The sequence below is a fragment of the Streptopelia decaocto genome (assembly GCF_964273445.1).
Source record: "Streptopelia decaocto genome assembly, chromosome: 7".
NCBI lineage: Eukaryota > Metazoa > Chordata > Aves > Columbiformes > Columbidae > Streptopelia > Streptopelia decaocto.
The window spans coordinates 66,957,833-67,090,918 of record NC_138661.1 but is presented as its reverse complement, the minus strand read 5'-3'; the positions used below and the strand labels follow the sequence as shown (position 1 = coordinate 67,090,918).

The 133,086-nt window shown below is 55.9% G+C and overlaps 18 protein-coding genes and 2 long non-coding RNA genes across 34 annotated transcripts in view; 8 read left to right on the top strand and 12 right to left on the bottom strand.

The window, feature by feature from the left end:
* The window catches only part of CLCF1 (cardiotrophin like cytokine factor 1), a 13,664-nt gene extending 10,847 nt beyond the window's left edge, over positions 1-2,817 (top strand). For both annotated transcript variants that reach the window (XM_082058261.1, XM_082058260.1), the window contains exons 4-7: positions 1,250-1,357; positions 1,437-1,557; positions 2,138-2,258; positions 2,330-2,817. In XM_082058261.1, the coding sequence (XP_081914387.1) occupies positions 1,250-1,357; positions 1,437-1,557; positions 2,138-2,258; positions 2,330-2,750 (771 nt within the window). In that variant the 3' untranslated portion in view covers positions 2,751-2,817. The remainder of the gene's footprint in view (positions 1-1,249; positions 1,358-1,436; positions 1,558-2,137; positions 2,259-2,329) is intronic.
* A 335-nt stretch (positions 2,818-3,152) lies between these two features.
* POLD4 (DNA polymerase delta 4, accessory subunit) lies at positions 3,153-5,248 on the top strand. 2 transcript variants are annotated; one of them, XM_082058263.1, is made up of 4 exons: positions 3,153-3,174; positions 3,560-3,762; positions 3,834-3,945; positions 4,055-5,248. In XM_082058263.1, the coding sequence occupies exons 2-4, from the start codon at positions 3,564-3,566 to the stop codon at positions 4,077-4,079; spliced, it is 336 nt and encodes a 111-aa protein (XP_081914389.1). In that variant the 5' UTR covers positions 3,153-3,174; positions 3,560-3,563; the 3' UTR covers positions 4,080-5,248. The 2 variants fall into 2 exon arrangements, with proteins under 2 accessions (XP_081914389.1, XP_081914388.1); XM_082058262.1 differs by lacking the exon at positions 3,153-3,174 and having other exon boundaries at positions 3,297-3,762.
* Positions 5,249-6,238: 990 nt separating this feature from the next.
* SSH3 (slingshot protein phosphatase 3) lies at positions 6,239-13,381 on the bottom strand. 2 transcript variants are annotated; one of them, XM_082058731.1, is made up of 14 exons: positions 13,151-13,207; positions 12,356-12,393; positions 12,009-12,170; positions 11,136-11,254; positions 11,000-11,071; positions 10,801-10,866; positions 9,972-10,160; positions 9,458-9,551; positions 9,259-9,387; positions 9,139-9,185; positions 8,412-8,558; positions 7,461-7,661; positions 6,705-6,951; positions 6,239-6,633 (listed from the first exon to the last, which is right to left on the bottom strand). In XM_082058731.1, the coding sequence occupies exons 3-14, from the start codon at positions 12,159-12,161 to the stop codon at positions 6,460-6,462; spliced, it is 1,638 nt and encodes a 545-aa protein (XP_081914857.1). In that variant the 5' UTR covers positions 12,162-12,170; positions 12,356-12,393; positions 13,151-13,207; the 3' UTR covers positions 6,239-6,459. The 2 variants fall into 2 exon arrangements, with proteins under 2 accessions (XP_081914857.1, XP_081914856.1); XM_082058730.1 differs by having other exon boundaries at positions 6,241-6,633; positions 12,009-12,174; positions 13,151-13,381.
* Positions 13,382-13,775: 394 nt separating this feature from the next.
* On the bottom strand, positions 13,776-21,100 carry ANKRD13D (ankyrin repeat domain 13D). Of its 7 annotated transcripts, none has more exons than XM_082058507.1 (15): positions 20,911-21,100; positions 19,886-20,021; positions 19,682-19,806; positions 19,363-19,408; positions 19,137-19,280; positions 18,323-18,512; positions 18,087-18,153; positions 17,932-18,013; positions 17,243-17,304; positions 17,017-17,147; positions 16,160-16,317; positions 15,941-16,087; positions 15,134-15,321; positions 14,955-15,034; positions 13,776-14,596 (listed from the first exon to the last, which is right to left on the bottom strand). In XM_082058507.1, exons 1-15 carry the CDS (start codon positions 20,998-21,000, stop codon positions 14,356-14,358), a joined length of 1,887 nt encoding a protein of 628 aa, XP_081914633.1. In that variant the 5' UTR covers positions 21,001-21,100; the 3' UTR covers positions 13,776-14,355. The 7 variants fall into 7 exon arrangements, 4 of the variants coding, with proteins under 4 accessions (XP_081914633.1, XP_081914634.1, XP_081914636.1 ...); XM_082058508.1 differs by having other exon boundaries at positions 15,134-15,309; XM_082058510.1 differs by having other exon boundaries at positions 15,134-15,297.
* Positions 21,101-22,244: 1,144 nt separating this feature from the next.
* Positions 22,245-33,750, bottom strand: GRK2 (G protein-coupled receptor kinase 2). Of its 3 annotated transcripts, none has more exons than XM_082058955.1 (21): positions 33,402-33,750; positions 29,895-29,971; positions 29,259-29,332; positions 28,875-28,976; positions 28,563-28,637; positions 28,022-28,083; positions 27,674-27,725; positions 27,298-27,389; positions 26,892-26,991; positions 26,717-26,795; positions 26,491-26,621; positions 26,055-26,149; positions 25,871-25,978; positions 25,729-25,795; positions 24,801-24,901; positions 24,648-24,714; positions 24,465-24,560; positions 24,217-24,376; positions 23,996-24,132; positions 23,689-23,802; positions 22,245-23,221 (listed from the first exon to the last, which is right to left on the bottom strand). In XM_082058955.1, the coding sequence occupies exons 1-21, from the start codon at positions 33,512-33,514 to the stop codon at positions 23,060-23,062; spliced, it is 2,064 nt and encodes a 687-aa protein (XP_081915081.1). In that variant the 5' UTR covers positions 33,515-33,750; the 3' UTR covers positions 22,245-23,059. The 3 variants fall into 3 exon arrangements, with proteins under 3 accessions (XP_081915081.1, XP_081915082.1, XP_081915083.1); XM_082058956.1 differs by having other exon boundaries at positions 23,689-23,799; XM_082058957.1 differs by lacking the exons at positions 29,259-29,332; positions 33,402-33,750 and having other exon boundaries at positions 29,895-29,915.
* Positions 33,751-34,921: 1,171 nt separating this feature from the next.
* KDM2A (lysine demethylase 2A) lies at positions 34,922-76,981 on the bottom strand. Of its 2 annotated transcripts, XM_082059263.1 has the most exons (22): positions 76,925-76,981; positions 76,480-76,507; positions 75,005-75,109; positions 58,482-58,620; positions 57,271-57,349; positions 55,892-55,938; positions 55,358-55,536; positions 54,385-54,491; positions 53,707-53,800; positions 52,643-52,796; positions 50,998-51,113; positions 49,807-49,933; positions 47,949-48,370; positions 42,335-42,418; positions 40,936-41,202; positions 40,611-40,742; positions 40,449-40,538; positions 39,364-40,076; positions 38,201-38,364; positions 37,730-37,888; positions 37,414-37,629; positions 34,922-37,277 (listed from the first exon to the last, which is right to left on the bottom strand). In XM_082059263.1, the coding sequence occupies exons 1-22, from the start codon at positions 76,942-76,944 to the stop codon at positions 37,096-37,098; spliced, it is 3,624 nt and encodes a 1,207-aa protein (XP_081915389.1). In that variant the 5' UTR covers positions 76,945-76,981; the 3' UTR covers positions 34,922-37,095. The 2 variants fall into 2 exon arrangements, with proteins under 2 accessions (XP_081915389.1, XP_081915390.1); XM_082059264.1 differs by lacking the exons at positions 47,949-48,370; positions 49,807-49,933; positions 50,998-51,113; ... (8 more) ...; positions 76,480-76,507; positions 76,925-76,981 and adding an exon at positions 43,697-43,935.
* An 848-nt stretch (positions 76,982-77,829) lies between these two features.
* RHOD (ras homolog family member D) lies at positions 77,830-79,955 on the bottom strand. Its single transcript, XM_082058760.1, has 5 exons — positions 79,810-79,955; positions 79,104-79,191; positions 78,689-78,798; positions 78,388-78,526; positions 77,830-78,290 (listed from the first exon to the last, which is right to left on the bottom strand). The coding sequence occupies exons 1-5, from the start codon at positions 79,936-79,938 to the stop codon at positions 78,127-78,129; spliced, it is 630 nt and encodes a 209-aa protein (XP_081914886.1). The 5' UTR covers positions 79,939-79,955; the 3' UTR covers positions 77,830-78,126.
* A 2,525-nt stretch (positions 79,956-82,480) lies between these two features.
* LOC309442916 (mas-related G-protein coupled receptor member H-like) lies at positions 82,481-83,398 on the top strand (the record flags this gene model as incomplete). The annotated part of the gene is made up of 1 exon (XM_082059249.1): positions 82,481-83,398. The coding sequence occupies one exon, from the start codon at positions 82,481-82,483 to the stop codon at positions 83,396-83,398; it is 918 nt and encodes a 305-aa protein (XP_081915375.1).
* A 1,580-nt stretch (positions 83,399-84,978) lies between these two features.
* On the bottom strand, positions 84,979-87,036 carry LOC309442219 (mas-related G-protein coupled receptor member H-like). 2 transcript variants are annotated; one of them, XM_082057857.1, is made up of 2 exons: positions 86,810-87,036; positions 84,979-86,500 (listed from the first exon to the last, which is right to left on the bottom strand). In XM_082057857.1, exon 2 carries the CDS (start codon positions 86,460-86,462, stop codon positions 85,518-85,520), a length of 945 nt encoding a protein of 314 aa, XP_081913983.1. In that variant the 5' UTR covers positions 86,463-86,500; positions 86,810-87,036; the 3' UTR covers positions 84,979-85,517. The 2 variants fall into 2 exon arrangements, with proteins under 2 accessions (XP_081913983.1, XP_081913984.1); XM_082057858.1 differs by having other exon boundaries at positions 84,979-86,428.
* Positions 87,037-88,026: 990 nt separating this feature from the next.
* On the bottom strand, positions 88,027-96,536 carry LOC309442399. 2 transcript variants are annotated; one of them, XR_014184599.1, is made up of 4 exons: positions 96,368-96,536; positions 95,942-96,133; positions 91,771-91,918; positions 88,027-89,015 (listed from the first exon to the last, which is right to left on the bottom strand). It is a non-coding gene; the product is annotated as an uncharacterized lncRNA (long non-coding RNA). The 2 variants fall into 2 exon arrangements; XR_014184600.1 differs by lacking the exon at positions 91,771-91,918.
* LOC309442395 (proto-oncogene Mas-like) lies at positions 91,933-94,471 on the top strand. Its single transcript, XM_082058227.1, has 2 exons — positions 91,933-92,382; positions 93,308-94,471. Exon 2 carries the CDS (start codon positions 93,334-93,336, stop codon positions 94,312-94,314), a length of 981 nt encoding a protein of 326 aa, XP_081914353.1. The 5' UTR covers positions 91,933-92,382; positions 93,308-93,333; the 3' UTR covers positions 94,315-94,471.
* On the top strand, positions 95,945-98,983 carry LOC309442394 (proto-oncogene Mas-like). The gene is made up of 3 exons (XM_082058226.1): positions 95,945-96,078; positions 96,308-96,382; positions 96,550-98,983. The coding sequence occupies exon 3, from the start codon at positions 96,588-96,590 to the stop codon at positions 97,578-97,580; it is 993 nt and encodes a 330-aa protein (XP_081914352.1). The 5' UTR covers positions 95,945-96,078; positions 96,308-96,382; positions 96,550-96,587; the 3' UTR covers positions 97,581-98,983.
* Positions 98,984-99,584: 601 nt separating this feature from the next.
* Positions 99,585-101,756, bottom strand: LOC309442393 (mas-related G-protein coupled receptor member H-like). The gene is made up of 2 exons (XM_082058225.1): positions 100,997-101,756; positions 99,585-100,798 (listed from the first exon to the last, which is right to left on the bottom strand). The coding sequence occupies exons 1-2, from the start codon at positions 101,202-101,204 to the stop codon at positions 99,777-99,779; spliced, it is 1,230 nt and encodes a 409-aa protein (XP_081914351.1). The 5' UTR covers positions 101,205-101,756; the 3' UTR covers positions 99,585-99,776.
* A 42-nt stretch (positions 101,757-101,798) lies between these two features.
* On the bottom strand, positions 101,799-103,776 carry LOC309442397 (mas-related G-protein coupled receptor member H-like). The gene is made up of 2 exons (XM_082058229.1): positions 103,214-103,776; positions 101,799-103,015 (listed from the first exon to the last, which is right to left on the bottom strand). The coding sequence occupies exon 2, from the start codon at positions 102,963-102,965 to the stop codon at positions 101,991-101,993; it is 975 nt and encodes a 324-aa protein (XP_081914355.1). The 5' UTR covers positions 102,966-103,015; positions 103,214-103,776; the 3' UTR covers positions 101,799-101,990.
* An 84-nt stretch (positions 103,777-103,860) lies between these two features.
* Positions 103,861-105,636, bottom strand: LOC309442398 (mas-related G-protein coupled receptor member H-like). The gene is made up of 2 exons (XM_082058230.1): positions 105,441-105,636; positions 103,861-105,242 (listed from the first exon to the last, which is right to left on the bottom strand). The coding sequence occupies exon 2, from the start codon at positions 105,190-105,192 to the stop codon at positions 104,221-104,223; it is 972 nt and encodes a 323-aa protein (XP_081914356.1). The 5' UTR covers positions 105,193-105,242; positions 105,441-105,636; the 3' UTR covers positions 103,861-104,220.
* Positions 105,637-106,320: 684 nt separating this feature from the next.
* Positions 106,321-107,508, bottom strand: LOC309442396 (mas-related G-protein coupled receptor member H-like). Its single transcript, XM_082058228.1, has one exon. The coding sequence runs from the start codon at positions 107,491-107,493 to the stop codon at positions 106,513-106,515; it is 981 nt and encodes a 326-aa protein (XP_081914354.1). The 5' UTR covers positions 107,494-107,508; the 3' UTR covers positions 106,321-106,512.
* Positions 107,509-110,033: 2,525 nt separating this feature from the next.
* Positions 110,034-110,885, top strand: LOC309442400. The gene is made up of 2 exons (XR_014184601.1): positions 110,034-110,212; positions 110,411-110,885. It is a non-coding gene; the product is annotated as an uncharacterized lncRNA (long non-coding RNA).
* A 1,303-nt stretch (positions 110,886-112,188) lies between these two features.
* LOC309442200 (mas-related G-protein coupled receptor member H-like) lies at positions 112,189-113,769 on the top strand. Its single transcript, XM_082057825.1, has 2 exons — positions 112,189-112,351; positions 112,550-113,769. The coding sequence occupies exon 2, from the start codon at positions 112,600-112,602 to the stop codon at positions 113,575-113,577; it is 978 nt and encodes a 325-aa protein (XP_081913951.1). The 5' UTR covers positions 112,189-112,351; positions 112,550-112,599; the 3' UTR covers positions 113,578-113,769.
* Positions 113,770-118,014: 4,245 nt separating this feature from the next.
* LOC309442840 (proto-oncogene Mas-like) lies at positions 118,015-122,805 on the bottom strand. The gene is made up of 2 exons (XM_082059124.1): positions 122,648-122,805; positions 118,015-120,415 (listed from the first exon to the last, which is right to left on the bottom strand). Exon 2 carries the CDS (start codon positions 120,392-120,394, stop codon positions 119,438-119,440), a length of 957 nt encoding a protein of 318 aa, XP_081915250.1. The 5' UTR covers positions 120,395-120,415; positions 122,648-122,805; the 3' UTR covers positions 118,015-119,437.
* Positions 122,806-128,002: 5,197 nt separating this feature from the next.
* LOC309442692 (olfactory receptor 4S2-like) lies at positions 128,003-128,932 on the top strand (the record flags this gene model as incomplete). The annotated part of the gene is made up of 1 exon (XM_082058775.1): positions 128,003-128,932. One exon carries the CDS (start codon positions 128,003-128,005, stop codon positions 128,930-128,932), a length of 930 nt encoding a protein of 309 aa, XP_081914901.1.
* Positions 128,933-133,086: the final 4,154 nt, after the last annotated feature.

Here is a 133,086-nt window from a genome sequence, read left to right as displayed (position 1 = left end):
CTGCCCCAGCCTCTCGGCTCAGTGTGGGAGTTGGGGTGTTTCCCTCCTGTGTCCCTGGGGTCCCTGTCACCAGCAGGGTGACAGTCACTGCAGGTGGCCTGGGCACGTTGGGATCAGCAGAGCCCCGTGACTGTGGGGCAGGAGGTGCCACCGATGATCCGTGGGACAAGCGGTGACACCAGGGCCGTGGGGTGCTGGTGGTGGTGGGACAGGGTGTCCCTGCTGAGCTCACATCCCCAGGAAGCTGCCAGGGGGCAGGGCTGGCCACATGCCCAGTAGGATGGACCCTGCCCAATACCGCCGTATGGGGCCACCCCCCGGGCAGGGGACACTCGCTGGTCCGTAACAGGACTCACCAGTGTCATCGCCTGCCACACAGAACCAGGAACCTGCTGGTCTCACCGCCTGCCCCACGGGCTCCAGACACCCAAACTGCGACCCCCAGGGTGAGTGCTTGGGGGGCTGGGGACCGAGGGCTTCTACTGGGGATGGGGACAGGGATGGGGTCTCCACCTGGGGGTCCCGTCCCCCTGTTATTGTAGGGTCTCTCGGCAGGACCATGCTGATCCTGACGTGCCCGGCCCAGCTGCAGCGCCTGGAGGCGATACTGCGGAGGAGCCTGCCCCTGACTCTGCCGGTGACAGGGACCCTGTTGTCACCCTGTCCCTTGCCATGACCCCCCACTGTCACCTCTGTCCCTTCCCGCGATGGGAACCCCACTGTCACCCCTGCCCCCTGCCACAATGGGGACCTCACTGTCACCCCTGCCCCTTGCTGTCACAGGGACCCCACTGTCAGCCCCGTCTCTTCGCCCCGGTGATGGGGACCCCAAGGTCACCTCTCCCTGCCAAGCCCCCCTCCCCGGGTGTCCCAAGTCCAGGACACGCTGCTCCCGGCCATCCCCCAAGCCTCTGGCTCCGAGGCCACCAATCCCAGCCCACTTGGACTCTGCCCCAGCCAATCCCAGCCCACCTTAGTTCCGAGCCAGCCAATTCCCTTCTAGGTCCATACAAATCAGCCAATCCCCTCTGAGACTCCGACACAGGCAGGCTGCAATGTAGCCAATCCCAGTCTTCCTGCACGCTCAAGCCACGCCCACCCCATTGGCCGCACCTACTTAAGGGCAGCCTGGCCTTAGGCCACGCCCCCTCTGCCTTCACCCCACTGAGCCCCATGGGCAGAGGCGAGGGCAGGGGGGCAAAGGGGGCCCCCAAATCTGCGCCCTCAGCTCTGACCCCTCTGCCTGCAGGTCCTGGGGGCCGTGATGAACATCAACCGGGGGAACCCGGCAGAGTTTGAGGTCGTCGTGGACTCGTGGCCCGATTTTGGTGCTGTGCTGACGCGGCACAGTGGAAAGGTGGCCATGGGAGATGTGGGGGGGACACGGTGACCTGATGTGTGCCGGGGGGCTCAAGGCACCCGTGGGTGCCGTGCAGGTGCCGGTGGATGACTGCTACAGGAGCATGCAGGCGGCTTTCTACCGGGACGTGGGCGCCTACCGGGCGCTGCTAGAGACCCCTGGATGTCTGCCCTGGGACAGCGCCTTCTACATCATCGGTGGCCTGGAGACGGGGGGGTCTTGGGGGACACAGGGGGCAGTGGGTGACATTGTGGCCATGCTGCGGGTGGGAATCAGGGGTGCTGGGCGGCACTGTGGGACACCAGGGAGAGCTTTTGGTGACAAGGGAGTAAGCAGCTGGAGGCACTGGGAGGTACTGGTGGAAGGAACTGGGGGACACTGGGGGCAGGTATTTGTGTACTGGGGAGCACTGGGGGCACGACTTGGAACACTGGGGTGAGCACTGGGGGTAGGGGGTTGATGGGTGCTGTCACTGGGAAGTACTGGGGCTGGACTTGGGGGTGCTGGGGGGCACTGAATGCAGCAATGGGGTTAATGGGGGAGCAAGGGGCAGCGTCCTGGGGTGGCACTGGGAGCATTGTGGTTGGACTTGGTGGTGGAAGGAATTGGGGTGCTGGGGGGCACTGGGGGCAGGAATTGGGCTACTGGGGATAGAGACTGGGTTGTGGGAGCCCCTGGGGACACTGGGGAGGGCACAGCTGGTGTGCTGGGGTCAGAAAGAAGGGGCAGGAATGGGGGTGCTGGGGGAGCAGGACCCCCTGACAGAACCACTTCCAGGTCTGCAGGACGGGGTGCCCACGGTGTCCCAAGACATCGCGGGGACCAAAGGCATCGAGGTGGCCGTTTCCAACGTCTACTTCTACGTCCACCCCGACCGCAATTCCATGCCTGAGCCCCGGTGAGCCCCCAGACCCCACCGGGCTGCGTGCAGCCCCCGGGGCCCCCACTGACCGCTGCCCCTCCCCACAGGCTGGACCCCGAGGTGCGGGTGGGCTCGCTGAGCCCGGCACACGTGGATCTGCTGAACGAGACGTGGCCGTACGGCAGGAATGACCGCAGCCGGCAGTACCTGGCTGAGGTGCTGCGGCTCTTCCCCAACCTCTGCCTGCAGGACAAGGCCGGGCAGCCCGTCTCCTGGGCCCTCACCAACCATTTTGGGATGGGAACGCACGGTTACACTCTGCCCAGCCATCGCCGGCGCGGCTACATGCAGGCGGTGATGATTCTCTCCGCTCGGCGGGCGCAGGCCCATGGCTACCCCAGCTGTGGGTTCACGGTCATGGGCAACCGGCCCATGCTGCAGCTGCACGACAAGTTGGGCTTCCAGCGGCTGCCCGGGTTCTGCCACTACGTGCTGCACAACCCCAGCCTGGGCAGCGCCGGCATCTGAGTCCCCTCGGTCACCTCCATGGGGTAGGGAAGTCCCTGGGCTGTGGGACAAGAAATAAAAATAAAGCCAAGCCAAAAAAGCAGAATGGACTCTCTGGCAGCTGCTATAGGGTTGTGTTTTCCTCCAGCACCAGTTTTCTTGCACCTGGTTTGGCCGTTACAGCCGTGACCTGTTTTGGTGTCACCGCTAAGGGACAAAACTGTGTCCCCAGGGAGCCACCCTGTCCCTCTGTGCCACCACAAGCTATTCTTGCTCCCTAAGGGAGAGCAGAAAAGCCTCAGGCAAATCTGGCAGTGCAGCCCGAAGTAGGTGTCACCACGGCTGGGGGTGGGGACAGGCACAGTGCCCGTGGGTCACTCACTGTGCTTCCTGGAGGTGGGGACACCAGAGCACTGCGTGGGGCAGAGGGTGACGGTGGCACAGCGTGAGTTGCGGCTCATGGGGGTGACGGGGACAGCCTGGGGGTGACGGGGACAACGGGGAGTGGGGCGACAGTGCTTCGGGTGACGAGCACAGCCTGGGGGTGACAGTACCCAGGCTACTGGAAACAGCTCGGGGGGGTGACAGTTCTCAGGGTGACAGGGACCACCGCAGAGTTGACAGTGTGTGGGGTGACAGTGCCCAGGGTGGTGGGGACCGCTGGCACGGGGTGAAAGGGCGCCCGGGGGTGCCGGGGACCGCCCGGGGGTGGTGACAGCGGCGCGTCCCCGGTGCAGCCCAGCCCCGCCGCTTCCGGCCGGCGAGCGCCAGAGGCGGGGCGGCCGCGCCGCCGGTTCGCGGGGCGCCGTCCCCACCGCGCTGTCCCGCAGGGCCATGGAGCAGCCCCGGCGCATCACCGACTCCTTCCCGCGGCGGCGGCGGCTCCCGGGCAGGTCCAAGGCCAAGCGCTGTCCCCAGGCCCAGCGCCGCGCTCCCCCGCCCGCCGAGGAGCCCCCGACGCCCGCCCCGGACCAGGCGCTCCTGGAGATGCTGCGGGGCTTCGACCTCGCTTGGGAATACGGGCCCTGCACCGGTGAGAGCCCCCCCCCGGACCCCCCCAAACCTCTGCCCGGGTCCCCGCTGACCTTGCCCCCCCCCCCGCAGGTATCACCCGCCTGCAGCGCTGGGAGCGGGCGCAGGCGCTGGGGCTGAACCCCCCCAAACACGTGCGTGACGCCCTCCTGGAGCACGGGGACAACCCTGATGTCACCTACAGGTGGGTGCAACCCCCCCAGTGCCCCCCGCCCTGTTGGCATCCCTCTGTCCCACCCCACCAGGGCTGGGGGGCACTGGGTGCCCACTGACCCCCACCTTGTGCCCCACAGCCTGTGGTACCAGTACGAGCTCTGAGCCGCTGCACCCCACGCCGGAGGGAGGAAAAAGGGGGGACATTGTGCCCGTTGCCCCCCAGGCCTGTCCGCAGCTGTGCCGTGTCCCGGGGGGGCATTGGGTGGATTAAAGGCTGGTGTGAGTGAAGGTGGGGGGCTGCCGCCTGCTGTCTGGGGGGTACCTGGCATGGGGGTGAAGCTCTGATGTAGGGGAAGGGCAGGGGCTTGTATCTCCCCCCCAAAAGAAAGCCAGGCAGGTTTTCCAGTTACAGAGAGTTTAATGCCACCCCTGGGTGCTTTGCCACCCCACAGTGTCCCCACACAATGCCGTCTGCCCCATTTTGGGACCATGGAGGGGACAGAGGGGGACAGCGGGGAGTCCGGGTGTCCCTGTGCCCATGCGTGTCCTTACCTGTTTGCACGATGACACCCTCACGGGTGGCACAAAGTGCAGCACTTGTCCTCCATCGTCCCCACCGGTGACACACAGACACACGTCACCGTGAGTTGCAGGAGGGATTTCTCTGCTTCTCCAAATCCGTGGGGAGAAGGAAAACGGGCTGGTTTTGCTGCTTTCCTCTTCCATACATGGACTGTGTCACCCTGGCAGGCGCCCGATGCCCCCCGTGGCTTGGGAGAAAAGGGGTGGGTGGACATGAGCAAAGTTCCTTGGTAGCCACACCAGGAATCCCGTATAAAGCTGAGGTTGCCTGGTAGTAAGAGCAAAAACATTGAGTTTGAGTATGGACAAAACAAAACTGCGACCCGTGGAGAAAAAGGAATTAGGAGCAGGTTATTTGGAAGCTGGAAAAGTAGCAAAAAGGGCCCAGAAATGGAAAAAAATTGAGAATAAAGTAGAAAATTGGGTAAACGTAAGCACAGGAGGGATTTTCTGATGTTCGGGTGCAGATGGCTGCGGATTGTAGTGCCAGGTCTGGCAGGCGCAGCCCCCGGGCTGTGGGGACTCCAACGGGACCTTCCTCCCAGTGGCGATGGGGAGAGTGACAGAGCTGCCGTTCCACAGCAGTCCTGTGAGATTCCTAAGATTAATAGCCCTAATTAGTAGCTTTGCTGTGTTCAGAATCATTTAATCAGGAGTTACTAATAGCACGTGTTTGTTAATTATTTAGGTTATTGATTTATTTGCTCTCTAGCAGCTTGTTGCTTCATCAATAAAATAAATCGGTTCTATCCCAAGCCTGCAATCGAGCGGTGGAGGGCTGGATCCGTCAGAAATGTGGCTGAGTTTGGGGGGGCGGGTGGAATGGGGTGGGGGGGCCGCCCGCAGCACTGGTCCCACTCACCATACAGGTACTCAGGCATGGATTCCAGAAATTCTCCTAAAATAAGTAAACAATTTATAATGTACAGCACAGAGCAGGTCAGGGAGGTGCCTCCAGATGAGGGACACCCTCCCACCCCCCCCAAAAAACACTGGGCAATTACACCCCACAATCTGAGCTTCCCACCCCTCTTGTGTTAGTTTGCGCCAGTGGTAAAATTGGGGGCTGGGGTCTCACTGTTCTTCATTTCATCGAGCGAGACATTTCTTATCTCTGCGGGTAGATGTTTGGTCTTTTTTACTGATCAGACTAGACCTCAATCTAAGTCCTGACCCTCAGTTTTTATTTCGCATCTCCAGTTGGGGAGAAAAATACAAGTCTTTGGCGACAACCAAAACCTTCTGTTTCTCTTCTTCCATCAGACGGGCGGTTCCGTTCCTTTACTTATCTCCAGGGTCCAGCTTGTGTTGATGATCCAGAGCTCCCCTTATCTAGCAGCTTGAACCAGCTTATCGAGGCAGAAAGTTCCAAAGTTCAGTCTGCAGTCTGAGCCAGCACTTCTATATAAGCAGTTTCCAGCCATGTTCTGTGACCCACCCTGGCATTGCCCCATGTCCTGAGAACCTCATGTCCGTCTGTCCAGCCCTCCAGGTTCCCACGGCATCCAGGGAGGAGCCCTGTGCGCATGCGCCCCGCGCGCAAGGGCCGCTGGGAGTTGTAGTTCCCTCCCCGTTGCCCCGCCCGCCGCGCGAGATGGCGCCGGAGCCTCGTTCCGCCGGTTCGCGGTGGGGCGGGCACCGGCACCCCCGCCCCGGGCTGAGCCCCCACCCAACTCCCCATCCCGCACACGGGAGCCAGCCTTACAGCCTCTGTGCTCACTCTGTCCCCTACTGACGGCAAGGAGCATGGGACCCACACCAGGGGCGGCAGTTTCTGGTCTTTATTCTCAGTGAGGGGTGGCAGTGGGGTCCCTGTGCGTGGGGGGGATGAGGCAGAGCCACCTCCGTCCCCCAAAAGTGCAGGCAGCGTGTGGGCGGTGGGGCGAGGCGGCTTCCTGGCCCCGCCCCTTCCCCAGGTGCCGTGGCAGTGGGGTGGCTGTGCCCCATTCCCCCGCTCGGGTTAGGGGGCGGGCTCACAGGTGGGTGGGGCGTGGCCATCCGCGGGGGCGTGGTCGGGGGCGGGGCCGCCGTCCAGGCTGGCCTGGCGCACCACGCGGCGGGGCCGGGAGGACGGTCGGTGCCCCGGGGGGGTGTCCCCGTCCGGGACCCCCGGTGCCTCCGCGGCCGCGAACACCTGCGGGAGGGGACGGGGGGGTCAACCAGCGCCGCGGCCCCGCAGCCCGGACCCCCCAGCCCTGCACTCACCTCCCCGGCCAGGGGCTCCCCCGGCAGACCGGGGGGTTCCGGGGACTCCAGCTGGCTGATGCTCCGCATGACGGCGCACAGGGAGATGCGGGGGCGCCGAGAGGCCCCCAGCAGCCCCGGCCCGCTCGGCTCCTCGGGGGGCTGCGGGGAGGGGGCCGGGGACAGGCCCCCCTCATCCCCCGGGGGTGTCTCCTCGGGCTGGGGCGGCCGATCCGCCGCTTTGGGCTCCCACAGGCTGCTGTGCCGGCTGCCACACACCTGTGTCACCGGCTGGCCACGCCCTGCCCCGCCCCACGCGGGAGCCACGCCCCTCGGTGTCAGGGCGGGGCTCCCACAGGCTCCACCTCTACAGACATGGCAAAAAGGTGGGGCACCCGGCCCCACCCATCAGGGCGTGGCCATCGAAGTCCCACCCACCCACCCCACTCACATACAAGAGGGGCGTGGCCAGGAAAATACCCACCCACTCTGTGCAGGTTGGGTGTGGCCATGTCAGGCTCCACCCACTCTGTCATGGTCAAAGCAGACCCCGCCCTGCCCAGCAGGGTGTGGCCATAGGAGCTCCACCCACCCTGTGCATTAGGGGGTGTGGTCATGTTAACCCCCACCCACCATGCCCAAGGGGCGTGGCCACGTCAGGCTCCACCCACCCTGCCCAAGGGGGAGTGGTCACTACATGCCCTGCCTCATTCCTGAAGGGGTGTGGCTACATAAAGCCCCACCCACAGGGCGTGTCCCGCCCCTCGCCCCACCCACCTGGCGTGCAGGATGCCCTGGTAGAAGTCGAGCTGGCGCATGAAGCCGGGGTTGGGCAGGACGCCGGGGCGGCAGTGCCGGACGTGCCGCAGCGCCCGCTCCAGGGACCAGCCGAACTCCTTCATGGCGTAGGCCAGCACCGTGGCGGCCGAGCGGCTCAGCCCCATGCGGCAGTGCACCAGCGCCCGGCCCCCGCTGGCCCTGCGGCACCCGATGGCTGACACCCAGAGCCCAGGCGTCCCCGCATGTCCCCACACACCACGGTGTCCCCGGGGCCCCCCTGCCTCAGGGGCACCACTGCCCTCAGGGACCCCTTGCTCACATGCTGCCCTGACCCCAGGGCTCCTCGTGTCCCCAGGGCTCCCCTGTCCCAAGTCCATCAGTGTCCCAGGGGTGCCCGTGTCCCCAGGTACCCCCTGTCCCCAGGACTCCCCATGTCCCTTGGCAATCAGTGCTCCAGAGCTCCACATGTCCCCAGGGCTCCCCGTGTCCCCAAGGACCCCTGCCCCAGGGCTCCCCTGTCACAAGTGCATCAGTACCCCAGTGCTCCCCATGTCCCCAGGGCTCCCCATGTGTTCCCACTCACCCTGCTGTCCCCAGGGCCCCCCAGCCTCAGGAACCCCCACCTCTCGTGCATCAGTGTCCCAGGACTCCCCATGTCCCCAAGGACCCCACAGCCCAAGGTGTCCTGGTCCCCAGGTGTCCCAGTGTCCACAGAGACTCAACACCCCGGAGTTCCCCAGCTCCCAGTGTTCCCAGTACCCAATGACCCTCAGCACAGTCATCAAGATGCCCCCCCATGCCCCCACCTCCCCAAATACCCTGACCCACGTCCCCCCCTCTGGCTCCTGCCCCTCTGTGCCCCCCAGGCCCTGTGTCCCCCTCGTGTGTCCCCAGTGGCCCGTGCCCCACCGTGTCCCCGTGCCCCTGGGCTGCCCTGGCCCCACTGACCGGACACGGGAGAGGAAGAGGAAGGTGTCGTTCCAGTGGGGCAGCAGCTGGGCCGTCTCCTCGTCGTACACCCGCACGTTCATGTAGGTGAACAGCGCCGGGAAGAAGTTGTCGATCTCCCGCGCCACGTTCAGGATGTGGGTGACACTGCGGTGACACAGGCAGGGGGCATGGGAGGCAGGCAGGGTTGGGGCTCTGCCTGTCACCACCCCATCACGGTGCCACAGCCCACCTTGCCAAGTGTCCCATGATGACCCTATGCCCACCTTGCTGGGTGACCTACAAAGAGCCCACACCTACCACAATGGGTGTCCCATGATGACCCCATGCCCACCCCACCAGGCCATCTCATGATGACCTCATACTGCACCAACATGACACCCCTTGATGACCCTGTGCCCACCCCACCATGACACTCCATGACAGCCCTGTGCCTATGGAACTGAGACATCCCAGATGACCCTGTGCCCCCCCGTGACGACCCTGTGCCCATCCCACCATGACACCCCAGATGATCCCATACCCACCTCACCATGACACCTCATGATGACCCTGTTCTACGCACCGTGACACCCCGTCACGTCACTACTCCCACCCCACCATGACACCCCAGATGACTCCATGCAACCCTATTGTGATACCACATCACCCCACCGTGACACCCCACGATGACCCTGTGCCACCCCATGGTGCCACCCCAGATGACCTCCTGCCACCCCACGCTCACCGGTTCTGCTGCAGCTCCTCCAGGTTGGCTGCGTTCCACTCGGAGCCCTGCGTGGTGGCAGCGGTGAGGGCTGGGGACACCCCCGCCCGCCCCGCCCGCCCTGCCCGTCCCACTGCCCACCAGGTAGAGGTGCGGGAAGACGCGGGAGGGCCGGTCCATCTGCGCCAGAACCAGCAGCATCTCGTTGTCGATGAAATCCTTGTGCTGGGCCAGGCTGTGCCCCGTGCGCCGCTCCAGCTCCTCCCGCACCTGGGCACCGCCGCGGGGTGAGGGACATCCTCATCCCCACCTGTCCCCTCCCCTGCCTGGTGTCACCCACCTCCTTGGAGGTGACACTCTCCAGGTCAGCGCTGGCCATCACGTCCCGCAGCAGCGCCCGCACCACCTGCTCCGACAGCTCCGGCGTCGCCGGCCTGGCGCCCGTGTCACCGCGTCACCCACCTCCCCCGGCCCCGCCTCCTCCACGCCCAAACCCCACCCAAGCACAAGCTCCGCCTCCCAGACTGAAAGCTCCACCCATTTACTTTAAGCTCCTCCCAGTTCCTTTAAGCTCTTCCTATCATCCAATCCCCACCTCCTCCATTAGCCACACCCTGACCCCAGACCTCAGCACAAGCCCCGCCCTCACAGCCCCACCCAATCGCTCCACCCCTTTACCACAAGCCCCTCCCTCAAAGCAGAGCCCCGCCCTCACAACCTCACCCTTGCAGCCCCACCCAATCGCTCCACCCCTTTACCACAAGCCCCGCCCCCTGCCCCACCCCGAGGCTCCCCCAGCCCAGGAGCAGCGCTGATTGGCCAGCAGGAGGGCGGGGCAGGAGGGCGGGGCATACCGCTGGGTCGGGGGTGAGGAGGGGCGCACGGACTCCAGGTCGGCCATGGCCAGCCACTCGTTGAGGCAGCTCTGCTCCGAGCTCAGCGCCGCCGCGTAGCCGCGGGCCCAGGCCAGCGCCGGCCCGCCGGGGATGTGCCCGCCCCGGGACGCGTCCTCGCAGGCTCGGTGCAGCTCCTGCAGCACGGCCCTGCCGCACAGCACCTGCCAACGCTGCCCCGTACCGCGGCCCCTCCCCTGTGCCGCATTCAGGGCACCCCAGACACCTGGTTTGGCTTCCCTCAGAATTTGGGTGCTACCTGCCCTCTCCCGGGTGGGCACAGCCTGTGGGCGTGGCTGGGTGACTGTGCCCAAACTCACTCCATGTCCCCATGGCAGTGCCCGTGTGTCTGTGTCCTGGCTGTGCCCATGGTGGTGGTACTTCAACCCTGCCCATGGTGGCACCCATGTCCCCCATGGTGGCACTGAGATCCTCCACGCTCATGGCAGTGACCATGTCCTCCATGCCCACAGCAGTGTTCATGTCCCCCATGGTCACGGTGGTGCCCACGTTCCCCATGACTGTGGTGGTACCCGTGACCCCCACACCCACAGAGGTGCCCACACCCCCTGTGCCCACAGTGGTGCCCATGTCCTCCTTGTCCACAGAGGTGCCCACATCCCCCATGGCCATGGTGGTGCCCACATCCCACACACCCACAGAGGTGCCCACACCCCCTGTGCCAGGGTGGTGCCCATATCCCCCATGCCCATGGAGGTGCCCACATTCCCCATGGCCATGGTGGTGCCCACGTCCCCCAAGCCCACAGACACGCCCAGGCTTCTCTCACCACATGGTCTGGACAGAGATGGGCTTGAAGATGCGTGTCTGTCCGCCTGATGTCACGCTGAACCCCCTGGGCACCAAGAGGAGACACGTGGGTTGGGGTGAGCACCCTGGACCCACCCCTCCCCACAGACCCCACCCAATCCTGTGAGCCCCACCCTCATAAGCCCCTCCCCTTCCCAGGAGCCCCGCCTACCCCTTACCCATCGCCGTCGAGGAAGACCTGGGTGTCGCTCCAGAGGGGCAGCACCATGCCCAGGGTGCAGCGGGTGGCCCTGGGGCAGGCAGAGGTCAGGAGGGGTGGCAGCCCCCCCATGTCCCCCCCCACGCCCCACTCACCCCTCATGGGCGAAGTCCACGCCCAGCAGCGCCGTTTGCCCCTCGGCTCCCTCCTCCTCGGGACGAACCACCAGCAGGTACCGCACCCGCCGCGGCCGCGCCGACTCCAGCCGCACCGCCTGGGAGTGTGGGGGGCATGAGGGGTGTCCCCTGCACCCCCAGGGGCAGCACGGCAGGATCTGGCCCCCCCAGTGCTCCCAGTGCCAGGGGGAAGCATCATGCACACGGGGGTCAGGTTGGGACATATCCCATCCCCATCCTGTCCCCATCTCATCCCCATCCCATCCCCATCCCACCCCATCACATCCCCATCCCGTCCCATCCTATCCCCATCCCATCCCCATCCCACCCTGTCCCATCCCATCCCATCCCATCCCATCCCATCCCATCCCATCCCATCCCATCCCGTCCCATCCCCATCCCCAACCCATCCCATCCTGTCCCATCCCCATCCCCAACCCATCTCACCCCACCTTGTCCCACCCCATCCCTATTCTATCCCCCTCCATATCTCATTCCCATACCCTTCCTGTCCCCATCCCCATCCCCATTCCGTCCCATCCCAATCCCCTCCTGTCCTGTCCCATCCTCATCCTGACCCCATCTCCATCCTGTCCCCATCCTCATCCCCATCCCATCCCCACCCCTTCCCCACCCTCGTCCCTATTCCCATCCTGTCCCCATCCCACCCCCATCCATGTCCCCTTCCCATGCCCATCTCTTCCCCATCCCTCTCCCCATCTCCATCCTGCCCCCATCCCCTTCCCATTCCACCTCTTTCGCTGTCCCCATCTCGCCTCCATCCCATTGCTGTCATGGTCACCAGCCCTGTCACCACCCCCACCCCTGTCCCGGGGGGTGGCCATGTCCTACCAGCCGGATGGCGTCCTGGGGACGCAGCAGCTGCATCATGAGCTGCAGGTGCTGCTCCTGCTGCCCCGGGGCCTGGCCGGGGGGCACAGCCGGGGGGGGCTCGGCCACCAGCGGCTCCTCGGCGGGCAGCAGCAGGGCAGCGCCCTTGACCATGACAAAGCTCTGCCTGGGGGGCAGGAGGGTCCTGAGCGGGACGTGGGGCCCAGCACACAGCAGCACCCAGCCCTCGTGGCTGGGATAGCCTGGGGGACCATGTGGGGAGGAAATGTTCCTCAGGGGCAGTTGTGTCCCCTTCCCACCCCAGGGACCCGTGTCCCCTGTCCTGTGGCTTTGGAGCCCCTTCTCACCGCCGCTGCAGCTGACGGCGTCTGGGCGCATCTTCCTCCTGCAAAGCATGGTGGGGGGCAATGCCCCCAGGGGAGCATGACCCAGGGCACAGACCATGCCCGGGGGGGCCGGCAAACACCCCCGTGGCACATCCCACCTGGCACCGTGGGCCAGCAACACCCTGCCAAACTCACCCCCCCCGGCAGCACGGGGCATTGGCAGGGCCTGTGGGGAGCAGGGGGCCCCTGGGAGGGCTCCCACGGGGGAGACAGAACCTTGGGGATCAGCCCTGGGATGCCAGAGGGGTGCTGTCCCCATGTGTCCCCTGCAGGTTGGGACACATGGGGCTGGGAACCCTGAAGGCCCAGTGGTTCCTGGAAAGGGGGGGGCAGGGGCGCTTGGAGCCACTGGGACACACCGAGAGCACTGGGGACACTGGGAGCAACTGGTGACAACTGCTCCCTCCACCTACACCCACCACCCCCCAATTACGGGGTAACCGGCAGCAGGGGAGACCCCAACGTGTGCTCGGAGCAACTGGGCTCCCCGCAACCTCCCACCGGGAGCCATCGGGATCAAGCCGCACCGGGGAACGACCGGCGCAGCCTTTCCCCACCGCGCTGGGAGCCGCCGGGACAGCCCGTGTCCCCCCGCCGGGAGCCCCCGGGGCAGCCGCGCTTTCTACCGGCAGCACCCGGGCGAACCGGGACCGCCCGCCCGCCCCCGCTCCCCGTCCCGGCAGCACCCGGTGGCCCCAGGGCCGGCTCTGCCTCCGCCACCGGGGTGTCCCCATCCCAGCCCCGTCCTGAACTCACCGCGGGGTCCCCGGCGGAACCCGCCGCCCGCCGCACCGTGACCAGCGCCATCCCCCGCCCCGCCGCACCAGGAAGCGCCGCCGCCGCTGCCCCGCCCGGACGGGAACGGGCACGGGCACGGCCCCGGGCACGGCACGGGCTGCAGCGGGAGCGTTCCCCCCCGGAACCACCGGAACCACCGGACGGGGAACCCCCAGACGTCCCTCCCCGGGAGTGGGACCCCCGGCGGGCTTCCCCGGAACCCAAATGCGTGTTGCTGCGGGACCGCCCAGAATGCACCCCCCAGCATCTGGGGACTTCCCCCCACCCAGATCCGCAGTAGGTGGGAACCCCCCCGAGGGTCCCCAGCATCTGGGACCCCCTGCCCAGGTCCCAAGCAAGCAGAAACCCCCCGAGGGTCTCTAGCACCCCCCCTCCCCAACTACCCAGCAGGCAGGAACCCCCCGAGGGTCCCCAGCACCCAGAGCCCCCCTCTGCCCTGGTCCCCAGCAGGTGGGAACTCCCGAGCACCTGGGACCACCCCCCACCCAAGTCCACAGCAGGTGGGAACCCCCTGAGGGTCCCCAGCATGCAGGACCCCCTCATCCAGTTCCCCAGCAGTCTGCACACATCCGTGTAGATATATATATATATATATGTATATGTATATGTACATACATCTGAGGTCCCTCCAGCCCCCCACTGCCACCAAGGGATGAGGCCTGGGGGTCCCTGCCATCCCCAAGCATGGGGTGCTGTTGAATAGGAGTCAGCGACATCCGAAGGGACCCCTGGGTCCGTCCTGTCCCCCGTGGGGTCAACGTACAACACCAAAGAGGAGGGGGGCCCTAGGGTGGGGGTCCTGGGGATAGGGGTGTCCCTGGGGTAGGGGTCCCCAGATCAGGGTCCCTGGGCTGAGGTTTGAGCCTGGTGGGAGGGGATCCCTGGTTCGGGGGTCCCGGGGGTAGGAGGATCCCTGGATCAATTCCCCCCATGCGGGGGCTGTGCCCACACCAGGGGGGTCACTGGCACGGGGGTGTCACCCCAGCACCGGCCGGTTCCCAGGCAGGGCTGTGCCCGAGCTGGGGTGTCCCAGTGCGGGACGGTGCCCACATCAAGCTGTCCCCGTGCGAGGCAGTCCCCGGTGGACGCGGTGCCAACGGGGTGTCCCTGTCCCCGTGGGGGTGTCCCCACCTGGGACCACCCTGTCCCTGAGCGCCACGGCGCTACTTGTCGGTGAGGGACAGGCGCAGGATGCGCTGGAGCTCCTCATCCTCCTCGCGCCGGCGCCGCTCCCGCTCCTCCTGCTCCCGCTCCGAGAGCGCCATGGCCAAGCGCAGCTGCTCCGCGAAGCTGCCGTAGCCGGGGGGGCCCGGGGGGCTGCCCCCGCCTGCCCCGGGGGGGCTCCCGGCTGCTGGGGGGTCGGCGCTGGGGCCGGCCTGCAGCAGCATGCTCTCCTGCAGGGCTCTGTGGGGAGAAACGCTGTGGCCACGCCCCAGAGCCACGCCCATTCTGGAGGCCACGCCCATTCTGCCCCACCCTAAGTGGCCACACCCACTTCGCAGCTCCACCCGGGGCTGGAGAGCCACACCCCTCTCCACGTGCCCCACCCATCTGCTTAGCCACGCCCACACCTGCAGTTAGCCCCGCCCATGTCGGCCACACCCTTCAGTGTGGGAAGCCACGCCCCTAATTCAGGAAGCCCCTCCCCTTGGGCCACACCCCAGGGTCCCTCCCCATAGGTGCCGCCCCTCCCGTCCTGGCCCCGCCCCAGACGTGGTGGGCGGGGCAGCCCCAGACCACGCCCCTGTGGGCGGAGTCTCACCGCTCCAGCTGCAGGTCCTCGTCGTAGGGGGGCGGGTCGGTGCCCGGGCGGGTGTTGGTCAGCGCCTCCCAAATGGTCACCTGCGGGGGGGGCGGGGCTTGTTCCTAGGGGCGGGGCCACTGGAGGGTGTGGCCTGGCTCGCCGTGTGGGCGGGGTCAGTGGGAGGGGCGTGGCCGCACCTGGTCGGTCTCGGTGCCGGCGTCGAGCAGGCTCTGCTGGATGGCGAACTGCAGCAGGTCGTCGTCCTCGTCCCGCAGGGGCTCGCTGCGCCCCGCGCCCAGCACCGTGTACCCCGCCGGCACCTCGAACACCCCCGGCTCCACCTCGCACGGGAACGGCCAGCCTGCTGCACCCCCTGCGGGGGGCCCTGAGCACCCCTCGGCGTCCCGTGGCACCCCACAGCATCCCACAGTGTTCCATGGCACCCCACAGCATCCCATTGCATCCCATTGCGTCCCACAGCACCCCCCAGTGTCCCATTGCATCCCGCAGCACCCCATTGCATCCCATGGCACCACATGGCATCCCATGGCGCCCCACAGCACGCCATGGTGTCCCACAGCACCCCACGGCATTCCATGGCATCCCATGGCACCCTGCAATGTCCCACGGCACCCCATTGCATCCCACCGTACCCTATGGTATTCCATGACACCCCACAGCACTCTAAGGTTCCCCACGGCACCCCGCTGCTTCCCACAGCACCCCACAGAACCCCACAGCGTTCCACAACACCCCACGGTGTCCCATAGCACCCCGTGACATCCCGTGGCACCCCGCAGCATCCCACACCCACAGCATCCCACGACACCCTGTAACCACGGGTACCCTGTGCCACCCAGCACCCCACAGCACCCTGCATACCCCAGCTCTGGCACCCCCCAGCACCCATGGGCAGCCTGGTGGTACTCGGGACCCCCCCACAGCACCCACAGACACCACCCTGGGGTAACCCCCAGAGTCCCCCCGCCTCCCCCCAGCCTCACCTTTGGCGCCGGGGGGCTGTGTGCCGGGGGGCTGTGTGCCGGGGGGGTGGCTGGGGGTGCAGACCCGCACGGAGCCCAGCGGCTGGTCGCACCCGCACAGGTTGCTGAAGGTGATGCGGGCGTTGAGGACGTGGAACAGGGGGATCTCTGGGGGAACAGGGGTCAGCGGCCCCGCCCTGGGACGGGCCCCCCTGCCCCCCTCGCTGGCCCCACCCTCACCGATCTTGACGGGAAAACCGGGCGGCAGCTTGAGGGTGATGAAGTCGCGCAGCTTGGCGAAGTGGGCGTTGGAGATGGCCATGAGGTCGATGATGGGGGTCACCTGCTCCGCCAGCGACAGCGGGTGCTGCTCGCACAGCCACAGCGTGGCCTTGAACCTGCACAGACACCGGCGTGGGCACGGGACCCTGTCACCACCCCATGGGTCCTCACACCCAGTGACACATCCCCGGGACAGTGCCACCACCCCATGGATCTTGACACCCGGTGTCACATCCCCTGGGACAGTGCTACCACCCCATGGCTCCTGACACCCAGTGACAAGTCCCTTGGGACCCCATCATCACCCCCATGGCTCCTGACACCCAGTGTCACATCCCCTGGGACAGTGCCACCACCCCATGGCTCCTGACACCCAGTGACATGTCCCTTGGGACCCCATCATCACCCCCATGGCTCCTGACACCCAGGGTCACATCCCCTGGGACAGTGTCACCACCCCATGGATCCTGACACCCACTGTCATGTCCCTTGGGATGATGCCACCACCCCATGTATCCTGACACCCTGTGTCATGTCCTTTGGGACCCCATCATCGCCCCCACAGCTCCTGACACCCAACGCCACGTCCTGTGGGTCCATCATCATCCCCATGGCTCCTGGCACGCAGTGCCATGTCCCCAGGACTGTGTCACCACCCCCATGGGTCCTTACACCCTAGTGCCACACCCCGGGGGACCATGTCACTGTCCTCCTGGGCTCCGCCACCCCACTGCTGTGTCACCACCCTGCATCCCTTCCCTGCCACCCCGGTGCCATGTCCTGGGACAATGTCACCCTGGGGATGGTGGCCTCACCTCTGCACCTTGCTGGACATCTCGATGGGGCGCCCAATGTTGCGGGTCTCCAGGTCGAAGTGGGGGTCGAAATACTCCTCGGGGGTGATGGCCGTGGGGTTGGTGGGGCTGGCAGCCTGCAGCACGGGTGCCTGCGGTGACACCGGCACCACTCAGTGTCCCCAGGGTCCCCGAGCACTGGGGGTGCACCCCAACCCCTGGGGGACGCCCTGCCCCAGACACTCACCCCGTTGTGGGTGCCGTGCTGCTGTGCGATGCCCAGGAAGGAGTGGAAGGGGGTCTTGGAGCCTGGGGGGGAGAGAGGGGTGTGACATCTGGTGGGTGGCACCCCACACAGTGTCCCACATCTGATAGGTGACACCTCAGTGTCCCACACCTGATGGGTGACCCCCCAGTGTCCCACATCTGATAGGTGACACCCCAGTGTCCCATGCCTGGTGAGTGACACCCCAGTGTTCCACACCTGACACATGTCCCACCCATTACCCACAGTGTCCCACACCTGATGGGTGACACCCCACACAGTGTCCCACACCTGATACATCACAGCCGGCACCCACGGTGTCCCACACCTGATGAGTGACATGCCAGTGTCCCACATCTGATGGGTGACACCCCAGTGTCCCACACCTGGTGAGTGACACCTCACACGCTGTCCCACACCTGACATGTCCCCCCCATCACCCATGGTGTCCCACACCTGATGGGTGACACCCCACACAGTGTCCCACACCTGACATGTCCCCCCCATTGCCCATGGTGTCCCACACCTGATGAGTGACAGCCCAGTGTCCCACACCTGACACATGTCCCCCCAGGCAGCGGGTGGACCTTGCACTAGGGGGGCGGGCCTTGCACCAGGAGGGGGCGTGTCCCCGCTGTGCGGGCTCCCTGATTGGCCAAGGGGGCTGTCACCTTTGCTGCGTGACTTGTCCTGGTCGGACAGGTGCTCTGTCCTGGTCTTGGTGACCAGCTCCACGTTGCTGGCGCTGTACACCTGCCAGGGGGGTGACACCAGGATCAGCCCCACTGGGCACTGGGGGTGTCCCCCGTGTCCCCACCGTGCCCACCTTGGCCTCGTAGCCGCTGACCACCTCCATCTTCTCGGAGCGCCAGCCCCAGATCCCCGACTTGTTCCTGGGGTGGGGGAGGAAGGTGTCACCCCCGCAATGGGGTGGCTCCTCGCACGCCGCTCGCCCTCTTGCACAAGCGTTTCCTTCCCCTTTACACGTGGTTTCCCCCGTGCGAGCCCTCGCACGGCCCCTTCCTTGTAAGTTCATCCTGCCAGGCCCCCCCGTCCCCCCACCTCTCGAAGGCGATGTTCCTGGTGTCCAGGTGCGTGGAGACGATGGGGGACGTCAGCCGCCCGGCCACGTGCTCCTCCGAGGGCTGCATGGCGGCCAGCAGCAGGTCGGGCTCGTGCAAGGCTAAGGCCAAGGTCTCCGTGTAGACCACCTGCTTGTCGTGGTCCACCTCCATCACCACCGCGCCGTCCTCTGCGCACGGGGACAACGGGTCAGCACCCGCCATGGCCACCCCAACACCCCCCAGGCTCGGGGGTCGCTGCATCTCAGGGGTATCCTGGAGGCACCCCCAATGCTCACAAGGGACAGTGGCCCCTGGACCCAAAGCCACCACTGCTCCAGCCCCCAAGCCCTCCTGGCCACTTGGTCCCAGTGTCCCCAGTGCCATTATACCCCCAGTGCTTCTGGTCCCATTATATCTCAGTACCCTGTCCCAGTGCCCCCAGTCCCCAAGTCCCTCTCTATCTCCAGTCCTCCGAGTCCCTTATGATCCCAATACCCCCTTCCCAGTGCCACCGGCATCCCCAGTGCCCTCAAGCTCCCGGTCTCCCTCTCCTCAGTGCTCCTATCCCAGTGCCTGCAGTACCCCAATCCCAGTGCTCCCAGTTGTTTCCAGTCCCCTGGTGCTACAGCAGGGAATTGGGGTCCGGCAGGGGACTGAGATCCCTGCCATTTGTCACATGGCTCAGGTGGTCCCTGGGGTCCCCAGGGGGTCCCTATAGCGAATCTGGAGTCTGGGAGGAATCCCCAGGGTGACCGGAGCATCCCGGAGGGTATTTGGGGTCCCAGGGTGTCCCCGCGGGAGGTGGCACCGACCGTCCCCCTTGAAGATGTAGCTGCGGCGGCCGCGCTGCCACGTCATGTGCTCGAAGCCCAGCAGCGTGGTGTCAACGCGCAGGCTCTCCCCCCGCTTCCAGACGCGGTAAACGTCGCTGGGACAGACCTTGGAGACCAGGGGCACTGCGGGGACACGGGTCACATCAGCGGCACAGCGGGGAGACGGGGATCCCCCAGCCCCACGGCTCCCCCCGGTCCCGCTCACCCCAGCTGGTGAACTCCCACTTCATCTCCACATAGAAGTCAGATGCCTGGAAGAGACGAGGGGTCAGGGAGCAGCTGGGGGGACATGGGGGGGACAAAGGGATGGGGGTGTCCCTGCTGGGATCACTGGGGAGTCTTGAGGACAGGGATGGTGGTCCCTGCTGGGGTCCTGGGTGGGGATCAGGGTGACCTGGGAAAGTGGGGTGAGCAGGGACGAGCAGGGGTCCCTGGGGACAGCGCAGAGTCTTGGAGGAGACGGGGGTCCTGGAGTGACTTGGGGGGCACCCTCTGCCCCCCCAGACCCCAGCGCGGTGCCGTACCCGGCGCAGTTTGCTGAGCAGCTCGGGGATGCCGGCGAGCCGCCGCGTCGCCCGCTGGTAGTCGCGGTACTGGAGCACCAGCTGCACCATCTCGGGGTCCCCCGTGCTCACCGCCTCCTGCAGCACTGGGACAGGGGACACCGTCAGCACCCACGCCCCGGGCCGGCGTCCCCGGGCCGGCGGCGGGTCCCCGTGCCCGCGTACCCGTCCAGCCGTTGGCGTTCTCGCGGCCCACGTTGGCGTTGTGCCGCAGCAGCACCCGCACCGACTCCAGGTGGCCCAGGGACACGGCCAGCTCCAGCGGGGTCCTCCCGCGCGGGTCCGTCAGCTCCACGTCGTGCTGCGTGTGCGAGCGGGGTCACTGTCACCCGCCTGGGGTGTCCCAGGCACCCTGCAGCCCCCCAGTGCCCCCAGCACCCCAGTGCAGGACCCTGGCACCCCAGGGTGCCTGTGCCCATGCCCAGTGCCCCCTGTCCCCCAGTGGTCCCCCCTCCCCAGTGGCCCCTGTCGCCAAAGCCACCACCCCTCCATCTCCCAAGTCCTCCTGTCCCCCAGTCACCTGGCCCCAGTGCCCGCAGACCCATTATACCCCCAGTGCTTCCAGTCCTATAATATCTCAGCACCCTGTCCCAGTGCCCCCAGTGCCCCCAGCCTCCCAGTCCCCCTCTCTCTCCAGTGCTCTCCGTCCCTTATGATCCCAGTATCCCCATCCCAGTGCCCCCAGTGCCCCCAGCCTCCCAGTCCCCCTCTCTCTCCAGTGCTCTCCGTCCCTTATGATCCCAGTATCCCCATCCCAGTGCCCCCAGCCTCCCAGTCCCCCTCTCTCTCCAGTGCTCCCAGTCCCTTATGATCCCAGTATCCCCATCCCAGTGCCACCAGCCCCCCCCAGTGCTCCTAGCGCCCTCAATTTCCAAGCCCCCCACTTCTCCCAGCGCTCCCAGTCTCCCTCTGCCCCCAGTGCCTGCAGTCCCCCAATCCCAGTGCTCCCAGTTGCTTCCAGTCCCCTGGCGCTACAGTGCCCGAGTATCCCAGTCCCCCTGGTGCCCCCAGTCTCCCCAGTGCTCCCAGTCTCCGCGTCCCCCGTTCTCCCGCACCCCCGCTGCCCTCACATCCCAGTCCCGCACCCGCCGCTCCCAGTTCCGCCGCACCCCCCGCTCCCGCTCCCCCCGCTGCCCGGCGCTGGGTGGGGGCCCCGGGTGCCGGTGCCCGGTGCCGGTGGCGGCGCCCACCGTGCCGGAGCGCAGGGCGCTGTCCAGCGCCTGGTGCCGGTTGTGCCAGACGAGCCGGTGCAGCGGGAAGGTGTCTCCGGGCCGGGCCATCCCGCCACCATGTCCCCCGGGGCCGCGCCGGGCAGCGCGGGGCGGACGGGCCGCAGCGCCGGGGCCTGCCCGCAATGGCTGCGCGCGGGGGCGGCGGCGGCGGCGGCGCAGAGCGGCGGGGCGGGGCAACGGGGACCGGCAACGGGGACCGGCAACGGGGACCGGCAACGGGAACCGGCAGCGGGAACTGGCAACGGGCACGGCGGGGCGGGCGCCGGCAGCGGGGACCGGCAACGGGTACAGCGGCACCGGCAACAGGGACCGGTAACGGGAACCGGCGCCGGGCATGGCGGGGCGGACGCCGGCAGGAGGGACCGGCACCGGGAACAACGCCATCGGCAACAGGGACCGGCACCGGGCACGGCGGCACCGGCAACTGGAACAGCGGCACCGGCAACGGGAACCGGCACCAGGCACGGCGGGGTGGGCACCGGCACGGGCACCGGGCACAGCGGCACCGGCATCCGTAACGGGCACCGGGCATAGCGGCCGCGGGCACCGGCACCCGGAACTGGCACTGGGAACCGGCACCGGGCACGGCGGCCGCGGGCACCGGCACCCGGGCCCGGCATCGGGCACGACGGGGCAGCGGCCCCCGCGGCCCCGGGGCATCCAGCGTCGGGCACCGGAGAGGTGAAATCTACCGGTCCCGGGTCTGCCCCCGGGGCCTCACGGGCCACCCTGCGCCGGGGACGCGTTATCCCGCACCTGCCCCGGTACCGGGGGCCGCCCCCTCGGCGGTATCTCCCCGTGGGAGCCCCGCGGGCGTGCGGGACCTCGGGACTCCACAGCGGGTCAGCGGGACCTCCCTGTGCCGTGTCCCCGTCCCATCCCGCTCCGCTCCAGGCAGGTGCGGCCGTTTTGCTCCGCTCCGCGGCACAACCCTCCTGTTAGACAGCGGAGAGTCCCCCGGGGGTCCCGGCCCCGCCAGGCGGTGGGAACGCGGGAGCACCGGGGACGGTGCTGCCTAAACACGGGTGCGGGCAGCAGGGACAAGGGGACAGGCAAGGTCACCCAGGGGGACAGCACAGCAACGGGGACCTGACCCCCCGCTCCCACCCCTCATTCCCCACCACCGCCTCAAGACCCACATCGCACAGTGACAACTCCCACCCAGGTGTCCCCAAAACGCCACCGTGCCCGTGGGGGGGACACGCAGGCAGCCGCCACCACCGGAGGTCACAGGGAGCTGGCGCACGGGGACATGTCTGCCACCCCACAAGCAGCTGGAGCCAGGTGGTGTTTTTTCCAGATTTTTATTATAAAAACTCTTTTTAATTCTTTTTTCCCATTCTCACTTCTCTGCTCATTAAAATCTCACTCACCGCCGGCCCCGGCCCTGCCCGGTGCCACCCTCTGTCCCCCCAGACCCTGGAGCAGAGCGACCGCAGACCAATATTTACAGATGCCACCAGGGACTGGGGTTGGGGACACCCTGGGGGACACCCTGTGCCCACCGGCCAGGGACCGGGCCAGTAACACGAGGCTGATTTTGGGGTGGGGTCCCACTTGCTCCCTCCTCCTCGGCCACGCCTGCAGCTCGGGGGGAGGCGGGGAGCAGTGACAGGAGCCGGGGGACACAGGGGACCCATGGCACAGTATTTACAGGGGGTCCCTGCGGGCACACGCACTCACACACACACACACCGAGGACTTGGCACCCACAGGACGGGCACAGCCGAGCCGGGGGACGCGCCGGCTGGCGGGGAGGTGGGCGAAAGGCTACGGGGTGAGACGAGGTGGCCGGTTCCCTGCCCGGCCGGAGCTGGGCACCCACCTGCCCCATTTGGCACACACGAAGCGGGCGGGCGCGGAGAGGGGGCGCGGGGGCTGCCTTCATCTGAGCCGGAGAGTTCGGAGGGGGGTCGGGAAGGTGGGGGGACACGCCGGGGAGAGGCGCCGGGCTGTGCCGCGCGCCCGCTGCCGGGACGGCGACACCGCGGCCGCGCCCGCTCCGTCCTCCAACGACAAAAAGAAGCGGGGGAACGCGGGAACCCAACCCAATAAATTAGAGGCGGGGTGGGAAGGGGGAGAAGAGGGGGGCGCGCGGGAGGGGGGGTCAGAGCCCGTTGGGGGAGCGCTGGATGAACGGCACTTTGCTGAGCTCCACCACGGGCGAGCGGGGCTTGTTCTGCATCCGCGGCACCCGCTGCAGCAGCTGCTGCGCCTGGCGCTGGGCGTCCCGCAGCTCCTTCCGCCACTGCACCAGCTCGGGGTCGCTCTGCGGGGGGGACACGGGTCAGAATGGGGACTCCCCGAGGTACCAGGCCTGGGAAGGGGGTGGTTGGGGGCTCCCCAGGGTGGCTGGGGGCTCGCCCGGGTGCCAGGGCTGGGAAGGGGGTGGTTGGGTGCTCCCCCGGGTGCCAGGGCTCTGGGGTTTGCCCTGAACTTTCTGTGTTTGTGCCCTGTGATGACATGGAGGGCTAAACGTGCAGGGCTAGTGGCCAGGAAGAGTGGCAACCAGCTGGCAGGAGGAGGTGGCTAGCACCCAGCAGGGAACGGCTAGTGGTAGCCTAGAGGTGGCTAGTACCCAGCTAGCAGGAGGTGGCTAAAATGCAGGTTAGTGCCCAGCAGGAGCAGCTGGCACCCAGGGGACGTGGCCAGTGAGGTGGCTAGTGCCCAGCAGGAGTGGCCAGTGACCGTGGGGGACGGTGGCCAGCCCCGGCAGGTGGCCCAGGGCGCACTCACATCGCACTGCAGCACGAACTGCTTGCCGCCGCGGATGCGGAGCAGGATGCACTTGCGTTCCTTCACCTGCGTCTCCTCCACCGAGTCGATCTCCTCCATGGTGAGCAGGGACTGCTGGGGGGACAGGCTGAGCCCTCGCCCCCACCGAGGACCCCCCAAACCCCCCCATGTGCCCCCACACCCTTTGCAGTGCTACATCTGCTTCTGCACGTCCCTCACCCCACGTGCCCCGCCGATGTCTGCCCGTGCCCAGGTGAACCCCCCGCTCACCCCAACACCTCCCTGCGCCCCCCCGCGCCCGCCTTACCGGCGACTCGCCCTCCCCGCGCCACTCGAGGCGGTTGGGGAAGAGGTAGAAGTAGCGGCGTTGCCACTGCGTCAGGAAGGGGTTGCCCAGCTTGGACATGTAGCCGTGCATGATGCAGTCCTTGCCCATGGCGTACTCTGCGCCCCAGAGGCACAGTCAGCCCAGGGCATGGCCGGGGGGGGTTTCGAGGGGGTTTCGGGGGTGGAACCAGCCCCACTCACCCTCCTCATGGCCCAGCTGCTTTTTGGCCTTCTTCCGAGCCTCCAGCTTGTCGGTGTCGGCGTTGACGGCTTCGAAGACGGTCTCGGTCACCTCCTGCTGCCACCGCTCGGAGATGGTGAGCGGGAAGTTGCGGTACAGCTCCTGGTCGCTCTCCAGCAGCTGGCGGGCAGGGAGCGGGCGGGCGGGCGGCGCGGGTCAGGGCTGCCCAGCGCCAACCCCGCCGCGCTCAGCCCCTCCGCCCCGCTACCTTGATGCCCTTGGTGTCCTCCTCGTCGAAGGAGCCGATGTCGAAGGCGTCGGCCGCGTTCACCTCGCCGCGGGGGGGAATGAGGGGCGGCGGGTACTGCGGGCAGGAAAGGGGTTTTAGAGGGGTGGCTGCCCATGCCTGGCACCCCTTCCTGTGCCTGGTACCACGTCCCATGCCCCTCACCTTCTGCAGGAAAACCATCTGCCAGTCCAGACCTTTGAAGAAGGGCTCCTCCTTCACCTCCTGGGCCCTGGGGAGCGAGTTTGGGGTGAGCACACCCTCCTTTCCGCCTGCCCCAGCCCCCCCGGGCTCCGTCGCGGTGCCCGCCGGACTCACCCGCGGCCCATGCAGCCCAGCCGGCGGTTGACGTCCCGCTGCAGCAGCCCCTCGAGCAGGGAGCGCAGCTCGGGGGAGAAGGAGTCGGGCAGCTCGACGGCCTGCGGGAGAGACACCGCCGGTCACACCGTGAGCGCACGAGCGCCACAGGACACGTGTGGGCGGGGAGACCGATACACACACACGGTTGACAGCTGGAGTCAATGACCTTAAAGCTCTTTTCCAACTAAAATGATTCTACGATTCTAAAAACGTCTTTCTTGGGCCACACGCTCTTTGAAGTTCCCACCTCCTGTCTCACTTTCGAGTTCACACCTTCAGAGGAAGAAGAGTAAATGGAACTTCTTCCATAAGGTGGGTTTTTCTCGTGTCCAATGACACTCTAGTCTCTGTTCTTTTTAACTATTTTACTTAAAGCTGGATGCGTATTTACTGTTAGCTGGATGCAAATATCCATTCTATCTAACTGTATCTTGCAGCCAGAGAGGGGGTTAGATCTGGGGCAGCAGGAGCCAAAGCTCAGGGACCAGCGTCCCCGTCCTCCCTCCTCACAGCGGCAAAAAACTCGGCCGAGTGGCAGCGAGCACCGAAGCTCCCGCACGAGTGTCCAAACCCACACGAACAGAAACCACGGTCTAAGCCTCAGGGGAGGGCACAGGGTGCAAAGGGAGAGGACACACACACCCGCGCGCAGACACATGCAGGATACAGGCTGACATGCACAGACCTGCACTTACATGTGCCCGCGCACCAGAGCGAATGCATGCACACACATATGCAACGTCCCAGTGTCCCCGATGTCCCCAATCTCACACCCTGTGTGCCGCCCAGGCCTCTGCCAGCACATTCTGGGGGGGCACAGCAGCCCAGGGGTGCTCACCCCCTATCCACACCTGCCTCAGCCCCCCTGGCAAAGCCCCCAACTCACCATGGTGAGTGTCATGCGGTCGATCTCGTGCTTGTCCTTCGTCTTGTGCTGCCGAAAGGGGCTGTGCCTGCGGCCACGAGGGGACGGGGGCTCAGCGGTGCCCACCCGCGTCCCCCCGCCCCCGCCGCGCCTGCACACTCACCCCCGCAGCAGTTTGAAGAGCATGCAGCCCAGCGAGAACCAGTCGGCGCTGCTGTCGTAGGCCACCCCTTTCTGCAGCACCTCCGGAGCCATGTACCCGTGGGTGCCGCTGCGGGGGGCACAGAGCAGGGTGAGGGGCCGTGCCGGGCGGGGGGACACGGCGGGGGGGGCACGGGCACACTCACACGCTGGCGTGGGGCTTCTTCTTGGAGAAGTCGCAGGCCAAGCCCAGGTCTGAGATGCGGACGTGCCCAAACTCATCCAGGAGGATGTTCGCCGGCTGCCGAGACAGCGTGTCACCCCGAGACCAAGCGGGCACAGGGGGACAGCGAGGCTGGGGGTGCCCACATGGGGCAGGCTGGGGTGTTCTGTGGGATTTGGGGGTGTCTACAGGACTGGGAAGCATCGGTGGAGGCTGTGAGAGCCCATTTGGGTCTCAGAATGCCCATGGGGTCCCAAGGGTGCCCATGGAGTTTTGGGGATAGTTCCTGCAGGGTCAGGGGTGCCCTCTGGGTGTGGGGAGTGGCCAGAGGATTCCTTCAGGGTCTGTGACACTTGTGGGTGCCCACAGGGTCCTGGGGGGTTTCTAGAGGGTCCGGGGGTGCGTGTGGGGGCGGTCACCTTGAGGTCGCGGTACACCACGAAGCGGCTGTGCATGTGCTCCAGGCCCAGGATGATCTCAGCCGCGTAAAATCTCATCTCTGCCTCTGAGAAGACGCCGTGCTGGGACAGGTGATAATGTAGGTCTCCCCCTGTGATGACAAGGACCAGTTGTCACCCTGGCACTGGGATTCTCCCCTGGGACCGAGCATCAGCCAGAGGGTCCCTTGGGACTGTGGCTTCTCACCGTTCATGAGGTCGAGGATGAAGCTGAGCTTGTCGGGCGTGTGGAAGGCGTACGACATGCAGACGATGAACGGGCAGTCCTGGCAGGAGAGACGGGGTCACGCAGCGCCCCGGGGACACCCTCCCTCACCCGTGCCACGTCCTGTCACCGGGGTGCCAGCCCTGTGTCCCCTCACCCCGGTGCTGACGAGGGACAGCATGATGCGCTCGTTGAGGGCCAGGGTCTCACCCTGCTTCATCTTGATGCGTTTCTTGTCCAAGCACTTCATGGCATACCTGGGGGCAAAGAGTCCCTGCAGGGTCCTGCCCCGGTGCCACGTCCCCACCCGCCGCAGCCGCGCCATCGCGTCCCTCCACCGCCAGCTCTCACGGCCACGCCACCGCATCCAGCTGCCACCCACGGCCGTGACGTCCCTGCATCCCCCAGAGACCCGTAGCCATGGCAATACTTCCGCAAGCCCCTAAACATCTGTCGTCACGGCAACGCCACTGCAGATGCCCTCGGGACCACCACCACAGCCCCAGCACCCCCCCATTGCAGGATCCCTCTGCCACCCCCCATGACGGAGCATCCCCCGTTACATTTTGCCCGTATCTGCTTTCCGGCAGCCGTAGACCTCGCCGAAACCACCGCGGCCAATGATTCGGTGAACGCTGAAGTCGTTCATGGTGAGCTGGAGGGGGCGAGAAGGAGGTGTTGGGGTGAGCCTGGGCACCTGTGTCCCACGGCACCTGCCCTGCACCAAGAGCTGCGTGTGTGCGCGGTGCCAGGGGGGCGCACGCTCTGCCTCAGTTTCCCCGGGTGAGGAACACAGACGCACGTCCCCGTGAGCGTGGGGAAGCCCTGGGCGCGTGTGAGGGTGCCCCGGTGAGCCCCAGGGGAGCAGCTGTGTCACTGCACCCCATCCCCCTCCCGGAAAGTGCCCGGGTGCCCCGAGGCGCAGGGGTCCCCGCTCACATGGATGTTCAGCTCCACGTTCTTCCACTGGCAGAACCGTGTGAACTTGTCACTGCAACGAAGCACAGAGAGGGCAAGAGTGGAGGTGCTGGAGAGACCTCCCTCAAGACCCATCTCGGGGGAGAAGGACCCTTTGGACTTGTCTGGGGACAGGCAGCACCCCCCGGAACCCCCATCTGGGAAAAGAGACCCCAGGTCAGACCTGGGGGTGAGAAGAGACCCCCGTGAGTTGTTGTTCTGGGGACAGACACCCCTGGAGCTCCTCAGAAGGGACCCCTGGCCGCTCTCTGGGCTGGAAGAGCCTGGTCCCCAGCGCGATGGGACACCCTGGTCTGTCCCCCATCTCACCTCTCGATGAACTTCTGGAAGATGCCCCCACGCAGGTTCTGGCAGATCTCCTCAATGTAGGGCTGGGGGGACACGGGGCTCAGCGCTGGGTCCTCAGTGCCACCCCTGTCACCCATGCCCCTCAGGTCCCTTCATTACGAGAGGTCTCCTCCACCTCTGGGATATCCCCACTGCCACCCAGCCACTGGGGATGCTTCTGCCACACAGGGTCACCGCAGTCCCTGGTGTCACCGTGCCTGGGGACCCCACTGTCACCCTGGGTCAACTCTACATGCAGGGTCCCAATCCCCGCCCTCTGAGTAGCCCCCAGACTCCTGACTACCACCCCCTGGGGACGCCCAACAATCCCCCTCACTCCCAACCTGCTGGGGACCCCCTCACCATCTCTTGGGGGTCCCCATACTGGCTGGGACCCCTCAACCCCTCTAAGGGACCCTGTCACCACCAGCCCAAACCACCCTTTTGCCAGCCCCCCATAAGGATTAACCCCCCGAGTACCAGAGGTGGCAGGGACCCCCTCTCTGTCCCCGGTGACGCCCACCTGGAAGAGGTCTGGGGGCACCTGCTTCTTGCTGAGGCGGCTCTGGACGTGCTCCGTGGCGCTCTTGGAGAAGGGCTGTGGGGCAAGATGGGACCGTGTCACCCTGGGCAGAAGGGACAGCGGCCCAGGGGCCAGGCAGGGCTGCACAAGTGGGGGAACTCACGGGGGAACCCCCACCCATAGGGCTGTGGCTCCCAGAATGGTGATTTTGGAGCTCTCTCCGAAGACACTGGGCACCTGGTCCCCTGGGGACGCTGGGGACATCCCTCCCACACGCTCTGGGGACCCCACCCTGCACGGCAGGGCACTCACGTGGGAGCAGGCCAGCAGCTCCTTCATGATGTAATGGTCGAAGATGTGGCGGCTCCGGACGGCTCGCTCCTCCTCCGAGTCCAGCTTCTCATACTTCTTGATCTGGCGAGGGCACAGCTCGGGTGGGCACAGCCCCCTCCCCAGCGCGGGCAGCCCCCCCGAACCCGGTACGCCAGGAACCACACCACCAGCCCCTCTGGGTACCACTCAATGGTTATCACATCCCCTGGGCACCCAGAGCATCACCTCCCGGCCCCCCGGGCACCGTCTCCCTTGGGTACCCCGCACGTACCGCATCTGTGGGCCCTGCAGGTCCCAAATCCCACCCCTAACCCTCCTCATGACCATGGGGGTCAGTCCAGGTGGGTCCCCCCCCCATCTCACCTCCTCGTAAAACTCCATGAGGGGTTTGGCCTCCTCCGCCTGGTTAAAGGCGAAGTCCCTGAAGAGCAGGTACCCTGGCGGGGACAGAGCCGCGGCGTGAGGGGCGTCAGCCCCAGAGCGGCACCGTGCGCCCCATAGCGCAGGCCAAGGGACGCAGGGACGTCCCCTGGGTCTGTCTGTCCCCACAGCCACCCCCACGCCAGCTTTGGGGAAGTGCCACACTGGGGAGCGGACGGAGTTTTTCAGGGCAGTGCAAGGACACGGGGGGGCTCTAGGGCGCTGTGGGGCCGGGGTGCGGTGGGGAGCGGGGGGGCGGGGGCACGGGTGGGCACCGGGGAGCGGCTGCCGTGGGGCGGACGTGCCCGGAAACCGCCAGAGCCGGCAGGAGGAAGCGAGAGCCGCTTCCTGCCCCGGATGGTTAATGCCAGCGCTGGGGGAAGTGACGGGGTGGGGGACGTGGGGTGGGGGACGTGGCGCAGGGGGGTGTCACACAGTCCCCGGGCACCTCTCCCCAGCCTCGTGTCGCCCAGGGGTGGGGGGAATGGTCACGGCCACTGTCACCAATCCAGCCCCCCCACGCGTGCCCATGCACGCGGTGCCCCCGTGTCCCCCGCAGTCCCCATGTCCCCAGCTCACCAATCTTCTGCGTGAAGATCTTGTCGAACGTCACCTCTCCCCGGTCATCCAGGTACTTCTGCATGACGCTGCGGATGCTGGGACACACCAGAGGGGCTCAGCGCCCCGCTCCCGTGCCCCCCAGCACCCCCGCTGTGTCCCTCCTCTGTCCCCGTGCCACCCCAAGCCCCAGTGGCACGTGCATCCTCCCATCTCGTGTGTCCCCTGCCAGGTGTGACACCTGGGAAGGGTCAGGCACAGGGTGTCCCACGCGCTAGGGATCCAAGGGGGGTTGGGGAGGAGGGAACCCCCAAAAAGAAGCTTCCCTGGTGCAGATGGGCAGTGGGGTCTGGCAGTGAGGGGGGGACCAACGCCGCACGCCTGGGTCCCCTCCTGCTGCCTGGGGAGGAGTAGGGCGGTGTGTTGTGCCACTGTCACCGTGCTGTGCCACTGTCACCGTGCTGTGTGGGTCCGGCACGGGCTGGGTGTGCAAAGGGAAGCTGTGCAGCGGGTTGTGTGCACTCTGCACGGCTGCACACGCGTGTGCACACACACACACAGGGCTGCAGGAGGGCCGGGTGTGCCTGGCAGGGCAGGCGTGTGTTGCGATGGTGCACACGGGGGTGGCACACGGGGCTGGGTGTGACTGTACCGGGAAGGGCGTGTGTCTGTGTGTCCGTGTCGTGTCTGTGTGTCTGTGTGTGTGCAGGCGGGGTGCCTGTGCATGCCCATGTACACGCGTGCACAGGGATGTGCACAGGGGTGTTTGTGCACACAGGGCTCTGTGTACGCGTGCACAGGGATGCTTGTGCACAGGTTTGTGTGTGCACAGAGGATGTGTGTGCACAGAGGATGTGTGTGTGCAGGGATGTGTGTGTGCAGGGATGTGTGTGTGCAGGGATGTGTGTGTGCAGGGATGTGTGTGTGCGCACAGGTGTCTGTGCACAAGGCTGTGTGTGCACAGGTGTGTGTGCACAGGGTGTGCACAAGTGTGTATGTGCCCCGTGTGTGCACAGGTGTGGGTGTGCACAGGTGTGTGTGTGCACAGTGTGTGTGCACAGGGCAGTTTGTGCACAGGGATGTGTACACAGGTGTGTGCGCACAGTGTGTGTGTGTGCACAGTGTGTGTGCACAGTGTGTGTGTGTGTGCACAGGGTGTGTGCCCCGTGTGTGTGTGCACAGTGTGTGTGCACAGTGTGTGTGTGTGCACAGTGTGTGTGCACAGTGTGTGTGTGCACAGTGTGTGTGTGCACAGTGTGTGTGTGTGCACAGTGTGTGTGTGCACAGTGTGTGTGTGCACAGTGTGTGTGTGTGTGCACAGTGTGTGTGTGTGCACAGTGTGTGTGTGCACAGTGTGTGTGTGTGTGCACAGTGTGTGTGTGCACAGTGTGTGTGCACAGTGTGTGTGTGCACAGTGTGTGTGTGTGTGCACAGTGTGTGTGTGCACAGTGTGTGTGTGTGCACAGTGTGTGTGTGTGTGCACAGTGTGTGTGTGTGCACAGTGTGTGTGTGTGTGCACAGTGTGTGTGTGTGTGCACAGTGTGTGTGTGTGCACAGTGTGTGTGTGTGTGCACAGTGTGTGCACAGTGTGTGTGTGCACAGTGTGTGTGTGCACAGTGTGTGTGTGTGTGCACAGTGTGTGTGTGCACAGTGTGTGTGTGCACAGTGTGTGTGTGCAGTGTGTGTGTGTGCACAGTGTGTGTGTGCACAGTGTGTGTGTGCACAGTGTGTGTGTGTGCACAGTGTGTGTGTGTGCACAGTGTGTGTGTGCACAGTGTGTGTGTGTGTGCACAGTGTGTGTGTGTGCACAGTGTGTGTGTGTGCCCCGTGTGTGCAGTGTGTGTGTGTGCACAGTGTGTGTGTGCACAGTGTGTGTGTGCACAGTGTGTGTGTGTGTGCACAGTGTGTGTGTGCACAGTGTGTGTGTGTGTGCGCACAGTGTGTGTGTGTGTGCACAGTGTGTGTGTGCACAGTGTGTGTGTGCACAGTGTGTGTGTGCACAGTGTGTGTGTGTGCACAGTGTGTGTGTGTGTGCACAGTGTGTGTGTGTGCACAGTGTGTGTGTGTGCACAGTGTGTGTGTGTGCACAGTGTGTGTGTGTGTGCACAGGGTGTGTGTGTGTGCACAGTGTGTGTGTGTGCACAGTGTGTGTGTGTGTGCACAGTGTGTGTGTGTGTGCACAGGGTGTGTGTGTGCACAGTGTGTGTGTGTGTGCACAGTGTGTGTGTGTGCACAGTGTGTGTGTGTGCACAGTGTGTGTGTGTGTGCACAGTGTGTGTGTGTGTGCACAGTGTGTGTGTGTGCACAGTGTGTGTGTGTGTGCACAGTGTGTGTGTGTGTGCACAGTGTGTGTGTGTGCACAGTGTGTGTGTGTGCACAGTGTGTGTGTGTGCACAGTGTGTGTGTGCACAGTGTGTGTGTGTGTGCGCACAGTGTGTGTGTGCACAGTGTGTGTGTGTGTGCACAGTGTGTGTGTGTGCCCCGTGTGTGCAGTGTGTGTGTGTGCACAGTGTGTGTGTGCACAGTGTGTGTGTGTGTGCACAGTGTGTGTGTGTGCACAGTGTGTGTGTGCACAGTGTGTGTGTGTGTGCGCACAGTGTGTGTGTGCACAGTGTGTGTGTGTGTGCACAGTGTGTGTGTGCACAGTGTGTGTGTGCACAGTGTGTGTGTGTGCACAGTGTGTGTGTGTGTGCACAGTGTGTGTGTGTGCACAGTGTGTGTGTGTGCACAGTGTGTGTGTGTGCACAGTGTGTGCACAGTGTGTGTGTGTGCACAGTGTGTGTGTGCACAGTGTGTGTGTGCACAGTGTGTGTGTGTGTGCACAGTGTGTGTGTGTGCACAGTGTGTGCACAGTGTGTGTGTGTGCACAGTGTGTGTGTGCACAGTGTGTGTGTGCACAGTGTGTGTGTGTGTGCACAGTGTGTGTGTGTGCACAGTGTGTGTGTGTGTGCACAGTGTGTGTGTGTGTGCACAGTGTGTGTGTGTGTGCACAGTGTGTGTGTGTGCACAGTGTGTGTGTGTGTGCACAGTGTGTGTGTGTGCACAGTGTGTGCACGGTGTGTGTGTGTGCACAGTGTGTGTGTGTGCACAGTGTGTGTGTGTGCACAGTGTGTGTGTGTGCACAGTGTGTGTGTGCACAGTGTGTGTGTGTGCACAGTGTGTGTGTGTGTGCCCCGTGTGTGTGTGTGCACAGTGTGTGTGTGCACAGTGTGTGTGTGTGCACAGTGTGTGTGTGTGCACAGTGTGTGTGTGTGTGCCCCGTGTGTGCCCCGTGTGTGCCCCGTGTTCGCTCCCGGCTCGTTCCGGGTTCCCGAGGCCGGCCCGGGGGCAGAGCCCGCGCTGCCCGGGACGGGGGGAGCGGGGCCGGGGCGGGCGGACACGCGGACGGACACACGGGCGGACAGCCGGACGGACACACGGGCGGACACGCGGACGGACACACGGGCGGACACGCGGACGGACACACGGGCGGACACGCGGACGGACACCCGGGCGGACAGCCGGCCGGCCAGCCGCCGCGGGGCTCACCTGGGCTCGGGCAGCAGGATCCTCTTGCTGGCGCGCGCGGCGGGCGCGGCGCGGCTCTTCTCCATGGCCATCAGGTAGCTCACGTCCGCCAGCACCGCCTCCAGGTCCGCCATCTTCCCCGCGCCGCCGGCGCCGCCGGCCCCACCGCCCAGCGCCGGACCGGACCCGGGACGGACCCGGAACCGGAACCGAGACCCGGAACCGGAACCGGGGGCGGACCCCGGGATGGAGCCGGCTCGGCCCCGGCCCCGGCCCCGGCCCCGCCGCGGGGGGGCGCAGGCGGCGGCGCGCGCTCAGCGGCTGGGGGACATGGCGGGGGAGCGGGTGCCCGTGCGCGTGCCCGTGCGCGTGCCCGCGCGCCCGTGAGTGACAGGCGGGTCTGGACAGGGGGCGGGGCGGGGCTAGAGGGGGCGGCCCTTCGCGGCGCCACGCCCACATGGGGCGGGGCCGTGACAGCGGCGGGCGCGCGTGTGACAGTGTGTGTGTGACACGGTGTGTGTGTGGCACTGTGTCCGTGACCCCGTGTGTGTGACACCGTGTCCGTGACACCGTGTGTGTGACAGTGCGTGTGTGACACTGTGTCCGTGACCCCGTGTGTGTGACACGGTGTGTGTGACACTGTGTCCGTGTGGCTCTGGGTGCGTGTGACCCCAGGTGTGTGTGTGTGTGACACTGAACGTGGCACCACGTGCGTCACTCTCCGTGTCACATGTGACACCGTGCAGCACTACGCGTGTGACAGCAGGTGTGACCACCCACGGAGCAGGATGTCACCCCCGGGTGACCACCCGAGGAGGACGCTGTCACCCGCAGATGTCACCCCCCACATGCAAATGTCCCGTTCTGGGGCTTGTTTTGCTGCTGTTGCTGCCGCCCCAACCGCCGCGGGGACCTGGACCGGGACGTCCCCATGGAGGGGACCGGGGGACAGTGAATGTCACCTCGGTCCTGCTGAAGGGGCGGCCTTGGGCCAAGAGGGGATGGGGACACAGGGACAGCAGCCACCACCCCCAGGAGACAGTGGGGACACAGGGACAGCTGCCACCACCCCCAGGAGACAATGGGGACTTGGGGACAGCTGCCACCACATAACCCTGCCCCAGGCTTCATCTCTGGTACTGGGGGGGGGGACACACACACATGGGCCGTCCCCAGGGGCCTCGTCCCTCTGTCCCTCGCAGACAAACAACGGGCAGAGCCGAGACGCAAACGTTTGGTTTTTGTTTTCTTTAAACTTTTTTTTGTGTTTTTTATTCCAAAAAAATCCACCCCCGAGAAACAAAATATTTCTCTTCGGAGGCCGGTTCGTCCCCCCCACAGCTCTCCCGTCCCTGCGCTACTCACGATATATTCTGAGCAAGACCCTCTCTAAACAAAAACCAGTATTGCAGAACGCTTAGGAATCGAAAAATCAAACCAAAACAACAACCAAAATGAACTTAAATTAGAAGAAGCCACGGAGCTCCCCCCCCTGCGACCCCCAACCCAAACCGCCCCCACGGAGACAGCGCAAGACGTGGTTTTGCTTTTTACCCTTAATGCTTACATTTAATTTTAAAGCACAAACATCAGAGATGGACTCTAAATCGCCAACAAAAAAATATATATTTACAATATTTCTCCAAGAAGGGGAGGGGGGGGGAAGGAGGAGAGAGGGAAACAAACGGGGGAGAAATCGAAACGAAACCGAAAAACACAACCAAACCCTTAAACAAGTGACTTTTCTCGCGGGAGGTGTCGCTCGGGAGCACTCTGGGTTGCTTTTAAATCACTAAGTGATTTCTTTTTTTAATATATATAAATTCTCTTTCTCTCTTCCATGTGGAGTCTCAGCCCCTGGGGGCGGTGGCGGGAGCAGGGGTGACAATCCCGAGGGCGCGCGGCCGGGAGGGGACACGTGGGGACGGGTCCCTCGCCGCCCGCCCCCCGCTCGGCTCTACCCCAGGGGATAGTCTTAAAAATTGTTTGTATTTCTCATTGCAAAAATCAAGGAAAAAAAAAATCAATCCAAAGGAAAAATAAAAGCTTTTGATTCTTCCACCGTCTGGTCACGGGAGCCACCAGGAGAGACTAAGGCTGAAGGTTCCCCCCCCGGCCGCGGCTTCTCTGCTCGGCCTCTCGCCCGGGATGCGTTTTTTAGCGCAAATAAACCCCGCACCGAACCCTCCGGAATCCCCACGGCAAAAGTTGTCCCTCGTCCCCAAGGCGCTGTGGCGCTGGCCCCTCGCATCCCCCGGGGATGGGGACGTGCCGCCAGCCCACCTTCTCCTCCCTTATTGCTTTGGGGCGGCGGGGCTGCCTCCCTGCCCCTCGCCGGCCTGTCCGGGGCTGGGGACAGGTGACACCGGGGACAGGTGACACTGGGGGTGACACGCTTTGTGCTATCATCTGTACACGCTGCCAGGGGGTTGGGGGGGGCCGGGGGGTCCTGACACCAGGCCGGGGGGACGGGGAGCGTCCGGTCACAGGCAGGACAGGGAGGGAAATAAAATAGTGACCCAAAAGAAGATTCCGACTTTTTTTTTTTTCCTTTCTTTTTTCTTTTTAGTTTTTTTTGTTCTTTTTGTTTGTTTGTTTTCTTTTTTTTTTTCCTTTTTTTCCTTTTTTTTTTTTGTTTTTTTTTAAAGTGCACAAGCTCTCCGCTGCCCTGGAGAGACGTTCTTTGGACCGACCATTCATTGCAAAGGAAAACGGCAGCTAAAAGGAGGGCGAGGAAGGAGAGGACAATGCAGTGGGGGGGGACACACACACGGGACATTCGTGCCAGTTCGGTCCCAGGCCGGACAAAGCCACCTTCGTCCCTCCGGCCGCGGTGGCCCTCGAGTGCTTTGCGATGCTGGGGGAGGAAGAGGAGGCAGCTCCCGGCCCCCCCGGGCGCTCACTCAACCCTGGATGATGCTTTTCCCCGAGTCCTCCCTGAGCTCCGATGGACCTGGGGGGTTTGTTCCCTGCTCCCAATCAACACCTGGCCCCTGGGACAGAGGGGACACTGGAGGGGACACTGAGGGGGTACACAGCTGCCCCAAAGTGGAAGTGCACCATCCCCCACGGGGTAGGGGCACAACGGGCTGCAAACCGCCCCATTTCTGGCCACTGTGTGGCCAGGGAACCCCGACCCCCTGGCTGGGGGGGTCCTGCCCTGCTCAAATGCGTGAAAATTGGGGGAGAAGAAGGGGGAGCGATTGCAGCCCCCCCTCCAGCCAGACAAGGGAAACCGTCAGGGGGAGGTTTTGTTCCAGCTCTGCTCCTGCTTCCTTGGAGAGACCTTGACCCTCAAGCTTTGTGCTACCGGGGAAGTGACAAGTGTTTTCAAGGCGAGGATACGACGGGGAGGAGGGGGAAAAGCTGGGGGGGGGGGGGGAAGAGGGTGCCCCGTTTCTCTGCACAGAGATCTCTATTCCAACCTCCGCCGTGGGAGCGGCCAAGCCTCCGCGCCGAGGCTCCCCTGCCATTTCTTTTTGCCCGTTCCTCCTCTGGTACTGGCCAGCCTGGCGGGACATCTTCATTGGCAGAAGTCCCGGGGGAGGAGGAGGAGGAAGGACGGTCGGAGCACCGGCCCTGCCTGCCGAATCGCGTGGGAGGCAGCGGCAGGACGCAGAGGGCAAGGTGGGGACGTGGAGGAGCGGTTCTCCGAGAGGGGTGGGATGGGCTCTTGTTTTGTTTCCTTCTCCTCAGTCTGCCCCGGGGAGGGTCTCTAGCTGATTTTTTGGATCAGCTTCTCATCGGACAGGCAGTAGAGGCTGTTGATGGACAGGTCCGAGATGAAGTGCTCACAGGCTTTGCGGGTGATCTGTTTGCAACCTCGTAGGTCGATAAGAGTGACGTTGGAGATGCGACGCAGGTACAGCAAGGCCTGGTCCGTCAGCTTATTGCAGCCTGCGGGGAGATGAGAAGAAGAGTGAGCTAAGAGGAAGAATGAGCTGCAAGGCCCCCATGAAGCTGAGCTCCCACGTCAAGCAGGGAATGAGCCGCTTTCCGACGGTTCCTCGGCCGCCCAGAGCATCGTACCCACCTGCCATGTTGAGCTCGGTGAGGGAATTGCGTGTGGAAGAGCCCACGGCTGTGAGGAGGTTGGCCGACTGGTCCGTAAGGTGGTTGCAGTGGCTGAGGTCGAGGCGGGAGAGCAGGGGCATATGGCGGATGATCAGCCGCAGCGTGGCGTCGGTGATATCCAGGCCGGCGAGCCGGAAATCAATCATGTTGCGGAGTTTACTGCGATTGTCCTGACCTGCAAAATGGGAGAGAAGATGAACGGTGGACTGTCTGTTTGGGATCTGGCATCACCTCCCTGCTCGGCACTTGGCTTATCACCCCAGGCAACTGCTTACTGGGTTTGTCTGTCGGCGGCGTGAGTAAATCCCGGATCTGAGGGTCCTTGATTCCTACTGCCCACCGAAGATCGAGGGTCCTGAGAAGGGGGCAGCTGGAGGTACTGAGAGCACAGACCGCAGACCAGGAACAGCCCGCTAAAATGAGGTCTTTCAGGCCTGCCGGGAGAAGGGAGGGAGGGAACAAGTCAGACAGGCTCTGTCAGCTCTGAGGAGTCTCAACCTCAACCGTTTTTTCTGCAGGCGCATGAGGAAGCAGCTCCCCATCCTGCCTGGGGTGGGACAGGGAGCCAGGTGCTCTAAGGGAGGGGTTAACACAGCAGAAGGAAACCACATCGCTCCCAGGTGATGGGACCCAGGCACCCAGGAGATTTTGGGGTGCAGAGCCCGTCTCCGGCTGTGCTCCAGCCATCGGGAAGCCCCGGAGCAGCCCGGTGGCAGCCGCAGGGCCCCCTCGCCATCCCCGCTCACCTGGCAGCCTGTTGACGAGCCACGTAAGCTGTTTTTTGGAGATATTGGTCCAGCTGAGGTCGAGGCTGACCGGTTGTCTTTTGATGATGCCGCTCAGCGCCTGGGGGGTGATGGACTTGCACCTGCTCAAATCTATCTTTGTCCACAATCTCTTGTCACAGCACCTGGGGACAAGGACAAGGTTGAAAGTTGAATCCCGAGAGGCCCGTGGGACAAGTGACAAGCGGCAGGTCGCCCGACTTCAGGGAGAAGCCCAGCCCTGGGCTCCCTGAACACCTGGGAGGTTGCTGGGGGTGTCTGGCCACCCAGGGATGCCCAGAGCAGCCCCAGACGGGGTTTTGCTGCCACGTAACAAGACTCTGAGTCGCAGCTGTCGGGCATGTCCCCTCCCGGGTGCTCCTCCCATCAGGGCAAAGATTGTAAGCATCCTCACTCCCAGCAAGGAAAACACGCATCCTGGTCCCACCCCGCGGCCTCGGCAGGAGCTGCGACAGAGCCCAGAGGTGGCACAAACTCCTCCTCTCCCCCGGGACACCCAGGATCCAATACCCCTGAAGGTGCCACAGCGGTGGCAGGTGGGGGGACACTGCCCATACCGCACCACTCCCACCGGCTGCTGATCAAAGCGAGCGCTCCTTTCCCATCGTGCCGTTCCCGCTGCTCGGCGGTTAGAAACCTCCCAGTTTCCAGTCCCCAGTTAGAAACCTCCCAGTTTCCAGTCCCCGTCTGTTCCCAAGCCCTCCATCTCCAGCTGTCCCAGTGCCAGCATTGTCTTCTGCTGGCCCCCCCCCGAGGGGTTTCCAGCCAGTAAAGCCATCCCCGCCTCCCACTGCCTGTTACTGGGAGGCCGAGGCGGGATGGGAGGCAGGGAAGGGCAAGGACCACAAATGGGATCGTCACCTCGCAAGGACACAGCGGGGACACAGGTGCTCAGGTGACAGAACAGTCTCCCAAGAGTGGACAGGAGGAAGGCAGAAAAGGGACAATAAAGAGCAAAGCACATATGGCAACGGCAGCAGACGGATACGGGGTCTGAGGGCAAGTGCCAGCTCTGGGCAGGGCGTCCCGTCCCCCTTTTCCCTCTGGCTGCCCATCAGGCTGTCCAGGGGTGAGGACGTGTCCCTGGCTGTGTCCTCCAAACCACCACGTGTCCCCACACTCACCACTTGTACCAGGTCTTGCACACCCGCATGCACTCGCAGAGCTCCCTGCGGGTGAGGTAGCGGAAGACGGACATCCACACCTCGCGCTGCATCCAGCTCTCCTCGCCCTCCTGCCCCCGGCCCCCGCGGCCGTTGAGCCGGGCTGCCCCCCCTTCCTCCGTGTTCTCGTCCTCGTCCTCGTCCTCCTCCTCATCCTCCTCGGCAGCCGTTTCCTCCTCCCCCCCACCCCGCAGGGGCATCCGTGCCGGCGCGTGGCGCATGACCACGCGGGGAGAGTGCTGCAGGTTGGCGGAGGAGGCCGTGATGGCTTGGAGCTTGGGGACGATGGAAGTGCCGTGGACGTCTTTGGTGGGACGCTGGAGCGTGACGGTGAGGTAGGAGCCGTGCAGCTTGGCCTTCTCCACCTCTGACAGCTCCTTCTTGCCGCTGGGATTGTTCTCTTTCTCCCTCACCATGGTTCTCTCGGTGGCCTGGAGCCGCAGGAGCTGCCGCCGCTTGAAGCGCTCGTCTCTGCTGGCGCTGTGGTGGTCGCTGGGGCCGGCTCCCGGCGACGAGCGCGTCACCACGCCGCGCGGGGACGCGGGGTCGTGGATCAGCTGCAGCATGGGGGTGGGCGAGTTGGGCGGGGGGGTCAGGGGCTCCTCGCAACTCCGCAGGGGCCGCAGCACCTTGGTTTGCGCCGTGTCGTCGTCGCTCTCCTCCACCTTCCGCTTCTGCGGGGAAGCGGGGCCACAGGTTAGCGGGGATGGAGCCACAGGAGGCTGGGGAACACACCCCCCAATCCTCAGGGCAACAGCAGCTGTGCCCAGTATCACCAGTGTCCACTCACACCAGCAACCAGTATTTTTCCCTTCCCCTTCACAAAAAGGGAACTGGACTGTGGCAGGAAGCTGCCAGACCCCCCAAGCGCTGCTGCACTGCACCTCAAACAATCTCCACGCTCACTGGTCACCTCCCAACTGGTCCCCTGGATCACACTGGGGCCTGCCTGCCCTCCAGCCCCCTCTTGATGAACACCGGCTCTCCTTTAGTAGCAGGGTGGAGGACACGCATCCTGCTTTGCCACAGCGCGGCTCGTCTCGTACCTGGCCCTTCTCTGCGTCGTCACCCTGGTAGCACTTGGGGCACTCCCAGCAGTTGGGGAGCTCGTCGTTGAGCAGCCCTTCCCCGTCCATCTGCCAAGAGAAGCGGGCGGTGAGCAGGAGTCCTTCCCCGCGGCCAACCCCCCTGTGCCCGGCGCTGCTCACCTGCAGACAGCCGGGGTGAACGATCTCGTTGCAGATGCAGCACTCCATGAGCTTCTTCTCAAAGTCCTGCGAGTCCTCGTTCTGATCCACCTCCCCGCAAAGTGCACACGTGACCGAGTGAGGTAGCCTGGGCTACAAAGGAAAGCAAGGGTGAAACCAGGGCAAGGTGACACAGCCTTCCTCCTTTCCTCTTCCTCTCCACCTGAATCATGGGGATGGAGCCAACTATCCCCCAGAAATCAAACTCGGTCCTTGTCCTCCTCTCCCTGACCCTGATCCGCCACACAGAATCGCTTCTGAGGAAAGAACCAAGCCGTAGACTCACCGCTAAGCACTGCCGAAGGACGCAGGACTGCTTCATGCGGCCAGGCCCGCCAAACTTCTTCATGTCCCTGCAGTAGTGGCACATGCCACACTCGCCCTGCATGCACGCCTTGCATTTTCGGCACCGCACCCGCCTCCGCCTGGCGCCCGACACGATGGGAGAGACCGTGGACCTGACAGGCGTCGGGCGAGGGGTTGGCTTCATGGTGTGCGGCTTGGTGATGGGGATGGTGGGCAGGCGCACCCTCAGCCGGGCCTGGAGCTTTAGCTGGGAACACAAACAGAGAGGGAAATGGTGTGTGATGAGCGAACTGCTGCATTCAGCTCAGATCAGGGAGCCTCCGATCTCCGGCTCCCTGGCTGCGAGCTCAGATAACGCAGCAGAGCAGCCACGCTCCCTCGCTGCTCTGCAAACAAAGGAGCCAGTTGCTCCAGAGCTCTCCTTCCTCCCGGCCCCACGCTGGGAGGCAGAAATGGGGCCAAAAGGGGCTGCTGAGCCCAAAAAGCATCGCGCTGCTCCAACAACAGCCACTCTTCTGAGGTGAGGAATGACAGAGTCCACCCGGGCGGTCAGAAAGGCTGTCCCCAGTGCGTGCCACCCCGAGATCTCCAGCAGTGCCATGAGCCACCATGGGTGACATCAGCCCTCACAGCAAACACTCCAGCTGCGGAACCTTCTGGGATTGGCCATGCACACCATGGCTGACGGGTTTGGGATGGGCAGGCACCCAAAAAACGCAGCAAAAGGACAGGGTCAGGGATGCACCAAGTATGTGGGTGCTGCACCCAAAGCGTGCCGACTTCTCCAAGTCTCTTCTCCCAGAAAAGCTGCCCAAGATGCTCGTGCTGCTCAAACTGGCACCTCCAAGAGGCTAGTCTGTCTCCTGACATGCAGATGGCATGTCGCCTGCCCTTCCCAGCACCGTGGGGTCCTGCTCTCCGCACACGCCTGCCCGAGAGCCCATCTCTGGCAGGAAGGAAACCGTGACCTGCGGGATCCGTCCTGGCGGCTGGGGGATGGCAGCCTGCGAAGGGGAAGCCCGGCCAGTGCACCCGCTCCTCGCCCCCCTCTGCCCCATGAGCTCAGCCCGGGCCCAGCTTTGGGCCCTGGGTCACACACCAGGGACACACCAAAAGGTCCCTTTCCTAAGAAATTGGCTGCTACCTGTAGGTAGAGACCCCCAGGAGGAAAGAGCTGGTTAGAGGATCAGCTCTTCCAAAACTGCAGAGCTCCCTCCATCTCTGAGCACAAATGAGGGGCTGGAGAACACAGAGCAGCTGGGGCTGACCCAGTGTAACCAGTGTGGTGGGAGATGATCACCATGGTGGTGTGGGCCAGGGCAGGTTCCCAGCTCAACCACATGTGATACCCACCCAGGTCCCCTCCTCGCAGCTCCTACCTTATCTCTCTTGGGCCACTGGACGATGGGGATGCCTGTAAGTGCCAGTTTGGGGTCGCTGTTTGCGTATTCTTCTAGCAGCAGCTAATGGAGAGAGAGAGAGGAGGAAAAAATTAAAAGAGACAAAAAGCACAGGTGTGAGCAGAGCGAAACAAGGCTCCAAGCAGATGCCAAGGCCAACACGCTTCCAATGCGGCTGGGAAGGAGCCCTCCCCAACACCCACGAGCAACGATCCCTCCCCACGTTAGACAGACAAGCTCCGTCGAGTCGATCTGCCCGAGCGCTTTCATCAACTGTGTTTCAGCCCCGAGGCCCCGCGCTGCACAGTGGCTGGGGGACAGCGCCAAGCTTTTGGAATTTGGGGGTATTTACAGGGGAAGAAGCACAAGGGTCCCTTCGTGTTCCCTCAGGGAGGAGGCGGCTGGAGGGGCAGTGGGGCTGGATGCGGTGCCCGGTACAAGCTGCTGGGTAGCCAAGAGCTGCCCCTCTGCGCTTTTGGGGGTTTGGCTTTGACTCTGACACAAAACATCCCTCGGCACCAATCGGGTGGACACGCTGTCCTATGGCACAACGGGTGCCCTGGCTTTTGGTGGATGGGGGTGCTCCTTGTGCTCCCCTCACTGCCATTTCAGCCCTCTCCATCGCAGCCCCCTCCCTACTGAAATTTGCGGGTTGCAAAGGTGCTTTATTTACTCGGTGTTGCCATGGCTACGCCGGCAGCATCCCCACGCGTGCTGCTTCCCGCTGCCAGGCAGGACCAGGGACCCGCCGTGTCCCCTGCGGGGCTGCCCGGTCCCCAGGGTGAGCGCCCCGGCCCCGCGCGGCTTTTTGGGGCTCCCCCACCCTCTGTGGGCGGCTGCAGGAAGCGCGGCCGTCCCTCGGCTCCCCGGCAGCGCAGCATGCTGCCTACAGCCCTTCCGCCTCCCCGGAGCACCCGCCGAAAGGAAAGGTCAGGGGCTGGGGGTTTAAAAACACAGATCCCTGCGGGCAGGGAACTGCAGCCTCCCCCTGCCTGGGGCACCGCGGGGGCTCCAGCGCGCTCTGAGGTGGGGGGACAAGGCGATGTGGGGGGGCACCTGGCTCGGAGATGGGGTGGGTGACAGCCCCTCGTCCTCTGTGACCCTTCGTGCTGTGGCTGGGGGGACAAGGCGGACCCTGAGGACACACCGCATGTGTCCCCGGCCAGCAGGAACTCGGCACCGGCGAGCGCGCCTCAAAGACGGGGGGAGGCGAGTCCAAGCGCCACCCGGGGACCCCTCCAGGGAAACAGGGGTCCCCCCGCGGTCCTCTCCCACCCCGGCTGTGTCCGGAGCGTCCCCGCGTCCCCCTACCCGTCCCGCGAGCGTTGCCAACTGCCTGACCTTGCACCTCTGGAGCTGCCGAGACTCCGGGGCGAAGTTTGCCGAGCCCTCTTTGTTTCACTGCGAGGTTTGGGGGGGCCCCCCCGCTCCCCCAGACACCTCCAGGGGTTGGCTCAGGCTGAGCGGACCCTAACCGGAGCCCTGGTCTTCGGGGACATGGCTGGGGGAGCGGACGCACCCCCCACCCCGAGCGTCCCCCGCTTCTCCCCTGCTCCGGCAACCGCGCCGGCAACCGCGTGTTCCTCCCGAGCCCTTGGGCAGCGGCGGCAGCGGCTTCCTGAGCTTGAAACAATGCTGCTGCGTCACCCACATGCGGTTCCCAGCAATGCTTTGCAACGGGAAGATGGCAGAAGAGAGAGAGAGAGAGAAAAAAAAAGCGAGCGAACGAGCAGGGAGGGCAGAGCCGTTCTGCTGCAGAGCCGGGAGGGGCCGGCACGGCCGGCTGGCGCCGTGCGGATTGGCGCAGGGAGCGGGCGGCACGACCCACCGTCCTCCCTCCCGCTGCCCCCGCCAGCGGAGACGCCGGGGGCCGGGGTCCCCTGGGAGAGCCCCGACCCCAGCCCAGCCTCCCCACCCCCTCCCTTTTGTCTTTTCCGAGGTGGGTTTTGGGGTTCATCCTCCAGCAGAAACCCAAGGGGATCTAAGAGATTGGCGTGAGTAATGAGAAACGGCTTTTAATCAATGCAAGGGGGATGAGCCCCCCAAAAACATGGGATCGCAGTGACTGTACCTGCACCTTCCCCACCTGGATGCACGAATCTTCCCTGACAAATATCTCGGCAAGTTTGGGAGCAGCCCAAGTCCCAAAGCCACCGGTGACCTCGCCACTAGAGGGGGACAAACCCACACCGGGCCAAGCAAGGGGTCCCCAAGCAGCCCCAGCTCCATGAGACCCTCCAAAACCCAGCTACAGAACCCCGCAACAAAAATGGAGGAAACTCTTGAAATAGAGCAAAGCATCTGCAGGCAACCTTGGCTTTTGTCCCTCATGTCCCCAGAGAGCCCAGGAAGCCACAGGGACACTGTGACCAGACACCTGGGTCTGTCGCCCACTGAACTGTCAACAACACCCTTGGGCCCCAGGGATCTCACGCTGGGGACACGTCGCCATCCGTCACATCGCCAAGGTCAAGCACATCAGATGGGAGCATTTCAGGCAGACGGGACCCACAGGAGGGGCAGACCAGACGTTTGCAGAGGAGGGAGAAGATGGTTCTGATCATGGGGAGACCCGGCACAACACAGATGCCAGACCACAGGCTCTCAGATGTGGTCCTGGAAACACAATCTGCACCTCTAGAAGCTTCTTTTGTTTCTACAATGCTTGAGGCTTCAACACCTCCAGGCAGAGCCCGAACAGAACCTGTGGGTGACACGGTCCAAACGTGGGCTCAGCTCCCCACGAGTCAGCCAAGAGCAGGTCTGACAGCTCTAGGGCCTCACAGACCATCCTGCTCCTCTGAAGTCAAAATGATGGAAACCAGGGGCCAGAAGCGACGGACAGAGCAGCCAAAAGACAACGGGACCTCTCAGAAGTTCCGTCTTTGCCAGTGATCCTTCCAACAGCCCCAGTCCAGACCATGCACGGTGGCATCACCAAACACACGGAGATTTTTCAGCAAGACATCAGCACTACAAGGCAACGTCTTAGCCTCATTTTGTGCAGGACCGGGAGCCTTTCGATTTCTGTGGGCTCTCCCATTGAAGCCGCCGGAGCAGCTCTTGGTCACCAATTCAGAAGGCAGCGACATGGCGTCACCAGTTTTTCAAGGACAGGCAAAGCTAGAAGGGTTAAGGAGACACAGAGGTGGTGACATGTTGTTCTTATAGAAGCTGCCTGACACAGGATGTGTTTATGGAGTCTCAGTGGACTGACAGTCCCGCCACGGAGCTGGAAGAACATCTTTGTCACATCCACCCATCTTCTCTGTCATCAAAGGAGAACAACTTTGTCGCGTCCCACCATGTGACAGCTCCAGGCTCGAGTCATGACAGGACCCAGAAGGGGATTTCTTCATGTGACCCAACACACAGACCTCCCCAAGTCACGATCGCCACACAAGAGGCTGTGGGAAGAGGCAGAATTTTCCTGCTCCGTGCCTGGGGACGCTGGTGGGACGTTTGGTGTGACGGGCAGACTGAGCTGCCAGGTCACCACCTGCAGGTCTGGGCTCTACGATGAGAAAATGCCATGTTCTGATCCCAAATAAACACACAGGCCACAGCCACAGAAGCCTTACACAACACAGCACCTGCCTAACCGGACACGGCTACGTCGTGACGGCACCAAAGCACTGAAAACATGGTGGTTCTCCGCTTGTCTAGAGCGAGTCCTTCCTGACGGTCCTGTTGGCCAGACCCCAGGCTCGTTTGTGACCTAATTTGGTGGGAAATGGATGAAGAGAAGTGATCCAGGTCTGGGGGGCAGCTCCACATGGATCACGTCTCCAAGAGCTGGGCAGGAGCATCAGGACAAGCCTGGCAAAGGGAAGAGCTGAGCTTAGACACAGCCAGGGTAGGACTGCGTTCTGTGCAGCTGTGCAATGACACAGAAGCTGTTAGAGGAGGAATTTGTACCCAAGTTTACAAAGGAAACATGACCAAAATAGGATCTGTACCCCACATCATGAATTGTGGATGTGTGGACGGCCACTTCATGCCTTTAGCTTGGTAACAACTTCTGACTTAAACAAACAAACAAAGGTCTTCTCCATACAAGGTGCTGATAATGAAAATGAAACCTTCACTCATTGGGTTGTTCAATGAGCAGATCAGTTAAAAGGTTCAGCTCAAAACACCTGACCCCTTTTCAGGTTTTCTAAGCCAACCTTCACCTCCCAGTTCCACCACCTTGATGGAAAATGCAAATTTTGAAAGTTTGCTGTGGTTTGCCAAACTCGCCCTGTGTTCTCCAGACGCTGCAGTCTGACGACTGAGGATTTTGGTGCCTCCAGGATGCCCTGGAGCACCGGTCGCTGAGGGACAGTGTCCTGCAGCTCAGGATCCTTCTGAACCTCAGAGGACAACCAGCTTTAAGGAGTAAATCCTTCAGGGAAGCTGTTTTTCTGAGCGGACTGCAGGGACTGCCACCCGCAGCTCATCTGCGAGGTACAACCAGACACAGGGTCGCAATGAACCCACTGACACACGTCCTGCGGCTCCAGAACGTAACGGGGTCCTTTGAAGAGGTCTCAAAACCCAGCAGAACATCGACAACTTTGAATGCCTTTGAAATACCCACCGCACGATACCAGCTTTGCTTTCTTAGCATGCACAGCTCAAAGACTGAGTTTTCTCCAGAGCATCATATAGTCCATGGTGAGGCCAAGGCCACCCCACGCACTGCACAAAGGCCTCGGCACACACAAAAAAGCCGCAAAAACCCCATAATTACAGTCCCCTAATAGCACCCACTTCTTCAGCCGAGCTCCACCAGAGCTTGGCATGAAACAACAGCCCGCCCAGGGATGCCAGAGCTGCGTCCTCTGCTCCAGACGCAGCAGAGCATCCGACTTACCAAAAAAATCAGCGCTTGGAAAAGAAACACAACAGCACAACACCCACAGTTGTGTCTGGATGTCAGGCTTCCTACAGACAAGCACCGAACAGATCATCATCAGCAAGGTTGGGAGAGAAAGGTGACGGTGGTTTTAGGGACTAAAATGGACTTTTGGGGAACAGAGTGAGGCTGATATTCTCACTTCAGTGCTGGAAGGGCTAAAACCCTGAAGCTCAAAGAGCCAACTCAACAGGCTTGGCAGATACAGCTCTGGGTTTAAAGCAAAGTAGGGGGAAAAGAAAATAAAGACACATATAACCTCAGGTCAAACAACCTGAACATGGCCAAAGGCACCTGGAGCAAGGAAAGGGCTCCAGCTGTCCCAGTGTCCAGCAGCTCAAGGTGTCCACGGGTAGAACTGGCAACAAGCTGCAAACGAGCACGTCTTGCACTGACACCCGTAAGGGACGCAGAGGGGTCTCAGCCACAATGGCTGGGAACAGCTACTGCCCCAATCCAAAATCCAAGCCTGTCCCTCAGCATCAGCTGGTGCAACATTTGCCTCATGTAGAAGAAGAGGACACCAGATCTGCAGACACATCAACCCTTTGCCCCAGGATGGGGATACGGTCAAGCGCAAGCACAGTTTCCACATGGGGAAATGCTTTTCCACCTCTGACGCTGGAATAAAGCGGATGCACCCCGATGGCCCCAAAAAAAGGCAGCACTCACAGCTCCCTCCCGCTCGCATACCTTGACGTCAGCAATGAGGGCGTCCTCGTCCTCGATGCCGGTGGGAACGCACTTCTTGTGCAGGGGGAGTGACTCCAGTTTGTCCACGAGGCAGCGCAGCCCCTCCAGCTCAAACTGCGTCAGATGCACCTTCCTGCTCTTGCGCGGGCTGCCCCCGCTCGGCTCCCAGGCCTGGCCGTTTTGGGAGCCCCGGCTGGAGTCGGAAGAGTCAATAGACGGGGTCTTCTTCAGACCCGGCAGGCTGCTCCGGCAGCTCTTGCCCAGTTCGTCATAGTCCACATTGGCACCGTTGGCGATGGGGCTGGTGAGAACGGACCGTCTGGTGACAGGTCGCCTGGGTTCCTTCCCTGCTGCATCCTCGTCATCTTCCTCCTCCTCCTCTTCTTCCATGTTCACTGAGTCTGAGGAGCTCAGCTCCATATCTGCCATGATGGAGAAAGAGAGAAGAGCACAGTGACCAATCACTCACAGGAGGCGTTTGGTTTCTAGAGAAACCCCCCCAGGCGCCAGAGATGCTGGAGCAACAGGTACGTACAGGGATAAGGAGAGAGGATGGGGCACGTAGGGGCTGGAAAAGAACAGCTAAAACCCTTTCCCATTCCTGGCTTGTTTTGTGGGAACATGAAGCACGTGACGTGGGAAAACCTCCCAGAGGAAGAGAGAGCAAAGCTCTGGACTGCACTTCACAGAATCTTAGAATGGTTTGGGTTAGATGGGACCTTTAAATATCATCTAATCCAACCCCCCCACCATGAGCAAGAACATCCTTCACTACATCAGGTTGCTCAGAGACCCATCCAACCTGGCTTTGCTTTGGGATCTCCAGCTGTCTGGTCCTGCAAGTGACTTGGGACCTTGATCCCGCTTTCGCAATGGGAGAGAAGAGGACATGGATGCACTAGATGACAGTGAGGTCTCCAAGCCTGAGTGTGCACAATAAAGCACCCTTCCCTGACACTGACAGGGAAGGGGGATCTCTCTGCTCGCTTCCTTTCTCCTCTCTCTTCCTTCACTGCTTTCCAGCCACGCTGCTCAGTGGTACAAGGGTGATGAGGCACCAGAGGCCTCCAGGCAGGAGGAGGACAGAGCGAAACCGAGTGCTGGGAGAGATCTGCAGAGAACCCCAGGACAAGGAGCGTGTCCCTCTGCTAGAGCCCCTTGGACAGGAACTGGGAGCCCCGAAGAGGTTGTGGCTGTGAGGAAAGCGGCCCAGGAGGCAGGACTGACAGCCTCTTGGGGCAGTGAGGACAGATTTGCCTCAAGAGACCATCCAGCTCTCTCCCACCCTGCAGAAGGGTCCCTGTAAGAAATCATCTCTTGAACAAGATGCTTTAACTCCAAGGAGGCCAAACATTCCTCCCTGTGCTCCTTTGCACATAAACTCGAGAGCACTTTAAACTCTGTGTGCAGGAGGGTCTTGATCAGCATGAAAGCATCGCTGCCCTGCAGCAGTGATTACTGCAACCACCCTCCTCCTCTTCTGCGAAACGTTTTGCATGTACCAGCAAGGCCAGGAGCTTCCGTGCTGGTTTTGCAGCTGCAAGAAACCTGGGCCGTTGCAGCGGTGAAGGAGGAAGCAAAAGTCTAGCTAGTTTTGACTTCTTGCTCAAAGAAAAAGAAGTAAATTGCACCTCCTTTGGCCAGTCTGCAACTCCGACTGCTCAGTACAACAAACAGCTAAAAGGGAGGAAATACCCAAAGAAACCACCTTGTGAAACTGGGGAAGTGATGGTCAAGAATTCTTCCCACACAGTCCTCCCCTGCCCCCCCGACAGGATCCCAACAAGAGGGTGCACGAAATCACTTTGATATGTGTGGGGAAGGAACGAGGGCTGGATGGGCAGCGCAGGGGGCTCACCCATGCTGAGCGATTCCTTCTGGAAGTCCTTGGTCAGATGCGAGCGGCTGGTGATGCAGTAGACGTAGCGCTCCAGCACATACCAACACATCTCGTAATAGAAGGGGTAACGAAACTTATTTGGGACCTGCAAAAAAGGCAGGGGATCAGCTCAGGCCTCCTTTGCCAAAGGGCTGCACAGCGATAGCTCTTATTTCTGCAGCCTCAAACCAGAGCAATCCCCTCTGAGAGCCAGGAAACGCATGTCCGTGTGTAACAGCACCATTCCTGCTCCTGGCAGCCTGATGTAATTCTCCTTGCAGATGAATATTATCACCAGGCAGAGCAGAGACCAGGCACTACTCATTTGCAAGCCATTAACGTTTCATTTTTTTCTTTGTTAGGGTTGCAGCTCTTCCCCCACAGACCTCCATCTCATTAGTACAGGAAAAAAAAGCTGCAGATGCCACAAGAGGTTTTGGTTGAAGTTCAAGCCCTCTTCTCAAACCCCAGCACAGCGTCTGACAGTGTTTGAAAGGAAAGGGTTGGTCTATTAAGAGAGTTCAGCTATTTAGCTGAGCGTGATCAGGGCTCTGTCACGTCGGTGATGACAATTCGGGCAGAGACAGAAGATGTCCCTGACCCTGCCGCCTGCATCGCACCTTCCTGAGGCTCCGCTGCCTGGGGGAACTGGGCACACACGTCATCGTCCTACGTCTCATCCGCTCTGGATGACGGTCTGATATCCAAGTGCCAACCCACAGGTCCCGCTGCTGCACCCTGAACTGCTTTGGAGCGGCCAACAGTCCGTCCATCACAGCCCAGGCGTATCCTGAGGCTCCGCTAAGGTGCTGAGCACTGCAGGACCCACATCTCCATGGGGAACAAGCAAGAGCACCCACTTGCCAACTGCATTCTCTGCTCAAGACCTCAGGAAGCCTTTAGTTTTGGTCATCTAAGACCAACACCAAGGTCTAAGACCAACACCAAGCAGCAGCAGAGACTGGGGACAGCACAAAGGAACGTCACAAGCCTCGGTGCACATTGCAGGTTGTCCCCCTGCCCAAGCTCCCGCCTGTAGGTTTAGCAGACTAGGACATCTCGCCTACAGGCAGCTGGAGTTGGAGAAATCTGTCAATGGGGTGAGACCCCCACCCTCGGCTGCGTCCTCCCCACCGTCCCGGGACACCACGTCCTCCCGCAGGTCCTTACCCGTGTCCGGTCCTCGATGCTGTAGATCCGGAGCTGCATAGGGATGTTGAAGCTGTGTAAGAAGTTGCCTCCGAACACCAGCGTGTCCATGGGAGTGTACACAGCATGGATCCAACCTTGGAGGGAAAGCAGAGTTTGAGGAGCCCTTCTGAGCAACGAGGGGAGGTCGAGGTTTCCAAACTGACAGTCCCTACTAATTGGATTCCTTCGCAACCTCTTATGCAGCAGCGGGGGGTAAGATGGGCTCACAGACTCTTTGAGGAGAGTGGACATTTCTGTGTTACAGCAACAATGTCCACCCCTCATGAAGTGTCACTACTGAATTACTCAGTACCCAGCTCCCTTGATCCATCTAAGAGCTAGAGAGAGTCCCGTCTGCATTTAAATGCACCTGTGGATCTGGCCTCACATTCTGCCATGGTAGAAAAATGTGCCGGTATCCTCTTTGTGCCCGCAGTTTTTTGTCATCCTGCTGTCTTTGGAAAGTTGCTTCAGGCCTAAGAACACCAGCAACAAGGAAGAGAGTCTCCTAAAGTCTGTTCAGCAATTAAAAAAATGCTCAGAATAACTCAAGTCCCAGCTCTCTTATCTCCGAGGCTCAACAAATCCAGCCAAGCCCAACATTTTGGGAATTCCAACATGGGTTTCCCTGGGGCAAGGCCACTCAGTTCAAAAGTGTCAGTCAAGATAACAAGACTCTGATGAGTAACTTGTGCAGGCCCTGGTCCCTCTGTCAGCTACACCACAGCTCATTCCTGCCCTACTGTTGGAGACGAAGCAGCAGGTTACAGCAGCTTCTGACATCTGAGAGAGTCTTATGGACACAAGTTTTACGCAGCAGTTTTATGAGAAGCCTTCAATGGGGTCCAACAACCTCTCTCATTACAAGTGAGTGTTCTCTAGCGCAAGCACATTTCACAGACATCCCAGGTTCTAAAAGGCTGTGAGTCAGTCCTTGCAAACAACCAACCTGAGCTGCTGCTTTATCTGCTCTGTCTCTTCTGCCTTTGCTGTTTTCTAGCACAGCACTAACTGTGCACACAAGACATTGCTGATGCCCTCCAATTATTCTGCTTGCAAACCCAAGTCAGACTGAAGACTCCTCTTCACTCTTGTGAGTTTTCCTCCTCTCAGCCTCAAAGCCTCCTTGCCCAAGCCCTCTGCAAAGCAGTTACCTGCAAGTCTCTCTGTGTTCCTGCTTCCCAGCTCCCTGCTGGGTTCCAGCATTTTCTGACATCCAGTTCTCCTGTCTCCAGTACACACAGACTGTTCCATTGTCAGTCCTCATGTCCAGAGCAGTCACCTTGCTCCTTAAACTCGCACACTGGCTTCCCTTCCTTGCTTTATAATTTGAAAAGAGATTTCACAAGAGGCAGGCTCTGCGAAAATCATCTTTAATAACTGATCAAGCATGATGTGAGCCAATCACAGCTCTCCTGTCGCTTGGACTGAATCCACAGTGCCACCACAGCCACACTTTGGGAGCTGGCAAGAGGATGGAGCCACATCACATCTCCCTCTTTCAGTTACTCACGAGGGAGGAAACTAAATCCTGCCTGTTCTGATTTTGCTTGCATCCCAGAAGTTTCAGTCTCTCGCCACAAACCTGGGAAAGGTCGGGATGCACCTGCCCACCCTGCGGTACCTGAGGGGATGACAAACGTGTAGCCCTGCTTGAGCTCGATGCGCTGGCACTCTGACACTCTGTCCCCAAGAAAAATGTCTCCCTGCTTCCCTGAGAGAAGCCAGTTTTCATAGAGCTCCAGGTTCTGGGGCGTAGGAGGGATCAGCCAGAAGATCTGCAAATAAAGACAACACATGTATGTAAGTCATTGTATAATAGCTAACTGACTTCTTCCAAACCTGCCCTGCTTCCTCAGGAAGCCAGGTGCATTTCACTGGGCAAGAGATAGGACCTGCCTTTGCTAAATTCTGAGCTACAGGATACTTTCCTCCATATTATCTTTTCCTAATAACACTAAACTGAGCTACCACCAGATTTTGCTGCTCCGACTGCATCAATTCAAGTGTAAAATGATACAATTTGTCTGCATCGCCGCCCTCTCCAGACAGCAGCACAGAGTTTTCTTGACCAGAGTAGAGCTGACAGCCGCAGCAGCAAAAACTTGAATGGAAGATCCCCTTCCAGACAGAATTCTTCTAAACCAGGTTCCAGTCCAACATGCAGCTATGGCGACAGATGCCTGGCACAGGGAAATCCCTGCACAATTATAACTGCAAGCCACCCATCAGGGAAGAAATACCGCACTCGGACGGGGTCTGTAACCAAACTGCAACTTGATGGAGCCTGGGGTTCAGTTTTTGTATCTGGGGCTGAAATCAGCTACAAGAAGTGACTCCAGACAAGCACCTCAAATCCAACACTGTTTCAGAGCTATTTCTCATCCGAAACCAGAAGCCCAAGGCACTGGAAGAACTGGATTATTTTATGATTCTATTATTCTGTTCTTTATCATTTAGCCTTTTATAAGGTTCTCTCAGCACCATCTCTACAGCACGGGTTTTCGGCCTGTGCCTGGTGGACCTCTGAGGGCCTGAACTACTTCTAAGAACCACAGATAAACAAGTTTAGGGTGGGAAGACTTCAGTTCACTGTCTGGGAGCTGCATCTTCAAAGATTGACAAGAAAATAGACTAAAAGCTGCTTTCTTAAAGTGTCTGTAACTTGCCCAGCAGGGACTGTCCTACCTTTCCCCCTCGGTGGATGTGGTACCACACAGAAGTGCCACCGAAGTCCACGTGGAAATCTGTGTAGCAGCCCTTGACGCTCATCAGACAGTATCTGGTGGAAAACAAGATGATGATAAGGTGAAAACGAGCGGTGACCCACATTTTAGAGCAGATACAGCATATTCAAAGGGAAGGGGCTGCCCAAAGCCAGGCCAGTGGCTCAGATCAGTGCCAGGAGCCAACAACGCAGCACTGAGCACTTCAGCTGCAGCAGGGGGTGGTTTGCAGGAAAGCTCATTTTGCATTTATATCACATCCCCGCAAAAATCCAGCCCAGGGAAGAGGAGAACTCTCATCCTCACACAGCCAGCAGCTCTAGAAACCCCCCTGTCATGGGTTTGGCCTGAAGGACAGGGAGCACCAAGGAGCTCAACTGACTCCAGGTATCTCAAGGTGATGAACACCAAGAGTTTCACCAAAGTGCAACGAGCTCCTAAAAGCCACACAACGACCCTTCCACACTGCGTGGATTTAAATAACTCACTACGGTGTCCTTACGAGTGTCACCCGCTGTAATAAACACAGAGACTGTTCCTCCCGCTCCCCCTTGGTGCAAAATGCTTCTTGCTTGGGCAGTTTTCTCGCAAGAGATGCTTTGCTGCCTGCCCTACTGGAACAGCTCAGGAGGTCACTTACTTCTGCACCTTTGGGTACTGCATCTCCAGGATAGCGTTCGTAGACTCTGTCTGACTCTCCTTCAGGTGTCTGGGCCACATGTTATCGACCCAGTCAATCAAATCCACCTACAGCAGAAAGGTGGGAGACATGAGTAGAGATGAAAGAGGCACAGTAACCCCCTCTTTTGCTACCCCCAGGCTGTTCTGGAAGCTCAAGCATCTCTTGCCTGCCTGGTGAGGCCACAGCTCGCACGTGGCTGGGCACCTGTGAGATGTTGGGTTGTACTGGGGCCACCAAAGCCACCGTGGTCCCAGGCACAGCCAGCCAGCTCAGCTCAGGGCACAGCCATGACAGGATCAAGGCAGGGAAGGAGGTCCTGGTGTGAGCCAAATGGCTGTCACACCCCCTTTTTGGCCCCCACACAACCCAGCAACCTTCCTGATGCCACTGGTGCAATCCCACATGTAAAGCACTTGGGACCAGCTGTTCCAGTGCCAGAACCTCTGAATTTACACAAGCAGCAAACATCACAGCAAGATCTCAAGCATGGATGCTGGTCTTCTGCTTAGGGGCCAGGCAGGAACTGGTGTGCACTGGGATGGCATAAAAACGTGCTGGGCAGCACCTGCAAGGGTGGGATTCAACTCACTAAGCTTCAGGACAGCCAGAGCAGAGATGTTCAGGCTCCCTCTACAGTTAACAGAGAGAACCTTCACCTCCACCAACTGCAGAGGGAGTTCAGGATGTCCATCCCAGCCATTCCACTTTCTACACTTCAGCAAGGACAACTCATTTTCCCCCTGTCAGATTCCTGCCCTGCTTCCAGCTCACCTCCAGCCTTCCAGTGTCCTCATCTTGTCCCCTACACTCACTGTGGCTCACACATGTTACAAGCAGCCCCTGTGCTCCCACATCCAAGTGTCACCTGGCCTACAGAGAACCACAAGGACAAAGGAAAGGATGTTCCTGCAGAAGGAAGAGCCATGCTCACCGTAGCAGGTCTCTGCACCAGGTTCTCCAGTTTGGTGTGGCTGAACTCCAGGCTGATGACATTGTACAGTTTCTCCCGCTCGGCCTCCGGTGTTTCATAGTAGCGCGCCCACTGTGCCATGGACATCTCGATATCCCTCTGCGTGTTCACGTCCATGACGTCCACCATCCGCCGGCTCCCTGACAGAACAGACAGACGTCACTGGAACCATCCATGTGCACAAGGGACCACCCAGCAGATACTCCACGAGACATGAGATCTTTCCTCAAAGAAGGCACCCGCACAGGGTGACATCTTGGCCTCTCCCATAGCTTCAACCTCTTCCATACCCACATTGAAACAGAAGCTGCTTCGGGTCAAACTAGACTCGAGCAGGTAAGAGTAGTGATTTACTGGCTAAGGACAGCTCAGGTTCAACCAGCTGCACAACGGGGGAGCTACAAAATCAGACTTTGATAAACCTGATGACTCTCCCCATCCCTCCATATCTGCCCAGGTCACAAAAGGGGTGCGCCAAGGTCCCCGGGCACTTACCGACACACAGCCGCACATCGTTCACGCTGAAGTCCGGATCCGGCATCCTGCAGGACAAACACCTTGCTAAAAAAATCACGAAGCGCTGCTGGTTGCAGACCCTTCCCCACCTGTAACCCCAGTATTGGCGCCTGGAAGAAACTACCATGCTGCTTGTTGCCTCGTGGGTGCGGGTGAAGACCACGCAGTGACATCTCTGGGGGTGTAGGTGTGGGGTGAAACGCTGGAGCCAATTTCTGGCTAGGGAAGCAGATTTGGGAATGGGATATACCCTCTCCAGAGCACGAGCTGTTGTACAGCAGTTCTGGCAAAGGAGCGAGCAGGCCTTGAGCTAAGCGATCCGAGCTCTCGTTTCAAAGACTGCTCATGTGAGTTATTCCAATATAAAGGGCATCGCCAGACCGGTACGAGCAGTAGATTTCACTGACACAGCATAACCACTCTAACTGTTTGTACTGGCACACTTATCTGTACAAACACTGCTGTCACAGGCAGAACGGGCAGGCAGCCACGCAGGCAGCTCTTGACCCAGAGAAAAACCCAAAAGCTCAGGAGAAAATCCAGTTTCGCCCACACTGTAAATCCTTAGTATCAAATCTCTGCCTCCCAAGTCACCCAGCAGTTAAAACTGAGCCCGGCACACTTTGCTCCCTAGTTCACTGCGGTGCAGCACATCGTGCGCTGGACGAGATGTTACCCGTCCCTTCCAGTTGAGGATGTTAACAGCAGTGTTGCTGATACTGGCTCTGACACTTTTCTAGGGCTAATTTATTCCTCTAAACTTCTGTATTAATCAAAACCAAAAAACCACTGACCCTGCAAAACCAGCTGTGATGTTTTAATGCAGTATTACTTGTCTTGAAACTATATCTGCCACCCCATAGCGTATTTATACAAACATCACAAATGGCACAAAGCCGTGTCTCAGTACAGCTTTACACGCAAAGCTGTAAACCTTAATTGACTTACTGTAGCAAGACAGGGAGAGACATTCAGAAATAACTATGTTGGGTCAATCGGCTTGGAATTCTGGAAAATGCCAGAAATACTACAAATTGCTTGACTTTCTGGCACTAGATGCCTATATTACTAGGAGAGAAATTCAGCCAGATGTTGCATCAGAGCAGCAGCGGGACTTTCCAGACATTTGGTTGAATTGTGATAACCTACAGCCAACTCAGTCCTCTCATTTTATGTCCAGACTAATAAGAACAGAATAACCGAGGTGGAAGATACTTCACACTGCACGTAAAGAACAGCATGGACAGGACACAATCCCACCAACTTGGCAGAGCACAGATGGAGCTACCAGGATCAGATCCCACACAGAGAGGCAAGAAATGGGGCCAGTCCCCCCCACTCTGTGCCCCAACACTTACTTTATCCCCAGGCCGTCAGAGCTCCTGAAGATCAGAGGGTCTCTCAGGCCGCCGCGCTGGATGTATTCGACTGTGAAGTCTGGTGTGGGGGACAAGAAGAAGGAAGGCATTAGGGGAGACTCCTCCAGGGAATTATGGACCAAATGAGGTTAGAAAGGACCTCTGGAAATCTCTAGCCCAACCCTGCTCCCAGCAAATTGATTTCAGATTGGGTTGTTCAGGGCCTCGTACAGCTAAGACCCGAGAACCTTATGTTTTAACAAAAGAAAGGCCTGTTCCTCACTATTTCTACATCTCTTTGGAGATTCTGGAACTCCTTTGCAGCAGCTCTGTGAGCAGCATGGCCTGTGCTGCTGACAAGCCTCAGATGGGCCCCCCAGGGAGTGGGGAGTTTGCTCCAACAGGCTGCACCAACCAGGGGAATAGCACATTTTCTTTGGTCCTCCCTTCCCTAAGAAGTTCACAGCCAAGCAAGAGATGTCCTAAAGCAACGCTCCTCCCTCCCGGTAAATCCTCCGGAGGCCGGGGATGGCTGCGTGATGAAAAGACATCTCACTGAGCCGCCTGCGTGCTGAAAGGAAGGGGAGAGACCCCACATGCTCTTTGAATAGAGACATGCGGCTGCAATTGCAGGTGCTGACCCAGGCGAACCCTCCGGCTCCTGGCTGCCATGTGTCCCAGCAAACCCGCCGCGCTGCAGACGGGCCGGCGCTCCGCACACCCCGCCGCTCCCACGCTTCCCACACGTGTTCCCTGTCACTGGCTCCTCCTGGCCCAAAGGCTTTGCAGGTTTGAGCCAAACCCCCACCAAACTGCCTCGCGTTGCCTTCAAAGCGCTTGGGGACGGCTGCAGGACTTGCAGGGGAGCAGAGAAAAACGTTCCCTGCCAGGTAAAGTGGTTTGCAGCAGAGGGAAGCACAGAACCGGTCTGAACAGCGGTTCTCCCAACTTTATGGAAGGATGGAAAGTAAAAGGCAGCCAAACTCAGGACGGTGGAAAAGGATTTCAGGATATCATTAATACCAAAATTGCCTTGTAACCGCCCTTCAAGTTGGCAGCCAGGGAGGCTTTGGGTGTAGCACAAATCCAACTGTGATCACTGTTAGTTTTCCACGAAAGGCTCGGGGAAAGGTCACTGCACACACCGTGCCGCGCTGGAAAAGCGGCTGTCTGGTTGCTGACAACAGCAGCACAGCAGCCCCAACACAAACCTTTGCCTTCCATGAAGACCACGAAGGTGGAGTTAAACTTGTTGGTGGACAGTTTTTCCTCGAGGTCAAACGTCCTCTTCCCTTCGATTTCATCATCGGAGATGCCATCGTCCTCATAGCGCCGCCTCATCGTGCCACGCTGAGGAGAGAACAGAGCAGGAAGGTAAAATTATGGAGCAGGAGGAACAAGCAGAGCCTCATCTCTACCTTGACAGCTCAGCCAGGGTGGCCGGGAGAGTCCTTGTCCCATAGCAGCCGTTCCCTGGGAAGCCTATGAGAGGAAACACTGTATTGCTGCACTATATTATCCACCAAATATCTCACTCACAAAGCACCGTTGGTATCGACTTTCAAGAGAGATGTGCCACCCAAGATCTATTGAAGCAACATCTGTCCCGGATCCAAAACGCACCAGTGAAACGTCAGATTAGCTCCTCCTACAACCAGGAGATTCATGCAAGTTGGGCTGTACAAGAGCCAGATAATTCACTCCTAACAAGTGTTAACACAGAAACACGGGAGGAGGGGACATAGTTCAGTATAACTGGGGCAAAGGAAAAAGAATCAGTTTCCTAATTTTACAGGTGCATCAGTATTTTGTTGTGTAAAGGCACTTGTGAGTTTAAATCCCTGCCAGAACACCAACTGATAAAGGAGGGGTTTTAAGCTGAAGACAATTCTCAATCTTTGCTATGCTTGTACACAGAACTTGATTTATTCCCTTGGTTTTGTGTGGGGAAGTAGCAGGAGGGAAGTAACCCTTTTCTTAGAGGGTTTCATATGCACATGTGCACTGGGATTCCTGACAGACACGGCTGGATCTGGAAGGAATTACTGTCCCCAGCTGTCAGCCACCCCTCCAGAGACAGCGCCGTTTGTGGGAACGCTCCCCAAAGCCCCTCTGATAAAAGTCAACCTGGTCTGAATTAGCCAAGCTGCCTTCCGCAATTAGGGACGCTCTCGTTATAAAGCGTTCGTACCGATGGCTGTGCCGGCAGGCGGGCGCGGACAGGATGGGACAGGAGGTGACGCAGCAGCTACTGTCCCATCAGCACCAGCCATGGATCACCCCCTGTAACACAGAACTTCAACCTCATGCTTTCAGGAAGGCTGATCAATTCACAAATAATTTCCCTGCCACCAAAGCAGAGCAGAGCTTACCTCTCCCCGCTGTCAACATCTCATTCAATTTGCTTGGTTTCCCTCAATAGGGGCACAAAGACCTCAGCTGCAAGGCAGGAACAACAGGTCGCTCCTGAATGTGGCATCTCAGAAAAAGCCCTGAAACTGATGTTTTCCAAGGGCCTGTCCACATGGCCCCAAAGATTAAACAATCTGGAAAAGGGCTGCGTGTTTGCAGTCCTTTGTCTTAAGTCGCAGCAGCGGGACTGCGAGCAGGAGTACTTTATTTCACTGTTTTTAACAACACAAAGATAAAACTAATTGTACGTTCAAGTTTTTGCAGATAACACCTTGTATAAATGCAGATAGGGAAAAAGAGCCTTGAGAAAATATACTCCGGGTGTGCCAGGCAGATGCAAACCCAGGGCTTTCCTGGTCAGTCAGTGCTTAAGTCCAAGAGAAAAACCCAACCCAGCTGTTTCCAGCTCCACACACACCCCCAGACGCTTCCTCACCCCCATTTGCTGCACAACCACAGTTCTCATCCCACCTCAAATCGCCTTTGCGCTGATGAGCGCTGCGCGAGGCTGCGGAAGGCTCAGGTCATACAGGCAAACACGCCGAGGAAATGCGATTTGTAGCTTCCCCTTCGTGTTTCTGAGCTTTTAGAGAAAGAAGAGAGGTCACGGTGCTTTCTTGTCAGGTCTTGTCCTGCTGAAACGCGTCTCAAATCCTGCCCGGTGATGCTGTCAGACGCCGGTGCCCATCGCAGCTCCCGCTGGGACACCTTTGGCTGCTCTGTTACAGGATGGCAGCTACAGAAGACTTAAAACTATTTTGCAGTATCTTGCTCCTTGCTAAGTCACACCAGGTAAGTTTGAGGCACACCATGCTAATAACCTTCCAGCAGGACAAGTTTTTCACTTACCGCCATTCCTAGGCAAGCCTAAGAAACAAGGCCCAGGACTACTGGCCCCAGCAGGCAGTTCTCTGTCGTTAATTAGAGGATGTGCCTAACGAAGCAGAGGATGCTGGGCCCTGTAGTTCGTGTGTCTCACCTGCTCTGGGCGCACTGCAGGGCCAGGCTGTGATCTGCGTTTTGACCTACTCACTCCACACACTTGCTTTTAGTTGGTCGGTTTTGGGAAAAGCAGCTGTCTTGCCTTTGCTGGGTACAACATTTCACCAGATGGAAAAGGTTTGGCATGCTAAATATGCTATATCATACTATATCCAAATTAGTCTCTTAATAACTTTATATTTGGGTCCCAGGCTGGAAGTATAAATGGTATTTCAGGGCTCCCAGTTAAACAGTGGTTACCGAATTAGGCTGAAACTCTGGCATCTCCGATTTGAGCACCAAACCTCGGGAGACCTGGGCTGGAACGCGGCTCCAGCCACAGTGCCCAGTTGCAGCCCAGTTCCAAGCAGCCATCTCTCACCATAAAGAGCCACGGGGCGGCTGACAGCACTTGCTCAAGGCCACCAGCAGCAAAATACAGCGCAAACGCATCACGCAGGGGGATAGACAACATACTGGGAAAAGCCTTTCTCTGCTGTCACCTTGCAGGGACGCTGGTGACCGGCTGTGCACTCACATTTCCTTCATCCCGGTGGAACGTCCAATGGCTTGTTCTCAGGGACTGTGCTACAGCTGCTGCCGGGACAGGACAGGCAGGGCGACATGTTTTACACCGTTTAAGTGTAACTACAGCAGGGCTGAGCAGGCCTCCCTGAGAGGAGCTCTCTTGAAGACTTCCTTGTGGAGCAGACACAGTTACTGCCCTGCTCAACTTCACGCCACACCAGGCATTGTCTGTCCTTCTGGAAGTGGCTCTGGATTGTGTAGGGCAGCGAATTTAACAGAAACGCAAGCACACGGCCAGGCCTGATCCAGATGCCGCTGGTGCGCAGTGCCAGCTCTAGTGCTTGGTCACTCCGGTTTGGCGTTTGGGCCACAAGATCGCTTTGCGTTGGTTAATCCTGAGCACAAATTACAGCTTGGAGGGCAGATCCCACCCCGTGTGAATGGGCAGCAAATGATCTGGTCACTCACTGACAAACTTGGAGGCTTTACAACCAAAGAAACACAAGATCTTAGAGAAGCACAACACGTTTCAGAGGATGCCACTCCACCAGCACAACCTGCCGTGGACTCGGATCACAAGGAACAGCAGCAATAAGAACTTTGCTTTTGCAGCTAGATCCACCCGTGGATCTGCACCGTGGGACTGGGGAACTGTTGTGACTCCTTCCCTGATCTTATTCACCGCCCAGCCTCCAAAGCCACACCTCAAAGGTGCAAACGCCAGGAAATGGGCAGAAACACCTTCAACTCAAACCCCTTTGCCACGAGGAAACGGGGATGCAGAACACGGAAGGAAGGGAACTGCCTCCTCCAGCTGAGCAAATTCCAAAGCCCAATGCTCTTGTCATCAGCAAAGCATCAGCCACAAAACCCCCTCTGCACTCCCTGCCAGATCAGCTTCGCTCGTTCCTGTGGGCAGGGGAGAGTCCGGCCTCCTAATTTGCACAGTATGGAGAAGAATGGGATCCCGGTCATGGCTGGGGACCCAAAAACGCTGCCACAATACAAATAGCTCCCATCAGTTATACAACATCTCTCATGTTCTCGGCCAGGGCCACGGAGCTTTCATGTCATTGTTGTCTTGGGAGGGTGGGGAAAAACAACATTTCAGCGCAGGGAGAGCAGACAGGAGGGTGGAAAAGCTTCTGCACTTCCAAGTGTGATTTTGGGGGGGAAACAGCATCTGCGGGGACTTTGGGCAAATCTCTGCAGCAGTGTTTTCCCCTCCTGGAGTCTGCAGCTTCCCCACGGCACTGTTACACCAGCTAAAGGTCCCAGCTCCCCAAACTGGGTCTACATACGAGGCCGGACATGGTCAGTGTACAAGCCCAGGGACACCCCGAGACCCCTTTCTTCTCTGATGTGCTTTGCTCCTCAACAGAGTTGCCATCTGGTTAAATAACCAGCTACAGGTGACACCCACCAAGGGCAGAAGACCCTCAAAGCCACGACACGCCAATGCCAATCTCACCTCCACAGTAGCACACACTGCGAGAGCCGCATTCACCCTTCCTACAGCGTAAAGTTTGATCTTCCCCGGGGAGGTGCCGGCTGGTTTTGTGGCACAGCCCATGCCAGGGCTGGGTTTTGGCTGAGCCCCCTGCCCAGATCACTCCCGCTCTCCTAAACTCTTCCTGCTTCTTGGTGCGACCCCATCCAGCTCAGCCCAAGCATGGGCTGAGAGTCAAACATGTTCCAGATATATTTCTGCCGGACAACCTCAGCGCTCAGTATTAAGCAGCAATATTTAAATATTGCTTTTTTTTCCAGCTTTGTGATCTGCATTAGGATCCAGGCATTTTTCACCCTGATGAGAGTTTTACTAAGAAACAACCGGCAAGCAGCCCAAAGCCTTTCTCTCTGTGTCAGGCAGGGTCAAGATAAAGGCAGTTTATTCATCCCCCAACACCAGCAGCCAGCAATCCTCATCTAAGAGAGCTGTTCTTCACCATTTCTTCCTGGCCCTCTTGGGTACCATTCACTTAAGGTAGGAAACAGCATGAATATTAATCCTGCAGAAGGCTCCAGCACTGTCCCTGCTATTCTGGTCCTTTCACCTGCAGTCTCCTGCTCCCAGGGGATGGGTTTCATGCAGCTCCATGGTGGAACTCTTCAAAACCCTCCCTTGGACACCTCTCTCCATCAGCTACCTCTAAAGGCAAAGGAACTGACAGCTGGCTGAAGAGAACCAGAAGACTACTCTCCTGTGGGTTTTTTTATTTGAGAGAACTAGTACAAGGTCACATTTGAAAAAAGAACAAGCTGTCCTTTCGCCAAAAGAGCCTCACATATTTACAGAGTGTAATTTACAGGGTATTTTAGTCCCTGTCCTGTCTGCTGCCATTCCCTCCCTTATCTCCCGACATCTCCATCTCCCAGTCCCCAGGGAGCCTCCTCCTGCTTGGCCACAGCTGCTTCCACCTCGGGACACCAGAGCATCCCTCCCTTTGCCTCTTCCCCTTCAGCTGCCTTCCCAGAGCGGCTTGTCTGCTTTGAAGCTTCCCACAACCCTCCCTTGTTCCTTTAGAGGAAAGATGTTGCCATGAAGAATGCAGTCGGGTTTCACTCTTGGTTTTGAAATCCCTCCTTCCAAACTCCCCTCGCTGCAGGTATTTTCACTTGCACAGAGCAGCGTGATGTACCAGTGGATCTCACATCCACCACTGGCTGCCCCACAGCCCTCTAAGTTGATTTTGCCAAAATGCCTCCAAACGGGTAATAAACCAACAAGTTCAACTCTCTCCAGTTTACGAATGTAACTTCTCACATGCTTTTACAGCAAACAAGTATGGCTCTTGTCTAGGCAAGTCCAGACCTTCAACATGCAAACTTCGTGATGGGTGATTTAATCTTGAGCAAGTACCTGTGGCAAACAGTGTCCAGAATTCATCCTCCAAGACACCAGGAATTAACAGCCACCCCTCAAAGGTAATGTGAAGTCCATTCTATCAATGGGAAAAGGTCCTATTTCTCTGGGAAATCACAAGGCGAAGGCAGCAGAGAGCAGGGTCCTCTGTGCCTCCCCACCCTCCATCACTTCAGTTTCTCCTCAGCTCCTCTTCCTCCCAAGCCTGGGAAGCAAAAACTAAACCACATCACCTTCTGTCACCCTTGGGGTACAAAGGGTCCTACAGACACTGCCCGTGTCATTCTGTTAATATTTTGGCTCTGCAGAGCCATTTGCTTTGCCAAATAAGTGCCAGTGCCCCAGAGACGACAAGAAGAACCCAAGAACTAACCTGGGTTAAATGCCCCCATCCTCTCCCATCTCTTGCTCAACAACCGGCGCATCCCAGGTTGCACATTCCTGAACAGAGACTGAAAGCACCAGGCTGAGGAGTGAACGGGGATCCCTGCAGAACTGGAGCCCTTCCAGGCTTCACAGCTCCAGCAGGGATTCCCATCACGAGCAGGGCTGGCGGCGTTTCAGACTGCTTTGGTTTGCACTTTTCAGTTATGAAACTGGACGTACACAAGGAGTACCTGGGGAATTGGAGCAAGGCTGAAAGAGGCAGGTGGGGGGACAATAGCAACGGGCCAAGGAGAACTCCAGCAGCTGCCACTAAACCACACGCTGACCAGCCACAGCGGCAAAACCGCGAGACAGAGGAACACGCTAGATTGGATCACAGATGGGCCAGACTGACAACAGGCTCAGTAAAGAAACACTCTTCCCAGGAAAGGACACGGCTTCTCATCCAGTCACCCGCAGTGTATTTCACACGCAGCCAGCGTCCCAACTAGTTTTTATGGTACTTCTAACCTTCAAACCACCCGTACCCACTGCTGGCCATAGCAACCCCAATACCTGGACAAGCCCTGCTGGGGTTCTGTGAGAGCTTGAGGAAGCTCCTGAAGAACTACGAAATCTTCCAAATCCCTTTAATTACCTCCCACCCCTTCCAAACCAGAAGAAATCAAAGGAAAAAACCCCAAACCTGCTGTGTAGAGCCCTTTCCTTGACACCATGTCCCCAACACGTGTGCCACACGGTCAGGTAGATGAGCAACACCAGCTCTGCAACTGCTTTTGCTTTGCACAGGAAGACAACAGAGCATTCCCAAAACGGAATGAAGCAGACCAAGCTTCTCCAAAAAGACAGGCTTGAAAATTCAATGCACTTAACCCATTTTCCCACTTGGGAAAGAATGAACCGTTTACCTGCAGGCTGCTGAGCCCACACAGATCACTGGGCAGAGACCCAGCAGAGCTGGCATGAGGGACAGATGGAGCCACCTGCACTTGGGGACAGAGACACCATTAGGTCAGCTCTGCACAACTTCACCCCATGCTGGGACAGGCAGAGCACCTCTCTGTCCACCACACAGTGGGAGTTCAAAGGACTAGCCCTGAATTTCCCAGTGTGCCCACCCAGCTCTGCAGAAACCTGTTGCCAGTTCTGTTCCATCACACAAACCAGGCTGAACCACAGGAGAACTGGGACAGCAAAAGCACAGGAAGCTCTGGGCTTTGTGCTGCAATTCCTGCTCAGCTGTCCTTTAAAGATAATAGCAACAGGCTGCCTGAATTGCAGCCTATAGGGTCTAGGATGCTCATGAAGAAGAAAAGCAAGCCAGGAGCATTGGGATGAACACAGACAGTGTGTGAACACAGGTACTAGGCAGGAGATTTCCTCTGTACTCTGCACTGTTACAGCATCGCTGCACGCACAACCTCCCCCTTTGCTCCACAAGAAGCCCCCTCCTGACTCCAAATGGGGCAAAGGGGCTCAGCAGTTCAGCGACACATGGAAATATTTACGCACAGCGAATTAGAGGCGCTGAGGCAGTCTAACCCTAAAGGAGCACACACTGCCAGCCCTCTCCTTTCCAATTCCAGCTGCCTCAGCTCGATCCCAAAATTACAGCTCCTGAGAGCCAGGGGTACAGGGGAGAACAAGGGGGAAGCAGGGCACTCCTGGACTCAACAGCACAGGCCAGTCTTTTTAAAGACTTATTTATTTTAAATACAGGCTTTTCTGCTCTTATACCTTCTGATTGTTCCTCCAGCATTTGCTTGGTCGTCTCGCCAAGTTGTGCAGCACCACCTCTCTTCTCTCTCGCCCTGCAGACTTTTGCTGTGGCCTCATGAAAAGTTAGGTGAGGTAAGAGCCAACATCGAAAAGGACCATCCCCTCTACATATCTCGCTTGTAGCGAGAACGTACCTCGCTGGTTGGGATCTGCTTCTCTAGATAACAGTTCCACCAAGCAACGTCCTGATCCTTCCCCTTGTGCCTTTTATCAAGCGACTTCTTCTCCCAAGCTCTACCAGGACTGGCCAAGACATGACAGGAAGATCCTGCCATCGGCTCCCAACCCTAAGGACCAGTGCTAACAAAAACCACAAACGATCGTCACACCCTGGAACCTCTTCCTTGACATAAAAGGGTGTGGGGTGTGTGCGGGGGGTGGCTGTATTAAAGAAACCACTTGTTTGTGTACAGTGTGATAGCTAAAAACATGTAAGAGTCAGAAAAAGACAGAAAGCAGCCAGTGTTGAATATACTGTAGGGAGGAAAGTTTACTGCTGCACTCACCACCTCACTATCAGTATGATCTGTTCTAGTTGACAGCAGTAAAAACTGCCAGTTCCTCCACATCTTCCCCCAAGAGCTCGCTCACAGACATGAGCACATCACACACAGCGCCATGAATCACATATCACCTCTTCAGGCAGCATCGATGCCACCCAAATTCACACCTTCCAGGCACCTGACACAAGTGGAAGCGCTACAGAGAGCGCACCAGACAACTGCACACGCAGGAACCCAGCTGCATCTTCTTACCACCCTGCAACCCGGGCACGGCCCACACAAAAACCTCCTCTGCTTCAAGCTCCTGGAACTTCCAGAGGGATCCACAGTCCCTGGCCAGCCAGCTCATGCTGTTTACTACCTGAACTGTTTGTACAGCAACAGAGATCCACGAGCATGGACACGCAGAAACGGAACAGAGAGAAGCCCTGTCAAACAGATCCATCTCCTCACCCCCATCACGGATTCACAGGCTACACTTGGTCGCCAGGTTTATCTGAACCAGCTCAAGTGCCAGCAAGCACCACCCGCAGACAGCTATGAGCTTCCTCACCTGGTTCCTAGGAGCTGGGAAAATAAAAAGAGAGGTAGAGAGGGCGGATCAGCAAACAGAAAACTCCTGGTCTCTCCAGATGAAGCTCCAGGCTGTATGAGCAGCATCAGTGACCTCCAGCAGCCCATGCTCATTCTCGTTACACCATCCGGGAGCCTCTAATTTCCCCATCAGATGAGCAAGGACAAGTGAAAATGAGCCAGTGCGGTCCGACCGTTAGTGTGCAGGTTACCTCTAGCTGGGTGGGGGACACACGGCACTGAGCGTTTCTTAACTGCCCAAGAGGCAACACGGAGGCAACAGATAATTTGCTCCCAGAGCTGCTACTTGGCAGCACTGACATGACCTGAGAGGTAGCAAGTTAGAGAAGCAGGAACAGGCTCTCACTGCTCCTTGGCCCTCAAAAATCGGAAACCTTCAGTGTCATTGGCAAGGGAGATCTGCAGGTACCTGTTGGTGGGCAGGACAGGGAGTTCAGACCACTGTGGAAAGGGCAGAGGAACACCAAAGTTCCCTGCAGTCCCCAAAATGCCGACACCCCACCCTGAGCCCTCCAGAAAAGGAATCAAGCCCGGACCAGCACAAGCACTTGTACAACAAAGAGTCTGGTCTGCAGCTCAACCAGCTTGAGATCACCCAAGACAGAAGATAAATGTGATGCTGGTTTCAGGTTTTATTGATAGGCTTTTTGATGATGCATTTGGATAAGTGCAATCACAGATACCTTCTTAGCTTCAGCCAAAACGTTTCCAGGTTCTCCAAGCGAACTGGAGACAACACTTCCAGTTCCGAGATACGTGCTCCCCACCTTTCTTGCCTCCCAGTGCTTTTGCCAGCTTAGTATCTTCAATATCTAATTACAGACCCTGTCATCCTATGGTGGGGTTTGCTCTTCCCCTTTGCTCTCTCTTTTCCCAAGGCAACCAAGCAAGAACCTTCGCTGTCCTCATCTTCCTCTCCACCAGGACCAAGAATGGGCAGGACACCCAGCAAGGCCAATCTGCTCAGCTGCAACAAACTCTGGTTCTCTGAGCACTCCAGATCGTGCTGCAGATGCGCTGTTTGCTGCCGCAGCTGCAGGACAACGCGCAGCGATTCAGCGTGGTGTGGCATGTTCCTCCTCACCTTCTGCCTCTTGCACTTGCTTTAACCTCTTTGAGCCAAATAAAAGCAGGTCAGGCATCATGTAGGAAAGTCTGTGAACTAATAAGTCAACCCTGGCAGCAAATCGAGCTTTCCAGAACTCAGGCTACCCACTCAAAGCTCACCATCATTTCCTCCTCTGGGATTAGCACTCTTTCATCATCAGACATCTCACTCTGAAGACAACTAATTGCTTTCCCCCATAGATTTTCCGAGGACAGTGTTAGTGCACCACCTTGTTTTGCACCTTCTGAGCACATCACCGCTTCCCCCACATAAGCCACTTCTCCCCAAAATCCAGCCAGTGACCTATACACCCCTGTCTGGGTGGCTCCTGACATAATTAGTCAATAATAAAAAGGTACTGGGGACATGCAGACTGCTTGAACTTGTTCCTGCCACCTCCAGCTGGGATAACCCTGTGAAAAGCTACTCCTGCTTCTCAACAGGAAACGTAAATATAAATTGCGACTTTGGTAACTCAAAAGTAACTCAGCCAGCACTGCAGCTTCCAGGACATACTCATGGCACAGCCAGGCTTGGGACAGTAAGAATCCAGCAGATATTTACCTCCTGCGCTCCTCTGCTGATGCAAAACATCATCCCGTTGGTTTCCAGGACATATTCTCCCAGGACCAGCACACTCTTGCATCTTTCAGCATCTAAATGCTCACAGGGATGTCTAAAGCTTTCCAAGGACAGCCTTCAGTTGCTGCTAGCTTCCACCAAAGAGCTGCCCAGATCAAATCTGAACAGTCCCTAAATTATTTTGAGCTTAATTATTACACCTGGGTCATTTGGAATGACTCATTTGTAGCATCTTCAGTTTGAGGCAGAGGCATGTGGGAGCGATTAATTACCCCATTTGTGCAGGTCCTGTCTAGACTAGGAAACTGAGGTGTGTCCAGAAGACGAGGGACATGTGGCCAGACAGGGTTTCACACAGGGCTCTCTAGCAGACAAACTCCTCACCCTTTAAGGCAACAGGATGGAGCATCACTTGACAGGGCAAGGGATTTCCCCATTTAATAGGGGGACGATGCGCAACCACCCAGATTCTTACCCCAGCGTGTGTGGTTCATCCCACACTTCAGGACACGTGGGAACTACACTGGTTTGCTCACTACAGCACCCATGTACCGGTCCCAAAGCAATGGGATCAGCTCTGGGAAAGCCAGTATCAGCAGAACTGCCCCCTGTCACCATGATGTGAGGATGACAAACACCGCTGACGCAAGGGATCGTTACCTGATAGTGAGCAGAATCACAAGCAGCACAAACAAGAGGTCAGGCTGAACCTGAGGGGGAGGCTTTACTTGTTCTGTTCCACAGTTGGGACAGTGTGAGCTGTTCAAGATCAAGCGAGGGCAGCTGCTTGACCAGCACAGCCGTGTCCTCCTCTTCACCACCTTACCAGACACAAGCTGACCTCCCTCTCACAGCTTTAAGGCCATTTTCCCCTTGGCAATGTGAGAATAAGTGCTGGAACTTCATAATGAGTGTCACATGAATGCCACCATGTGTGGGCTTTCCTTGTCCCATGGGTTATGTCCTGCATTTCACATCGTCCCATCCTGCAGAAAGGGCTTAGTACCAATAATACAAAAAATGTGGAAACCCCAAGATCAGAGCCGCTGTGACTCAGGGCACCCATCAGAGCCAGCTTTGCCATCCCTCAGGCACAGGCAGGGCACACTGGAGTGCACTGGTGCCGCTCCACAGCGCACAAGCTGCAAGAGAAACCTTTTCCTCCACGTTCGCCAAGCCTCATCCCTCAGCTGATGACTCCACACACTGTAAAGCTCCTGTGAACTCTCGCCCAGGGGATAGCGTGGACACTGACATGTAAGGACAGGTTTGCTAAGTGCTGTTTACAGGAAAGGCCTCGAGTTTTCGGCTGGTAGGGACAGGCAGAGGCCTCCTCTCAAATTTCAAGAAAGGATCTGACCTGAAGGCAGGACAGGACTGCCCCAAGCGACGGGAGGGACGGCATTTCACCCTGACTCCCCCCCTCATCACACCCAGAGCCCTTATCAGCAAGTGGGTCTCCTCCTCCACAGGCCATTTCTGCATGTCACAACCATCTCTGACACCCAAACCAAGGGTGCCAGTACACCCAGGCAGGGATGGTTGCTCAGGGGACCCAAGCGCCACAAAACCTTCAGCAGGAGCCCAGAGGGAAGGTGCGGATCCACCACAGGCTCCGCCAGCAGCAGAGCCAGTTTAAGAGGTTCCTACCCCATCTCGTGTCCCTATCTCACACTGTCACCTCTCCAGTCTCACCACATTTGCTGGTGAGGCACTTAGCACCCTAGCACTGACAACGATTTGGATTAGACACCCCCCTGCCAACTTTCATCTAAGGTGTGAGCCACAGCGCCCCGAGGCAGCACGCACCTCAGGGGGGAATAGGCTTCTGAGACCTAACAGAGGGAGCGAGAGAACCTCTTAAACCAGCTCTGCAACACCAGTAATCTTAATTCGGAACCACACCCTGAAGATAAAGACGGCAGCAGAGCGACCATGAGGGGCAGAATTTGTCATTAGGGCAGTGGCAGCCACTCCAAAGCGTCCAAAGCTGCTGCCCTTCACTCCTTATCCTGAAAGCATACAGCACTTGAGTGATGTGCTAATCCCAACTCGTAACTCATGCAGTCTTGCTAGTCCTAGCTCACAGTAAAAGCCTGGCAAAATGAGCCCCAGAGCAGACAGAAGACAAGATTTCCTCACGCTTCCAAGACCCAGGAATATTCGATGGCTCCCCCACAGAAGGACGGGCAGACGCCAGCCCTGCATCCTGCTGAAGAACCTTCAGCACATTTGCACAGATCTGGATGGGTTAAGTGGCTTTGTGTGCAGTGAAGACTGAAGTAAGAGAGAAATCCCTCCTCAGTGAAGCACCACACACATCCCTCACCTCCAGCACGCCAAGCATGTCTTTGTTATAAAGTGTTGGCTCAAACAGTCCCTCCAGTAGCCCTTTCCAGAGATGGACAAGCCAGCTTGCCCAACCAAAGCACCATCAGGATATTCCTTCCCTGCTGATGATCCCACACAGATCTAACCTTACCAAAAAAATCAAGTTACAAACATGCAACAGTTTCTCCTGTCTAGCTCCACAACCTTTTCTGTAAGGAAACCAGACAGCCTGAAGCAGGCAGAGTGTCTGAGCACCGCAGAACCAGACCGACTCAACATCTTGTTCTTCAGAGCTGCTCATGTTGCCATTCCTGCTTTCAAAAAGTCCAGGTGCCAGCGTGGCCGTGGGCTCCCCGTGGGGAGCTCAGTGTGACATGGGCTGGGTGCGACCACCCAGTGACAGTCAGCGGGGGACTCGCCAGTCTCGGAGAGGGGCCATTGGCATTGTTAGTGCCAGGGCTGGACTGTCACTCAGGCTGTGGGACACAATAGAGCATTTCAGCTCCTCGATGAAGGCTCTGCAAAACACACGTCTACAGCTTATAAATCCGACATATCAAACCAATCCCCCAAGTGCTGCCTCATTATGGAGCCGAGGAGCAGAAACATATACACAGAATTAACAGAAAACTACTCTGAAGTGCCTTAAGTCCCATTTTCCACTACTCGTGGTGTAGGGAGGCCCAGCTGAATTTTTGGGTGAGGAACACGGATACTCTTAGTCCACAGGCTGCCTTTCCCTACCTGTGTCAGCCTCACCGGGACACAGCTTTGTCCAGAATTTGTTTTGGATGGGTGCAAACATCCTCCCAACGACACCCCTGCATCCAGACCAACTCATCCCCATCTTTATCACCTTGGGAGTCGTGGATGTAGAACCTGAGCTAGGAAGCGAGCACAGTTAGAGCAGCACAACCCACCCAATGTAAACGTCATTATGTTACACAGGGATGTGTGAAGTGGCAGAGAATTCTTGTAGGAGTGCGGCTACATCTGAAGCAAAGATTAATTTCTCCTCAAAACGCAGATCTATCACCAAATACTGACAAATCCATTCAGAAAAGATACACGGATCAGATTTTTATTGAACCAGAGGAAGGTAATAGTATTGCTCACCATGAGAAAATAACATGAAACACTCAAGACGGCCTAGTTGTAAGGCCAGGGTGACAAGCCAAAAGATGCTGTTGGTGTAATTACCCTCGCACGTCAGATAACAATCTTCTCCTGCCATCTCGTGCCATTGGTACCATCACACCATGCTACTTGCCCATGCAATTAATTCAGCTCCTTCACCACTATAAGCTATTCTGGTCAAGGCTGTTTCGCTGGTAGAACTACTATCACACTTGGATTGTTTTGTGTTTTTTTTAAACATATTTATTCTTATAAATGTATCTTTTTTACATCTCACACCCACATGGATCCCCAGTCACACACAAGAAACACAGCTCACAGCAGCAGAAACATACTGTACTATCTACCTGTTTCCCTACCTAGAAGTTTTCACATAGGCATATTAAAACCAACTTCCAAGACCAAAGCACACGTAGGAGTAGGATATTCAAACAAGTCCCATTCAGCACTTTTGTCTTCCTGGATAATTCACCCGTGATTCCTTATTCTGCAAGGGACAGAAGCACTAAGAGAACAGCTCCCCACACGCATCTTGAAAAAAATAATAAACTTTTAAAGGTCCTTCGACACTGACACAGCAAAACAAAGCAATGAGGTGGAAGCGAAGGAAAAGCGAAGCAGGAGGCACAAACTAAACCTCACCTACCACACAGGGGTTTTGCCTCCTCCTCTCGGCTGCAGACACAACATGAGGACAGAGAAGCCCAGGTGAGCCGCATCCTCTGCTTGCTGCCCATGTGCCTTCCCAAGCCCCTTACGCACGCAGCTCATCCGTGTGCAGCCATTTATCCAGCTTAGCACATCCCGCTGGAGCCTAGGCCACTGACACTATGACAGCAACTCTTCCCAACAACTTTTATTTGTGAGATTATAAGCATTTTTAAATGGGTACGATCCTGGCCGCTAGTCCCCTTCATCTGTCATATCGTTATCCAGCCATTTCGGGTTACTTCTGGTCAAAGTGTAGCGGAGCGGAGATGGTAGTTTAACCAAAATTTGAAGCTGGCGTTGCCTCCAAGAGAAGCTGTCCTGTAACCCTGGCTGCTGGCTATAGAAATGGTCGCTCCCCAGTCACACCAGTACCTTGAGCTGCACGGTTGTGGGAACAAGCGCGTCAGGATGAGGGAGGAGGTGGGACTGCTGCTTTTGGCGTTGCCAAATCAAAGTGTTCACCAAAGCACATGGGGAAAACAAGTCATCTTGAAGGGCCCATAGATGTATTACAGCTTGGGTGGGTGTTGTTTTTGTAAGTACACCCTCAAAAAAGAGGGTGTTACTTAAAAATCAGAGTCATTTCAGGTTCCCAAAATGGGCTAAGGTGGCTCACTATAAATGTACAGATGCCTGTCAACAAATCAACTAGTACAATTCTCTCCGCAAAAAGTAAATGTGCAATGGACACCAAGAAAAGGAGCATGTTTTCAGTAAAACGGGTGTCTGGACAAAGAACAATCTCTGCATCACCCTCCTCTCCACAGGGGCCAGTGCTAGAATAACCATTTTTACCCTCACTAGAGGATTTCTGTCCCCAGGCCACCTACAAGGGATGTGCTGGCTACAACTCACCAGCACCTTTTCTGTGGCCAAGCACCCAGCAGCAACAAAAAAAGCAAAAAGAACTGCTTGCTCTCGAGGGCAAAGCTTAATGCCACGCTGCCTTCCACCGAATGATTTCAGAGTATTAACGGATAAGGATTTACCTTTACAGACAGCACCTTGAAGGTGAGGGTACAAGTACTGCTGCTCCATCACAGCTTCAGCTATCACAGAACTGACACGAGACCTTCTTAGGGGGCTTACAACGGCTTCAAAACAACGTGAAACCTGCAGGAGACACAGCAACTTCCCTCCTTCCCCAGGATCATCATCATCTCGGACTCTCAGCTGCTCCCAAACTGCTCCCAGTTACGGCCCAACTCCCAGACTGGCAGCTTCACGCAGTCCTTTGAACAGCAGCGCAAACATCAGACAAGCCAGAGCTCCCGACAGGGCCTAACTAGGGCCCGGCTTTTGGAACAGCTCCCTCCGAAAGAAAATACCAGGAGAAGACGCGTGCACATGTGCACAAGTACATTTGAGCTTGAAGCCGAAGCTGGTTTTCTCAGATTTCGCAGCACACTCAAATCAAGTCCAGGCCAATGTAATGGTAACACAGAGTATTTCAGCTTCTCCGCTTGTTAGAAACACAACACGGAGAAAACCCATCATGCCAGAAACTACATCAACATTTCATATTTCTATCCAGCAGCTTCTCAAAGCATCTCATCCAGTCTCAGCCTCTGGTTGGAAGAGGCTCTTCCAGAGTTCAGTAGCCAAGTGCCCTTCATTAGGGCCAACTTTGTGACACAAACATCCACAAAGCCATCCAACCCCCTGCCAGCTGAGATAACACCTCTGAGCAGACTGCAGCGACCCGCCACAACACTTTATTTGGGTAGTTTAAACTTGTTGCTGGTAAAAGTCTTTTCTTTCTTCAGTTGCAACTGAACCAAGAACAGAATATGATTGTTTAGGGCCAGTACTGACCAGTCTTTGGCTGTAACGGATCCTTTCTTCCTCTGGCTCCATCTCCGACTCTTCTGAAGAGAGCGAGAAGGACACTCCAGGACTGCTGTCGTCGTCCTCTTCGTCCTTTGAAGTCAGAGGGAAATAGTGAAACAGGGTACACAGACACAGGACACCTACACCTCGTTTCTTTGCTCATTTTAAGGCCGATTCCGTATCACTGTGCAGGGGTAAGCGAACACAGTGGATGAGCCCACCTCAACTTCTAACGCTCCCATTCTAACTTTAGGCATGACCCAGGGTAAATGACTTTACCAGCTGTTCTGTAACACGACATGAGCTGCAGATCTCAGATGAGGAAAGAGCCTCTTGCTCTGCTCTACTACCCGCAAAAGCAGCAGCTCAGTTGGCCCATGCCAGGATAGGAAACAGGCAAAGTGCTGTCAAACGCTCTGCTTTCCCCAGAGTACATTATGCGTTAGAGAACCAACTCCTCCAAACACCACGGTTGCCATCCTCTGGATATCCTGTGGCACTCGGGAGACGCTAAACAGGTACAGAACATCTCCCACAAACAGGGAAGGGCGTGGGGGATCCCTCCTACCTACAGCACTTAGGCACGGCTCAGGTAGGGGACTAACTCTTGTTTTCACGCTCAGATCTCAAAATCTGCCACCTTGTGAAGCCACGAGATAACACGGGAAAGCCTCCCAAGGTATCAGATGGCACCTCAACTTTTTTTTCTTTTTTTTTTTTTAAAGGAACAGAATGAAACCAAAGCCTACATCTATCTCAGCTCTTAATTCCCGCACTAAACCTTCGGTGACGGGATCCGCCACCCCGTGCAGTGTTACAGAACCGCTACCACAGCGCGGGGAGAACTTGCCCCATCCTGCTCTTCCCCGACCCTCCGAGTCACGGTTTGACAGCAGAGCGTCCCGAGTCCCACTCATCCCTCCCCATCCCTGCGCCCGGACCGGCCTGCCCAGCCCAGCTAAGCCAGCCTAAGCACTTTCCCCACACTTCTAAACTGTTGATAAACAGCGGCACAGCCGGAGCGCAACACACCGGCCGAGCGGCCCGCTCGCAACCCCCGAGCGGGACGGACCCCCAGCCCCGCCGGTCCCGGCCCCAACCCACCCCCGCGGGCGCGCCCCCCCGTCCCCGCCCGGCGCGGGAGGGAGCAGCCCCCGGCCGGCAGAACAAAGCGGCGGCGGGGGAAGCCCTGTGCCGGCGCTCAGGACGTCAGTCCCCGGGGGAGCTGTCACCGGCACCTCCGCCCCCGGGAGCCGCCCGCCCCGCCGCCCCCTGCCCAACAACTTCCCGGGGGCCGCGGAGAAAGGGAGACCCGCCCGCACCCTCCCGGCCGGGGCAGCGGCCCCGCCGCCCGCGGCGCGACCCGGCCCCTCGGCGGGGGGGACTCGGGGAAACTTCAGGGTCGGCCGGGGGTGGCGGGTCGGTGCCGGGGCCCCCCCGCCCCTCCGCGAGTGGCTCACCAGGTCTCTCCTGCGCCTTTGTCCTCTTCTAGCGCCGAGACGGGGGGAAACAGAGCAGACGGAGGAGGAACCCCCGGGTCAGGCGGCGATCGCGCCCCGGGCCCGGGCCCGGCCCGCCGGCCGCGCCGCCCCGAGCACCCCCGGCCCCGCCGCCCGCCCCTCCGCTCCGCGCCCCGCCGCCCCCGGCGCGGCCACCGCGGCGAGCGGGCGCTGACAGCCCCGCCGGCCGCCCCGGGCCTCCGCTCGCTCCCGCGGGCCCCGCTCCCCGGCCCGGCGCCGCGTCCGCCCGGCGCCGCGTTCCCCCCCGCCAAACCGCGGACCCGGCGCCACCCCCCCCGGGCCGAGTGGCCGGGCCGCCGCCGGCCCCGCCGCTCCCCGCCGTGCCGTGCCTCGCCGCCGCCGACCCGCCGCCCCCCCCCGGCCGGGACGCGGTTCCCCTCCTCACACAGGAGCCGCCGCCGCCATTTTGAACCCGTCAGAGTCTCACATACACACTGACTCGGCCGCCGCACTGCGCCTGCGCCGCCCGCAACCTCCCCTGACCCCCCCGCCGCCTCCCCCGCCGCCCGCACTGCGCATGCGCCGCCGCTTCCCCCCTTCCCCTCCGCCCGGCCCCGCTCCGGCGCCGGGGCACCGCGCGGGGGCGCGCACGCAGCGCAGAGGCCACGCCCCGCCGGGGCGGGAGCGAGCGCGCAAGTGCGGCTGGCCCCGCCCATCTGCCCCGGAACACCCCCCCATCGTTCGTGCGCCCGGGGACCGGGACGGGACGAGTCCCCGCGGGGACACGCGCACGGGAGCGCGCGTACTACGCGTGTGTGAATATATATGTGTGCATATATGCGCGCACACACTGACATCTGCATAGATGAACGCGCATATGCGTATGTATACGTGCAGGCGTGCCAACACAGGCAGAGAGACGCGCACAGCCCACACACACGTATACAGGCACGCCTATATACGTACAGCACACCTGTATACATACAGCACACATGCATGCACACCTATATGCATGCAGCACACCTGCATATGCACCTATATACGTGCAGCACACATGCATATGCACCCATATACATACAGCACACCCACATATGCACCTATATACGTGCAGCACACATGCATGTGCACCTGTACACCTGCAGCACACATGCATATGCACTATATACATGCAGCACACATGCACCTATATACACGCATATGCATGTCCCAGCCATAAGGCAGGAGGGGGCCCATTCCCAGAGGCTGCCTGGCCACAGGTGACATGACCCCGTCCCCCCCGGTGCCGTGTGGGGCTGTCCCAGCCTGCAAGGACCACGTGGGGACCACGCCACGGTGACATGTGTTCAGCTTTAATGACAGAATTGCACCCAGATGACCCCGTGTGGCCCCTCCCGCGCTGGCCTGCCAGCGGGAAGGGGACCCCCTTCCCCAAAAAATCAGTTCTCTGCTCCCAGACCCGCCTGCCCGCGGCGCTCGGTGCGGGCGGAGGATGCTCGGACGCTGGGTGCCGTGGTGGGACGTGCTGGCACCCCATGGCAAGGGTCCTTGGGACCGGCTTGCGGGGACAGCAGCGTGGCAGCGATGGTGGCCGGGAGCTGAGCGCTGTCCCGAGCCGGGGGGACAGCAGCAGAGCCCAGGGGCGGGGGCTCAGCTGAGCACGCAGCCCCTCCTGGGTCGCCTCCTGCGCTGGCTCCGGCGGGCGGCACCGAGGGCGGCGCTGCAGGCCACCGCAAAGATGTCCCCGACGTTCTCCTGGTACCTGGCCGAGCACTCCAAGTAGGACACGGCGTGGACCTGCCGGGCCATGGCCTCTCCCTGGGGGGAGACACAGGGTCAGACCCCCCGGGGACCGTGGCTCCCCCCCCGCCCTGTGCTCAGGGACATCCCCAGCCTGATGGGGGGTGGCACTTGCCTGCTGGTAGGAGATGGGCTCCAGGTGTCCCTCCCGCAGCTTCTGCAGCACCTCCTGGTCCCGCCGCAGGTCTGTCTTGCAGCCCACCAGCAGCACCGGGACACCCCTGCAGAAGTGGTTCACCTCCGGGTACCACTGCGGGGGGACACATGTCACTTGGGGGACAGGGACATGGGCCGGGCAGCAGCCCCAGCTCCACGCCATCTCCCACGGAGGACACACGGGGCTGGGACAGTCCTGCCACCTCCCACGGGGAGGTCATGCGGGGCTGGGACAGCCCCCCTGGGGCTGCGTTACCTTTGTTAGGATGTTGTCAAAGGTGTTGGGGCTGGTGACATCGAAGCAGATGAGGACAACGTTGGTGTCCGAGTAGGACAGCGGGCGAAGCCTGTCGTAGTCTTCCTGTCCTGACGGGTGGAGAAGCCAACCATTACACACCAGTTCCCTACTGGGATGGGTCCCCCCCAGCCTGGGACCATGTTTGTCCCCCCAGCTTTGGGGTACCTTGTGGCTCTGGGGACAGAAAGGCATCACTGCTGAGAGTGACAGCCTTAGGGACAGTGGCTGGCTGGCTGTGAGTTAACCCTTTATCTCCCATGGTCTCCCATGGGGACACCCCCCAAAGGTATGACCCACAGGTGTGGGACACCCCAAAACCCCCAGGCTGGAGGGAGGGGGGCATGACTGCCTGCCCTGTCCCCTGCTGTCCCACCTGCCGTGTCCCAGAGGTGGATCTTCACAGGTTTGCCGCCAACCTGGAGGGAGGCCGTGTACTTCTCGAACACGGTGGGGACGTACACCTGGCAGGGGACAAGAGGGGGACATGGGGTAGGTCCCACCCGCCCGTGGGCAGCGGTGGGGGGGACCCCCACGGAGCTCTGTGCGCCCAGGACAGGGCACAGGGAGGTACCCGGGGTTGGGAAGGGGAAACGGGGGGGGAGTGGCAGGAGATGGTGGTGCCACCTGGGGCAGGTGGGGTGGGGATGCTCCTTGTTCCCCACAGCCCTGGGACTGCGCCCCCCAGCCTAGGGCAGCACCGAGCCTCAGGCAGGCAGGATGCCCCGGCACGACCTGGGGGGGGCCGGGAGGGGGGTTCTGGGGTCTGTCGGGGCCCCCCTCCCTGCACCCCCCGGGTCCCCTATGTGCCCTCGCTGCGGGGCAGACCCGACCCCACGAGACCCCCCAGGAGAGGCAGAGGTGCCCGACCGCCCACCGAGAGGGGCTGCCCTGGACCCCCATCGGCCCCAGGCTTGGCCACCCCCAGCCCCAGCTCTCCCCGGCCCCATGACCTGCTGCCAATGGCCCTGCTGCCGCCGCTGTGCCCGTCCCGTCCCCGCCTTGCCGCCGTTCCCGGGAGCCCCCCCACCGCCACCGGGTCCCACCGTGGCTGAGCTCGCAGGGGACAGGGAGGACAGTACCTTGGGGAAGTCCCCTCTGGCAAAGGCCACCAGCAGCGACGTCTTCCCGCAGCCCCCGTCCCCCACCACGACAGCCTTGACGTCCGCCACGGGGGCTCCCGGGCTCGCCCCCCCCCGCTCCCGCTGCATGGGGCGTCCGGCGGGACCACGGAGCCTGCGTGGCCTCGGTGGGGACAGGGACGGGGACAGGGCGACCGGCGGCACCCGCCTGGCCCAGGGTGCGGCCCCCACCCGCCCGCCGGACCCGCCCGCGGCGCCGCTCGGGGCTGGGCGCCCACACGTGTACGGGCGGCCTCGCACGCACCCGCCGCCTCGCACACGCGTGGGGCTGCTCGCCGTGCGTGTCCGGGGTCCTGCTACACGCGTGGTACACGCCGTGCTCCCCTCTGCTCCCCGCATGCGTGTGCGGCGCTCCCCCCGCGCCTGCCCGCACTCGGGCGCAGCTGCCTGTTGCACACACGGGGCTGCCTGGTGCACACTCACACACAGACGCTTGAGACTCTATTCCACGTGTGCAGCGCCTTTGCACACACACGCACCTTCTTGCATGCCCAGCTTCTCCTTGCACACATCCGTGCAAATTCTCTTGCACATATGCACACATGCACATGTTCACACATGCACGTTTGCACATCTGCCCCCACACACCTGCAGCTCCTTCCTACACCCACCTGCACATTCCCATCCTCGTGTGTGCAAACACACGCGTGTGCCCTGACTGCTGCAGGTGGGGGCCCTCCTCGACACCCCAGCCCCCTCCATGCTGGGTTTTATTGCCCCAAGCACGGGAGGCAAAGTCCAGGGTGGAGGGAGGCGCAGGGGGGTGACTCACAGCCCTGGCTCCCCCCACCAGTGCCACCCGTTCCGTCACACCGGTGACGTGCCGTGCCCAGCCCTGCTGGGCCGTGCCATGCCACGCTGAGCCGTGCCTTGCCGGAAAACTCTGTACCTGGCACCAGGCACGGGCAGACTCTGTCATTTCCCGGTGACCCTAACGTGCTGTTGGGGATGGGTTGCAAGACCCCACTTTCCTTGGGGACATGCCAACCCAGCGCTGTTCCTGACACGGAGCCCACATTGACCCCCCTTTGTTACCCACCATGATCCTTGCGCCCCTCCCCTGGGACGGGGACCCCCGTGGCCCCGCTCTAGGAGGTGGGAGCTGCTCAGACACGAGGGATTTGGGATGTGGGGCATTTCTGGGTGGTGGCCGGGCTCAGGGAGCCCTGTGCGTGGGTGCCCCATCCTGCCGGCTCCCCCAGCCCTGCCATGGGCGCTCCAGCCGCCCAGGTGAGCCACGCAGGGGTGTTAGCAGTCCTAGCAGCAATTAGCCAGGTTAATGAGCTGAAGCAGCAGTTCTCTGCCCTTGCTGGAGGAGCAGAGGACACCCGGGGCTGGGGGGTGCTTTGCCTGCCATCTGGCCATGTCCCCCCACCAATACAGGGGGACCAGCGGTTGAAGGGGACATGGACGGTGGTCAGTGCCGCTCTGGGGAGGACTGAGTGGCCATGTCCCCCACATCCCAGCTTGGAGGTCCCCAAGACCCCCTCCTCTCTGGTCAGTGCCCTCCTCTGCCACCCCAAGACCCCTATGGGGGTGGATGGGTGCTTCAGTTATCGGGGTGCAGGGAGCGATGGGGGGGTCATATGTGCCATTCCCTGCTATCCCCCCCCAGCCCTGTGGCTGCCTCACCTCCTGTTCTCCTGCCACCAGCCCCGCTGTCTCCTCGATGGGTACCAGCCAGTCGAGGAGGGCTCCGCAGCCCCCAGACCAGCCGGGTCAACCTGAACCAATGGCTCAAACACCAAATTCCCACCCAGACCTGACGCACAACACGGATGGAGGAGAAATGGCCGTCGATTCCCATGCTGGGAGTCTGGAAGGCAAATCTGCACATTAATGAACAATTTCAGAAGGATGCCAGCATCAGGGCAGGGTGGAAGGAGGAGACTGGAGCAAAATAAAACAATTAGAAAGGTGGTAATTACCAGTCTAATGAGATATCAAGTTGAATCCTAAAAGCATCAGGATTCTTTCACAGCAAAGATGTAGCTCCTACAGTATTCATCCTCTGGAGTATTCTCGTGGGCAAAGCATTTCCTTTCCCGCAAGACCAAGCAGAAATTTGACAGGAGAGGCTCCGTGATGCAGCCTGTGTCTCTGAAGCTGCCCAGCGCTCTCTCACCACCTGACCCATGATCTTGCAGAAACGCCCCAAAGAGCCGCTGTGTTTGGAGAGACGGGCTGCTCGAGCCTTCCGAGGACGCGGAGACCCCAGTTCTCCTCGGCTGGGGAGATCGTGGTGAGGAGGGGCTGGAGGACGGGACTGTGCCCTGCTGGGACGCGCGGCACGTTGCCCTCCGCCTGCTGCCTGGAAAGGTAGGGGGTCGGGACCGCGGCTCAGCCTGGGGGGGCTGCTCGCGTCTCCCCGCAGCTCCCCACAGCCCCTCTCACCACTCCCACATGCATCCTCCCCATCTCTCCTCTGCACTCACCCCCCAGCCTGTCACTGGTGAGGCAGTCGCCTCCCCAACCCACCTGTCACCCCCCAGTCCCCAACCCCGTCACTTCACCAGGATCCCTCACCCAGACACGTCCTTCTTGCTCTTGGGGTCCCACTAACTCCCTGTCCGCTCTGACCGCAGCTGGGGACCGCGTCCCACCTCCCGCCATGGAGGTGAACCAGACATCCCCACCTCCCACATCACCCGTGCCAGATACTGTTAGAGAAGACCCCTGCAGGATGGAGGTCACCGACATGGCCATAGACGGTGTCACAGTGCTCATCTGCCTCTGCGGGCTGGTGGGGAATGGAGCCGTCCTCTGGCTCCTCGGCTTCCGCATCCGCAGGAACCCCATCACCGTCTACGTCCTCAACCTGGCCATGGCCGACTTCACCTTCCTCCTCTTCATGGTCACCTCATCCCTCCTCTACATCATGGAGAACGTCTCCTGCTCCACTCTTTTGTCCTTGAAGTACAAGAGGTCACTTTTCCTGCTCTCGCTGTTCTCCTACAACATGGGCCTGTATCTCCTGACGGCCATCAGCATCGAGAGGTGCATGTCCATCCTCTGCCCGCTCTGGTACCGCTGCCGTCGTCCCCAGCACTTGTCAGTCACGGTGTGTGTCCTGCTCTGGTCCCTCTCCATCACTGTCATTGCTGCAGTGACATCTCTGTGCCTGTTGTACGACTACGAGCACTGCCGGGTGGCTCTCATCTCCATGTACATCCTCAACTTCCTCATCTTTGCTCCACCCATGGTCATTTCCAAAGTGATCCTGTTCATTAAGGTCCTGTGTAGCTCCAAACGGCGTCAACCCAAGAGGCTCTACATTGTTATCTTCCTCACTGTCCTCTTTTTTCTCATCCTTGGGGTTCCCCTCAGCATCTGGAATTTCCTGCAGCAGTTCAGCTACAGCTTTGTGCCCTCCCAGGTTGTTTTCCTGCTCGCCTGCATCAACAGCAGCATCAACCCCTTCATCTACTTCTTGGTGGGCAGCTGCCAGAGGCATTGCTCCTTGGTGTCCCCCCAGGTCGCCTTCCAGAGAGTCTTTGAAGAGACGAGGGTCACTACAACCTGCAACTAAGAGGCCACTGGAGTCACACCAGCTGTGCTGCCCACCCTGGCTTCATGCTCAGCTTCCACCCTTGCTGCAAGCTGGGCCCACAGGTCACCTTCTTGTGGCTGTGTGTTAGGATGCATCCCACCCCTTATCCCATCTTGTCCCCATCCCCAACCCTTATCCCATCCCCATCCCTTATCCCACCATGTCCCCATCCCCATCCTTCATCCCATCTTGTCCTCATCCCCAACCCTTATCCCATCCTCATCCCTTATGCCACCGTGTCCCCATCCCCATCTTCATCCTTCATCCCATCTTGTCCCCATCCTTTACCCCACCTTGTCCCCATCCCTTATCCCAACCCCATCCCTGATCCCACCTTGTCTCCATCCCCATCTGTTATCCCATCTTGTCCCCATCCCCATCCCACCGTGTCCCCATCCCCATGTTCATCCTCCACCCCGTTTGTACGCATCCCTGCTTCCATCCCACCGCTGTCCCGCCCCGTCCCTCGGGCCGCTCCCCGGCTCGGAGCGCGGATCTCCGGGCTTTGCTGCCCTCCAGCGAGGGCAGAGCTGCCGAGAGCCCTGCACACCCCCCCGGGCCCCTCCGCCCCCGGCGAAGCGGCTCTCCGGGGCTCGGTGCCCGGCGGCCCCGCTCCTGCGCCCCCGCTAGCGCCTCCGCTCCCCCCGCCGGGCTGCACCGCCCGTCCCGGCCGCGGCCCCGCTCCTCCCGCCCCAATAAACGCCGCTGGTTCCACCCGCCGCCTCTCGTTCCTCTCCGGGCGCTGGCAGGGGGGCGGTGAGGCGGGGGCTGGGACATCGCGGGACTGCGACATAGCGGGGTGAACCTCTCCCACTCCGCGGAGTGGGCGTGTCCCCGAGAAACAGCCCCCAAAAACCTTATGGGGTGACTCGGAGTGAGAAGCCCATAGGGAGTCACTGGAGCATCAGGCGTGGGGCTGGCTGGGGGGGGGTGGGAGGTGGTGGGGCTGCAAGGGGGGTGCGGGACATGGAGGGGTTGGTATGAGGGGTGTGGGAAGGTCTGGGATGTGGTGGGGCTGGTGGGACGTGGTGGGACGTGGAGGGGCTGGTCGGGGGACGTCACAGGGAGGAGAGTGATGCCCATGGAGCCCATGGTGACAAACAGAGGTGGCACTCTGCTCCTGGAAGGTGTTAGCCGGGCTGGGGGCCACAACTCCCCCTCTTCTTGCTGCTGCACCATCCCAGCCTGCTGAAGAAAGAAAAATACTCCATCCTGCTGAAGCCAGCGGTGAGGAAAAACTTCAGAAGGAAGAGTACTTTGCACTTAGACCTGGCTTAAAAAAACAGTAATAATAAAATCTTTGAGGAGATGTTTGCTGTGACACTAATAAATCAGCCTGGGGGCACTGCCGTACCCCTGCGCCCATCTGGGTGTGCCGACGCAGCCCCAGCTGCGGGCACTTGGCATTGGTTTTGCTCTGAAGAGCACAAAACATGTTTGTGTCTCCACCCGCACCCTGAGCCAGCAGCGGGACCCAGGCGAAAGCAGCGAGTGCTGACACACGGACCCAGGGCAGCTGTATATTTATTAAATGATGCTGTTTATTGACATCAGGCAGCAGTAGGATACAGGAACTGGGTACCAGTGGGATACAGAACCAGGTACCGGTGGGATACAGGAACCAGGTACCAGTGGGAGGGGAGGGCGGTGGGGCCTCGGCTGGGGTCTCCCCGCTGGCATTGCTGGGGATGGGAGGGGAGCAGAGCTCAGGGAGGCTGCACACGCTGGGACACAGGATGGGGACATGGGCTTAGGGCACCAAATGGATTTTGCCCCACACTGTACATGAGTCAGAGTTTCCCAAAGGCAATGCTCATCCTGAAAAGCTGGTGGGAACACGGTCCTCTGGGGCATGTTGCCCTTGGGGAAGAGTGTTGCAGGACTTGGGGTGGGCTGGCAGGGGGCAGAAAGCTGAGCGTGAACACAAATTCCCTCCCGACATCGACCTTGGCGAGGCCCCTGCTCTCCTCTTCTGCAGGGTGCAGAATTACACCACAAGAGGGTAACATCAAGGAAAATACTGCAGAAAATGTATTCATCGGGCTGCTCAGGGAATCCCTTAGCCATCGTCCCAGGGGCATTAAGCAGTGGAAAGGATTCAACAGGCTGGGGCCAGCGTGTCCATCGTTGTGTCACTGCTGAATGTCATGTTGTCTGCCGGCTCCTCAAAGACCCTCTGGAAGGCGGCCTGGGGGGACACCAAGGAGCAATGCCTCTGGCAGCTCCCCACCGAGAAGTAGATGAAGGGGTTGATGCTGCTGTTGATGCAGGCGAGCAGGAAAACAACCTGGGAGGGCACAAACGTGTAGCTGAACTGCTGCAGGAAATTCCAGATGCTGAGGGGAAGAGCGAAGAGGAGGAAGAAGAGGACGGTGAGGAAGATAACGATGTAGAGCCTCTTGGGTTGGTGCTGCTGGGAGCTACACTGGACCTTAATGAGGAGGATTGTGCTGGAAATGACCATGGGTGGAGCAAAGACGACGAAGTTGAGGATGTACATGGAGATGAGAGCCACCCGGCAGTGCTCGTAGTCGTACAGCAGGCACAGAGATGTCACTGCAGCAATGACAGTGATGGAGAGGGACCAGAGCAGGACACACACCATGACTGACAAGCGCTGGGGATGGCGGATGCTGTAGCAGAAGATGGACATGCACCTCTCGATGCTGATGGCCGTCAGGAGATACAGGCCGGTGTTGTAGGAGAACAGCGAGAACAGGAAAAGTAACCTCTTGTACTTCAGGGACAAAAGAGTGGAGCAGGAGACGTTCTCCGTCATGTAGAGAAGGGATGAGGTGAGCATGGAGAGGAGGAAGATGAAGTCAGCAATGGCCAAGTTGAAGATGTAGACGGTGATGGGGTTCCTGCGGATGCGGAAGCCGAGGAACCAGAGGGCGGCCCCATTCCCCACCAGCCCGCAGAGGCAGATGAGCACCGTGACACCGTCTATGGCCATGTCGGTTACGTCCATCCTGCACGGGTAATCTCCATCGGTGGTCAGCGTGGGTGCTGTGGGATTTGGCAACATGTGGTTTGCCTCCATGGATGGATGCTGGGCGGGCAGTGGGATGTGGCCCCTGGCTGTGGTCAGAGTGGACGTGGAGTTAGATGCTTGGAGAAGCTGGTGCTGAGCCACGTGGCCCCTCAACCAGCCCTCTGAGCTGGGAAGTCACCAGTGGAAGGCAAGCAGGACATGGTGGGGAGGGGAGAGGTGGACATGGTGGGGGGGAGAAGGAGATGGGAGGCGAGGAAGGCGGGGGATTCACCAGGAGTTGTGGAAGGCAAGTGGGGAGAGGACCTGGGGAGAGGGTGGGGGGAACGTAGCTGCTGGCAGTGGATGCTGGAGGAGAGGAAGGTGAGGTGGGGATGAAGAAGAACGTTGCACTTAACTGTTAGCGCTGCTGAAGCAGAAGGCAAGGGCTGGCTCTCCAGCTGGGCTCGGGCAGATCAGCGTCAGTGTCTTGGCTTCTCACACTTCCATGTCCTGAAGCAGATCCTCCCAGGACAGCTGAATGAAGAAAAATGCCCCCAGGTCACCAGGATGTCCCTGCTCCCGTCGCACCAGCTCCTCTCTGCGCCCCGTCCCCGGTGCAGTGGGGTCGCAGGGGAGTCGGGAACGGTTTTGTAACCGCAGCTACGTCAGAGCTCCGCTTCCTTGTTTTTATTTATCTTAATCTTTTCTTTTTGCCAGACAGGAAGTGGCTTTTGCCAGAAGCTCCGCAAGCAGCATTTTGTGAATGGCTCTTCATCTATTCCTGATTGGAAACACTCATCTCCGGTCAATGACCCGCTCCCTGACTGCCTTCCATTTCCTGGAAGTTTTCTGCCGTTCTTACTTTCTTCTCTGCCCATCTCAGGGCTTCCCGGACCTCAACATTCTCAAACCTCAGCATCCCAAACCTCAACATCCCCAAACCTCAACATCCCCAAACTTCAGCATCCCCAAACCTCAACATCCCCAAACTTCAGCATCCCCAAACCTCAGCATCCCCAAACCTCAGCATCCCCAAACCTCAACATCCCCAAACCTCAGCATCCCCGGACCTCAGCATCCCTGGACCTCAGCATCCTTGGACATCAGCATCCTCTGATTTCAGCATCCCTGGACCTCAACATCCCAAAACCTCAGCATCCCCAAACCTCAGCATCCCCAAACCTCAATATCCCTGGACCTCAACATCCCAAAACCTCAGCATCCCCAAACCTCAACATCCCTGGACCTCAGCATCCTCTGATTTCAGCATCCCTGGACCTCAACATCCCAAAACCTCAGCATCCCCAAACCTCAACATCCCTGGACCTCAGCATCCCTGGACCTCAGCATCCCCGGACCTCAGCATCCCCGGACCTCAGCATCCTTGGACATCAGCATCCTCTGATTTCAGCATCCCTGGACCTCAGTATCCTTAAACCTCAGCATATCCAAACCTCAGCATCCCCAGGGGGGCATCTCTCCCCCATCATCAGAGCATGATGCCGGTGATGCTGGTGCTACTGGTGGTACTGGTGGTGCTGCACACAGGCAGGGCAGCTGAAAACACCCCTTTCTTTTCAAATCAGTACAAGGAGTTAATAAAGAAACGGCCTTTTTTTTATTTCCAGTAAAGTGAAGTAGACAGAGATATTAGTCTGGCCATGATAGGAACCTGTTTTCTGCCTCTTTGTTTTGTTTTGTTTTGTTATAGGGAAAGGAAGAAAGCAATTTACTCTTATTTAACCTCTTCCACAGAAATGGCACCCACAGTCTGTCCCATCGCTGCCGGCAGTGGGAAGGATGATTCATCTGAAGATGGGACAGCCCATGCCCGGTTCATTCAGAAAGGGGAATTTTCCTTGTCATAAACTTCTTGCCGTGAAGGACAGCTCAGCGTGGAAAAGCACATACCGTAATTAGCCCTTCACAGAGTTCCCAAAAGACAGCAAAATTAAATCTGAATATCACAACCTGCGACTGCGTTTAACGTGCTCTTACACCTCAGAGAAAAATCCTTTACATAAAACAACAAACCTTCTCATTTTGTGCGATTGAAGTCAATTTAAAATTAGCAGCATTACATTTTCTGAGCTTGAGGGAACGGTTCCCTTCTCTCGCGACTTAGAGGGTTTGGATTTTTCTCGCCCCCCCTGCGCAAATGCTTAAGGATCCATGCTACTTCTTTTCAATCACGGCTGTGCCATGCATGTGAACTAAAGGACTATTAGCCAAAGAAAACATCAGGGGAGGAGCCATCCAGGAGCCTCCGTTATCGCTCTCGTATCAGAAAGCACCTTCTCTCCTTCCAGCGCAGACGCTGGTGCTCGCAGGGGCAGAGATGCCTCGTTAGCGCTGACCGGTAAGAAGATTTTGCAGCTGACGTGGATTTTTTTCCCAGATGTCTATTTTTATCTAAGGAAAACAGGCGTGCAGCGGGCAGCATCACCCCTCGGGCGGCACAGAGGGGTTTTCAGCTTTTGGCTGAGATCGGTTTGTGCTACATCGCTGCAAATGGACCAGGAGCACCCTGCGGTTTTCTCAGCCGGCACATCTCCCCATCAATTCCTGCCCAGCGCTGGGGGCTCCTCATGGCAGAGGGTTCACATGGTCAAGATTCACACCCTGGGGGAAGCCAAAACAGAAGCAGAATTGTATTTGGATAAGTTTTAGTGGGAAAAACGCCCGGGAAGTGAGAGCTGTTGGGATGCAGTCGTGCCATTCGCGGCTATGGATGCTGTGATGGGTCTTTACCGGGAGGAGGAGGATGGATGGTGAAGGACACGCTGCAGCTGCAGGAGCCAGGAGGCAGCACCTGAGTGCCGATTCACATCGCCTGAAGATGGGTTAAAGAAGCACAGGGTCATTATTTCCCCTTGGTCCATGGAAATCTGACTGAAGAGAAGCTTTGGAAGCAACAGGGAGATGGATCTGCAGAGTGACTGCATCGCATTTAACACAGCCTGTTACCGGGATGGAACTTTTTTAGCTCATCCTAACATGGCTTTAGCATTAAAAAGATATTTTTGGGTTGATTTTTGCAGCCTGGTTTGGAAACATCCCACTGGACGGGGCTCTGAGCAACCTGATGTAGGTGAAGATGTCCCTGCTCATGGAAGGGGTGGCACTGGATGGGCTTTGATGGTCCCTTCCAACCCCAAATATTCTATAATTCTGTGTCCTTGAGGCTCTATGATTCAATGATTGCCCGTGGCTCTGCAGCCGGTGACTGTTCCCAGCCAGCCCAGCACATTTTTCCATCGGGTGGGGGCTTCCCGAAGGATCCTGCACTGGGATGTCCCGTCCCACCCTCCAGGACCGGAGCAGATCCCGGGAATGTGCCCAGGGGGAGTTCGGAGCAATCCAGCCCAAAGTGCTTGTGGTGGGGAGAACATTTGGGGCAAAGGCGGTGAGAGAGCTGGAGACAGCTGCGGTAATTATTGCAAGCTTCGTCAGCGGGTTATTCACTCAGACACTTTAAAGCTCATCATCTTGAATTTATCTTAGGCTACTTAAATAATCCTGGGTCAAAGGATTTCCCTTTGTTATCAACCATCTATTTTTGTTACAGCCCTGTTAGAACAGTTTATAATTTTGCTCTAATTTCCTGTAATTGCACTGGTTCTTTTCGATTGCTGGGTGGGTTATAAGGCGATGGGAAATCAGCGTCTCGGCTCGAGCCCCCGCGGCAGCTGCAGGCAGAGGAATGCCGGTTAATTAACTGCAGCTCACCCATGTGTTCCTGTGGTTTGGTGAGCTGTCCAGCTGGCCCTGGATACGGCAGAGACAGTAAGAGACTGTCTCCAACTCTGCTTTCTGCTTTTTAAAAACAAATTATTATTATTTATTATTTCCTGGAATCATAGCGATCTAAAAGGGGGTATGAGGGAAATCAGATACTCCAGGCTTAATTAAAAACTGTTTCTGAATATTGCCCCTTTCACCCCGCATTTACCATAGAGAGAACAAACTTAAACATCTAAAATGATGCCAAAAAGGCACCTTTAGGGACAATGACATGAGGGAACCTGTCACCTTTGTCCCCAGCACGACTGTCACCATATTGGTGGGGTTATTAACCCACCTAACCAGGTGTGCAACCGCTCGACAGGAGGTGGCTTCCCCAAGAGCAGCCGTCAACATTATTTATGACATTAATACTAATAACAACTATTATTTATTATTTACTTCTTGCTTAATTTATCTATTTTTCTTTATATTTGTTATTTATATTTATTATTTGCTCCTTATGAATTGTTATTTATTGTTTATAATTTATTATTTACTATTTATCCACTTATTTACTATTTATGATCTGACTCGATAATCTTTGCGGTTTCTTCAAATGAAAATGATTCTATGATTCTGTGATTCTTCGATTCTATGATTCTATCTACCATCTACAGTCTATTATTTACCATCTACAGCTTATCATTTAGTGGCATATATTATTTACTCTTTGTTATTTATTTATCACATTAAGATCATTTAACATGTAACAAATCTGTGATGTTATTTACAAACAACTGGAAAACGTAGCCAAATAGCTGCTGGCTGCACTTATGCTTATGAGTCCTACTACTCTCTCCTTTAATTGAATTTTCTGTTGAACATTCCTTTAAATAGGAGGACCAGAGCCTGGAGGCTGCTGAGATGCTCTCCCAGCCATCTGCATCTCCTTCCCCTTGCTCTGGGTGTCTCTGATGATTTCTCCTGAGCTATTTGTTTGAATTTGCTGTACAGCAGACAAGGAAGCGAGACAGATCTGCCTGGCCCCAAAAAGGGTGCGAAGGGATGGAGCCGCTGCCATGAGAAGGCTCCTGTCCCACAGAGGTCACCTACGAGGAACGGTCCCCTCCTAGGACTCACGTTGTGTCCTGCAGCCTCAGCCGGGGTGGGACGTCTGTGTCACCCCTGGCCATGGTGACCTGATGTGTCACACCATCCTGCTGCCCTCCCCATGACACGGGGTGATTGTAGAATCACAGAATCATTTTGGTTGGAAAAACCCCTTGAGATCATCAAGTCCAACCGTTCCCCCACCCCTGGCACTGCCCCATGTCCTGAGAACCTCCTGTCCGTCTGTCCAACCCTCCAGGGATGGTGACTCCAGCACTGCCCTGGGCAGCCTGTTCAATGCCCCACAGCCCTTTGGGGAAGAAATTGTTCCCCACATCCAACCTCAGCCTCCCCTGGCGCAACTTGAGGCCGTTTCCTCTGCTCCTGGCGCTTGTTCCTGGGGAGCAGAGCCCGACCCCCCCGGCTCCAAGCTCCTTTCAGGCAGTTCAGAGATCAGAAGGTCTCCCCTCAGCTCCTGTTCTCCAGCTGAACCCCCAGGTCCCTCAGCCGCTCCCATCACACTTGTGCTCCAGCCCCTCACCAGTATGGATGATAGAGGTGTCCAGCTCAGCTCTTACAAGCGGGGACGTGACAACTGAGCATCATTTCCCAGGGCTGGTGGAGAGCTGGGGGGCTTTTGTGTGGCAGCGAATTCACGGAAACCACGACACATCTCAGGGACGTCACAGCTGGGCACAGAGGAGAAGCAGCAAAGGAGAAGGAAGATGATCATTTCGGGCTCAACGCAACAGGTTTGCAAAGAGGAAGCGTTTGAAGCAATCAGCAGATGGGCCTGCAATGCCTTTCCCGTGAGGGTGACTCTTTGACAATCTGCTTCTGCTGCTCTCAGAAGTGATGACCAAGCCCTGACACATCTACGTGCCCACGGCCACCCACCCCGAGCAGAAATCCAGGACCGCGGTCCCAGAGCCCATTTGACCTCTAGCAGAGGAAGAGTCAGGGTGCCGGAGCCCTTGGAGGAACCTCATCATGGAGTTACCCTGTTCCTGGTGGCCGGATCTCTTCTGGGAGGGTTTTGGTGTGGCAGCTTTGTGAAATGTCATGTGCAGGTCTGACAGAGAGGACAGGAGTCTGCAGCTCTGGGACACCGAGGCTGTGCAAGGACCTGCCCTCCCTGGACACCCCGTGCCCGGTGAGAGGGGTCTGGGTCTCACCTCCACTCCTGTCCCTGGGACATGCTGCTCTGCTCTTCTGTGCTCTCTCCATTCCCCCAGTCACCTCCTCAGCCCTTTCCAGTCTTTAAAGACCAAACTTCTTTTTCCTTCCACTCCTCTTCAAGCTCACTCTCTGTCTCCTGCCACCCTGGGCCCAGCCTTTTCCTTCCTATTCCTATTCCTATTCCTATTCCTATTCCTATTCCTATTCCTATTCCTATTCCTATTCCTATTCCTATTCCTATTCCTATTCCTATTCCTATTCCTATTCCTATTCCTATTCCTATTCCTTTATTCCTATTCCTATTCCTTTATTCCTGTTCCTGTTCCTATTCCTATTGCTATACCTATTGCTATTGCTATTGCTATTGCTATTGCTATTGCTATTGCTATTGCTATTGCTATTGCTATTGCTATTGCTATTGCTATTGTTATTCCTATTCCTATTCTATTCCTCTTCGTATTCCTTTATTCCTATTTATTCACATTCCTTTATTCCTATTCCATTAATTCTATTCCTATTCCTATCTATTCCTATTCCTTTATTCCAATTTATTCCTATTCCTATTCCTATTCCTATTCCTATTCCTATTCCTATTCCTATTCCTATTCTATTCCTCTTTGTATTCCTTTATTCCTATTTATTCATGTTCCTTTATTCCTATTTATTACTATTCCACTATTCCTCTTCCTCTTCCTATTCCTTTATTCCTATTCCTATCATTTGTCTCTCCTCTCTTATTTTGTTTTCTTTCTCTTTTTCTCTGCTCAGCTCTTCTCCTGCCTGGGTTGCAGATGTTGTCACCTGTGGAGGAGGGGGGAAGACTGAATGACCAGAAGACATTCACAGTGCTGGGGACCTGAGAGTCACTAATTTTACCTTCACCTCTTGCCTTTCCCCAGGTGAGCACTAGAGAGGAAGGAGGAAGATGGATCCAGATCCCAACATCACGATCCGTGGCTCCGTTACAGTGTTCCCAGCGCCTGTGGAGAGCATGGTCTACAAGGATGGACACAACGAGACCACGTGCTTTGCAGAACACATCCCTGAAATCGTCACCGGTGCCATCACGCTGCTCATCTGCCTCTGCGGGCTGGTGGGGAACGGGACCATCCTCTGGCTCCTCGGCTTCCGCATCAAGAGGAACCCTTTCACCGCTTATCTCTTGAACCTGGCCGTGGCCGACGCTTGCCTTCTGCTCTGCACGGCGGCTTTCCTGGTGATATACCACATGCCCATGCTCAGCTGCTTCCAGCCTGCGCTCCTGCGGGTGCTGCCGCTCTTCCACTCCATGGTTCTGCTCACCTACAGCACCAGCCTCTATCTCCTCACGGCCATCAGCGTGGAGAGGTGTGTGGGTGTCCTCTGGCCCTTCTGGTGCCGATGCCACCGGCCGAAGCTCCTCTCAGCCATCACGTGCAGCCTGCTGTGGGCCCTGGCCGGTGTCCTCGCTGGGCTGGTGTACTTTGTGTGTGACCTGGGTCACTCCGAACACTGCTGGATGGTGCTTGGAACCTTGTGTTTCCTCAATTTCTGCTTCTTCACTCCCTTTATGGTTCTTTCCAATGTGATCGTGTTCATCAAGCTCCGACGTAGCTCTTGGCAACACCACGCAGCGAGGCTCTACACCGTCATCTTCCTCACCGTTCTCTTCTTCCTCCTCTTTGGCATCCCTCTCAGCGTCCAGATCTTCCTCAACTTCTTTGTCTACACGAATTTTGTCTTTGAGATCTGTCTCTTGCTGGCCTCTGTCAACAGCAGCATCAATCCAGTGATTTACGTCCTGGTTGGGAGCTACGGCAAGTCCGAGTTCAGGGGATCCGTCAGAGTGGCTCTTCAGAGGGTCTTTGAAGACAGACCAGATTTCCAAGAGGCGGGTGAGACCCCTGTGATGGGAATTGCTGCCTAAACCCCTATGGATGCACCTGGAGAGGTGAGTGGGACCAGCAGTGGATGGTTGTTCATCCCCCACCACATGGCCACACTTGAGATTTCCACAGGCAGGGGCTGGTTCCCACCTCAAACTTATTTTTTAAGTTATTTTAATAAAAACATCTTTCATGTAACTTACTGTTGATTGTAGTTTCTTCCCTTGGGGGTTCCATGAGGTGCCCTTGCTTGGTCTCCAAATGACAGTTGTGACAGTCCCCTTATGCCGCCCGCTGGTTTATAATGCTGAAATGATGTGGTGCAGAAAGTCCTGCACCATTTTTCCTCTGGGGTTAACATGACCACACTCTTGGGCACCAATTTGTGACTTGGTTGCTTCCCAGCACGGAGATGTCCCAACTCCTCCTGCCTCCACTCTCTTCCCGGGACCTTTTTGCCTGATATTAAAGCACCGACCACTCACTGCCTTGATCCTCAAAAGCCCCCAGGTCAAAGGACATGATGATGATGGACAGAAATGGTGCTTTCAGCTCCCTCTGGCTTGATGTCCCCCTGTGCCACCATCTGACAGAGAAAACCCATCTCAGTCCAACTGATAGAACCAGCAGCATCAAGAACCCAAGAAAAGAGGCAGAAATAGAGGTTGGGAACTCTTGCAGGCAATAGCTGGAGGTTGAGTTCTGCCTGCCAGATGTTTTTATTGGCTTTCCTGACCCACAACAACTGCTACCAGAGCCATAATATTTACAGACCGTAGCACACAAGCCTAACACTATACAAACAAATAACTGATGTTTGTAAATTCCCTGTTGGAAATCAACATTTTTGGTGAACATGCTCAGGATGTTGCCCACAAAAGCAGAAACTAAGAAACCCTGGGTGTTTCTTTATGATGAGGGTGGTGAGAGCCTGGCCCAGGTTGGCCAGAGAGGTGGTGGATGAACCATCCCTGGAGACATCCCAGGCCAGGCTGGACGGGGCTCTGAGCAACCTGAGCTGGTGAAGATGTCCCTGCTCATGGCACGGATTGGAATAGATGAGCTTTGAGGGTCCCACAAACCATTCTATGATTCTATGAATCTGTGATTCTATGATTCTAATTCTGCTCTTTGATCAAGCACATGGGTGGATCAGGCAGCGAGTGTTGTGTTGCATGGCCTTATCCTGGTGGACCTTGAAGCTTTCCTTATCAAGTGTCTGGTTCATTAAGGTCAGGTATCACTGTGAAATTGCAGTATACAAGTGGCAAACTTAGATCTCGAATCAGAAATAGAAGTTTTGGAGTAACGCCAAGCTTGTAGCGCAGGGTCCTAAAGATACACCCCTGGAATGACAGGAGAAAAGTTCGACCGGTTCAAAGATATGAATATTTTGGGAATGGGGTTGCTTTAAAATGAAAGAGGAACCTGACTTGGAAAGAATCTTCTTTTCCCATAGGTCTATTCTCTGAGACTCTTTTTTGTTAGTCATTTCCTGTGCAAAACCAAGAATAGATTATAACCAGAACCCTGATACAGTCAAACGCAATGAAATAGTTCCCTGCTTGCGAGAACCCTGGAGAACAAGACCTGCTTGTCTAACACTGAGAAAAGTGGGTTGTGAAAGGACCCGAGAAAGACCCCGTGCTGGATGCTTCCCAGCCTCACCAAGGCAGACGTTGGTCCAGTTTTCTTCCAGTGATAATTCCAGGAAACCTGAGGAAGATCCCATCTCGGGGATGGCGAGTGCGAGGTGATGCAGTGTCTGCTCCGGTGAAGTTCCCCAGGCTGTGAGAGGAAAGAAGGTCAGACTTTTCTGGGTGTTCTTTCTTTTTCAGTCTCCCCTCGTTGGCGTTGAACCTGTTGATGAATTTGCGACAAATCTGATTGGGGAATAGTGGTTTCTAGGATATAAAGAGCTATAAATATTGTGGGAAAAGGTGGCAGGGGAATACTGAAATCAGTGTCCCACTGAAGGAACTCAACAGCTTAGCAATATCAAGTGTAAATAATGTCATTATTTTCCTGTTCCAGATCTGTCCTGTCCAAAGCCAGGAAGGAGGCATCTCCCCAGCTTTTGCTGCACCTCTGTACCTGCTCTTGTGCCAGGTGTGTCATAGCCATCTCCCCACACTCTGTCTTCCACCTCTCCTGTCCCTCGTTCCTCCCTGTGCTCCTCAGTGTCCAAGCTGGGCCATGGCTGCAAACATCTGAAAAGCTTTGCATGGGGGACAAGAGAGTTGCTGACGTGTCTCTGTGTCATTTTGTCTCTCCAGCTGCGTGAAGGGGAAGGAGAAGCAGCAGAGGTTTCGTAATGAGCACATTGATCTTGGCCATGGAAAGAGCCGGCGCTGCCTGCTGGAGCCAGCTCGGTGGGACGGTGTACAACAGGACTTGGCATTACGGGTTGCTGGGGCCGGCTGGCTCGTACAGGGACGATGACTACAGCAAGACAGACTGTGAAGATGATCATTTTAGCAAAGTCCCTATCACACTGATCATCTGTCTCTGTGGGCTGTTGGGGAACGGGGCTGTCCTCTGGTTCCTTGGCTCCCAAGACCGCAGGAACCCCATCATCACCTACGTCCTAAACCTGGCCATCGCCGACATCACCTTCCTCCTCTCCATCACCATCGCCCTTGTGATATTTTATGGCTCAGAGACCCTTTGTCACAGGCTGGACTGGCGGAACGTGGCAACTGTGCTGAACATCACCATCCTCTTCAGTTTCACTGCCAGTGTCTACCTCCTGACAGCCTTCAGTGCCATGACGTCCCTGTCCATCCTTCCCCTGGTCCGTGGTCCCTGTCACCGCTCCCAGCACTTGCCAGTGCTTGTGTGTGCCCTGCTCTGGGTCCTCTCCTTCCTGCTCACCATCACTCTATACTTCTGCCCTGCAGCGCTCATTGTCTTTGCCCTGAGCTACCTCCTATCGGTGCTTATCCTGTTTTTTTCTGGTCTAACCCTGCTTGCCAGGCTCTTGTGCTCTTCGTGTCAATATCCTCCAAGGAAGCTCTGTGTTGTGGTCCTGCTGGTTGTCTTCTTCTTCCCCTTCTTCACTGCTGATTTTGGTTACTGGCTCTTGTTAAGACTGTTTGATTTTTCCGTTTTTGTCTCCGATGCCTCTCTCCCGCTCGCCTGTGTGAACAGCACTATCAACCCTGTTATTTACCTCTTGGCTGGGAGCTGTGCAAAGAAGTTCACGTTCTCTGCCAGGGTTGCTTTCCAGAGGGCTTTTGAAGATGGAACAGAGCCCCAAAACAGAGGTGAAACTCACAGAGAAAACACAGTGGAAGCAGCTGTTTAAACCCCTGCAGCCCCTCCCTGAGAGAAGATGCTCAATGGTTGGGGTTGGAAGGGACCTCTGGAGATCATCCAGTCCAAGCCATGCTCAAGGGATGGAGACATCCCATGAGCCAAACGGAGACAAGGAAGATGGTTTTGGTGCAGGTCTGGATGGAGCTGAACAGCATGAGCTGCAGAACAGCAAAACACGCTGGGTGGCATGAGAACTCCTGCCTGGCGTGGACACTGAGAAGTGTGATTAAAAACCCATCAAAGCCTTTGAAATCTCTGCTTTGAATCTGTTCCATCCAACAGTTCAGAGCTTTCAGTGTCTCAAAAATGATCTTGCTGTACCCTGCGCACTATTAAAACAAAGCCATGGAGGTTGGACTCGATCTTGAGGGTCTCTTCCGACCAAAATGATTCTATGATTCTATGACTCTATGATGCTTAGATCCTGCCAGGGTTTATTTTATTCGATTCCTAAGACCACAGAGAAGACTTGGCACAGCAAGGCAGAATAATTCGTGGGCAAACCCTTGTGTGGGCATCTCCAGCGGATGCCAGCACATGTGAAGAATATGTGGAGGTTTCCACATCCAGACTTGTTCCCAAGCAAGGAGGCAATGTGTTCTGGATCGCCCCTGGAAGGCTTTCCGTGAAACACATTGCTTCTGCCCCAAAAGGAGTTTTGTCCTCACACCACGTGGGCCGCCCGCACGCAAGGGTTTCCGGCTGGAGCCGCCTCTTGTCGTTCCCCCCGCTTTTCTCTCTGTCTGGATGGTTATCCTGAGCAAACGCTATTTCGCAACCGTGACCTGAGGTCTGTGTCCATTTCTGGTGTGCCTGTTCCTCATCTAGAAATAAAAGACTAGGAGCAGAATTAAAACGAAAGACCCCCAAAAGCACAGCCCTGCCTGAAGGCTCTGTTAAACACTGGGTTTTCTCTGTGAAAGAGGATACAGGGAGGGGGGAGGAAAACAGTGGAATTTTTATGGGAAAGACCCTGTTGAGGCCATGAGGACTGAAAATGAAACATGTCTTGAAATCCTCTCTCGGTTTTCCTGTGGGGACTGACAGGAGCAGGGCTGGAGCAGATTCCCTGTCCCCTTGCAGGGACATTACTGTGCTGTTGGGTCCCTGAGAGACCCCGCAGGAGGTGACAGCCTCCAGGATGCGATGTCTCACCATCCAGCTGCCATCTGCTGCACCAAACCGTGTGCGTCTGCAGCACAGCTGGAAAGCAGCACCTCGCGTGAACTTCTTGGCACGAACATGCTCTCAAAGGTCCTTTCCAAACAAAATGATTCTGTGATTCTATAATTCTGTCATTCCATGAGCACCGGGAACATGCAACTCATAATTCTCTGGTACTATCGAACTTGTACTTTACTCAGGCTGATTTGACCCTGGAATTAAACGGTGTGACACTTGAAGTATAAGAGTATGTTCTTGTTTCTCCTCCAGCTCTGCAGCCCTGCTTGATGTTGGTTTGATTCTCTTTCCAGCAGTTGGGAGCGCACGGTCGGCTCTACTGACCCACGCTTTAAGCAGAACAAGGATGCTCGGTGCGATCTGCACCCCTCTCCTGCCATCTAGAGGCATCAGCCCCACAGATACGTGTGCAACCATGCTGGAGGTGACCCCGCAGCCGTCGGAACCCGGGGGGGCGGGTGAGCGCCTTGTTTGGGGGAGGCCACGCAGCCCTGGAGGAGGGGGAGGCAGAGGGGTTCGGATGGGTTGTGAGAGGGGGATTTTGGTGGGGGTGAGCTGCCAGAGAGGTTCTGTTCAAGAGTGTATCCTGCTTGGCTTCCAGGAGTGAGTGGCTCTCCCAGGTGTTGTCACCCTCCACCTCCCATCGGGGCAGCAGATGGAGAGGTACGGACACCTCTGTCATCGTGAAGTCCCTGTGCCAAGGGAACATGGGTTGAGGGGGCTGCACTAAACTGAGGGTGAGCTCCCCCAGGGACTAACGTGTCGGACCTTCCCCAGGAAAGAGATACCCCAAACCACCACAAAACTCATCTGCTGAGCCAAAGGAACCAGAGTTTATTTGCTGGGTTCGGGGCAATGAGGGTCATTGCAATGGGAACACAGCCCGGGGAAGGACCCGGCCCGGCTGAGCTGGGCTGCGCTGGGTCTGTGCCACCAGCCCCCGGGCCCCATCCCAGCCTGTGTGCCAGGATCCACAGCTCCAGGCACCATGGACAGACGGACCTCACAGAGTGGTCACTGCCATAGTGACCCGAGGCACGTGGATCTTCTCCTCATTCTTCACCTTCTCTTCAAACACTCGTCGGAAGGCGTCGTTCAAAGAGCCATGGAAATGGCACTTCTGGCAGCTCCCCACCAGAAAGTAAATGAGCGGGTTGACGCTGCTGTTCAGTGATGACAAGAGGTAAGAAACAGGAAGGTAGAAAGATTGCAGATAAAAAGGACCAAGCAAAATGGCCACATTTAGAGGAAACCCAAAGAGGAACAAGAAGGTGGCACTGAGCAGGATGGCAACGTAGAGTCTCCCTGGGCGTCGTCTCTGTGAAACACATCGGAGTTTGATGAGCAGGAAAAGGTTGGAAAACAGTGGCAGTAAAGAGAAAATGAAAGAATTCCCGATGCATACAAAATTTAATACTTCTAAATATGTGTGAACAGAAGTGCGAATACAAATAACAAGCAAAGAAACAAAAAGTCCAGCGAGAGCCCAGAGCACCCCACACACGATGCCTGACAAGTGCCTTGGGCGGTGGTACCGGTACCAGATTGGGAACAAACCAGAGAGACACCGCTCAATGCTGATGGCTGTCAGGAGATACATGCTGGCAAAGTACCAGAAAAGAAACAGGATTGGCATGACATCAAGGGTCAAATCATATTCGGAAGAGAAAACACAGGAGAAATTTGGAATAATGAATAATGTAAGTATAACAAGAAGGAAGAGGAGCAGAGAGAAGTCAGCGATGGCCAGGTTCAGGACATAAATGGTGAAGGGGGTCTTCTTCATTTGGAAGCCCAGGAACCACATGACCAACATATTCCCCAAAAGTCCACACAGGCAAATGACAACACATACAAATGCCATTATCAGCCTCGCATCATCTAGTATGAACTGACATGGAGTAAACGGCCAATAGTCTGCATATGTATAATCCGTGTAGTCCAGAGAGAGATCTGATCGGTTGGTCTGCTCCATGGCAAATGAGCCTGCTCTGGGTGGCCGACTTCTCCCTCTCCCAGCAGCTTCTAGGAGAGAGGAGGGAGGAGAAGGACATGAGGGGCATGGGCGCTCCCAGCACTCGCCATCTGTCCCCACGGCCCCACGCCAGCCCCAGCCTGCACCAGGAAGGTCCCCGTCCCCTGCCGTGCCCAGGACAGGCTGCCACCCCTCAGCCCTGTCCCTGCCAGGACCCATCTCCCACCTGCCCGTCCCCAACCTCCTACCTCCTGCTGCTGCTGGGAACGGGGCTGCTGCAGGAGCCCCAGCACACGGGACCAGGCTTGTCAGGAGAAAGGGGCTGGGTATGGCTGCGGGGACACCCGCTCTGCTTCTGCCTCCTCTCTTGTGCGTGATAAAGCTCAGGTCTTTAGGTCTGGAAACTCCTCTCCCAGTCTCATCACATTGGTCACAGCTTCCCCTCACGTGTCCCATGGTTGGGGATCTTCGCAGAAGGAGTCGTCCACGTCACTCCCCTCCTCTCCTCCCACTCTCCTCCAGCTCTGTCCCACCATGCGAGTGGCTTCTGGTGGTTTCCTGGTGCTGGACCAGGAGTCCCCCCACCCTGGGAAACCACCCGTGTGTGGACATGCAGCAGCACAAGGGCTTCACCCGCTGCCTCGGATGAAGCTCCCCAGACGTGTTTATTAGAGATTGTGTCTGTGGGTTACACAGGGCTGCAAATGGGTTTTTATCTGCAAGTTTCTTGTCTCACCAAATCTCATCCATCAGCACCATAGACACAGCTCACCTTTCTCTGTACTTATTTTGCTTTCCCATTTTCTCTCACTCTTTCTCTCCCTCTTTTTCCCTCTTTCTCATTCTCTGACTTGTATTTCTATCCAATCTTTTATTCTCTACACCACTAAGGCCCATCACACATGAGGACCCCTTGTCTTGCCCATGTTTGCAATCCTTTTGGCAGAGCCCTGCCCTGCTTGGACAACAGAGATGGCCAGAGCTCCCCCAGGGTCTAACGTGTCAGACCGTCCCCAGGAAACAGATCCCCACAACACCACAAAACTCATCTGCTGAGCCAAAGGAACCAGAGTTTATTTGCTGGGTTCGGGGCAATGAGGGTCATTGCAATGGGAACACAGCCCGGGGAAGGACCCGGCCCGGCTGAGCTGGGCTGCGCTGGGTCTGTGCCACCAGCCCCCGGGCCTCATCCCAGCCTGTGTGCCAGGATCCACAGCTCCAGGCACCATGGACAGACGGACCTTACGGAGCGGTCATCACCCTGGTGTCCCCTTGCACGTGGATCTTCTCCTCATTCTTCGCTTTCTCTTCAAAGACTCGTTGGAAGGCGACTTTGATGGAACCCTGGAACCGGCGCTGCCGCCAGCTCCCCACCAGAAAGTAAATGAACGGGTTGACGCTGCTGTTCAGTGATGCCAAGAAGTAAGAAACAGGAAGGTAGAGCGATTGCAGATAATAAAGATCACGTAAAATTGACACAGTGAGATGAAACCCAAAGAGGAACAAGAACATGGCACTGAGCAGGATGGCAACGTAGAGTCTCCCTGGGCGTCGTCTCTGTGAAACACATCGGAGTTTGATGAGAAGGAAAAGGTTGGAAAACAGTGTCAGTAAAGAGAAAATGAAAGAATTCCCGATGCATACAGAATTTAATACTTCAAAATATGTGTGAACAGAAGTGCGATTACAAATAACAAGCAAAGAAACAAAGAGTCCAGCGAGAGCCCAGAGCACCCCACACACGATGCCTGACAAGTGCCTTGGGCGGTGGCACCGGTACCAGATTGGGAACAAAACAGACAGACACCGCTCAATGGTGATGGCTGTCAGGAGATACATGCTGGCAAAGTACCAGAACAGAAACAGGACTGGCATGATTTCACGGGTCAATGAATATTGAATTGAGTAAAAAACACAGTAGAAATTTGGGAAAATGTGTACCGTAAGTATAGCAAGAAGGAAGAGGAGCAGAGAGAAGTCAGCGATGGCCAAGTTCAGGACATAAACGGTGAAGGGGCTCTTCTTCATGTGGAAGCCCAGGAACCACAAGACCAACATATTCCCCACAATTCCACACAGGCAAATCACAAAACAGATAACTGCCATTATCAACCTTGTATCATCTAGTATGAACAAACATTGAGTAGACAGCCAATAGTATGCATATGTATCATCCGTGTAGTCAGGATAGAGCTCTGTTGTGTTGGTCTCCTCCATGGCAAATGAGCCTGGTCCGGGTGGCCGACTTCTCCCTCTCCCAGCAGCTCCTAGGAGAGACGAGGGAGGAGAAGGACATGAGGGGCATGGGCGCTCCCAGCACTCGCCATCTTTCCCCACGGCCCCACGCCAGCCCCAGCCTGCACCAGGAAGGTCCCCGTCCCCTGCCGTGCCCAGGACAGGCTGCCACCCCTCAGCCCTGTCCCTGCCAGGACCCATCTCCCACCTGCCCGTCCCCAACCTCCTACCTCCTGCTGCTGCTGGGAACGGGGCTGCTGCAGGAGCCCCAGCACACGGGACCAGGCTTGTCAGGAGAAAGGGGCTGGGGATGGCTGCCGGGCCACCCGCTCTGCTTCTGCCTCCTCTCTCCTACCTGATGAAGCTCATGTCTTTTGGTCTGGAGACTCCTCTCCCAGTCTCATCACATCGGTCACAGCTTCCCCTCACGTGTCCTCTAGTTGGTGATCTTGTCAGCAGGAGTCGTCCACGTCACTCCCCTCCTCTCCTCCCACTCTCCTCCAGCTCTGTCCCACCATGCGAGTGGCTTCTGGTGGTTTCCTGGTGCTGGACCAGGAGACCCCCCACCCTGGGAAAGCACCCGTGTGTGGACATGCAGCAGCACAAGGGCTTCACCCGCTGCCTCGGATGAAGCTCCCCAGACGTGTTTATTAGAGATTGTGTCTGTGGGTTACACAGGGCTGCAAATGGGTTTTTATCTGCAAGTTTCTTGTCTCACCAAATCTCATCCATCAGCACCATAGAGACAGCTCACCTTTCTCTGTACTTATTTTGCTTTCCCATTTTATCTCACTCTTTCTCTTTCTCTCCCTCTCTTTATTCTTTCTCCCTTTCTCATTCTCTGACTTGTATTTCTATCCAATCTTTTATTCTCTACACCACTAAGGCCCATCACACGTGAGGACCCCTTGTCTTGCCCATGTTTGCAATCCTTTTGGCAGAGCCCATCCATGCTTGGACAACAGAGATGGCCAGAGCTCCCCCAGGGACTAACGTGTCAGACCTTCCCCAGGAAACAGATCCCCACAACACCACAAAACTCATCTGCTGAACCAAAGGAACCAGAGTTTATTCGCTGGGTTCGGGGCAATGAGGGTCATTGCAATGGGAACACAGCCCGGGGCAGGACCCGGCCCGGCTGAGCTGGGCTGCGCTGGGTCTGTGCCACCAGCCCCCGGGCCTCATCCCAGCCTGTGTGCCAGGATCCACAGCTCCAGGCACCATGGACAGCCGGACCTCACAGAGTGGTCACTGCCGTAGTGACCCGAGACATGTGGATCTTCTCCTCTTTCTTCGCTTTCTCTTCAAAGACTCGTCGGAAGGCAACTTTGATGGAACCCTGGAACCGGCGCTGCCGCCAGCTCCCCACCAGAAAGTAAATGAGCGGGTTGACGCTGCTGTTCAGTGATGCCAAGATGCAAGAAACAGGAAGGTAGAGCGATTGCAGATAATAAGGACCAAGTAAAATTGACACACTGAGAGGAAACCCAAAGAGGAACAAGAAGATGGCACTGAGCAGGATGGCAATGTAGAGTCTCCCTGGGCGTCGTCTCTCTGAACCACATCGGAGTTTGATGAACAGGAAAAGGTTGGAAAATAGTGGCAGTAATGACAAAATGAAAGAATTCCCGATGCTTACATATTGTAATAGTTTAAAATATTTGCGAACAGAAATGCGATTATAAATAACAAGAAAAGAAACAAAAAGTCCGGCAAGAGCCCAGAGCACCCCACACACGATGCCTGACAAGTGCCTTGGGCGGTGGCACCGGTACCAGATTGGGAACAAAACAGACAGACACCGCTCAATGGTGATGGCTGTCAGGAGATACATGCTGGCAAAGTACCAGAACAGAAACAGGATTGGCATGACATCAAGGGTCAAATGGTATTCGGAAGAGAAAACACAGGAGAAATTTGGAATAATTAATAATATAAGTATAACAAGAAGGAAGAGGAGCAGAGAGAAGTCAGCGATGGCCAAGTTCAAGACATAAACGGTGAAGGGGCTCTTCTTCATGTGGAAGCCCAGGAACCACATGACCAACATATTCCCCAAAAGTCCACACAGGCAAATCGCAGTACAGACAAATGCTATTATCAACCTTGTACCATCTACTCTGAACTGACATGGAGCAAACTGCCAGTGGTATTCATATATATAAACTGTGTAGTCCAGATAGAGCTCTGTTGTGTTGGTCTCCTCCATGGCGAGTGAGCCTGCTCTGGGTGGCCGACTTCTCCCTCTCCCAGCAGCTCCTAGGAGAGACGAGGGAGGAGAAGGACATGAGGGGCATGGGTGCTCCCAGCACTCGCCATCTTTCCCCACGGCCCCACGCCAGCCCCAGCCTGCACCAGGAAGGTCCCCGTCCCCTGCCGTGCCCAGGACAGGCTGCCACCCCTCAGCCCTGTCCCTGCCAGGACCCATCTCCCACCTGCCCGTCCCCAACCTCCTACCTCCTGCTGCTGCTGGGAACGGGGCTGCTGCAGGAGCCCCAGCACACGGGACCAGGCTTGTCAGGAGAAAGGGGCTGGGGATGGCTGCTGGGACACCCGCTCTGCTTCTGCCTCCTCTCTTGTGCGTGATGAAGCTCAGGTCTTTTGGTCTGGAGCCTCCTCTCCCAGTCTCATCACATCAGTCACAGCTTCCCCTTACGTGTCCTCTTGTTGGTGATCTTGTCAGCAGGAGTCGTCCACGTCACTCCCCTCCTCTCCTCCCACTCTCCTCCAGCTCTGTCCCACCACACAAGGGGCTTCTGGTGGTTTCCTGGTGCTGGACCAGGAGACCCCCCACCCTGGGAAACAGCCCGTGTGTGGACATGCAGCAGCACAAGGGCTTCACCCGCTGCCTCGGATGAAGCTCCCCAGACGTGTTTATTAGAGATTGTGTCTGTGGGTTGCACAGGGCTGAAAATGGGTTTTTATCTGCAAGATTCTTGTCTCACCAAATCTCATCAATCAGCACCATAGAAACAGCTCACCTTTCTCTGTACTTATCTTGCTTTCCCATTTTCTCTCACTCTTTCTCTTTCTCTCCCTCTTTTTCTTTCTTTCTCTCTTTCTCTCTCTTTCTCTCTTTCTCTCTTTCTCTCTTTCTCTCTTTCTCTTTCTCTCTTTCTCTCTTTCTCATTCTCTGACTTGTATTTCTATCCAATCTTTTATTCTCTACACCACTAAGGCCCATCACACATGAGGACCACTTGTCTTGCCCATGTTTGCAATCCTTTTGGCAGAGCCCATCCTTGCTTGGACAACAGAGATGGCCAGAGCTCCCCCAGGGACTAACGTGTCAGACCGTCCCCAGGAAACAGATCCCCACAACACCACAAAACTCATCTGCTGAGCCAAAGGAACCAGAGTTTATTTGCTGGGTTCGGGGCAATGAGGGTCATTGCAATGGGAACACAGCCCGGGGAAGGACCCGGCCCGGCTGAGCTGGGCTGCGCTGGGTCTGTGCCACCAGCCCCCGGGCCTCATCCCAGCCTGTGTGCCAGGATCCACAGCTCCAGGCACCATGGACAGCCGGACCTTACGGAGTGGTCATCACCCTGGTGTCCCCTTGCACGTGGATCTTCTCCTCATTCTTCGCTTTCTCTTCAAAGACTCGTCGGAAGGCGACTTTGATGGAACCCTGGAACCGGCGCTGCCGCCAGCTCCCCACCAGAAAGTAAATGAGCGGGTTGACGCTGCTGTTCAGTGATGCCAAGATGCAAGCAACAGGAAGGTAGAGCGATTGCAGATAATAAGGACTAAGTAAAATTGACACACTGAGAGGAAACCCAAAGAGGAACAAGAAGATGGCACTGAGCAGGATGGCAACGTAGAGTCTCCCTGGGCGTCGTCTCTCTGAACCACATCGGAGTTTGATGAGCAGGAAAAGGTTGGAAAATAGTGGCAGTAAAGAGAAAATGAAAGAATTCCCAATGCTTACATATCGTAATAGTTCTAAATATATCTGAAAAGATGTGGGATTATAAATGACAAGCAAAGAAACAAAAAGTCCGGCAAGAGCCCAGAGCACCCCACACACGATGCCTGACAAGTGCCTTGGGCGGTGGCACCGGTACCAGATTGGGAACAAAACAGACAGACACCGCTCAATGGTGATGGCTGTCAGGAGATACATGCTGGCAAAGTACCAGAACAGAAACAGGATTGGCATGATTTCACGGGTCAATGAATATTGAATTGAGTAAAAAACACAGTAGAAATTTGGGAAAATGTATACCGTAAGTATAGCAAGAAGGAAGAAGAGCAGAGAGAAGTCAGCGATGGCCAAGTTCAGGACATAAACGGTGAAGGGGCTCTTCTTCATGTGGAAGCCCAGGAACCACAAGACCAACATATTCCCCACAATTCCACACAGGCAAATCACAGAACAAACAAATGCCATTATCAACCTTGTATCATCTAGTATGAACCGACATGGAGTAAACAGCCAATAGTATGGATATGCATAAGCATCATCCGTGTAGTCCAAAGAGAGATCTGATCGGTTGGTCTCCTCCATGGCGAGTGAGCCTGCTCTGGGTGGCCAACTTCTCCTCTCTCCCAGCAGCTCCTAGGAGAGACGAGGGAGGAGAAGGACATGAGGGGCATGGGCGCTCCCAGCACTCGCCATCTTTCCCCACGGCCCCACGCCAGCCCCAGCCTGCACCAGGAAGGTCCCCGTCCCCTGCCGTGCCCAGGACAGGCTGCCACCCCTCAGCCCTGTCCCTGCCAGGACCCATCTCCCACCTGCCCGTCCCCAACCTCCTACCTCCTGCTGCTGCTGGGAACGGGGCTGCTGCAGGAGCCCCAGCACACGGGACCAGGCTTGTCAGGAGAAAGGGGCTGGGGATGGCTGCGGGGACACCCGCTCTGCTTCTGCCTCCTCTCTTGTGCGTGATGAAGCTCAGGTCTTTTGGTCTGGAGACTCCTCTCCCAGTCTCATCACATCGGTCACAGCTTCCCCTCACGTGTCCTCTAGTTGGTGATCTTGTCAGCAGGAGTCGTCCACGTCACGTCCCTCCTCTCCTCCCACTCTTCTCCAGCTCTGTCCCACCATCCGAGGGGCTTCTGGTGCTTTCCTGGTGCTGGACCAGGAGACCCCCCACCCTGGGAAACCACCCGTGTGTGGACATGCAGCAGCACAAGGGCTTCACCCGCTGCCTTGGATGAAGGTCCCCAGATGTGTTTATTAGAGATTGTGTCTGTGGGTTACACAGGGCTGCAAATGGGTTTTTATCTGCAAGATTCTTGTCTCACCCAATCTCATCCACCAGCACCACTGAGACAGCTCACCTTTCTCTCTCATTTTTCTTCCCATTCTCTCTCTCTCTCTCTATCTCATTCTCTTACTTTGTCTTTCTCCAATGTCGATTTCTACCCTATGTTTTATTCTCTACACCACTAATTCCCCCTCACCCACCAGGACCCCTTGTCTTGCCCATGTTTACAATCCTTTTGGCAGAGCCCATCCTTGCTTGGACAACAGAGATGGCCAGAGCTCCCCCAGGGACTAACGTGTCAGACCGTCCCCAGGAAACAGATCCCCACAACACCACAAAACTCATCTGCTGAGCCAAAGGAACCAGAGTTTATTCGCTGGGTTCGGGGCAATGAGGGTCATTGCAATGGGAACACAGCCCGGGGAAGGACCCGGCCCGGCTGAGCTGGGCTGCGCTGGGTCTGTGCCACCAGCCCCCGGGCCCCATCCCAGCCTGTGTGCCAGGATCCACAGCTCCAGGCACCATGGACAGACGGACCTTACGGAGTGGTCATCACCCTGGTGTCCCCTTGCACGTGGATCTTCTCCTCATTCTTCGCTTTCTCTTCAAAGACTCGTCGGAAGGCGACTTTGATGGAACCCTGGAACCGGCGCTGCCGCCAGCTCCCCACCAGAAAGTAAATGAGCGGGTTGACGCTGCTGTTCAGTGATGACAAGAGGTAAGAAACAGAAAGGTACGATTTCGGATAATAAGGACCAAGTAAAATTGACACACTGAGAGGAAACCCAAAGAGGAACAAGAAGATGGCACTGAGCAGGATGGCAACGTAGAGTCTCCCTGGGCGTCGTCTCTCTCAGTAAAGAGAAAATGAGAGAATTCCCAATGCTTACATATCGTAATAGTTCAAAATATGTCTGAATAGATGTGGGATTATAAATGACAAGCAAAGAAACAAAAAGTCCGGCGAGAGTCCAGAGCACCCCACACACGATGCCTGACAAGTGCCTTGGGCGGTGGCACCGGTACCGACGAGTGTTTGAAGAGAGGGTGACAAGTGAGGAGGAGAACCATGAGCCTGGGGACACTACGGCAGTGACCGCTCCGTAAGGTCCGTCTGTCCATGGTGCCTGGAGCTGTGGATCCTGGCACACAGGCTGGGATGGGGCCCGGGGGCTGGTGGCACAGACCCAGCGCAGCCCAGCTCAGCCGGGCCGGGTCCTTCCCCGGGCTGTGTTCCCATTGCAATGACCCTCATTGCCCCGAACCCGGCGAATAAACTCTGGTTCCTTTGGCTCAGCAGATGAGTTTTGTGGTGTTGTGGGGATCTGTTTCCTGGGGAAGGTCTGACACGTTAGTCCCTGGGGGAGCTCTGGCCATCTCTGTTGTCCAAGCAGGGCAGGGCTCTGCCAAAAGGATTGCAAACATGGGCAAGACAAGGGGTCCTGGTGGGTGAGGGGGGATTAGTGGTGCAGAGAAGAAAAAAAGAAATGAAAAAGAAAGAAAGAGAGAGAGAATGGGAAAGCAAAAGAAATAGAAAGAAAAGTGAGCTGTCTCCATGGTGCTGATGGATGAGATTTGGTGAGGCAAGAATCTTGCAGATAAAAACCCATTTTCAGCCCTGTGCAACCCACAGAATCAATCTCTAATGAACACATCTGGGGAGTTTTATCCGAGGCAGCGGGTGAAGCCCTTGTGCTGCTGCATGTCCACACACGGGCCGTTTCCCAGGGTGGGGGGTCTCCTGGTCCAGCACCAGGAAACCACCAGAAGCCCCTCGCGTGGTGGGACAGAGCTGGAGGAGAGTGGGAGGAGAGGAGGGGCGTGACGTGGACGACTCCTACTGACAAGATCACCAACTAGAGGACATGTAAGGGGAAGCTGTGACCGATGTGATAAGATCGGCAGAGTGGGGTGGTCACAGCAGCCACCACCAGCCTTTTTCTTCTGGTGAGCCCGGACCTGAGGAGGCACCGTGTGCTGGGGCTCCTGCAGCAGCCCCGTTCCCAGCAGCAGCAGGAGGTAGGAGGTTGGGGACGGGCAGGTGGGAGATGGGTCCTGGCAGGGACAGGGCTGAGGGGTGGCAGCCTGTCCTGGGCACGGCAGGGGACGGGGACCTTCCTGGTGCAGGCTGGGGCTGGCGTGGGGCCGTGGGGAAAGATGGCGAGTGCTGGGAGCGCCCATGCCCCTCATGTCCTTCTCCTCCCTCGTCTCTCCTAGGAGCTGCTGGGAGAGGGAGAAGTCGGCCACCCGGAGCAGGCTCACTCTCCATGGAGGAGACCAACACAACAGAGCTCTATCTGGACTACATGAGTTCAGCATATGTGTACTATGGGGAAAATATCACACATGAATGCTCAAGAAAAACTTATGGACTGAAGGTCTTTGGAGTTGTCTGTGTGGGGATTTCTCTCTGTGGACTTGTGGGGAATATGTGGGTTGCATGGTTCCTGGGCTTCCACATGAAGAAGAGCTCCATCACAGTTTATGTCCTGAACCTGGCCATTGCTGATTTCTCTCTGCTTCTCTTTCTTCTTGCTATAATTCCGTTATATATTATTAGAGAATTACATTGTAATTCCTTATGGAAATTGCTTACTCAGATATTTCCTATCATGCCAGTTCTGTTTCTGTTCTGGTACTTTGCCAGCATGTATCTCCTGACAGCCATCAGCATTGAGCGGTGTCTGTCTGTTTTGTTCCCAATCTGGTACCGGTGCCACCGCCCAAGGCACTTGTCAGGCATCGTGTGTGGGGTGCTCTGGGCTCTCGCCGGACTTTTGGTTTCTTTGCTTATAAATGATTTTCTCACTTCTCCTGCAACATATTTAGAACTATTACAATATGTAAGCATCTGGAATACTCTAATTTTCTCTTTACTGCCACTATTTTCCAACCTTTTCCTGCTCATCAAACTCCGATGTGGTTCAGAGAGACGACGCCCAGGGAGACTCTACGTTGCCATCCTGCTCAGTGCCACCTTCTTGTTCCTCTTTGGGTTTCCTCTCAGTTTAGTCATTTTGCTTCTAAGTTCTTATCGTCTTGACTTAATCTACATTTATATATCTTCACTGTTGGCATCGCTAAACAGCAGCGTCAACCCGTTCATTTACTTCCTGGTGGGGAGCTGGCGGCAGCGCCGGTTCCAGCGCTCTGTCAAAGTCGCCTTCCAACGAGTGTTTGAAGAGAGGGTGACAAGTGAGGAGGAGAACCATGAGCCTGGGGACACTACGGCAGTGACCGCTCCGTAAGGTCCGTCTGTCCATGGTGCCTGGAGCTGTGGATCCTGGCACACAGGCTGGGATGGGGCCCGGGGGCTGGTGGCACAGACCCAGCGCAGCCCAGCTCAGCCGGGCCGGGTCCTTCCCCGGGCTGTGTTCCCATTGCAATGACCCTCATTGCCCCGAACCCAGCAAATAAACTCTGGTTCCTTTGGTTCAGCAGGTGACTTTCGTGGTGTTGTGGGGATCTGTTTCCTGGGGAAGGTCTGACACGTTAGTCCCTGGGGGAGCTCTGGCCATCTCTGTTGTCCAAGCGGGGCAGGGCTCTGCCAAAAGGATTGTAAACATGGGCAAGACAAGGGGTCCTGGTGGGTGAGGGGGGATTAGTGGTGTAGAGAAGAAAAGAAATGTAAAAGGAAAGAAAGAGAGAGAGAATGGGAAAGCAAAAGAAATAGAAAGAGAAGTGAGATGTCTCCATGGTGCTGAGGGATGAGATTTGGTGAGGCAAGAATCTTGCAGATAAAAACCCATTTGCAGCCCTGTGTAACCCACAGAATCAATCTCTAATGAACACATCTGGGGAGTTATATCCGAGGCAGCGGGTGAAGCCCTTGTGCTGCTGCATGTCCACACACGGGCGGTTTCCCAGGGTGGGGGGTCTCCTGGTCCAGCACCAGGAAACCACCAGAAGCCCCTCGCATGGTGGGACAGAGCTGGAGGAGAGTGGGAGGAGAGGAGGGGAGTGACGTGGACAACTCCTACTGACAAGATCACCAACTAGAGGACACGTGAGGGGAAGATGTGACCGATGTGATAAGATCAGCAGAGTGGGGTGCTCACAGCAGCCACCACCAGCCTCTTTCTTCTGGCAAGCCCGGACCTGAGGAGGCACCGTGTGCTGGGGCTCCTGCAGCAGCCCCGTTCCCAGCAGCAGCAGGAGGTAGGAGGTTGGGGACGGGCAGGTGGGAGATGGGTCCTGGCAGGGACAGGGCTGAGGGGTGGCAGCCTGTCCTGGGCACGGCAGGGGACGGGGACCTTCCTGGTGCAGGCTGGGGCTGGCGTGGGGCCGTGGGGAAAGATGGCGAGTGCTGGGAGCGCCCATGCCCCTCATGTCCTTCTCCTGCCTCGTCTCTCCTAGGAGCTGGTGGGAGAGGGAGAAGTCGGCCACCCGGACCAGGCTCATTTGCCATGGAGGAGACCAACACAACAGAGCTCTATCTGGAATACATGAGTGCGGGATATGTGTACTATGAGGAAAATATGGCATATGAATGCTCAAGACTACCTTATGGACTGAAGGTCTTTGGAGGTGTCTGTGTGGGGATTTCTCTCTGTGGACTTGTGGGGAATATGTGGGTTGCATGGTTCCTGGGCTTCCACATGAAGAAGAGCTCCTTCACGGTTTATGTCCTGAACCTCGCCATTGCTGATTTCTCTCTGCTTCTCTTTCTTCTTGCTATGCTTCCGTTTTATATTATTAGAGAATTGCATTGTGATTCCTTATGGAAATTGTTTATTGAGATATTTCATATCATGTCACTTCTGTTTCTGTTCTGGTACTTTGCCAGCATGTATCTCCTGACAGCCATCAGCATTGAGCGGTGTCTCTCTGGTTTGTTCCCAATCTGGTACCGGTGCCACCGCCCAAGGCACTTGTCAGGCATCGTGTGTGGGGTGCTCTGGGCTCTCGCCGGACTTTTGGTTTCTTTGCTTATAAATGATTTTCTCACTTCTTCTGTAACATATTTAAAACTATTACGATATATAAGCATTGGGAATTCTTTCATTTTCTCTTTACTGCCACTATTTTCCAACCTTTTCCTGCTCATCAGTCTCCGATGTGGTTCAGAGAGACGACGCCCAGGGAGACTCTACGTTGCCATCCTGCTCAGTGCCATCTTCTTGTTCCTCTTTGGGTTTCCTCTCAGTTTGGTCATTTTGCTTGGTAGTTCTTATCTTGACATAGTCTACGCTCATATATCTTTACTGTTGGCATCGCTAAACAGCAGCGTCAACCCGTTCATTTACTTCCTGGTGGGGAGCTGGCGGCAGCGCCGGTTCCAGCGCTCTGTCAAAGTCGCCTTCCGACGAGTGTTTGAAGAGAGGGTGACAAGTGAGGAGGAGAACCATGAGCCTGGGGACACTACGGCAGTGACCGCTCCGTAAGGTCCGTCTGTCCATGGTGCCTGGAGCTGTGGATCCTGGCACACAGGCTGGGATGAGGCCCGGGGGCTGGTGGCACAGACCCAGCGCAGCCCAGCTCAGCCGGGCCGGGTCCTTCCCCGGGCTGTGTTCCCATTGCAATGACCCTCATTGCCCCGAACCCGGCGAATAAACTCTGGTTCCTTTGGCTCAGCAGATGAGTTTTGTGGTGTTGTGGGGACCTGTTTCCTGGGGAAGGTATGACACGTTAGTCCCTGGGGGAGCTCTGGCCATCTCTGTTGTCCAAGCGGGGCAGGGCTCTGCCAAAAGGATTGTAAACATGGGCAAGACAAGGGGTCCTGGTAGGGAGGGGGGATTAGTGGTGTAGAGAAGAAAAAAAGAAATGAAAAGGAAAGAAAGAGAGAGAGAATGGGAAAGCAAAAGAAATAGAAAAGTGAGCTGTCTCCATGGTGCTGATGGATGAGATTTGGTGAGACAAGAATCTTGCAGATAAAAACCCATTTTCAGCCCTGTGCAACCCACAGAATCAATCTCTAATGAACACATCTGGGGAGTTTTATCCGAGGCAGCGGGTGAAGCCCTTGTGCTGCTGCATGTCCACACACGGGCCGTTTCCCAGGGTGGGGGGTCTCCTGGTCCAGCACCAGGAAACCACCAGAAGCCCCTCGCGTGGTGGGACAGAGCTGGAGGAGAGTGGGAGGAGAGGAGGGGGGTGACGTGGACGACTCCTACTGACAAGATCACCAACTAGAGGACACGTGAGGGGAAGCTGTGACCCATGTGATAAGATTGGCAGAGAGGGGTGCTCACAGCAGCCACCACCAGCCTCTTTCTTCTGGTGAGCCCGGACCTGAGGAGGCACCGTGTGCTGGGGCTCCTGCAGCAGCCCCGTTCCCAGCAGCAGCAGGAGGTAGGAGGTTGGGGACGGGCAGGTGGGAGATGGGTCCTGGCAGGGACAGGGCTGAGGGGTGGCAGCCTGTCCTGGGCATGGCAGGGGACGGGGACCTTCCTGGTGCAGGCTGGGGCTGGCGTGGGGCCGTGGGGAAAGATGGCGAGTGCTGGGAGCGCCCATGCCCCTCATGTCCTTCTCCTGCCTCGTCTCTCCTAGGAGCTGGTGGGAGAGGGAGAAATCGGCCACCCAGACCAGGCTCATTTGCCATGGAGGAGACCAACACAACAGAGCTCTATCTGGACTACATGAGTTCGGGATATGTGGACTATGGGGAAAACATCGCATTTGAATGCTCAACAGTACCTTATGGACTGAAGATCTTTGGAGTTGTCTGTATGGGGATTCTCTCTGTGGACTTGTGGGGAATGGGGTGGTGCTGTGGTTCCTGGGCTTCCACGTGAAGAGGAGCCCCTTCACAGTCTACATCCTAATTCTAGCTGTTGCTGACTTCTCTCTGCTCCTCCTGTTTGTTTTGCTCATGCTGGCATTTTTGAGCTTAACAGCAATTTGTTCTTATTTGTATGAATTTATTTCTTTCTACACAGGTTTTTTATTGTTTGTTGAATTTCTGTGCCATGTCTTTGCCCGTGGCAGCCTGGGTCTGCTCACAGCCATCAGCATGGAGCGCTGTGTCTCTGTCCTCTTCCCAACCTGGCATCGCTCCTCCGCACAAAACATTTATCAGGTCTTGTGAGTGGGATGCTCTGGGCCCTCGCTGGATTATTTGTTTCCTCGGTGTGTCTTAGCCTTAAGTTTGCTAAAAGCTAAAAGACCATATTTGCAGACATAGACATCTGCGATTTCCATCATTTTGTTGTCAATAATGTTGATTTCCGACCTGTCCCTGTTCATCAAGGTCCGACATGGCTCACAGAAATGCTGCCCAGGGAAACTCCATGTTGCTGTCCTGCTTGACGCGACCTTTTTCTTCAGTATTCCTTTCATTGTAGAGGTTTTCCTCAGTCTTCCAAGTTCAGGTGAACTATTTCCCCGAACTACCTCTTTTCTGTTGGCATCGCTGACCTGCTGCTTCATCCCATTAGGTTATTTTCTGGTGGGGAGCTGCTGGCAGCGCCGGTTCCAGGGCTCTGTCAAAGTCGCCTTTCAATAAGTCTTTGATGAGAAGGCAACAAACGAGGAGGAGAACCACGTGCCTGGGGACAGCGTGGTGGAGACCACCCTGTAAGGATGGGCTGGTGAGGAGGCCTGGAGATGTGGAGCCTCATGGACAGGCTGGCGATGGGGACACAGGGGCTGGTGGCACAGACCCAGCATTGAGAAAGTGTTACTCACCTGCCACAGAGCAAGAGCAGCTGTGAAATACCACACTAACAGCTGGAATTATCTGATCTAAAATGCTTTTCTGTCTTTTTTCAGCCCTACTGACTTGAAGGTTCTTCCGTCTTAAATAAAAAATTATTTACCTGCTCCCATTCCCTTTTCTGTCTTTATTTTCCATCGTCATTTTCCCCTTTGTGTATTTTCAATATGATTTGCCTTTTACTTAGTGCCGTCTCTGACAGTAATTCAAGTATTATTTCCTCTACCACACATTCTGTACTGAGTATTCCTGGTTCTTCCTGGATCCTTCCTTTTTGTTAGGAGCTTCCCATAAAATGGGTGATGAATATATTGCTGCTCTAATGCAAAGCATAGCTATGATGGAAATGCATCCCAAGGAAGCTCTGGAATAGGCATAATGGGCTGAGGTAACGAAATGTGTTTTAAGATGGAGTAAATAATATTGCCAAATATCGATGGAAGTCATCAATTAAAACCAGATGACAATAAAAGGAAAACAATTAAGTAGGTGCCAATATTTATACAGTTACCAGGACAAAAAGATTCTCTATAAAATAAGAACATCTATCAGTGAAAAATGATATTTTCTGTGCTGCTTATCTTCCGAAGTTTCTTTCATTTCCTCTACTCGGAGATTAGGAGTCACGAGTGTCACTGAATGCCCTAAAACTTGGTCTGTGTTCAGAAGAAAATGGACTTAATGAGCTCATTCCTCCTTTGGTTTGAGGTGATGCCAAGACAGCCTCTTTGTAAAAGGTCCCAAGAGATTCACAGGAGACCAAACCCACACATGGTGCAGCTGGGAATTATTAGATTCAAGGTCCCTTCCAACCCAAACCATCCTATGATTGATGTATCATGGCAGATGCTCAGAACACAACAGAAGTCCTCAGTTCTCTTTAAAACTAAGGAAGAAATGTGTCCCTAGGCTCTGCTCCCAAGGAACAAGCACCAGGATGAGAGGAAACGGCCTCAAGTTGCACCAGGGGAGGTTGAGGTTGGATGTGGGAACAATTACTTCCCCAAAGGGCTGTGGGGCATTGGAACAGGCTGCCCAGGGCAGTGCTGGAGTCACCATCCCTGGAGGGTTGGACAGACAGACGTGAGGTTCTCAGGACATGGGGCAGGGACAGGGGTGGGGGAACAGTTGGACTTGATGTTCTCGAGAGTCTCTTACAACGAAAATGATTCTATTCATCTAGAACCTTGTATGTTCCCCCTCTGTTCACGGCCAAAAACGCCCTTAGGTTGTGTCCCTGTTGTTAGGTACAATAGGCATTTTTCTGTTGGGGCTGATTTCCACTCTCCCATTCCTCTTTTCTTGGTCATCTTTGAAAGGACGAGGTTTCCAGCCTCCCCTCCCCTGCCTTTTTTTACTGTTGGTTTTCCCCTCCGTGCACCTGTTTCCTCTTGCTGGTTAATGGAGATCAGCTGCTTCTCGTTTCAAAACTGTGAAATCAACGGTGCTACAAAAGTTACTTGCAGCGGCCCTGAGGGGAAATGGCATTTTGGCATCAATAATTCCCCTCTTTGGTCCAGCATTGAGTCCACCAACCCAAGAAGCCTATCGTCTAATGCTGTGTGGAGCAATGTGTTCTAACAGTGAAGACACAGGTGGGTCCATCTTCACATCAGATTTCCTCATTTGCTTATTTTTACTCCTGATTTTTCTCCATTTTCCCCACATCATCATCCAAAACATACGCAGAGCAATATCAGATCTATGTTCTTCCTGCCTAATGTTCTCCTCAGGGTCTATATCAAACCCACCAAATTTTTAGCTGGTCACCACATGTCGCACCCAGCGGTTTTATTTCTGCAAACAGCGGAATGTTTGTGTTTTACCGCAGATGCTTGAGGGTTTGTACGATGGTGGTTTATGTGCAGACATCACCTTTTAAATGTCCAGGGTTGGACGTAAAGTGTTCACGTTAATGTGATGTGTAATATGCACTCGCATTGAATGCTTTGAGTGTCTTCATGATGGGTCTGTTTAAGGACAAACTGTTGGGATGGAAAGTTTTCCACAGTTTATATTCTGTATATTTTTATCAGTTGGTGGCTTCTTCTGAGCACAATAATGTTTTTAAAAACAACACGTTTTCCTTTAAAAACAAAAGGCTTTTGACATTTTAAATAATAACAGAAATATTTCAGTTCTTCCCGTGATAAAATCATTACAGATATTAAAACTAAACCATTTTAATGTGTTTTCTGATAAATGGATGCTCTCTTCCCTTCAGCGGTAGAAATTAGATGGAAAAAAAAAATCCTTACTAAATATAATTGATGACAGAGACCTAATCTAAATCAATAATATGTACATTGCAGAACAATAGCATTAAAAATTAAAGAGTAGTAGGAATGCAACTCAAATTTCGGCTTTCAGGAGCTGTAAACAGGAAGGAAAAGGCAAATACAGACACTAAGGTGAACCACGATTTTTTAAGTGATGCTTTTCAAAATTAATCGAAAGACAAATGAACAGGAGAAGAAAAAAGATAACAGAAGAATGCAGCTTCGCTTTAGGAAAATATTTGCAGATGAAAGCATGAAGAGGAAATCTTAAGGTTTCTCTATCTATTTAGGTTAGAAGAGCAAATGTTGTGTAGCCTGATAATACAACACTTCCAATAATCACATCTTGCATCTCAAGGGATTTAGTCTAGAGAGTAATTTGCTGCATATTGTGATATTTATTTACCCTTCTTCTGTTTCCTATTCTTTCCCCCATCCTTGAATTTATTTCTATTGGTAGAAGAGATGTTGGAAGCCATGGTTCTTATCATTTTTTCTTCTTAAAAGAAGAAATAACAACCCGATGTGTGCTGTAGTTAGATGCAGAAACTCTGTCCTGGAGTGGAGGAAGCTAAAATAACATATAACTCCAGCCTTGTATTTCTTTGAAACACAAGAAAAGGGAGCATGCAGCTCAGTTCTTAAGGTTGTAAAGCAAGTAAGTAGGGGTTGGAGCCCTTTTCTACTACATCACAACTCTCTGGCCTGGAAACCTCCTTAGTTAATAGAAGAAATGGGCTTCTAGGGCATGAATCATGTCACTATTTGAAATGCACACATTAGGAAGCCGAGAATCACGCAAAAGGCTGCATGTGGTGCTGAGATGCAGGTATTGGAAGTTAAGTGAGATAGATAGGGTCTCCTTCCAGGAGTTTCGTGGCTGGTTTAACAGGAGGAGGATGGGTTCCCATCTTGTCTGCAGAGATCTGAGTAAAAAGCAATGGAGAATTTATGAATTTGATATTGTGCTCTGAAAGGCAGATTTACTAAGCGAGTAGCAATCTCTGGCTGGGATTCCCTTGATAAAATTCAGACATGAAGACATTTCACCTTGTCAAATCCAAGTTGTTTAATGGCCATTGGAAAGAAATAGGCACTTTCAATATGGTCCTGATAGAGGTCAGATAAATTCTGTGGTCCAGGTGCTCATGTGTTTTCACCGACCACAGGTGGAGCTTAAAATAACCAGCTGGAGGGTAGAGATCTACCCTGAAGACACCGAACTGTAGGTGAGATAAACCTTCCCCAGTACCTCAGAGTTCTTCAATTCTGTAAACTGTTGTCCCTCAGCCCCAGACCAATGTTCCTGTGTTAGGAGGACATAGTTATTGTGTCACGGGTTTCCCGTTCGTCTTTGTCATCTGCTGAATCTTCAAAGGCCCTCTGGAATGCCAGCCGGAGGGTGAACTTGATTCTCCGATCCCTGTAGCTTCCCACGAGGAAGTAAATGATGGGGTTGAGAGTGCTGTTCACGCAGGACAGCACAAAGCCGATCTCCGGGGAGTAGAGAAATTTGTAGCCCAAGAAGTCAAAAAGGATCAGGACGCTCAGGGGCACGGCGAAAATGATGAAGAAGAGGACGGTGAGCATGATGATGGTGAAGAGCCTGCCAGTTCGGATGTGTTGGGAGCTGCACTTGACTCTGAGGAAGAGGATCAGGCTGAAGAGCACCATGAGGGGCGTGCAGAAGAGGAAGTCCAGGGTTCCAATGGTGATGAGCAGGACGTGGCAAGTCTTGGGAGAGGGGCGAATGGTGCACAAAATGTACCCGAGCATGTTCAGCATCAGGGAGAGACCCCAGAGCAGGCCAGAGATGATGCCAGACAAGAGCTTCGGACGGTGGGTTCGGCACCAGATCGGACAAAGGACAGACAGACACCTCTCAATGCTGATGGCGGTCAGGAGATACAAGCCGGTCCCATACATGAAAAGATCCAGGAAGAGGAATAGCCCAAACTGCACCCCCACGTTGAACTGCATCAGGTACTGAACCGTCTCGATGGCGATGCAGAGGAGGTACCCGAAGTCGGCGGCGGCCAGGTTCAGGATGTAGACGGTGAAGTGGTTTCTGCGGATGCGGAAGCCGAGGTACCAGATGACCATGCCGTTCCCCACCATCCCGCAGGCCGCGCTGATGAGGCAGAAGCTCTCCATGAACTTGAGGACCGCATATGATGCCTCTGTCTTTCCCACAGCCCCGCTTTGGTTAGTCCCGTGAGCCTGGCCGGTTATGGTTGGAGGGAAGATTGTTGTAGTTGAAATATTCATAATGAGGGATCTCAGACAGACCTGTAAGGAGAAAGGAGACTTGCGGTGACTCTCCCTCATGGTGACCTGGTGGTGGTTCTGGATTCATTCCAGCTCTTTGTAGGGAATCTTGATTTAGGGAGGGCTTCCTGTGTTTGGACTTGGAGAGCAGAGCTTTGAGGCATTATTCAAAGTACATCTAAGGCCAAATTCTATACAACATGTACGAAAGGTTGGATTGCAGTGCGTTTCTCCCTTTTTGAAACTCATTTATTGAGGGTCCTTTTTGCAGTCAGTATAGGGAAATAAATATCTTTAAAAAGTAGCTATGTCTTAGGCTAATCATGTCTGAAAACTACCTCTTCTCTAAATAAAAAGAGAACTGAGGGTTAACCACTGTGAGATAATTTTCTTTGCTTCACATAGCTGGGATTAGGTGAGACACACCTTGTGAAAAGTGTGCCAGAATTCTAGGTAATCAGCACACAGGTTTAATCGGCAGGACATGCGATTGAGTGTTGTCCTATGCATATGCTCAGAAAGTATGGTAAAGAGTACTCAGAATAAGTGGTAGCTTTTTATGTGGGTGACTGATTTCTATTTTAATAAAGAGTATTTTAATGTGGTTGGTTTGTTTTCTTGAGCCCTGTGTACAGACAATATACAATTTAGTCTGACACAGTCCTTAAAAACTTTATTCTCAGGAAGAAACAGTAAGAACCACATGCGGGACAACATGCCTGACAATCAGAGGATATTGCAATTACAGCTCAAATAGTTATTTCACCCCATTTCCTGAGGCAGCTCACCCAGTTCTTCACCCATGATGGTGGGGTCTGAATGAGAATCTTTAAATAAAGTTGAAAAATAGAATTCACACCTTTTTTTTTGGTCTGATGAGGTCAAACAGCATGACTCCTTTCTCCCCATTAATTTTGACATGGGAAGGTAGAGAAGAGTCTTGAAAGGCAGCAGGAGATTGTTAAAAAGAAGAGAGGAACAAGTACAAATGGGGAGATAGCATGGAAGATGTGAATCATAGAACAGTCCAATCAGTAGATCTAATCCTAGTCACCAGTCTAACCATAGAAGAGGCTGTTCTCTCTTTATAAAATGCTGTAGCACACATGGAGTCAAACTTCAATAAACACGCGAAATGTGACAGACTGAATTATTGTTTCCTCCCAGCGCCCCAGACACACAATATTCCGTGCAAGAAAAATGCGTGATACAGGTTATTTTCTTGGCCAGCTGTTGTCGTGGAGCAGTGGAGACAATCTATCTCTATTCCATCGGGGGTACATATGGCAGCAGTGCTTGGTTGGGAATCCAGCTGGTACCGTTACACCGAGCTTTCACCATTAAAAATGCAAACATCTCATTTAAAATTGCCGTCCTCCAGAAATGCGTCTCTCTACCAGCCATTCAGGGAATGACAGGTGATTTGCTGTCTGACTTAGGCTTGTCAATCATATTTTCTAATGTTAAATGACATTGTCCTGTGCCATTGATCATATATGCATAAAGACCAGGTACAGATATGGCTGCAATGGGTGTCCTGTGGGTAAATGACAAAACATCAATGATTTTGCCTTCCACTGCAATGGAAGTGAAGGGATTCTTCTCCAACTTCTGTAGACTGTGGAAAATCGTACTGAAAAATTCACTCACAGTTCTCATATATTTGTTGCGTGACCTTGGAAAGAATGATTTCCTGTCTCCAAGAGACATTCAAGATGCAAGTTAACTTCCTTAATGAAACTAATTAAGGAAAGTTTGCATCAAAGAGCAGCAGACTGAGTCTTAGTGGTCTTTTTCTCTCTTGAAATTAAGCGTCCTTCCTGTGGTTTGTGTGCTGAATACCACGTTCTTCTTGTGACAGGTGTCAGTCTAAGCGACCTTGACACCGCAAAGACGTTTTAGACTACGGACAGAACGTTATGCTGTTGTATTTTCTTGGCTGATCTTTAGTGATCATCTAAGACCAAAACTGCTAATGTTTGGTCTCTGAATAATGGCATCTTAATTGCTCTAAATCCACTTCTGTAATATTAAGTAGCACTTGTTTGTGGAAAAGGGTCCTCAGAATGAAGCTCTCCTTATCTTGAAATGATCAAGACCTATAGCCGGTTTCTAACCAGCAGAAGAAGAAAATGTTAGATCTCTTTTCCTCCTTTTTTCCCCTCCTCGCTTCCCCTCACCGTTTCTCCAAAACCATGACAAAAAGCGTTAGACAGAGTGCAATGGCAAATATACCATCCAGGATTTTCTCACCTTTCTGTGGGTTCCTTGGGATCTCAGTGACTGATCTGCAGCCGCTGCCTGGTCTGGATCCGATGGGTAAAACTGCCACCGAATTCCGTGACATACAGTCCAGATAAACTCCTCGTGCCGTACTGCAGTTCTGGTCCAGCTAGGCGCTGCTTAAAAAGCCGCAGTCCTTTCAACGTGACGTCCGACAGCCAATCGCTCTCTTGGCGAAATCTCTAGTTTGTTGTGTGTGGTCACTTAGACTTGAACCACTTCCCCCTTCCCTCTTTGCACAGCACCTGTCGCTGCCGTGGCTCTGGAAATGTTGGTTTTTTTAAAATTAGTTCTCCCTTTTGCAGCAATATGGAGAAAGCAAGAACTGTCTGTACAAAATACCTTGCCTCTTGCACCAGTGCTTTGTTTTCTGCTTGTGTCCCTGCGATATTCTAGGTTCACAGTCCCTGAAGGGGAGCCCCTACTGCTGTTCACAGTCACATAGATTGAGAAATCATCTGTCCTCTTCTATAGTGCCTGCTGATGATTTCACAACCTCCCTCAGCACAACTTCTCATTCCCTGAGGGCCTATTGTCCCTGTCAAACTGACCTTAGCATACCCACGGCCACAGAGTGTCCTCTTCTGACCCACAGCCTCTCCCAACACAGGTTACCACCCTACGTTGTCCCTACTGCTTCACACAACCTTTCCCAGAGGAGGGTCTACCCAAAGTTCATCACCGCTCAGCAGCCACAGTTGCACAACCTCCACTCATGCTGCCTTCAACATACAAAGCCCATTTTAAGTGACATGAGTTCTTTGAATGCAACTTCACACCCCACAGTATTACCTGCGGCTTCGTACTGTCTTTCAGCACAGACCTTCACTGCACCTCAGGCCCTTCTGATTACACAAAATCCCTCAAGAGAGCTTCCAGCCTCGTGCCTTCCATCTCCAGTTTCGCAGCTTCCCCCAAAGCGGTGTCTCAGCCCCATCCTGCCCATCATCAAATTCCCACCATGTGTCTCCACCAAGACAGCCCCTTGCCACCCACAACACCTCACTCATCTTCCCACCATGCGCAGACCCTCCATGTGCATGAGCGGCCACCACTGTGGTGTCCAGATCCACGTGCCAAGCGAAGCGGAGTGAAAATGGAGAAACTGCCTTTCTCCTTGCCTGGCAGTAAGCACACCTTTACGGGGAGGTATTTTTCAACAGGAGACACCACCAACTTTTGATTTGGGCTTGTGTGTTAAGTCACTTCTGCTAGTCCGTTTGGCTAGGGAAACAAAAGGAGATGTTGAAAAGCCTTTTCCTGTCTTTCTTATGAGCCACCTTTATATATTGAAAGGCCATAAGAAGTTCTTGAGGAACCTTCTCTTCTTCAGGCTGAAGTCTCTCAGCCTTTCTCCACAGGAGACGTGTTCCAGCCCTTGGATCACTTGGATCACTTCCATGGTCTCCTCTGGACTCACTCTAACAGGTCCATGTAATAGGTCCATTTCTTTCTGCAGGAAAGCCTAGAGTGACAATGACTCAACTCAGCTGACTTCTATTGGCATAAATTATCTGACTTCCTCCCCCGTTTCCCCATTTGTAAAAGAGGAATTTTTTTACATTGTAATTTGCTGACCTTCGCTAAAACGTGCAAGTTCTTGCAAGAGGCTTTATTCCCTGGGTTGCCAGTGATGAAACTTCATGCAAAATAGGACTTGAAGCATCATCAAGAGGTAACCCCAGCCATCTTCTGCCTCTGTGAAAACTAAAGCATCACCACTACTGAGAGAATTGTGCCCAACCTGTCCTTTAAAAGATTGTCAGGAGAGGTGACACTGGGCATGGCACCTCTTTCCTTACCACTAAAAATCTTCTTTTAATGAAGATTCGTGTTTCATGTGTTTTCTTTTTGTAATACACAAAGATGTGAAGTGGTGTTTTATTACTCCCAACTCTCTAAAGCCCAAGTGATGGATCTAATGGACCCCTATGCTTGGGAAAACTATTAAAAAAGGATTAACAAAGGACTCTGAAAAGGTTTAACTGGACGAGGCCACATCATGTGCTTGTCCAGTTTAATGTTCAGTTAATCCACTGGCTGTTATTTCTACCGGACAAATCCTGAAATGCCTTCATAATATCATCATCTGGTGGTTATTTCTTTAAAATATGTTTGCTTAAGCTTTTCAGCAAGGACAGAATTAATTTCTCCTCCTTTGCCCCTTCCTTTCGTGCCTCCCCTTTGCTAAGGCCCCACACATCCCTCCTCCAGCACCAAGAGCCCTTCAGGTGGGAGATTTCCTCAAAGAGCCTTGACAAGAGCTATTTAAACAGTTTTCTTCTCCATTTCTCTCTGGGTTGAGAACACATCCAGGTTCTCTGGATTCTTTGTGTGTGTGTTTTGTTACTTTAAAAGATAAGACATAATTTGAGGGAATCCTCTACTGAATTGGTCACTCTAGTCATCCTCTTAGAGTCAATAGAAAGAAACAGAAAGAAACAGCAAGTAATTAATCACATTTTTAAGCAGCCACCTTATGCTGATCATGTTGCCCCTCAAAGGCAGAAAAAAAAGTGCATATAAGTGGCTCAGATGTAGGTTTCTACATGATGTAAGTCAACAAGATGGAATGAGGCAGATGAACATATTGTAAAATGCGATTTGGTGGTGTTGACAGGGGCCTCGCCAAGAGGGACACAGAGTAAAACTGTCTGTTGTGGATGGGCTGTATCTTTAAAATCCTTTCAGAAATAACCACCTTGTTTTAGCTTAGGAGCTCCCCATCTGCCGGTATTCAGGAATATACTGTTCCTTGATCGTTTATTTCTTGGTCGCTCCTTTCTGAAGTGCTGATTGACTAAATATGACACCGCAACTGGTGGGTTTTGCTTCCAGTTCTGCTCTGGTCTGGATGGAGTGCAGCCGTTTCTTTTCCACTGGCTTCTGCACAGCCAGAAATACGTACCCATTCCTGTCCTTTTTGTTTTCTTTAGAAAACTATGTCAGTGCTAAGTGAAAAGAAAACGAATGGAAAGAATCATAACTCCGTAAGACTAGGTAGAAATCAATATCACATTGTTCTTATTGATTTTCTTTTTTCTTGGAAGTATATCAGAAAAGGAATTATCCATTTATGTAAATTTTACCCCATTTCTTGAATATCTTTTACCTACTGTTAGTGCAGCTGCAATTACAGGAGAAGTCCCGAGCTTTCCCAACTTCCTCTCTAGGCTTCACTTTGGGCTTTGAGAGCAATTCTGGTTTTTCTCCATTTCACTGTTTCCTGTGGATGCTCGATCAGGTTTTTTTTTGCCTGCACGAGAGTGTCTGATTTTGCTGTAATTCTAAATAGACGCCAGATAATTTGGATTGACTGAGACGCTCCAGATCTGCTCAGATCTCTGGCACAAACAGGGACAACTGCTTGTGTTCCACTGGGCAGGACCTGCAATGGTGGTTTTTAGCAGCAGTTGACCAGGAAATTGTTGGTAATAGGTTGAATCCTATATAGCTGGTAACTTGTTTCTAAGAGGTGCCTATTTTAATTAAGTTAACCCTTGATAATATCTCACAGAGAGTATCGTAAATCAGTATAAAGTAAAATTCATACCAAAGTTCTATTACAGAAGATCTGAAGAGATCCTTTATTTCTCCCTTTCCCTCAAAGGAACATTGTTGAGATATAGAGCAAGCTAAATACTAAAGCAAGTCATATATGAAATTGCTTGCTGTTTTCACCGATATGGATAACGTCCCCAGAACCCATTACTGAGACCGTGAAGCTGCAAATTTATGTTTCTAAATGTATATACACAAAGGATTTTTTTTCCTCTGTGGGTGGTTTCATTTCCACTCCAAACAATTCAAAGAACATTTTTACTTATAAAATAAATCAATATTCCAAGAAACATTTTCCAGTTCATGAAAATACTAACCCTATCTATTTCTAATATTATCTAATATCTACCCAAAGCACAATTTTTAGATCCTTGCCCACTGATAATTTCTGACAAAACTTCGAATGCCCCCGGGATCTCATTACTCCTGATAGTCTTGTGGTTCTGCTGCGTGATTTACTTTAAATATTTCTGCGATGATTTCCCCGTCTTGTGAGAGATAATTGTTCTTGTGGATGCGCTGGGCAGTTGTTTTTTAATGCAGAATGAGGAATGCAGATAGAGAGTCAGGCTGATCTTTGCAGCCACCGTAGGTTTCAGGATTGGGGAGATATGAGCTGCTTTACAGCATCTCAGCAGCAACGTGTGGCCGAGAGATTTTGATGAAAACAGGCATTTCAGGTGGGTGACTTTTGTGAGGTCCATTTTATGAATTAGAATAAACTCTATTACAAACACATTGGTCTTCCCAACAGTGCTTTCCCTTTGCTCGTGGAGAGGGGTGGACATAGGGATGGAGACACCCAAGAGCCTCTTTTCCCCTGCTGCCCTGGTTGGGGAGTAGCCAGGCAGAGAGTTCGGGAAGAAGAACGGGCTGTCCTGTGGTTGTCAGGTAAAATTCAGACCCCAAAGGGCTTGTTGGTGTCGCAGACAAGGTCACTGCACATTTGGCACCTCTGTTTTCATGTGTAAATTGAACCCTGGTGATACTCGTGTACTGCACGGGAGTGCTGCAAAGGTGAGTTCATGGGTGTTGGTGAGTAAAGAAGGGTCACCAGCGGTGTATTTGTTACCCCAGTGTCAGTACCAGTGTATTTATGAGGTGTTCCACACTAAGCCCAGCACCAGGGTAAGGTGTACGAACCCCTGCTAATGCACCATTAGTGCAAATTAGCTCCAGATTTACTCCTTCATGTACTGTGAGAAAGGTGGTCCAAGAAAACACTGGCCAGTTCTGTGACTGGACTTACTCAGGTCTATCCCGGTCAGAGAGATAATGAGAGTTCTGTTGCAATCCTTTAGAGGACTGGAACGGAAAATACAGTCACTGCTTGTGCAGAGATCTTCCTCAAGCCATGATCAATGTGTTGAAACTTGAATTACAGCCACACTGACTCCTTTGGTCAACTTTCATTTCCACATTGTAGAGTAAAAGTGGGTCTTGGGGGGATCTGGTAATTAGTCTTCTTTTTTAAAAGAGGCAAAGGTGAGAACTAGGATTTGTGAGGGTATTATGTCTACCACCCTCCTCAAATAAATAATCTGAGCTTGTTGTTATATATGTCAATAACACATTCTGGTTTTAATACCACCTGTTTTTCCTTTATTGACTTTAAATGGAAACTGTCTCAAAAAGACAGTAAAGGGAACATGCTTAATATTTATAACATTTATAACAGTATGTATGTGTACTGATAATGTCCCATGTCTAATGCCATCGCTGGTGTCTCTTTTCTGTGCTTCAGGTCCTGTCTTCAAGGTGTCTATGGAAAACAAAAACAATGTGACGGAGTTCATCCTCCAGGGACTGACACAAGATAAGACAGTAGCAAAACTGTGCTTCTCGTTATTCTTAGTCTTCTATGCCAGTATCGTTCTTGGAAACCTGCTTATCATCGTTACCATAAAGACAAGTCAACAGTTGAACTCTCCCATGTACTTCTTCCTGAGCTACTTGTCTTTTGTAGACATCAGTTACTCTACTGTCACAGCTCCCAAACTCATTCATGACCTCCTTGTTGAGAAGAAGACCATCTCTTTTGTGGGCTGCATAGCTCAACTGCTCGCAGTCCATTTCTTCGGGTGCACTGAGATCTTCCTTCTCACAGCGATGGCCTATGATCGTTGCATCGCCATATGCAAACCGCTTCATTACACAGCTATTGTGAACAAGCGTGTTTGTGGCTGGCTGGTGGCGGCTTCTTGGGTGGGAGGCTTTGTGCACTCCCTGGTGCAGACCTTGCTGGTCACTCGGCTACCATTTTGCGGGCCCAATGAGATTGACCACTATTTATGTGATGTTCACCCCCTACTGAAGCTGGCCTGCACTGACACCTACGTCATTGGTGTCACTGTGGTTGCCAACAGTGGCATGATTTCCCTGAGCTGTTTCGTTGTTCTTGTTGTGTCCTACGCTGTTATCCTGGTCTCCTTGAGGACACGCTCTTCCGAAGGGCGTCTCAAAGCGCTCTATACATGCACTTCCCACATCACTGTTGTAGTTCTGTTCCTCGGGCCGTGCATTTTCATCTATATGCGCCCTCCCACCACGTTCTCAGCAGACAAGATGGTCTCTGTGTTTTACACCATCATCACTCCTATGCTCAATCCCTTGATCTACACCCTCCGAAACCAAGAGGTGAAAAATGCCATGAAAAGGTTGTGGAGCAGAAAAGTGAAGAGGAGTGAGAAATGAAACAACACGGTGCATGTTTGTAAGATGATGTGAGTTTAAGAAACCATGGGGAGTGAAAGACAAGTGTTCAGGAGAGACCTTCCAGTAATGTTGCTCTGGTTTTAGCACAGCTGCTCACAATAGGGCTGACACTAAATTCAAGGTTTTACATAACCCTTCTTTGGAAACTGTCAGTTGTGTGGTTATTGTCAACTACCAAACCCCAGAGTTGGGGTGGCATGGTGGCATTTACCTTCAGGCACCTCACAGCTGTATCTTGGGTGTTTGAGCTTCTCCTGCCATTATGAAAAACAACCAAGTATTTGAGAGGTTATTCTTTTCTACTACCCTGTTTCCCCGAAAATAAGACCTACCCTGAAAATAAGCCCTAGCATGATTTTTCAGGATGCTCAAAATATAAGGCCTACCCTGAAAATAAGCCCTAGTTACAGTTAATTTTTAAAAGTCGATTTAAATAGTGTCCAGGCAGCTATACATGTAAAAAAAAGGCATCTTTTTGAGCAAAAATTAATACAAGACACTGTCTGATTTTGAGGGAAACAGGGTAGGTCCTAAAAGCCTCGGACAGTAGCATCTCCTTACATTTCTGGATGAAGGAGTGATGGTGGTATCAAGCTTCCAAGAGTGCACTAACATTTCAGTATAGCACAGAATTGGCAGCTTTTATCTCAAATATTTTGATGTGCTAACATGAGGTGTCCAGAGCTGGGCAAGGAAAACAGCTGGGCGAGGAAAGTCAGCAGCCTTTAGTTGGATGGGACTCATTTCATGGTAAAATAGGACCACGAGAGAAGTAGGTGGTTGTATTAGGTCTCTGCGTGACAGGGAGAGATGGCAGATTGTACTGAAACACCCGCAAATGAATAAACGAACACCGTTATGTAAACATTTAAGAAGTTTTCCAGGCAGAGCCTCCCATTCAGTCCAACAAACCGCAGCTGCTCTGTGGCCCGTTCAGCTGGGAAATGGTGGCCCAAGGTGTTTGTAAAATAGGTTGTTGCCTGCTGCTGGAAGCAATCACATCGTTTCTACTTGTGATAAATGCCTTGCTACGAACACCACATTGTCATATTCTGAATCCATGAGTTAGCTATTAAAAATCTGCTCCTAGGTGCCAGTTCGGTCATTTGGTGATGCAGATAACAGGAGGGGAATTTTCAGTAATAATAATTACTGTGATTACAGCTCAATGTCAGTACCATGATTCAAAAGCTCACCAAGCCAATAGCTAAAAGTTTTCCTACAATGTTGAATCTGAACGTTCCCATTTCTAGGTATTTGGTACTTTCTGGTGAATGTGCCATCTACTTCAGTTTTCTTACTTCTTCCTCCTGCCCTTGGTTCCTCAAACATTCATAATCTAAGCTGCACACCGACAACAAATGTAAGACATGCAAACTAATGCCCAGGTCCAAAGTTGACACTTTCCTCAGCCATTTCCAGTATGGAAATGCAGAAATGCCCCTAGAATCTTGTGATTCTGGGCAACACTCTTCTACCGCAAATTGACTGTAGTCAAGGCACGAATCTTCTACAAACTTCTCTTGGCACTAATATTCTGGGAAGAGAAGCAGAGGAACAGGATGTCCTTAAAATAGTTGACAGCTCACTCATTTGCCTCAAGATAATTGATGACGCATGGAAGTAAAATAGACCAGTGAGTCCCTGTTACTTTACGATGGTAGTAAAATTGGAAGTAAACCAGCACCACCTAGACAAAGAATTTGTATAATTTCTCCATATTTATGAACAGAATAAGAAGAGAAAGAGGCAGCAATGACTGACAGAAGAGGAAGGTTTGTTTTCCCAGCTGTTAGAAGGTAAATACAGGTGTGTAGTCACCAAGATTTCCCTTCTAGATTTCCAGGTTCTTCCTCACCTCCCGAAGATGTAGCAGAAATGGCCCTAAAATTCAGCGATTGCATTTATTCTTTTTCTAGATTGCGTGCTTTTGGAGACTGGTTTCTCATCTCTGGAGCTCCTGCCATGTGGTGGGTTTAGCTTGGTGGGCTCTGGGTTCCCACCCAGCTCATCTCTCACTGTCTGCAGGAGGATATGGGGGAGAATATGAGATTAAAAAGCATGTAGGTTGAGATAAAGATAGGGGGATCTCTTTCCAATTAACATCATGGGCAGAATAATCAGTTCAAGCTGATTTGAACTTGAGCCACAGATCTCAGTGGCGATATCACCACTGACATTTTGGTCTGCCCAGACCTTCCTTTGTCTTGGGGAATGAACATTTACATTAATTTATCTTCATATCTCATCATTGATCCAGTGTACCCCTGAGGGACAGCAGTTTCCCACCAGTGTTACCATCCTAGATCTTCAGCTTCTCTGATCTCAAGCAGCATTTCCTGGTGCCCAACACTTGTCTCACTGCAGGGATTGGTAGCACAACCCTACATTTATGTTTTTATTACTAAAGACTTGGGTTTTTTTCATACAAATGGCTTCTGAGTGTTTAGAATTGTGTGGTGGCTCATCCTCTCTTCACCAGCCTTTGGGACCCCATGCACAGAAGGTGATTGAGCAAATTGATGTGCTGGGATCCAGCCACCAAAACTGTTTAATAAGGCCCTCGGTGGCTGTTTGGAGTTTGGTAATGACACAGTTCTTACAGGTCTAACTCCACGAGCGCAAAATTATCTTTTGCCTGCTTTTAATACCCAGTATATTACAGGAGTATTTATAGGTTGTGTGGGATGGGGCGACTTTAGGGAGAAGGAAGATGCGGGAAGCACAGAGATCAGTTCAGAAAGCCTTGGAGATGTTCCCTCATTGGATCTTTCTATTTAAATGATAGATGGAAAACAGGACATCAATACCAGCACCATAAAACGTGCCTGTAACCTATTAGGAAAAGAAAAATCCTGAAGCAAATCTCTATACAACAAGAAACTTAATCAAGAGCAAGGATGTGGCAATGACAAGCAGGAGGAAGGAGAGTGGAACAATGTCCAAACCTGTTAGATGAATAACTTCAAACAGGTTTGGAGTGAGTGGTTTAGAATGTTTTCAGACAACAAGTGTTGCAGAGTTCAGACTTCAATGTTGTGTCAACATTGAGTAACTGGGTACAGTAGGAACCATTTTTTCCTCTCCTTTGCTTACGACCTTCGTATCATCCATGGCATATTAAAGCACAAGTGTGTGGTTGTGTATGTTTATGTGAAAGGCAGAGAGAAGTGCTTGGAAATCTGTTGAAAAACATACAGAAATATTTTCAAAGTATTGTGACATTTTGGTCATTTTGTGTCCTTCAAGGCAGCTTCGTTTAATGTTGGTTGCATCATAGACGTTTAGCATGGGGCAAGTATCTGCTCTGCAGTTATTCTCAAGGACAGATGTACTATTTTCTATGGTATAAGTCATCTCAATGTAGTGTAATGATCTAAACAAGGTAAATAAAGCGTTTATTCCTCTTTTTTGGGTATACAGGGGGCCAGGACGCCTGTTGTGCAGGTCTCTGTCCAGTACAAGGTCAAGCACAGACATTTCACCCTGTCTGCAGCTGGAAGGACCCTGAGCCCTTGGGAGAGGCACAGGGGAAAAAGCGGGATCGTTTCTAAACTGCTGCTGCGATTTGCAGACATATATTCTGAATCATGCATGAAGCAAACCTGTTCAATGGGAAAGAAAAGCAGGCTTTGAGAACTACCAGAAAGTGGCAGAGAATAGAGCAGGACGTGAGGAAAGTGTTCAGCAAGAGGCATATATGAAAAACAGACACTGCTTTCTTAGTAGTAATCTCCTGCTTGCTGATTTACCAACTCTGAGGCAGAAATTAGTAGCTAAAGAATTTCCTGACGTGATTGTGAACAGAAGTGAGCATTGAGCATTCCTCCGCTGGTCACATTTTAACCTCCACAAGACAGTGAGTTTATTTGAACTTAAATAATTCCCTGGAGCTATAAAGAGGTAGAGAAACTGTGCAGAGTTTTGCAGCTTCTGGTATGTTAGAAATCACAGTTTCTTCAGGAGAGTACGTTCTGCTGACAGCAGGTCTAAGAGAGCACTCATGTTGCCAGCTCAGTGGAGAGCAATACAGTAAAAAACCTCCAGGACCTTGTTTCTGAGCATGTATTTCTAGTTTCAGAGTGGACAAGCTACCTGGAGAACCCTTTCATCAATTTAGAGGTCTGCAATTA

Bases quoted from the DNA above. Each gene is read 5' to 3' on its own strand.
- POLD4 (XM_082058263.1), top strand. From the start codon at position 3,564: ATGGAGCAGCCCCGGCGCATCACCGACTCCTTCCCGCGGCGGCGGCGG. The intron at 3,763-3,833 runs GTGAGAGCCCCC...CCCCCCCCGCAG, and splicing joins GGAATACGGGCCCTGCACCG to GTATCACCCGCCTGCAGCGC. The intron at 3,946-4,054 runs GTGGGTGCAACC...TGTGCCCCACAG, and splicing joins AACCCTGATGTCACCTACAG to CCTGTGGTACCAGTACGAGC.
- SSH3 (XM_082058730.1), bottom strand. From the start codon at position 13,201: ATGGCGCTGGTCACGGTGCGGCGGGCGGCGGGTTCCGCCGGGGACCCC. The intron at 9,186-9,258 runs GTGGGCAGTGGG...GCCACCACGCAG, and splicing joins TCTTCCCGCACCTCTACCTG to GGCTCCGAGTGGAACGCAGC. The intron at 6,634-6,704 runs GTGAGTGCAGGG...CCCCTCCCGCAG, and splicing joins GGGAGCCCCTGGCCGGGGAG to GTGTTCGCGGCCGCGGAGGC.
- ANKRD13D (XM_082058507.1), bottom strand. From the start codon at position 21,000: ATGGCCCGGCCCGGAGACACCTTCCCGCTGCACCGGCTCGTCTGGCAC. The intron at 20,022-20,910 runs GTGGGCGCCGCC...TCGCACACGCAG, and splicing joins GCGCCCTGCGCTCCGGCACG to CACGACGTGGAGCTGACGGA. The intron at 18,014-18,086 runs GTGGGCACGGTG...CCCCCCTGGCAG, and splicing joins TCAGCGGCTACGAGGCCAAG to GTGTACAGCGCCAGCAACGT.
- GRK2 (XM_082058955.1), bottom strand. From the start codon at position 33,514: ATGGCGGACCTGGAGGCGGTGCTGGCGGACGTGAGCTACCTGATGGCC. The intron at 26,622-26,716 runs GTGAGAAGCCAC...TTGTCATCACAG, and splicing joins CATCCTCGACCTCATGAACG to GGGGAGACCTACATTATCAC. The intron at 24,561-24,647 runs GTGAGGGGCATG...TCCTGCCCGCAG, and splicing joins AGATGGTTTTCCTGCAGAAG to TACCCGCCGCCCCTCATTCC.
- KDM2A (XM_082059263.1), bottom strand. From the start codon at position 76,944: ATGGCGGCGGCGGCTCCTGT. The intron at 41,203-42,334 runs GTAGGAGCTGCG...TTGTGTTCCCAG, and splicing joins AGTGGCCCAAGAGAGATAAG to CTAAAGCTCCAGGCCCGGCT. The intron at 40,539-40,610 runs GTGAGCAGCGCC...TTCTCTTGGCAG, and splicing joins TTCACCCCGGCTGTCTGCAG to ATGGACGGGGAAGGGCTGCT.
- RHOD (XM_082058760.1), bottom strand. From the start codon at position 79,938: ATGCAGCGGGAGCGGGGGGGGGCGAGCCCGGGAGCCCCCGTGGCGGAC. The intron at 79,192-79,809 runs GTACTGTCCTCC...GTCCCCTGCCAG, and splicing joins CCAGAGGGGACTTCCCCAAG to GTGTACGTCCCCACCGTGTT. The intron at 78,527-78,688 runs GTAACGCAGCCC...GTCCCCCCGCAG, and splicing joins TTGACAACATCCTAACAAAG to TGGTACCCGGAGGTGAACCA.
- LOC309442219 (XM_082057857.1), bottom strand. From the start codon at position 86,462: ATGGAGGCAAACCACATGTTGCCAAATCCCACAGCACCCACGCTGACC.
- LOC309442395 (XM_082058227.1), top strand. From the start codon at position 93,334: ATGGATCCAGATCCCAACATCACGATCCGTGGCTCCGTTACAGTGTTC.
- LOC309442394 (XM_082058226.1), top strand. From the start codon at position 96,588: ATGAGCACATTGATCTTGGCCATGGAAAGAGCCGGCGCTGCCTGCTGG.
- LOC309442393 (XM_082058225.1), bottom strand. From the start codon at position 101,204: ATGGGACACGTGAGGGGAAGCTGTGACCAATGTGATGAGACTGGGAGA. The intron at 100,799-100,996 runs GTAGGAGGTTGG...CCTCTCTCCTAG, and splicing joins GTTCCCAGCAGCAGCAGGAG to AAGCTGCTGGGAGAGGGAGA.
- LOC309442397 (XM_082058229.1), bottom strand. From the start codon at position 102,965: ATGGAGGAGACCAACACAACAGAGCTCTATCCTGACTACACGGATGAT.
- LOC309442398 (XM_082058230.1), bottom strand. From the start codon at position 105,192: ATGGAGGAGACCAACACAACAGAGCTCTATCTGGACTACACAGTTTAT.
- LOC309442396 (XM_082058228.1), bottom strand. From the start codon at position 107,493: ATGGAGGAGACCAACCGATCAGATCTCTCTTTGGACTACACGGATGAT.
- LOC309442200 (XM_082057825.1), top strand. From the start codon at position 112,600: ATGGAGGAGACCAACACAACAGAGCTCTATCTGGAATACATGAGTGCG.
- LOC309442840 (XM_082059124.1), bottom strand. From the start codon at position 120,394: ATGAATATTTCAACTACAACAATCTTCCCTCCAACCATAACCGGCCAG.